The 144,179-nt window shown below is 44.0% G+C and overlaps 3 protein-coding genes across 3 annotated transcripts in view; 2 read left to right on the top strand and 1 right to left on the bottom strand.

Moving 5' to 3' along the window:
• ALS2 (alsin Rho guanine nucleotide exchange factor ALS2) overlaps window positions 1-4,652 on the top strand; it is a 195,351-nt gene extending 190,699 nt beyond the window's left edge. Inside the window, exons 31-34 of the mRNA XM_075317602.1 lie at window positions 876-937; window positions 1,026-1,175; window positions 1,276-1,372; window positions 3,301-4,652. Of these exons, the coding sequence (XP_075173717.1) occupies window positions 876-937; window positions 1,026-1,175; window positions 1,276-1,372; window positions 3,301-3,339 (348 nt within the window). The 3' untranslated portion in view covers window positions 3,340-4,652. The remainder of the gene's footprint in view (window positions 1-875; window positions 938-1,025; window positions 1,176-1,275; window positions 1,373-3,300) is intronic.
• Window positions 4,653-61,391: 56,739 nt separating this feature from the next.
• Window positions 61,392-139,153, top strand: MPP4 (MAGUK p55 scaffold protein 4). Its single transcript, XM_075318974.1, has 22 exons — window positions 61,392-61,473; window positions 64,954-65,075; window positions 72,004-72,081; window positions 74,990-75,070; window positions 75,253-75,384; window positions 89,696-89,716; window positions 92,122-92,203; window positions 92,311-92,396; window positions 95,878-95,949; window positions 97,827-98,023; window positions 98,115-98,179; window positions 98,500-98,517; window positions 102,001-102,039; window positions 104,112-104,132; window positions 104,542-104,556; window positions 107,696-107,734; window positions 110,158-110,343; window positions 110,865-110,945; window positions 132,584-132,677; window positions 135,411-135,519; window positions 137,064-137,198; window positions 138,748-139,153. Exons 1-22 carry the CDS (start codon window positions 61,392-61,394, stop codon window positions 138,931-138,933), a joined length of 1,941 nt encoding a protein of 646 aa, XP_075175089.1. The 3' UTR covers window positions 138,934-139,153.
• Window positions 139,154-143,760: 4,607 nt separating this feature from the next.
• WDR12 (WD repeat domain 12) overlaps window positions 143,761-144,179 on the bottom strand; it is a 49,905-nt gene continuing 49,486 nt past the window's right edge. The window contains exon 13 of the mRNA XM_075318973.1: window positions 143,761-144,179. This exon is cut by the window's right edge and continues 1,474 nt beyond it. The gene's annotated coding sequence lies outside the window, so the exon portion shown is untranslated.

Below are 144,179 nucleotides of genomic sequence, written 5' to 3'. Positions count from 1 at the left end.
GTCTATGGGGACCCAAACATTGTGCTGTAAAATAGTGGTAGAAAAGGCTATGGGTATTAGAGCAGGACAGTTATACTTCCAGAGTCTCCCACACGGCTGTCACACTTCCATATCCACTCATTAACTCTTACATATGCACTGCTTTCCCCGCCCACATGCCCAGGCTGAGCAGAGGAGGAAACTGCATCAGCGCGGCTCATCCTAAGCAGCCTGCTTCATGAAGCAGGCCGCTCAGGCTGAGCAGAGCAGGACACATCACGGGCTGCAGTTTGAACATGCCCCACATCATCTGACAAATTACCTCATGCCTGGAAGGAGCCCATACATTCTAGCATCTACCTTTACTTGGACCCACGCAGCTCCAGAAGTAAATGCTCAACGTGGAAGCAGCTTGCCGCCATGACACGGAGTGTGGGTGAGTATACCGCGCGCACTCTTATCCCCATATCCCTTCCACCAACATTTTAATCCCCGGATTCTGGTCCCCATAGACTTACATGGGTACTAGATTCCGTTTCGGATCCGTGTTTTGGTTTTTTTTTTAAGAAAATGAACAGGGACCTGCCAGTCACGATTTTTTGCGAGTCCGAATAGCTCTAGTAATTACACATACTGATTTTATAGATTACTATGCATTTCTCATCACTGAGTATCTTATCCTAGTGGCAGCAGCATTCACCCATAGTCTCCTGCATCCCCCAATGAAGCTATAGAGAGAGATGGATAAAAAAAAAATTTGGCTTTGGAAATTTTGCTCAATTAACTTTTTTAAGCATGTCGATGTCTATAAAAGTTTAGATATATTCGTATTCTTTGATAAAATGTGTTTTGCACAGGTATTTGATGGATCACTAAACTAGACTTTTTCTCCATAGGTTTTACCAAGCACTAAAGATTCCTGTTTTGCTTCAGCGGTGGAGAGCCTGCAGCAGATTAGGTACTGCTGTCTGTTACAGTATAATTGTCACCAACGACAGCAGATATGTTTGTTGATGTCAGTAAGATTTGTTTTCTATTGTTTGCAGCACTACTTTCACTCCAGCAGACAAACTAAAGGTCATCCAGCAAACGTTTGAGGAGATCACGCAGGAAGCACAAGAAGCGCACAAGGAGGGTTTCCTCTGGTCCATGGATGAGTTGTTCCCAGTTTTCCTTTATGTTGTGCTGAGGGCAAGGTCTGTCACATGTGAATTTTGATGCACATTAAAGCAACGTCTTGTGTAATAATTTCCAAAGCAAGAACAGTTATGAAGCTTTTCCTCCATTTCTGTACAGGATACGAAATTTGGGATCTGAAGTGCATCTCATAGAAGATCTTATGGATCCATATCTGCAACATGGGGAACAAGGAATTATGTTTACCACATTGAAGGTGACAATGCATACAAGTCTTATAGCCATTGCCCATAAGCTTAAGATTTAGAGTATGTAACACTTTTTGTGAAAGGTAATTAAGATTTGCCTTTCCTACAAGATTTAGAGCAACGGGTTTGTTCTTGGTGGACTTTTGTCCTGTGTTTCCACTTTGTTTTTCTTTTTCTTTTAAAGGGAATCTGTCAGCATTTTTTACTTATCTAAACTATTAATATGTACATACAGGTTATAGAATGCTGAAAAGTCATATCTGTCTGCCTCATGTCAGAAGCCTTGTTGTGCATAAATCCTTTATCGCTTTATGTAAACAAGCTCTTCCAGGCTATGGGATAGATGCTGCCTGGAAGATAACTCTGCCTCCAGAGATTATTTTAAATAAAAGAAGTGTTACCTGTGTGATGTGTGATGGCCACTCTCTGCTCTCGCTGCAGAGCTGTATGTGATTAAAACTGACACTTCTGCAGGTTCCTCTCAGCTTCAGCCTCCATCTCACAGGCAGACTGTGTTGCAACATTGTTGCAATGAAGCAGAGCTCGGGGAGCTGCAAAAAATGTGTTTGCAAATAGTCAAATTCAATTTCTCCTGTTCTGTGTCAGTTACTTGTCTCACAATGTGGAGTTATCTTCCCAGCAGCCTCTGCCCCATAGCCTGAAAGAGCTCATTTATCTGAAGTAATGAGAAGATGATTTATCCCCAGCAAGGCATCTGATATGAGGCACCCAGGTAGGACTTCCAGAACCTGTAGGCCTCGTAATAATAGGTTAGGTAGGTCAAGAAAGATTCCCTTTTAAAATGTCAAAGAAAAGGATTGGTACATGGATCGCACATGTCGGATATAGGGCTTTTTCAAAGTACACTCAGAGACAGAGTTGTATCATAGTATTTCTGCAAGATCCCAAATGTTGATCATGTGTCAGTATTTTATTATATAGATTCATTTCAAGCCTCATATGCATAAACAGTTGGGCGTGTGTTACCGCTCGGTCTCTCTTCACCATTTTCTGTTCAATCCCTTGTCCGTATGATGTATTACAGAGGGGTTGTCTCAGTCTATCTTCAGGAGCGCACCGCTTCCCTGCCTCATGGCTTCTCTTACCAGTATATATGCACTCCTGATTGACCGTTTACACCAGTAACATTGCTGCACAGGAGGCCCAAACTGCGCCTTTCAATATTGCAATCAGAAGCCTCTTAGTCTCTGCAGCATCTGAGGAGTGCAGTGGGCCATATCCTCCAGTATGCTGCCAGCTTGTGAATTCTATAGCAAACAACTTGTTAATAGGTACATTGCAGAGTTAGTTATTTTCCTAAGCAACTTGCAATCTTGCCAGTTTAAAAGGGTTGTCCACTACTAGGACAACTCCTTCTCATTACACATATTTCCTCCAATTTAAAATAAAAAAAGCTCACACCGCCTATGTTGTGGTATCTGTGCTCCTGTGAGTTTGTGATGTCATGTGAGCCCAATCACCTCCGGCTTTTGTCCCTATCTTTGGATAAATGAGTTAATCAGCTGCCACTCCTTTACTGTTGATTACTCGTGTCTGAAGGCGGAAAGAGAGAAGCTTTCTGAAATTTCTGATTGGGCTCGCGTGACATCACAAACTCCTGGAACGGTGCCACCAGCAGAGGTATCAGCTTTTTAAATTGGGGTAAACCTGTAAAGTGAGAAGAGGTGATTCTAGTAGTGGAAAACCCTTTTATGAAGATGAGCGAACCCCTTTTAACACATATACAGATCTCATCGGGTGTGGGTTGCTCCACTTTGGACCCTAAAGTGTGAAGCCAAACAGTTACAACTTCTTAACACAGAAGCAAAGGTTAAATCTGGACATTTAAAGTTCCTTGACAGCCTCATGTTTTCATTGATGTTCACTGAAATGTAAATGTAACCAGTTTCTTGTTTTTTTTTGTTTTTTTTTTAAGGCATGCTATTATCAAATTCAGCATGAGAAGCTGCACTAGACGATGGTAGAATCCATGAATTGGAAAACATGAATCTGCCTTAGAAATCCAAAATTGTGTGTTGCAAACTTACCAGATCCTGAATCGGAAGGAAAATTGCCAAGAAGGTTATTCCAGAGAGGCGCTGAGCTTGCTCTGGTCACTGACAAGCACCGGACAACTGCTGCAAGTTCAGAGTTAATTTTTGTAACTGAGGTGGTAAAGTTTTGTAGTCATATTTAATAATTTTAATGAGCGTATTAACATACGTGACTACAGATCTCTACAATGGTGATTACTGGTGGTGCTAAGGGAGTACGGAAAGTGGTGGAAATCTGACTGAACCCTGGATGGTATAAACTTGCTGTCGTTGCTGCTTCTTCTGAGCCAAAGGCTTATGCGGATCGTATCTTGGTGTCACAAGAATGGACTGAACAGATGTGTGTATTCCCGATGCACTCTTCAAAAGGAAAAAATACTTTATGGTATTGTACACCTTTACCCAACTGCACAATTAACTCCTCCAACATCTACAAACACATGAAATAACATCCGTATAATGGAAAGCTAGGCGAACAACCAAGGAAGTTGTACTAGCTCGCAATTTTTTAAATCTGTTTTGGTCTGTGTATTGTGGTTTACAATTCAACGCATCTTCTTTTTTGACCATATTTACCCAGTTTCAACATAAATGTGAAATTGCCAGCACCAAAGAGCCAAATGTCGTCATTTTTGGGTAGGGGCTAAACTGAAATGGAACTTTTCCAAGATTAATAAAGATGTATGGACTTGCTGGGATTGTATGTGCACTGTATGTGCATGGCCTAGGCCATATAGAGGGGAGGTTGAGTAGCTTACGGTAAGAAATATTAGGAATTGTTATGAGCTGGCCTTACACAGTCTCCCCAAATCAATGACTAATATCACGTCTCCTTCTTCCTTAATACTGAGGGCACTTACTATGGACTGCCTCCTGAGACCTCGGTAGCAGTACACATGCATTTGAATACGCTTACCATTGAGAGGGGAGCCACCAATTTTATCACCCGTAGCACACTCTTACAGTTGTCAGTGTTTATGTATCTGTGAAGATGTCAGCTTAATTCTTTCAACATTTGGGCCATCTATTTGGATCCGAGTCAAGCTATCTATGGCTAACCTTACTTTGGCAGAGCTGCAGATCTTCAGTCCATCACTGGCTCTGTTCACATGTGCGGCATGGCTTTTGTTTACAGTGCTGTTGTATGATAGCCCCAACAGCGCCAAACTGACCCCCTTTAATTTAGGCCTGTTTCACACATACGGCATATTGCCGGATCTGGCACACTTCAGTATAATGTAAATATTGTACAATGGCATCATGGCAAGCCCCAGTCACATGACAGCATGTGACCGGAGGTTGCCGCGATGCCATTGTACTGTATTACACTGTACTGGAGTGTGCCGGATCTGGCAAAATGCCGGATGTGTGAAACTGGCCTTACAATGAGGCTCTTGGGACTCTACCATTTGTTTCTTATAGCAAAAATGGCTCTATATGAAATGCTGTTCTTGCCATAACGCCTGGTTGAACAGTGGACGGAGCCGCAAACTTACATGTGTACTCTGCCTTATTGACCTATTGTATATCCAATTCTGTATAGATAATGGGTATCAGTATTGTAAAAAGAATTAACATGTTGCTTTTTGGCAGTGCAAAATCTTACGCCATGTACATATAGGAAAACCACGTACAAAATGTTCTTTGTAAATATATGCACCACACTTGATATGTCTACAGATTGACAGGTGCTTTTCTTGCCTGTGGAAAAACTTGTTTATGCACTGTTTGAGCAATTGTGTGTGTGCTGAGAAGTCTGCTAATTTCTTGAACATATAAGCACTGGATGTAAATCATGTAATTTATGTAAATTTATTAAATTCAGTTGGGCAAACTTGGATAAAAATACTTGAGGAGGAGGGTATCTAGCCCTTATGTATTTTAGTTGTACATTTTATATTGTGCATTTTTTTTCCCAAGTTCTTTTTTTTTTTTTTCCTTGTAATTTATTTAAGGTGTGGGGTTAGCTACCTAATCTGGCTGGGTACATACCAAATATTTGCATCGGGCCTGGTTGACTCGGTACAGGCCACCAGGGTCCTGCGCTATGCAATAGAAAGGCATTTTGCGTAAAGCTTACACAACATGGTATTTGTTTTTGTTTTCTTCTGACACTTGCATGCGCGCCATATTTCTTTGTATTTCCAGATTTTTGTCTGATGTAGATGTAGTGTGAATAGAGCCTTAGATTTTCATAATATTGGTAGATTGCTCTTATAGCAATGTATAGATCTTCTGTTGTAGAAATGGATCTGCACAAACTCATTGGGGCTACAGCAGTGTTACAGATGTACGAGTCAAATTTATTAAGATGTGCACTCCCCTTAGTGAATTCAACTACTCTTCCAAATGGCGTGTGCTGTGCCAGAAATGATACTCCAGTCAGAGACCAAAGTAGCACTTCTATTGTACAAAGCGTTGGCATTTTTTATTTATTTGGCAAATGTCGCACTCCCCCATCCTGACCTAGTTGCGCCCATTTCTAACTGACAAAAAACGGCAAAAGTTAAACTACTAGTTGAGCAAAATTTATACAGCCTAAAATCTTTGATAAATCTGCCCCCTTGATTTTAGATTTCTTAATCCTTCAAGTACAGGCTGGTAGATCTAGAAATCTTTCATGGATGATTTGATTGTCTTCAAATCCTCAAAAAAGACCATTTTTATTTGCATACAGGATCTTACAGATTTTTAGATTCAAATTTAAGTTTAATTTTTCCCAGTTGAACATTAATTTTGTATTTCCAATAGCTTCTTTAAAATAATATTTAAAAGGATTGTCTGGGACTTTACATTGATGGTCTGTCCCTAGGATTGGTCATCAATAGTGATGCGCAAATACTAAATATTAGAGTTATTCATACTGAACATCCAGTACTATTTCAGTATTCATCATGAATAACGAACCTAATACAAGTCAATGGGAAACCTAAGCATTTTTCTTAAAGATTTCCCAGAAAAATTCTCTGGTTCCTGATTGACTTGCATTAGGTTCGTTATTTGTGACGAATACTGGATAGGTACTGGGTATTCGGTACGAATAACTCAAATATTTAGCAATTCGCTCTTCACTAGTCATCAATGTCTGATTGGGGAAGAGGTCCCCCGCCCATCCGGTGTTCCCGGTGCTGCCACTGGCGGGAACTAAACTTTTTCAGAGCTACGCAGCATAGCGCCATTGACTAAATAGTAGCAGTGGCCGGGTACTACACCTCCATCCCATTTTGATTTGAATAGGGGGCAGATATTAAGTACCGTATTTTTCGCTTTATAAGACGCACCTGATTATAAGACGCACCCCCAAATTTGATGAAGGAATAGAGAATTTTTTAATAAATGGGGTCCGTCTTATAATGCCAGTGTCCGTCTAACAAATAATATAGGGTATATGTCCCTCATAGCCCCCTCATCCTAAAATTAGCCCCCTTAATCTGGATATGGCCACCTTATATTGAACACGTCCCCCAGTGATGCCACATTTCCCCTATGGCTGGCACACATCCACTGTGGCAGGCAGACAGGGCCACTGTGGCAGGCAGACAGGGCCACTGTGGCAGGCAGACAGGGCCACTGTGGCAGGCAGACAGGGCCACTGGGGCAGGCAGACAGGGCCACTGGGGCAGGCAGACAGGGCCACTGGGGCAGGCAGACATTACCCTCTGTTACATATCGCCCCCATGTTGCAGCTTTTAGTATAAGGCTATGTGCGCACAGTGCGTTTTTCGCGGCGTTTTTGCGTGTTTCGGGTGCGTTTTTGGCCTCAAAACTGCAGGACTTTGCTTCCCCAGCAAAGTCTGAGTTTTCATTTTTGCTGTCCGCACACATCTGTTTTTTTTACCTGCGTTTTTGAGTTAAAAAAAAAAAATGGACATGTCAGTTCTTTCCTGCGTTTTTCTGCGTTTTCCCCCCATGCAATGCATTGGAAAAACGCAGCAAAACGCAAAGATCAAAAACGCAGCAAAACGCAGCCAAAAACGCACCAAATCGCGGCAAAAACGCATGTGTTTTTTGATGCGTTTTTTTGACGCAGGTGCGTTTTTGTGCGTTTTTGGCGCACAAAAACGCACAAAAACGCAGCGTCAAAAAAACGCAGTGTGCGAACCTAGCCTAATAAACTCTACCTTCTGCAGCACAGTCCTGTCTCGTGTGTCCCTCCTCGGGGTTGAACTCCTCCTGTCTCCTGCACTTTCTACTTCCTAGTTCTAGTGGAGGTCATGTGATCGGGACAGCAGAGAGAGATATCTCTGCATGCCTAATCACAGCAGCAGGAGGGAGACGGCAGACGCTGGAGGAGGTGAGTAAAGAGTTTATTATTGGGAGGCCATATCTAACACAGGGGGAGGGGGGATCCTGTGCAATCAAAGGTAAGCACAGGCAGATAATATGCACAGCTCCCCCAGCCCATCAGCGTGATGCAGTTTCAGCACCACGCTTCTGATGGACAGCAGCTGTGCATATTCTATGAGCGGGAGCAGGAGATCAAACGCTGCCGCTCCCAGCCCCAAGCAGTCCCCAGCACTGCTCCAGAGCTGCCCGCACCTCCACTGGACTGTGTGTGTGTGTGTGTGTGTGTGTGTGTGTGTGTGTATAGATGTGTGTGTGTGTATAGATGTGTGTGTGTGTGTATAGATGTGTGTGTGTGTGTGTGTATAGATGTGTGTGTGTGTGTGTGTATAGATGTGTGTGTGTGTGTGTGTATAGATGTGTGTGTGTGTGTGTGTGTATAGATGTGTGTGTGTGTGTGTGTGTGTATAGATGTGTGTGTGTGTGTGTGTGTGTGTATAGATGTGTGTGTGTGTGTGTGTATAGATGTGTGTGTGTGTGTATAGATGTGTGTGTATAGATGTGTGTGTGTGTGTGTGTGTGTGTATAGATGTGTGTGTGTGTGTATAGATGTGTGTGTGTGTATAGATGTATACACCCCCCCCTCCCGTATATTCGGATTATAAGACGCACCCCCTACTTTCCCCTAAAATTTGGGGGAACAAAAGTGCGTCTTATAAAGCGAAAAATACGGTACCTAGCCACTGCCATTATACAGTTAACAGAGCTGTGCTATACAGTTCTGAAACAAAGTAGTTTTGGCCAGCTGGGAGTGTCGAGAGTCACACCCCCATTGATGTCCTTTCCGTAGGATAGGTCGTCAATGTTAATTCTAGACAATCCCTCATCCAAGAAAGGACCTGCCGTGGATCTAGATATTTTTATTTGATTGTATCCTCTAATTGCTGATGCTCCACGGATTCTGGAACATTCTTTTGTGCCTGTGTTCCTGCATTCTAAAGTTTATGCTCCTTTCCACTCCGGTAAAAAAATATGCAAAATCTGCCTTTAACCAACTGACCCTATATCACGGATCTTCTGGTTATAGAGGAGAAAAGGCAAACGCCCACATAAAAGTTCAATGTTGGATCAAGGAAGTGTTAGTAAAGAAGCAAACAGGTATTAACTAGTGTTGAGCGAGTAGTTGACTGTTCGTACTCTCTATGCTGTTAGTGCCCGCTACTCGTAACGAATATGCGAGTAGCGGACAATACTCGCTAAGTAGTAAGTAACTTGAAAGCCCTACTATTCACTGCTCCCACGAAAAGTATGGCTTTTGGGTTGCTCGCTACTTAGCGAGTATTTCCCATTGACTTACATTGTGCCTGCTACTGGTAACGAATATGTGAGTAGTGGACAGTACTCGCTAACAGCATAGCGAGTACGAATAGTTAACTACTCGCTCACTAGTATTAACTTTAAAATGGAGGCGTAAAGAAAAACTGTTCCAGAATTAATAAAACTGCTTCTATTGGAAGAGGTGCTCAGTTTAAATTACAATTCCGTGAAAGTATATCTTTAAAAATTTACTTTGAGGACTTATTTTTTTTTTATTTTTATGTAAAATCTGTCTTTGTATTGAAATTTATTAACACTGTCTTATCCAGTGTTCTCAGTTTGAGTGTTCCTGCGTTGAACGGTTAATGATAAGTTAATCTCATTTTGAGCAGTCATGTCCTTAAATAGGACATTGAGTACTGCTTTTCTGCTTTTTGATCTAATGCAAACACTAAACTTTCTAGTAACTCATATTTTTTTATTTTATTTGTTTGCAAATCAAGTGGCGTTGCTATTTGACAGTGACTGAATCCGTTTCTAAAGATCTTCACTATTATTTTGTGTTCATTTTTGTTTGAAAAGTAAAAAAAATAAAATGTCAAGCTTCCTCTAAGGCCTAGGCAACTTTATTGAAAATACATATAATGCTGTTGCATGAAAGCATATGTTAGGTCAACCTAACATTATCTGGCTAAGTTATACAAAGTTGATTAGGGCGTAACTATGCAATACATATGAGTTGCATCAGTGAATCTACTGTTCCTACCACCATACCTTAGGCACTGGAAGGCAATTTTCTTTAGTGCCCTTATCTGTTCTCTCTTGTCCCAGGCTCCTATGGCTGTACCTGTCACAGGTCCCTGTGCTCAACATGGGACAACAATTCCTGCATCTGCACTTAACTGTAGCACGAAAAAAAGGCCATCTATTTATTAAGTCAGGCTTTTCTCTAATACATAGAGAAGGGCCAGCTTAGCCAATGAAATTGACCATTAAATAACCAGCCCCTTCGGTCAAGTGCCAACAATCAAATTGCATGCTAGGCACTTCACACAGTCAGGGACCTTTTGTGTTGGCTGCAGACTTACAGCATGTTAACTCTTACATGAAAGTCTCTGTAGGTGATTTCACACTTCTACAGTTCCATTACGTGTTGATTGGTGGGGATTGAGATTCATGCAGGCCAACTGACGGGAGTAACAATTGCGGTTGTAGAGTGCGCGACCGGGCTGGGATGACTATGCCAGCAGATATTTCAGCTGGAGGTGCGTCTGAGGACACACATTAAGCTGAAGTGTGTAGCCGTGCACAAACACAAGGTTCCCAGCATTGGTATACTTGCCAGTGGGCTGTCAGCGTCCTAGTCACAGGCTACATATGGCAGTGATGTCACATGCTGCCCTTTGCATTCACACTGAAGTCATTTGCTGGTTTTTGAAGAGGACATTGCATGTCATGGGAGCAGAGGAAAGCAAGAAGAATTGTTTTTAAGGTTTGTTGGAGAAGAGCTGGAGAACAAGGACTCTTACTAGAAGGGACCCAGGATAGGGGACAACATACCAGGAAAAGGCCTAGGACTGAGGACATTATACATGAAAGGAGCCAAGGATGGAGGACAATAATATGCCAGCAAGGGGCTGAGGATGGGGGACATTATACCTGGAAGAGGCTCAGGTGGGTGATGTCAATACTACAAGGGTTTCAAGACGGGGACATTATTTCATAGGGGGCAATCTCATATAGCTTCTTAGGCTCTAGAACAGTGTTTCTCAACTCCAGTCCTCAAGACCCACCAACAGATCATGTTTTCCTCAATGTTAGACAGGGAATAATTCAATCACCTGTGCAACATTAAGGAAATCCTGAAAACCTGATTGAGGAAAACCTGAAAACATGATCTGTTGGTGGGTCTTGAGGACTGGAGTTGAGAAACACGGCTCTAGAACAATACAAGGGCACATATATCTAACGAATATGCAGGTGGGGGCCCAAGTCCAAATGTTGTATTTGGGCCCATGGAACTCTAGTTATGCCACTGCCCATTGACCCTCAGAATAACGAAGTATAATTGATTAGAGCTCTGCCACAACTCAGTGGGTACAATATATATACTCCGGCACACTCTGAGAAAATGCAAAAGAGAGTCCAATATGATGCTCAAAAATTATCTTTATTGTAAACGTAAGATTGTCCGACGTTTCAACCCGATTAGGGTTTTCTTCAGGGACTAATGTACAATAACAGAAAAAAGAAAAAATCACAGGTCACAATAATACACAAATGTTACCCAATCACAATATGTATTGCCCATGAAGGGGGAAACAAGGGGGGAAAAACAGGGGGGATATTCATCATGGAAACAGTCTGTTAATTATGAGCATTCCATAGAGAAAGTACATGAAAATCACCCATGGAAAAAGATACATGCAACTGAGACAATCCTCCCAGATGGAGGTCAATGCAATACGTTTATAAAAAAATCAGAGAACTGAAGGTCAAGACATACCTATGAAAGCTAGAACTAGATTTCTTAAACGAGCACCAAAAACTCGGTGGGTGGACCGACTAATGGTATCCGTAAAGGTACTATGAGGATGAAACATGAAATGTTAGTGTTACAAATGATAATGAAAAAAAAGGGAGTAATAAGAAATAATATACAAGGTTATATCTAGGGTATACCTAAATAGGACCAGTGGTAAGGTCAAGACTCCAAATCAAATGGACATTGAAGTGAAGGAAAAACCTTCACCGCTCTGGGGAATAAGATAAAGGAGACAACATATCCATTTACTATAAGTGTTTTGAGTCAAGACCAGAAAATATATAAGTTCGAAGGAAGGGCGTACCTTACAGATGTGCTAGGTGTATCAATCCCTCAGGGGTCATGAAGCAAAGTAGTTCTAGAGAGTGAATTGTGAAAAGAGTATGGGAGAGCATTTGAATATAAATGGTACAAAATATGTGAAAGCTTTCTCATAATGTATTTCTCATCGGGGGGAGTATACCTCATGGGTGAAGTCAGTGTAAAAAAAGCGAGAAGGTCCAGGACCACATCCAGATATGTCTGACTTATGTGAGTGGATGGTTAATGCTATGATCTACAAGATTTTAAAAGAAAGGGGTTAATACTGAGATATCGCAGAGATTCGGATTTAATCAAGACAAGATTCATACTACCTACTGACTAAGGAATGGGCTTCAACGTGGTTTTTCAGGAATTTGAAAAAAAACGAGGTGACACACAACCAACCTCCTATGCCAAGCAGACCCGGACAGGTTATGTTGTGTCCGTCCAAGATCCAAAGATATGTCTATGTTTAATAAACTGAAGAAAACATATATGAATATGCAAAACTGTGGTATATATTATGGTATTTTTCTTTTCCAATATGAGAGACTCCATCCTACCTTATATAGTAATGGTGCTTAAATGCAGGTAAGGCTGCCCTTGTGGTGTGGCAAGGCTGTAATCTACATATATGTCCGTTGTAGATGGGACGGAGGCTGTGATATGTAGAGAAAGAATAAAACATGTGTGGTCGTGCAAGTCATTAGACTAGGGGGCATACGAGGTGATGGACATGACATACCTGACCTAATGTCATCTGCGTATAAGGTAAAATTGGGAGCGGGCCAAAGGCTCTGTGGAGAGTAGAGGAGAGGGTTAACAGTAAACGAAAAATAGTAAAGAGCAAACGGAGGAAAGAAAAGAGGACCAAGTCAGTTAGGGTGAAATATAGAGCTCACCTAACATACCTTAATGGAGGGTGCAGATATATATCAGCCACGTGTAGGGCGCCAGACGCCATGTGTGCTGGGTGCTGGGTATTTATGCATGGCCAGGAAGACGGAGCTTCCAATGTGGGGTGGGCCATACACGTCACATGCCTCGCTGACGTGCGTCGACGCGTGGACGTCATGAACCGCGCATGCGCGGTCCGACGCCGCAGTTGCAGCGTCAGTCCCGCGCATGCGCGGGAGACAAAGCCCACACGCCAGCGTGTGAAAGAAGTGGGTGTTGGTGTGTCAAATGTCACGTGCACGCGCGGAGACATACTCTGCAGCGGCATCTCCACGCGTGCGCGGAAGACAGACACACTTAGGATAACGTAATGTCCTACGCGCGTGCGCGTAGGGTGCTGTGGCCGGAGCGCGCATATCGGGGCAAGGCGCCATGGGGGACGCCGTGCACCGAGAGCGCGCATGGGACAGGAGACCCCGCGCACGCGCAGTGAGAAGGAACCATACAAACCGAGTGTAAGTGCTGATTATATTCCCCAAGTGACGCATGTGAAGAAGGTGTATTCAGAAGTTTTGGGTGACCTAAGGAGAAAGAAAAAAGAATTAGAAAAGCAAGATATTCACCCTAATCATGCTCCTGTGAATAAGGATTAAAGGAAAATACTGCCATTCATTTTATTATGTTACATGTTATTAGGAAACACTTCTAACTGATCACATCATACTCTCGATTCAATCCATGTGGTTCTAAAGTTCTCAAAGTGTGGATCCAGTATGCCTCACGTTGTTTTAGGACCCTTATCCTATTGCCACCCCTCCTTATAGGGGGTATGTGTTCTAAAATCTGGTATTTAAGTTGTGCTATTGTGTGTTTGAATGTGACAAAATGATGTGGAATAGGCAATAGGGTCTGTTGGCAACGGATGGTGGATTTATGTTTATTAATGCGGTCTCGGACATGTTGGGTTGTCTCTCCAACATATCCGAGACCGCATGGGCACTTTATGAGATATACTACAAATGAAGAATCACATGTTAAGTAATCCCGAATGTGAAACACCTTACCGGTGTGTGGATGAGTGAATGTGTCCCCCCGGGTTAGATTATTGCATTGCAAACAATGTAAGCAGGGGAAGTTGCCAACTTTAGGAGTCCCTAAAAAAGTTTGTCGTGATGTGCTGGTAGTAGATCCTATATCAGCCCGTACTAGATTGTCTCTAAGATTTTTAGGACGCTTGTGACAGAACAACGGGAGTTGAGAGAACTCGAAAACTGCGGGATAGGCAGTTTGAAGTAATGGCCAGTGATGTGCAACAATACCTTTTGATTAATGGTGAAAAAGGATGGTATGTATTCACGCATGCTACTCGAGGCTGTTTAGACCTGGTAGTATCTAATCGCGATGTGCGGTTATTAGCTATGTGAGCGGGATAGCCTCTGGATATGAATTTTGAACCCATTTCTTGTAACCTCAATTCACGTTTTTCGGGATCTGAGACGATTCTTTCCACTCGCTTGTGTTGCGATATGGGAAGTGCTTTCTTGGTATGAGCTGGATGACAGCTAGTGAAATGCAGTAAACTATTTCGGTCCGTGGCCTTTACAAAGAGGTCCGTCTCAATGTGGCCCGCAGGAGAAAGATATATCTGAGTATCAAGGAAGCTGATGGTATGGGGATCCTGATGTATGGTGAAATTGAGACCTGGTCTATAGGTGTCAAGCTGGTGGAAGAACTCATCCAGGGTAGAGGAATCACCGTGCCAAATCATGAAAATGTCATCAATGAATCTTTTCCATATCACTGAATGTTCCTTCCATAGTGAGTTCTCATATACATAGAGGGCCTCAAAGTGTGCCATGTAAATATTAGCATACGGTGGTGCCATATTGGACCCCATCGCTGTGCCCCTGCATTGTAAATAGAATGTATCTTCAAACATGAAAAAATTGTTTCCCAATATTATATGAATGAGGTCCATACAAAAGGAGTGCTGCGCAGTGGTGAAAGTGTTTTGTGATTCAAGGAACCAGTCCACTGCCTGTATCCCATCAGCGTGTGCTATACTAGTGTACAAACTGTTGACATCTAGTGTAACCAGTAGACAATTAGATGGGATGTCTGTGAGTGAACGTAAGTGACCCAGAAAATCGGAGGTGTCTCTAAGATAGGAAGGTATGGTAGGGATCAACGGTGTTAAAATCCTATCTACGGTGATAGCCAGAGGGGACAACACCGAATCAGTGGACGCTACAATAGGGCGGCCAGGTGGTGACTGAAAATTCTTATGAATTTTGGGCAGAGTGTAAAACATTGGTATGACAGGATCTGTTTTAATGAGGAATTCAGCCAATTTATTATCTATACTCCTCTGTGATAGATGGTAATCAACTAAATCTTTGATCTTAGCTTGTATGGCTTTAGTGGGATCCATAGGGATGGGTAGATATGTATGCCTGTCTTGCAGTTGTCCTTGAATTTCCGAAATGTAATAGGTTTTGTCAAGAACCACTATCGCTCCACCCTTATCCGCTGGTTTGATGATAATATGGGTGTTGTCCCTGAGTGTACGGATGGCCCTATGCTCCTCCGGTGTGATATTTCTCCTCACTTTATAATCACCCCTCTCAATGGACTTCAGTGTCATCTCAATGTCCTTAGAGACTAGTGCAATATAGGTCTCTACAGGGTGGTAATTCTTAGGTGGATTAAACCTACTGGGATGTCTTAAATTGAGGTTGTGTAATGCAAAGATACCAGGGGTGTCGTCCGAACTGGGTATAACCGTGGAAATGTCAGGGTTAGAAAAGTGGACTTTCAGACGTAGGGTACGGTAGAAACGTCTAAGCTCCTGGTCTAATAGGAACGAGTCAAACGGAGGAGTAGGGCAAAATGTAAGGCCTTTCTGCAGCACCTGTGTTTCTGTAAAGGAAAGGTTATACGAAGAAATATTAAACACCAAATTTCTCATACCTGAGAACGTGTCTGTACTCGGTGTGGTGTGTACGCCTTTCCTCTTCCCCCGCCTGGTCGCCCTCTTACGGATTGTCTTTGTTCTAAAAAATGGGGCGGTCGGGAGAAGAAAGAATCACTGTCCGAACCTGAGGAGGCAGAATAACGTGAAGGACCGGAGGATCCCGCTGGGCGTCTCGAGAAGTTGTCAAATGACCGCCACCTATAGACTCGGTCCCTGGAATAGTCCTCCTGATCACGGACAAACTTCTGGCGCTTCCTTTCTTGTAGTGTCCTCTTAAATTCCAAAATTGTCTCTTGGGTCTTTTTATGGATTTTGTCCCATTCAGTGCTAGGCAAACAGTTAGTGAGTTGGTCCTCAATGGAGCGAATCTTTGGTCCAAGTTCCTCTATCTCCTTCTGTAGGAACTCTATGGTCAAAACAATAATGTCCATTGAACATTTATTTAATATACTCTCAAATTTAGAGCAATAGTCGGTATTTTCAGAAAAAAGGGTAGGTCGTAATGATACCCTCAGACCCCTGGGTATACGCTGTACTTTATGATACTGTGCCAATGTGGCACAATGTAATTCAAATGCAGTCCGTTTTCTAAGTTCCTTTTCGTAATCGCGGGTGCGAATCTCCTCTGTGGGTGTAGACAAAAAAGAATCTGGAATCATAACTTTCGACAGTATGTCAGTAACTTCAGTAGCTCCATAGGAAAAAGTGGAAAACGACATGAAGAAATGCTTTGAAGGCAAAGGGATGTCAAGTTAGGGTGGATGGGAGCTCAGGTCAAAAAAAGTATATATAAAGAGATTAAACCTGGCTCAACCTATCGTAATTGTGGGTGCTCTGGAGAAAAAAACAGTCCATACAATATATATACTCCGGCACACTCTGAGAAAATGCAAAAGAGAGTCCAATATGATGCTCAAAAATTATCTTTATTGTAAACGTAAGATTGTCCGACGTTTCAACCCGATTAGGGTTTTCTTCAGGGACTAATGTACAATAACAGAAAAAAGAAAAAATCACAGGTCACAATAATACACAAATGTTACCCAATCACAATATGTATTGCCCATGAAGGGGGAAACAAGGGGGGAAAAACAGGGGGGATATTCATCATGGAAACAGTCTGTTAATTATGAGCATTCCATAGAGAAAGTACATGAAAATCACCCATGGAAAAAGATACATGCAACTGAGACAATCCTCCCAGATGGAGGTCAATGCAATACGTTTATAAAAAAATCAGAGAACTGAAGGTCAAGACATACCTATGAAAGCTAGAACTAGATTTCTTAAACGAGCACCAAAAACTCGGTGGGTGGACCGACTAATGGTATCCGTAAAGGTACTATGAGGATGAAACATGAAATGTTAGTGTTACAAATGATAATGAAAAAAAGGGAGTAATAAGAAATAATATACAAGGTTATATCTAGGGTATACCTAAATAGGACCAGTGGTAAGGTCAAGACTCCAAATCAAATGGACATTGAAGTGAAGGAAAAACCTTCACCGCTCTGGGGAATAAGATAAAGGAGACAACATATCCATTTACTATAAGTGTTTTGAGTCAAGACCAGAAAATATATAAGTTCGAAGGAAGGGCGTACCTTACAGATGTGCTAGGTGTATCAATCCCTCAGGGGTCATGAAGCAAAGTAGTTCTAGAGAGTGAATTGTGAAAAGAGTATGGGAGAGCATTTGAATATAAATGGTACAAAATATGTGAAAGCTTTCTCATAATGTATTTCTCATCGGGGGGAGTATACCTCATGGGTGAAGTCAGTGTAAAAAAAGCGAGAAGGTCCAGGACCACATCCAGATATGTCTGACTTATGTGAGTGGATGGTTAATGCTATGATCTACAAGATTTTAAAAGAAAGGGGTTAATACTGAGATATCGCAGAGATTCGGATTTAATCAAGACAAGATTCATACTACCTACTGACTAAGGAATGGGCTTCAACGTGGTTTTTCAGGAATTTGAAAAAAACGAGGTGACACACAACCAACCTCCTATGCCAAGCAGACCCGGACAGGTTATGTTGTGTCCGTCCAAGATCCAAAGATATGTCTATGTTTAATAAACTGAAGAAAACATATATGAATATGCAAAACTGTGGTATATATTATGGTATTTTTCTTTTCCAATATGAGAGACTCCATCCTACCTTATATAGTAATGGTGCTTAAATGCAGGTAAGGCTGCCCTTGTGGTGTGGCAAGGCTGTAATCTACATATATGTCCGTTGTAGATGGGACGGAGGCTGTGATATGTAGAGAAAGAATAAAACATGTGTGGTCGTGCAAGTCATTAGACTAGGGGGCATACGAGGTGATGGACATGACATACCTGACCTAATGTCATCTGCGTATAAGGTAAAATTGGGAGCGGGCCAAAGGCTCTGTGGAGAGTAGAGGAGAGGGTTAACAGTAAACGAAAAATAGTAAAGAGCAAACGGAGGAAAGAAAAGAGGACCAAGTCAGTTAGGGTGAAATATAGAGCTCACCTAACATACCTTAATGGAGGGTGCAGATATATATCAGCCACGTGTAGGGCGCCAGACGCCATGTGTGCTGGGTGCTGGGTATTTATGCATGGCCAGGAAGACGGAGCTTCCAATGTGGGGTGGGCCATACACGTCACATGCCTCGCTGACGTGCGTCGACGCGTGGACGTCATGAACCGCGCATGCGCGGTCCGACGCCGCAGTTGCAGCGTCAGTCCCGCGCATGCGCGGGAGACAAAGCCCACACGCCAGCGTCGGCGTCGGACCGCGCATGCGCGGTTCATGACGTCCACGCGTCGACGCACGTCAGCGAGGCATGTGACGTGTATGGCCCACCCCACATTGGAAGCTCCGTCTTCCTGGCCATGCATAAATACCCAGCACCCAGCACACATGGCGTCTGGCGCCCTACACGTGGCTGATATATATCTGCACCCTCCATTAAGGTATGTTAGGTGAGCTCTATATTTCACCCTAACTGACTTGGTCCTCTTTTCTTTCCTCCGTTTGCTCTTTACTATTTTTCGTTTACTGTTAACCCTCTCCTCTACTCTCCACAGAGCCTTTGGCCCGCTCCCAATTTTACCTTATACGCAGATGACATTAGGTCAGGTATGTCATGTCCATCACCTCGTATGCCCCCTAGTCTAATGACTTGCACGACCACACATGTTTTATTCTTTCTCTACATATCACAGCCTCCGTCCCATCTACAACGGACATATATGTAGATTACAGCCTTGCCACACCACAAGGGCAGCCTTACCTGCATTTAAGCACCATTACTATATAAGGTAGGATGGAGTCTCTCATATTGGAAAAGAAAAATACCATAATATATACCACAGTTTTGCATATTCATATATGTTTTCTTCAGTTTATTAAACATAGACATATCTTTGGATCTTGGACGGACACAACATAACCTGTCCGGGTCTGCTTGGCATAGGAGGTTGGTTGTGTGTCACCTCGTTTTTTTCAAATTCCTGAAAAACCACGTTGAAGCCCATTCCTTAGTCAGTAGGTAGTATGAATCTTGTCTTGATTAAATCCGAATCTCTGCGATATCTCAGTATTAACCCCTTTCTTTTAAAATCTTGTAGATCATAGCATTAACCATCCACTCACATAAGTCAGACATATCTGGATGTGGTCCTGGACCTTCTCGCTTTTTTTACACTGACTTCACCCATGAGGTATACTCCCCCCGATGAGAAATACATTATGAGAAAGCTTTCACATATTTTGTACCATTTATATTCAAATGCTCTCCCATACTCTTTTCACAATTCACTCTCTAGAACTACTTTGCTTCATGACCCCTGAGGGATTGATACACCTAGCACATCTGTAAGGTACGCCCTTCCTTCGAACTTATATATTTTCTGGTCTTGACTCAAAACACTTATAGTAAATGGATATGTTGTCTCCTTTATCTTATTCCCCAGAGCGGTGAAGGTTTTTCCTTCACTTCAATGTCCATTTGATTTGGAGTCTTGACCTTACCACTGGTCCTATTTAGGTATACCCTAGATATAACCTTGTATATTATTTCTTATTACTCCCTTTTTTTTCATTATCATTTGTAACACTAACATTTCATGTTTCATCCTCATAGTACCTTTACGGATACCATTAGTCGGTCCACCCACCGAGTGTTTGGTGCTCGTTTAAGAAATCTAGTTCTAGCTTTCATAGGTATGTCTTGACCTTCAGTTCTCTGATTTTTTTATAAACGTATTGCATTGACCTCCATCTGGGAGGATTGTCTCAGTTGCATGTATCTTTTTCCATGGGTGATTTTCATGTACTTTCTCTATGGAATGCTCATAATTAACAGACTGTTTCCATGATGAATATCCCCCCTGTTTTTCCCCCCTTGTTTCCCCCTTCATGGGCAATACATATTGTGATTGGGTAACATTTGTGTATTATTGTGACCTGTGATTTTTTCTTTTTTCTGTTATTGTACATTAGTCCCTGAAGAAAACCCTAATCGGGTTGAAACGTCGGACAATCTTACGTTTACAATAAAGATAATTTTTGAGCATCATATTGGACTCTCTTTTGCATTTTCTCAGAGTGTGCCAGAGTATATATATTGTATGGACTGTTTTTTTCTCCAGAGCACCCACAATTACGATAGGTTGAGCCAGGTTTAATCTCTTTATATATACTTTTTTTGACCTGAGCTCCCATCCACCCTAACTTGACATCCCTTTGCCTTCAAAGCATTTCTTCATGTCGTTTTCCACTTTTTCCTATGGAGCTACTGAAGTTACTGACATACTGTCGAAAGTTATGATTCCAGATTCTTTTTTGTCTACACCCACAGAGGAGATTCGCACCCGCGATTACGAAAAGAAACTTAGAAAACGGACTGCATTTGAATTACATTGTGCCACATTGGCACAGTATCATAAAGTACAGCGTATACCCAGGGGTCTGAGGGTATCATTACGACCTACCCTTTTTTCTGAAAATACCGACTATTGCTCTAAATTTGAGAGTATATTAAATAAATGTTCAATGGACATTATTGTTTTGACCATAGAGTTCCTACAGAAGGAGATAGAGGAACTTGGACCAAAGATTCGCTCCATTGAGGACCAACTCACTAACTGTTTGCCTAGCACTGAATGGGACAAAATCCATAAAAAGACCCAAGAGACAATTTTGGAATTTAAGAGGACACTACAAGAAAGGAAGCGCCAGAAGTTTGTCCGTGATCAGGAGGACTATTCCAGGGACCGAGTCTATAGGTGGCGGTCATTTGACAACTTCTCGAGACGCCCAGCGGGATCCTCCGGTCCTTCACGTTATTCTGCCTCCTCAGGTTCGGACAGTGATTCTTTCTTCTCCCGACCGCCCCATTTTTTAGAACAAAGACAATCCGTAAGAGGGCGACCAGGCGGGGGAAGAGGAAAGGCGTACACACCACACCGAGTACAGACACGTTCTCAGGTATGAGAAATTTGGTGTTTAATATTTCTTCGTATAACCTTTCCTTTACAGAAACACAGGTGCTGCAGAAAGGCCTTACATTTTGCCCTACTCCTCCGTTTGACTCGTTCCTATTAGACCAGGAGCTTAGACGTTTCTACCGTACCCTACGTCTGAAAGTCCACTTTTCTAACCCTGACATTTCCACGGTTATACCCAGTTCGGACGACACCCCTGGTATCTTTGCATTACACAACCTCAATTTAAGACATCGCAGTAGGTTTAATCCACCTAAGAATTACCACCCTGTAGAGACCTATATTGCACTAGTCTCTAAGGACATTGAGATGACACTGAAGTCCATTGAGAGGGGTGATTATAAAGTGAGGAGAAATATCACACCGGAGGAGCATAGGGCCATCCGTACACTCAGGGACAACACCCATATTATCATCAAACCAGCGGATAAGGGTGGAGCGATAGTGGTTCTTGACAAAACCTATTACATTTCGGAAATTCAAGGACAACTGCAAGACAGGCATACATATCTACCCATCCCTATGGATCCCACTAAAGCCATACAAGCTAAGATCAAAGATTTAGTTGATTACCATCTATCACAGAGGAGTATAGATAATAAATTGGCTGAATTCCTCATTAAAACAGATCCTGTCATACCAGTGTTTTACACTCTGCCCAAAATTCATAAGAATTTTCAGTCACCACCTGGCCGCCCTATTGTAGCGTCCACTGATTCGGTGTTGTCCCCTCTGGCTATCACCGTAGATAGGATTTTAACACCGTTGATCCCTACCATACCTTCCTATCTTAGAGACACCTCCGATTTTCTGGGTCACTTACGTTCACTCACAGACATCCCATCTAATTGTCTACTGGTTACACTAGATGTCAACAGTTTGTACACTAGTATAGCACACGCTGATGGGATACAGGCAGTGGACTGGTTCCTTGAATCACAAAACACTTTCACCACTGCGCAGCACTCCTTTTGTATGGACCTCATTCATATAATATTGGGAAACAATTTTTTCATGTTTGAAGATACATTCTATTTACAATGCAGGGGCACAGCGATGGGGTCCAATATGGCACCACCGTATGCTAATATTTACATGGCACACTTTGAGGCCCTCTATGTATATGAGAACTCACTATGGAAGGAACATTCAGTGATATGGAAAAGATTCATTGATGACATTTTCATGATTTGGCACGGTGATTCCTCTACCCTGGATGAGTTCTTCCACCAGCTTGACACCTATAGACCAGGTCTCAATTTCACCATACATCAGGATCCCCATACCATCAGCTTCCTTGATACTCAGATATATCTTTCTCCTGCGGGCCACATTGAGACGGACCTCTTTGTAAAGGCCACGGACCGAAATAGTTTACTGCATTTCACTAGCTGTCATCCAGCTCATACCAAGAAAGCACTTCCCATATCGCAACACAAGCGAGTGGAAAGAATCGTCTCAGATCCCGAAAAACGTGAATTGAGGTTACAAGAAATGGGTTCAAAATTCATATCCAGAGGCTATCCCGCTCACATAGCTAATAACCGCACATCGCGATTAGATACTACCAGGTCTAAACAGCCTCGAGTAGCATGCGTGAATACATACCATCCTTTTTCACCATTAATCAAAGGTATTGTTGCACATCACTGGCCATTACTTCAAACTGCCTATCCCGCAGTTTCCGAGTTCTCTCAACTCCCGTTGTTCTGTCACAAGCGTCCTAAAAATCTTAGAGACAATCTAGTACGGGCTGATATAGGATCTACTACCAGCACATCACGACAAACTTTTTTAGGGACTCCTAAAGTTGGCAACTTCCCCTGCTTACATTGTTTGCAATGCAATAATCTAACCCGGGGGGACACATTCACTCATCCACACACCGGTAAGGTGTTTCACATTCGGGATTACTTAACATGTGATTCTTCATTTGTAGTATATCTCATAAAGTGCCCATGCGGTCTCGGATATGTTGGAGAGACAACCCAACATGTCCGAGACCGCATTAATAAACATAAATCCACCATCCGTTGCCAACAGACCCTATTGCCTATTCCACATCATTTTGTCACATTCAAACACACAATAGCACAACTTAAATACCAGATTTTAGAACACATACCCCCTATAAGGAGGGGTGGCAATAGGATAAGGGTCCTAAAACAACGTGAGGCATACTGGATCCACACTTTGAGAACTTTAGAACCACATGGATTGAATCGAGAGTATGATGTGATCAGTTAGAAGTGTTTCCTAATAACATGTAACATAATAAAATGAATGGCAGTATTTTCCTTTAATCCTTATTCACAGGAGCATGATTAGGGTGAATATCTTGCTTTTCTAATTCTTTTTTCTTTCTCCTTAGGTCACCCAAAACTTCTGAATACACCTTCTTCACATGCGTCACTTGGGGAATATAATCAGCACTTACACTCGGTTTGTATGGTTCCTTCTCACTGCGCGTGCGCGGGGTCTCCTGTCCCATGCGCGCTCTCGGTGCACGGCGTCCCCCATGGCGCCTTGCCCCGATATGCGCGCTCCGGCCACGGCACCCTACGCGCACGCGCGTAGGACATTACGTTATCCTAAGTGTGTCTGTCTTCCGCGCACGCGTGGAGATGCCGCTGCAGAGTATGTCTCCGCGCGTGCACGTGACATTTGACACACCAACACCCACTTCTTTCACACGCTGGCGTGTGGGCTTTGTCTCCCGCGCATGCGCGGGACTGACGCTGCAACTGCGGCGTCGGACCGCGCATGCGCGGTTCATGACGTCCATGCGTCGACGCACGTCAGCGAGGCATGTGACGTGTATGGCCCACCCCACATTGGAAGCTCCGTCTTCCTGGCCATGCATAAATACCCAGCACCCAGCACACATGGCGTCTGGCGCCCTACACGTGGCTGATATATATCTGCACCCTCCATTAAGGTATGTTAGGTGAGCTCTATATTTCACCCTAACTGACTTGGTCCTCTTTTCTTTCCTCCGTTTGCTCTTTACTATTTTTCGTTTACTGTTAACCCTCTCCTCTACTCTCCACAGAGCCTTTGGCCCGCTCCCAATTTTACCTTATACGCAGATGACATTAGGTCAGGTATGTCATGTCCATCACCTCGTATGCCCCCTAGTCTAATGACTTGCACGACCACACATGTTTTATTCTTTCTCTACATATCACAGCCTCCGTCCCATCTACAACGGACATATATGTAGATTACAGCCTTGCCACACCACAAGGGCAGCCTTACCTGCATTTAAGCACCATTACTATATAAGGTAGGATGGAGTCTCTCATATTGGAAAAGAAAAATACCATAATATATACCACAGTTTTGCATATTCATATATGTTTTCTTCAGTTTATTAAACATAGACATATCTTTGGATCTTGGACGGACACAACATAACCTGTCCGGGTCTGCTTGGCATAGGAGGTTGGTTGTGTGTCACCTCGTTTTTTTCAAATTCCTGAAAAACCACGTTGAAGCCCATTCCTTAGTCAGTAGGTAGTATGAATCTTGTCTTGATTAAATCCAAATCTCTGCGATATCTCAGTATTAACCCCTTTCTTTTAAAATCTTGTAGATCATAGCATTAACCATCCACTCACATAAGTCAGACATATCTGGATGTGGTCCTGGACCTTCTCGCTTTTTTTACACTGACTTCACCCATGAGGTATACTCCCCCCGATGAGAAATACATTATGAGAAAGCTTTCACATATTTTGTACCATTTATATTCAAATGCTCTCCCATACTCTTTTCACAATTCACTCTCTAGAACTACTTTGCGTCATGACCCCTGAGGGATTGATACACCTAGCACATCTGTAAGGTACGCCCTTCCTTCGAACTTATATATTTTCTGGTCTTGACTCAAAACACTTATAGTAAATGGATATGTTGTCTCCTTTATCTTATTCCCCAGAGCGGTGAAGGTTTTTCCTTCACTTCAATGTCCATTTGATTTGGAGTCTTGACCTTACCACTGGTCCTATTTAGGTATACCCTAGATATAACCTTGTATATTATTTCTTATTACTCCCTTTTTTTTCATTATCATTTGTAACACTAACATTTCATGTTTCATCCCCATAGTACCTTTACGGATACCATTAGTCGGTCCACCCACCGAGTTTTTGGTGCTCGTTTAAGAAATCTAGTTCTAGCTTTCATAGGTATGTCTTGACCTTCAGTTCTCTGATTTTTTTATAAACGTATTGCATTGACCTCCATCTGGGAGGATTGTCTCAGTTGCATGTATCTTTTTCCATGGGTGATTTTCATGTACTTTCTCTATGGAATGCTCATAATAAACAGACTGTTTCCATGATGAATATCCCCCCTGTTTTTCCCCCCTTGTTTCCCCCTTCATGGGCAATACATATTGTGATTGGGTAACATTTGTGTATTATTGTGACCTGTGATTTTTTCTTTTTTCTGTTATTGTACATTAGTCCCTGAAGAAAACCCTAATCGGGTTGAAACGTCGGACAATCTTACGTTTACAATAAAGATAATTTTTGAGCATCATATTGGACTCTCTTTTGCATTTTCTCAGAGTGTGCCGGAGTATATATATTGTATGGACTGTTTTTTTCTCCAGAGCACCCACAATTACGATAGGTTGAGCCAGGTTTAATCTCTTTATACAACTCAGTGGGTGGCTGGCAACACGGATAGTCTAAAGGTCCAGTCACACTAAGCAACTTACCAGCGATCCCAACAACGATAGGGATCGCTGGTAAATTGCTAGGAGGTTGCTGGTGAGCTGTCACACTGCGACGCTCCAGCGATCCCACCAGCAACCTGACCTGGCAGGGATCGCTGGAGCGTGGCTACACGAGTTGCTGGTGAGCTCACCAGCAACCAGTGACCAGCCCCCAGTCTCCTAGTTACAGCACACATCAGGTTAATTAACCCGATGTGTGCTGCAGCTAAATGTGCACAGAGCAGGGAGCAGCGCACACTGAGCGCTGGCTCCTTGCTCTCCTAGTTACAGCACACATCGGGTTAATTACCTGATGTGTGCTGCAGCTACATGTGCACAGAGCAGGAGCCGGCAGCACAGGCAGTGAGAGCGGCGGAGGCTGGTATCAAAGGTAAATATCGGGTAACCAAGGACAGGGCTTCTTGGTTACCCGATGTTTACATTGGTTACCAGCCTCAGCAGAAGCTGGCTCCTGCTGCCTGCACATTTAGTTGTTGCTGTCTCGCTGTCACACACAGCGATCTGTGCTTCACAGCAGGACAGCAACAACTAAAAAATGGCCCAGGACATTCAGCAACAACCAACAACCTCACAGCAGGGGCCAGGTTGTTGCTGGATGTCACACACAGCAACATCGCTAGCAACGTCACAAAAGTTGTTCGTTACCAGCGATGTTGCTAGCGATGTTGCTTAGTGTGACGGGGCCTTTAGTATTTTTAATCAAATGTCTATTTTTTTTTTTTTTTTTGTGTACCAGTAAAGGCCCCGTCACACTGAGCAACATCGCTAGCAACATCGCTGGTAACGAACAACTTTTGTGACGTTGCTAGCGATGTTGCTGTGTGTGACATCCAGCAACAACCTGGCCCCTGCTGTGAGGTTGTTGGTTGTTGCTGAATGTCCTGGGCCATTTTTTAGTTGTTGCTGTCCTGCTGTGAAGCACAGATCGCTGTGTGTGACAGCGAGACAGCAACAACTAATGTGCAGGCAGCAGGAGCCGGCTTCTGCGGAGGCTGGTAACTAATGTAAACATCGGGTAACCAAGAAGCCCTGTCCTTGGTTACCCGATATTTACCTTTGATACCAGCCTCCTCCGCTCTCACTGCCTGTGCTGCCGGCTCCTGCTCTGTGCACATTTAGCTGCAGCACACATCAGGCAATTAACCCGATGTGTGCTGTAACTAGGAGAGCAAGGAGCCAGCGCTCAGTGTGCGCTGCTCCCTGCTCTGTGCACATTTAGCTGCAGCACACATCGGGTTAATTAACCTGATGTGTGCTGTAACTAGGAGACTGGGGGCTGGTCACTGGTTGCTGGTGAGCTCACCAGCAACTCGTGTAGCCACGCTCCAGCGATCCCTGCCAGGTCAGGTTGCTGGTGGGATCGCTGGAGCGTCGCAGTGTGACAGCTCACCAGCAACCTCCTAGCAACTTACCAGCGATCCCTATCGTTGTTGGGATCGCTGGTAAGTTGCTTAGTGTGACTGGACCTTAAGATAAGTATGCAAATTGCCTCTTCAGCGAGGGAGAGGACTTGAACTCTAGTGCCACCTATTGGAAGTAGCAATTTTAAAAATGAATATTGACCTTTTAATGATCCTAACCATATGACTTGGGATATAAGTCAAGCCAGAATTGTCACGAGTTCAAGTCCTCTTATTCTCTGTAGAGACAATTTGCATATTTAATTTCCCAGAGGAGCATGCAAGGCAAGTCTCGTCATATGTAACATGCATATCACTGTTCACAAGAAGAAACCTTACCCCTTAGATCACTGACATTGTCATTAAGTTTTAAAGAGTAACTGTCATTTTCATTTTTACATAAATCAATAGTACATGTAAAAATAACAAACTTTGTCATATAAATAATTTTTCTCTGACGCCTCATTGGAAGACACAGGACCATGGGTGTTAGTGTCCTCCTATGGATAGGCAGCATAAGTAGATGCAAAAGCATTAGCTCCTCTGCAGTATACACCCCCTGGCCGGGCCAGGCAACCTCAGTTTTAGCTTAGTGTCTGTAGGAGGCACTTGCTTTCAAGATTTATTTTTTGAGGGCGACTGTTTCCTTTTGGGACCGATCTCACACTACCATCAACGGGCGGGAACGCGGAGTGTCGCCTCCACGTACCCCTTCCTGCGACGCTGGATCCTGGGCTGGACGACGGGTTCCACAGACACCGATTTTCCAAAGCCCAGGGTAGAGGTCTATGCCCCTATAGCCCAATTCCTCAGCCCCTCTTTGCAGGCTCTGAGCTGAATATGGCACCAATTCCTCAGCCCCTCTTTGCAGGCTTTGAGTTGAATATGGCACCAGCGTGACTGGACACAGCAAGCTGAATCTGCTATTTTCACTGCCTGGAAAGCAGTGTTTAAGGTGAGATCCCCCCTGACTGGTTTCTCAGACAAAGGGAGAAAAGACGCTGCAGGAAAGGCCCCCAGGACATCTACAGTATTATGAGAAAGTCCCTTGCTGGGTGCAAGGAGGAGAGAAGGATCCTGAACACACAGGGTTAACTTTTCTCTAGCTTGCTGGCTGGAGGAGGGGGAAGTCACTCCTGTTTGCAACAAGTCCTTCACAGATAATTTCCAGGTGGCAGGGGGGAGTGCACAGAGCTCAGGGACTCACGCTGTTTATTTGCTCTGTTTTATTTGCTGTAGCAGAAAAGACGGCTGATAACCACCAGTGACAAGCTGTGTGCTGACTGGAGGCTGTGTGCTGACTGGAGGGAGAGGGAGGAAAACTATCAGAAGCTCCCTTCCCGCCGGTTTTTACTACCCACAGCAGGTGGGGCACACTGACTTCATCTTCGCGCTCTTTTAGTGCTAAGCCCCGCCCCCCCTCGGCCGCGATAAGCCCCACCCCCCTCAGGAATGCGTGCGAAGATCTCCATAGAGCTTCATCCTTCCTGAGGACAGGGCCATCGGCTGATTCTGGTGAGGTGCTTGCTTCACTTGTAGCTCTGCTGAGCATTGCTCCCCCTCCTGGCATACTCCTATTAGGAACATGCAGAATTCTAAGGGCACTAAGAGTGCTAAGGCCCACATAGTCTATTATTCAGCCTGCACTGCCTGCCACGCTGAGTTACCATGTAAACACACCTCTTCTCTCTGTGAGTCCTGTGTCCCTATAGCTCCCCAAGACCCCCCTGCCACCACCGCCGCAACCGTCAGCCCAGAGCCTAGGGCTCCCAGCCCACCGGAATGGGCACAGTTTCTGTCCCAATCCATGGAAAAACTGTCACAGAACCTGGTGCTGGCTATGCAATGTCGTCCTCCACACACTTCTGGGTCCCTGGACATAACGCAGCCTGAGGATAACCCCTATGGAGGATCCTTCTGAGGTAATCCGGGCACATGCTTCACCGGTTGCAGGGATCAGGAAAAGAGCACACGGCCGGGTGTCTCCAGCAGGCTCTCCCACACGTTCCACGGCTTCTGAAGAGATGGAGGAGAGAGAATGCTGCTTATACCAAGAGGATTCCTTGGTTTCAGCCTCCCCAGATGATCAAACTGCAATAGACTCCCTTATAGCAGCAATCAACCAAACTCTGCATGTGGAGGATCCCCCATCCACTACCACTGACCATGCGGTCTCCTTTAAGAGGGCAAGGAAACCCCAAAAGGTTTTCGCTGATCACCCAGAGTTTCAGGATATCCTCACAAAGCAAATGGAGAAGCCTGACCGGTGCTTCGGTAACCGAAAACTCATGGAGTCCCGGTACCCTTTTGCCTCACCTGCCCCTAAGGGCTGGGCCGATCCGCCCTCGGTTGACACCCCCCCCCCCCCCCCCGGTCTCCCGCCTTACCACAAAGACGCTCCTGTCTTTACCCGATGGTTCCTCCATCAAGGACCAGACAGACAGGTGGAGCACCTCGCCCGCTCTGCTTTTGAGGCTGCGGGTTCCTCCCTCTCGCCCTCCTTTGCCTCTGTGTGGGTCGCAAAGGCGATCTCGGTCTGGGCAGAATCCCTTAACACTTCGCTTGAGGAATCCCAGTTCACTCATACCTTCACAGAGATAACAGCTCAAATTGCCGCTGCGGCGGAGTACCTCTTGCAGGCCTCCATGGACGTTGCTCAAATAACATAGCCATCCGTAGAGCTCTCTGGCTCTGACAATGGCGAGCGGACTCTGCCTCCAAGAAGTCTCTCACGAGCCTTCCCTTTTTTCCAGACCGATTGTTTGGCGAACGTCTGGACAAGCTCATTTCTGATGCCACGGGAGGAAAGAGTACCTCCCTCCCCCAGCTGAAGCCCAGGACGTCCTTCACCAGACGTCCACAGTCCTCGTTCCGCTCCTTTCAGAACTCATTTGGTTGGTCGACTTCCCGTGCTGTCCCCGCCACCAGCCGCGGACTACGTAGGGACCAACCTTCTCAGCTCTCCCCCGAAACCCACTTCGTCATGGCAGCCTAGACTGAAACAGTCCAGGACTAGGTAGCCTCGGCCACGACGTTTTCCCCACTCATGACTCCTTCGGCGCCCCGGAAGACACACTCATTGTAGGAGGTCGACTGCAGCTCTTTGAACACATCTGGGCTGCCGCCTCAGACGGCAAATGGGTGCGAGACCTTGTTTCTTCCGGTTACCACATAGAATTTCGGACCCGACCCCCGAGTCGGTTCTTTCTCTCAAACCACCCAAAGTCTCGAAAACGACGCAAAGCTTTTTTCTCAGCAATCCACTCGCTCCAAACAGCAGGAGTGATAATACCTGTCCCAGACGACGAGAAGTTCAGGGGGTTTTATTCCAACCTCTTTGTGGTCCCCAAAAAGGATGGGTCCGTTCGACCCATCCTGGACCTCAAACACCTAAACAAACATGTGCACGTACGGAGATTCAGAATGGAGTCCCTAAGGTCAATTATTGCATCCATGGTCGAAGGGGAATTCCTCGCCTCCATAGACATCAAGGACGCATACCTGCACATACCCATCGCCCCAGATCACCAAAAGTTCCTCCGCTTCGCAATTCAGGACTCCCACTTTCAATTCGTAGCTCTACCCTTCGGCCTTGCTACCGCACCAAGAGTCTTCACCAAAGTCATGGCGGCCGCCATGAGCGTCCTTCACGCCAGGGGAGTAGTCGTTCTCCCTTACTTGGATGACCTCCTCATCTAGGCCCCCTCCTTTCGCGACTGCTCAACCAGCGTACAGATCACTGTGGACACCCTATCCCGCTTAGGGTGGCTAGTGAATCTGGACAAATCATCCCCGATCCCATCACGATCCATCACCTTCCTGGGCATGTCCCTGGACACCCGTCGGGGTTTGATCCTTCTCCCTCAGGACAAGGCGATCGCTCTTCAACGACCGGTACGCTGCCTTCTACGTCCTACGTCTCGCTCCATTCGATTCAGCATGAAAGTGCTCGGCAGGATGGTGGCGGCTATGGAAGCAGTACCCTTTGCTCAACTGCACCTCCGCCCACTGCAGCTAGCCCTTCTAGCGGCCTGGGACAAGAGCCCCCTCTCCCTGGACAGACATCTTCACCTGACGCCTTCAGTCAGGTACGCACTCCGCTGGTGGCTTCGGTCCTCATCCCTATCGAAGGGGAGATCTTTTCTCCCAGTGAACTGGCTGGTCCTGACCACGGACGCCAGCCTCCTAGGCTGGGGAGCAGTGTACCGGCACCACACTGCTCAAGTACGTTGGACGCCCCAGGAGTCTTTCCTACCCATAAACATCCTGGAACGCCGCGCGATCTTCCTCGCGCTCAGAGAGTTCTGCCCTCTGCTAGCGGGTCGTCAGATTCGAGTCCAATCGGACAATGCGACAGCTGTAGCCTATATCAATCTGCAGGGGGGCACCCGCAGCAAAGCGGCTTATCTCGAAGCCCACAAGATCCTCAGCTGGGCCGAATCGACGGGATCAGTGATATCAGCGGTACAAATACCGGGGGTAGAGAACTGGGCAGCAGACTTTCTAAGTCGCCAAGGCCTGGCCGCCGGAGAATGGTCTCTCCACCCAGATGTGTTTCTACACATCTGCACTCGCTGGGGCACACCAGACGTGCACCTAATGGCCTCAAGGTTGAATGCAAAGGTACCCGCGTTCATAGCCAGGTCACGCGACCCGCAGTCCATCGGCGCGGATGCTCTAGTCTGCTCCTGGCACCACTTCCGCCTGCCTTACATATTTCCACCTCTGCTGCTACCGCGGGTAATCAGGAAGATCAAGGCAGAGGGAGTCCCGGTGATACTGATAGCACCGGACTGGCCCAGACGCGCCTGGTACGCCGAATTAGTACAAATGCTCACAGACGCACCGTGGTGCCTTCCAGACATCCCAGACTTGCTGACCCAAGGGCCCATTTCCCATCAGAACTCCAGAGCCCTGAAGCTGACGGCATGGCCATTGAGACCTGGGTATTAACAAGAGCGGGATTCTCCCCCGCGGTTATTTCTACCATGATCAGCGCCCAAAAGCCTGCTTCATCCCGCATTTACCACCGTACGTGGAAAATCTTCCTCTCGTGGTGCAAGGAAACTAACGTCCAGCCTATGCCTCTGGCCATCCCATAGAATTCTCGACTTTCTACAGTCTGGCTTGCAAGCGGGGTTGGCTCTCAGTTCCCTTTAAAGGGCAGGTCTCAGCGCTCTCAATCTTCTACCAATGCCACCTGGCTCAAAAACCGCAAGTCAAGACCTTCCTCCAGGGCGTTTCCCATCTAGTTCCCCCGTACAAACGGCCGCTGGACCCATGGGACCTCAATCTTGTTTTGGACGGTCTCCAGAGGTCTCCCTTTGAGCCTCTCAAGGAATCCTCCCTTGCTCTTCTGTCCTGGAAGGTAACATTCCTGGTGGCAATTACGTCCATCAGATGGGTTTCCGAGCTTGCAGCACTCTTGCCACGAGCCTTTTCTGATCTTTCACCAGGACAAGGTGGTTCTGCGCCCCCTTCCGGATTTTCTTCCAAAGGTTCCTACCCCGTTTCATTTGAACGAGGACATTGTTCTGCCTTCCTTTTGTCCACACCCAGTTCATAGGGTGGAAAGGTCTCTGCATTCGTTAGACCTTGTCAGAGCCCTCAGATATTACATATCCAGGACAGCCCCCTTTAGGAAAACGGACTCTTTGTTCGTCATTCCTGAGGGGCCTAAGAAGGGACAGGCAGCTTCAAAGGCGACTCTGGCTCGCTGGATTCGCTCTGCGATCCAGGAAGTCTACCGCCTGCAACTCAAGCCCATTCCTAGTGGGCTGCGGGCTCATTCCACGCGAGAAGTTGGCGCTTCGTGGGCCATTCGGCATCAGGCTTCAGTGGAACAGGTGTGGAAGGCTGCGACCTGGTCTAGCCTACATACGTTTTCAAAGCATTACAGAGTCCATACCCAGGTTTCAGCTGATGCAAATCTGGGTAGGAAAATTCTGCAAACGGCAGTAGAGCACCTCTCTCAGTAGGTGCACCAGGCTGTCTGGGACTGGTTCCTAGTCCTTGGGTTGCGTTATCTTGTTTTTTACTTTTCCCACCCATGGACTGCTTTAGGACGTCCCATGGTCCTGTGTCCCCCAATGAGGCGTCAGAGAAAAACAGATTTTTGTGTACTCACCATAAAATCGTTTTCTCTTAGCCATCATTGGGGGACACAGCACCCACCCTGTTGCCCTGTTGGGCCTTGGTTCTCTCAGTACCTTATTTGGTTATGACTTTTTTTCTCATGTTCCTCTGTTGAGAAGTTTTTACTGTTTTTTTTTTCTCCTACTGCTTGTGTACTAAAACTGAGGTTGCCTGGCCCGGCCAGGGGGTGTATACTGCAGAGGAGGAGCTAATGCTTTTGCATCTACTTAGTGTCCTCCTATGGATAGGCAGCATAACACCCATGGTCCTGTGTCCCCCAATGATGGCTAAGAGAAAACGATTTTACGGTGAGTACACAAAAATCCGTTTTTTTTTCCGCTCATTCTCAAAATTCTCAATTCACCAGTACAATAATTTTCAATGAGATCCTTTGGCTGTGTTATAAGTTGTCAGGCAGGACAGAATGGTGTCTCCAAAAAATCCAAGGCATCCAATGGAACACTATGAAGATGGTAATCAAAGTTTTCATTTGGTAGAACAGTGACATTACCTAGAACTGGCTGCCCCTCAAAATTTGATGAGAAGATAAGGAGAATATTGGTTCGGAAACTGTAATGAGGCCTACAACAACCATTACAGGAGCTTCAGGAATTACTGCCAAGTACTTGTGTACTGCAGGTGACAATATTTTGTGTTCTTCAGATGTCTGGCCTTTTGTCTAGGGTGGCAAGGTGGAAGCCTTTTCTTGCAAAGAAATACATCCAAGCCCTGCTATGTTTGTCAAAACTTACATCAAGTCTGCTACAAGCATGTTGGAAAACATGTCCACATCTGATGAGACCAAGTTGGGACTTTTGAGTCGTAATTCCTAAATGAGTCTTTGATGAAAAATAACACAATACCCACCGAGAAGCATAGTGGAGGCAGTGTGATGCTTTTAGTGCTTTATTTTTAGCAGCTGGAACTGGGGCTGTAGTCAAGGTGGAAGTAATTATGAACAGTTCCATATATCAATCAATTTTGCATCAAAACCTTAGGCCTCTGAGAAATGTTACCTTTCAGCATAACACCAACCCTAAGCATACCTCCAAATTAACAAGAGATTGTCTTTGCCATAAGAAGATCATGTTTTGAATTACAAAGCTAATGCCCAATGATCCACTTGAAAATTTGAGGGATGACCTGAAGTGGGCTGTACACAGGAGATGTCCTCGCAACCGGACAGATTTAGAGCACTACTGCAAGAAGAGTGGGCAAAGATTGCCAATTCAAGATGTACCATGCTGATAGACTCCTACCCAAAAAGGCCGAATACTGTCATAAATTAAAATTGTACTTCACCAAAGTATTAGTTTTAGTGTGTGTGTGTGTGTGTGTGTGTGTGTGTGTTTGTGTGTGCATATATATATATATATATAATATATATTTTATATATATATATATAATATATATACACAGTTAGGTCCAGAAATACTTGGACAGTGACACAAGTTTTGTTATTTTAGCTGTTTACAAAAACATGTTCAGAAATACAATTATATATATAATATGGGCTGAAAGTGCACACTCCCAGCTGCAATATGAGAGTTTTCACATCCAAATCGGAGAAAGGGTTTAGGAATCATAGCTCTGTAATGCATAGCCTCCTCTTTTTCAAGGGACCAAAAGTAATTGGACAAGGGACTCTAAGGGGTGCAATTAACTCTGAAGGCGTCTCCCTCATTAACCTGTAATCAATGAAGTAGTTAAAAGGTCTGGGGTTGATTACAGGTGTGTGGTTTTGCATTTGGAAGCTGTTGCTGTGACCAGACAACATGCGGTCTAAGGAACTCTCAATTGAGGTGAAGCAGAACATCCTGAGGCTGAAAAAAAAGAAAAAATCCATCAGAGAGATAGCAGACATGCTTGGAGTAGCAAAATCAACAGTCGGGTACATTCTGAGAAAAAAGGAATTGACTGGTGAGCTTGGGAACTCAAAAAGGCCTGGGCGTCCACGGATGACAACAGTGGTGGATGATCGCCGCATACTTTCTTTGGTGAAGAAGAACCCGTTCACAACATCAACTGAAGTCCAGAACACTCTCAGTCAAGTAGGTGTATCTGTCTCTAAGTCAACAGTAAAGAGAAGACTCCATGAAAGTAAATACAAAGGGTTCACATCTAGATGCAAACCATTCATCAATTCCAAAAATAGACAGGCCAGAGTTAAATTTGCTGAAAAACACCTCATGAAGCCAGCTCAGTTCTGGAAAAGTATTCTATGGACAGATGAGACAAAGATCAACCTGTACCAGAATGATGGGAAGAAAAAAGTTTGGAGAAGAAAGGGAACGGCACATGATCCAAGGCACACCACATCCTATGTAAAACATGGTGGAGGCAACGTGATGGCATGGGCATGCATGGCTTTCAATGGTACTGGGTCACTTGTGTTTATTGATGACATAACAGCAGACAAGAGTAGCCGGATGAATTCTGAAGTGTACCGGGATATACTTTCAGCCCAGATTCAGCCAAATGCCGCAAAGTTGATCGGACGGCGCTTCAAAGTACAGATGGCCAATGACCCCAAGCATACAACCAAAGCTACCCAGGAGTTCATGAGTGCAAAAAAGTGGAACATTCTGCAATGGCCAAGTCAATCACCAGATCTTAACCCAATTGAGCATGCATTTCACTTGCTCAAATCCAGACTTAAGACGGAAAGACCCACAAACAAGCAAGACCTGAAGGCTGCGGCTGTAAAGGCCTGGCAAAGCATTAAGAAGGAGGAAACCCAGCGTTTGGTGATGTCCATGGGTTCCAGACTTAAGGCAGTGATTGCCTCCAAAGGATTCGCAACAAAATATTGAAAATAAAAATATTTTGTTTGGGTTTGGTTTATTTGTCCAATTACTTTTGACCTCCAAAAATGTGGAGTGTTTGTAAAGAAATGTGTACACTTCCGGTTCCGGTCCTGGCCGCGGTGGAGGCATAAAGGAGAAGCTCCTGCCCCCCCCCGAGAAAAGCAGTCAGACAGCAGCCCCCCCGCATCGGAGTCCGGGACGGGAGGGACCCAGCCTGAAAGCGGAGATCTGCAGCTATGGACAGATACCTGCTGAGGAGCGCCAGCGGCGGTGAAGGGCCCGGGAGGGGCGGCGATGCTGTGGACATGAGGGGAATGGAGGAAAGGAACATGGCGCCGATGAGTGGGCCGGGGGCGGAGCCAGAGGTGCGGGGAAGAGACGCGATGGAGCCGGGTCGGAGCGAGGGATTAGCAGAGGACACGGCTGCAGAGGCAGAGGACTGTGGAGCTGGAGACAGGTGGCTGCAGGGGTCGGAGGAGGGCAGCTCACAGTGGGAGGATGAGGGGGAGGTGGGGGGAGAGACTGGAGAGGAGGACGCTGGCGTTATGGAGGGGAGCTATGGAGGAGTAGGAGGGCTGGAGGAAAATGAAACCCAGCGAAGTAGAGGGCCCAGAGGGAGACAGCCGCAATACAGGAGGAGATCAACCTCAGGCACCCCCTGTAAAGGAGGAAAAAAAAAACAACAGCAGGATCCAATGACATCTCAATTTTACAAGACATCTGAGGGAGGCAGAGATTCAATGCAAATAAGCAGATCTAAGAAAGCAGCTCCACCTGCTGACCAAAACAAGCAAGTGCAAGAGTTTCATATGGATTATAAAAAACTGGCAGTAGAAGTAGCATCTCACTTGTCCAAAGACATAAAAATAGCCATTGAAGTAGCCGTACAAACTTCACTAGCCGCCATGCAGAAGCAATTGGCTGATCATTCAAAGAGACTCACAGAAGCAGAGCAAAGAATCTCTAACTCTGAGGAGACAATCTTGACCATGCAAGCACAGATAGCAACTCTTGTAAAATCTAATGATTACCTGAGAGACAAGGCAGAGGACCTAGAAAACAGATCGAGACGAAACAATCTTCGCATTGTGGGGCTGCCAGAATCGGTAACACCGGGACAGCTGGACAATATTTGTGAGGCGGAACTACCACAGGCGCTGGGCATAAAGGCGAAAATTAGAATGGAGAGAGCCCACAGAGTGGGACCATTGAGGCAGCAAGAGGCGAAGGAGGGAGAAGGGCAAAATTCAAGCAATAAACCGCCCTCAAGAGCCAGACAGGTGATAGTCAAATACCTTGACTACAAGCACAAAGAGGAAATTCTGAAAGCCTTTAGAGAACGAAAGCGACCTTTACAATACCAAGGAAATAGACTGCTGATCTTTGGGGATTATTCCGTTGATGTGTCCAAACGGAGGAAGGACTTCAGTAAACTGTGCACATTTCTGTACAATAAAAGAATAAAATGCCAACTACTCTACCCGGCAATATTAAAGGTCAGGAACTCCAATGGTTCGTTCTCATACTATAAAGACCACAAGGAGGCGGAAAATATTCTCATGTCAGAACATAAAGGGAACCGGACGGAGGGGCAGGAGAGGAGATCCAGTGGAGGAGAAAACTTCAGAAAAGGTTCCCCAACGGGTTCGAGAGGAGAAGGTGGACAACGCGGAAGGCAAACACAACCCGAGGCCAGTGGAGAGGGGAGACGCAGTCCAGCCCAGCAGTTTAGCCCAGGGATGGGACCCAGGGAGCAGCGTTCTTGAAAGACACCAAGACACAAGATGACTCTTGAACTGATCTCTACTGGCCCTTATCGATCTACCCCCCTGAGTGAGGAAGGTGGCCGAGCCGAGGGGGACGAGCCAGCGTGAAGGGGACGGAGGGGAGACTGAACAAGTCACCTACTCTCCCTCCCCTCCTCCCCCTTTTTTTTTTTTTTTTTTTCTCTCCTTTTTCTCCTCTCCCCCTCTCTTCTTCCTCTCCCTCTCTCTTTTCTTCCCTACCTCCTCCCTTCTCTCCCCTAATTTGTCTCTGGTGTGTTCTCCCTTCTTTTCTCTTTCTCCCTTCCCCTCTTTTCCCCCCTCTCTCTCTCTATGCCCTCCCCGGTTCTACCTCTCTTGCCTTTTTTCCAATACTACTCCTCGCTTCTTTCTTCTCTTCTCCTCTGCGCTGTTTCTTCCCCTCTCGTGCTTCTTGGCTATGATATCCTTTATCTATTTCTATGCTGGGCTCTTTTATCTCTTTGTCTCTGCTCCGTTGTTCTTCTCTCTTTGTGGATTGCTTTGCAGGTCCAAATACAGTGGGCACGAATGGGTCGGCAGGAAGGTCCCACGAAACTAGGACTAACCCAGTAGATGAACTCTCTTTAAGGTCCTACCACTTATAACATAATGTTTTAATCTATGTATATTACTTCAGATCGTTATGTTTTACGCGGGGGATAGAGCTCTGAATCTGTCTTTTGGGGGGGGACTAGGGAGACTCATATTTTGGCCAGGAAAAAGGGAAGCCACTAGCATGGCAAAAAGTGCCGAAAGTCCCACCAAAGGGACAACTTGTTATACTGTTGTAGGATTTATACTTTGCATATGTTGTTTAAGAGTTTACACACAAGTTGGGGAAAAGAAATGCCATTCTGGGGAAACCACGTGTGAAGGATATAATGATAGTCGTGTCTCTCCTACAGCTGGGGACCTGGGGGGTGGTATTGATAAGAGCAAATTACCCAGACAAACATGGTGCAACTAACGACATGGAATGTTAAGGGCCTAAGATCACCTAACAAACGAGCAATGGTACTAAGACTCTTGAAAAGATTAAAAACAGACATTGCTCTATTACAAGAAACTCACTTGGGGAGGGAAGATTTCTTTCGCATGAAAAAGTACTGGGTGGGCTCAGTATATGGGGCAGCGGCGCAAGGAAGGAAGGCGGGCACAATGATTTTGATAAACAAGCAACTTAGACATGAAATAGTGGCTCAGGAAGAGGATGACCAGGGAAGATGGCAGCACATAATAATTAATAGCCCAGCGGGGACACTCAGCATATATAATATTTATGGCCCAAACTCGAAGCAGAATCAGTTTCACGACACCATAAAAGCCATAATTCTCTTGGACAAGGAGCCTAACATCATAGTGGCGGGGGACTTCAATGCAGTGCCAGACTCGGTGGAGGATAGAAGCAAGGGAGAGGGGGAGCCAGGATCCGGGGATAAGGGAACAAATCACAGAGATGTATCACTGGAGGATGTAGGCCTAAAAGACATCTGGAGACTAACTCACCCGCACGATAGAGAATATACGCACTTCTCTCACCCACACAACAGTTGGTCTCGCATAGACCAGATCTGGTTATCTATGGAACTTGCGAATGGTGTGCAAAACTGTATGATTGAGAATATGGTAATCTCAGACCACAGCCCGGTGAGAGTGGACCTTAGAGAAAAATTCAAAAGGGGATCAGATATTATTTGGAGATTCCCGACGTTTCTCCTTAGACAGGACAATTTTCGCAGGATAATAAAAGAATGGTGGGAGGAGTTCTCAGAGGATAACAAGGATCACAGGGTGACCCCGATTTTGTTCTGGGAAACTGCAAAGGCGGTCTTGAGAGGACGCTTGATGGGGTATGCTGCCATGGTCAAACGGAAGACGAATGCGAATTACAACTTGCACAGTGAGGCAGTACGTCTAGCGTATACTAATTATCTGTCAGACAGGTCTAGCAGGGCAAGGGAGAGGTGGCTGGCAACCAAGAGAGATTTTGACGAGTGGGCAAAAAAAAAGGAGCAATTATTTTGGTCACATAAAGAGGCAGATCTTCATAGTTTTGGTAACAAGGCGGGGAGGATGTTGGCAAATCTAGCAAGAGGCAACAGAAAAATGACAGTAATCTCTTCATTGAAAACGAAGGATGGGGGGATGACTTCGGATCCTAAAGAAATTAACAAGGTGCTGGGAGAATATTATAGAAAGTTGTACGGGCCAGGACAGAATGACATGACTGACGAATCGGAGTGGCTACGACAAGCCCAACTACCTAGCTTAACGGAGGAGGAAAGGGAGGCCCTAAATACAAACATCACGGAGGAGGAGGTCTCAAGAACAATTGGGGAACTTAGCACCAACAAGGCGCCAGGGCCCGATGGTTTTAATAGTGAATTTTATAAAGCCCTCAAGGACCAGATTTTGCCGGATTTAACCTCAGTCTTTAATGCGATACTGGGAGGAGCAGAAATCCCTAAAAATGCAAATATAGCGTACATTAAATTAATTCCTAAGGGAGCCAAGGACCTGGACGACCCCTCGAGTTATAGACCCATTTCGCTCATCAACCAGGACTTAAAAAATAATGTCTAAAATCATGGCTGACAGATTGGCAGCAGTCTTACCTAGATTAATTTCAGAACACCAGGTAGGGTTTATAAAAGGAAGAAATGCAGTGACCAATATTAGAAAGACGATTTTAGTGGTTGATGCGGTTAGACTGGGGCGTACAGAGGGAAAGGCAAGCCCTGCTTTAGTCACGCTTGATGCTGAGAAAGCGTTCGACAATGTTAACTGGAACTGGTTGGACAAGGTGATGGAGGCCGCAGGGATAGTGGGTAGGATGAGACTTTACATTAACAATTTGTATGCCAACTCGGGAGCAAGGATCCACACACCGGGATTTTTGTCTGACGTGTTCCCCCTGATGAAAGGGACGAGACAGGGATGCCCGCTATCCCCCCTACTTTTTAACCTTGCAATAGAACCCCTATCAAGAGTGCTGCAGGGTCACAATAGTTTTAAAGGGATCAAAATAAGGGGAAAAGAGATGAAGTTAGCGCTGTTCGCCGATGACGTGATTTTGTATATGGGGGACCCTGTTGCGGACCTACCCTGGACACTTGATATGATTGGAAAATTTGGTGCCTTTTCAGGCTTTAAGTTAAACAAAAAAAAATGCGAGCTCTTATTCCTGAGCGGAGGCAAAGGACCAACTGTGGGAAACCCAAGTGAGGGTCATGTGAATGGGATCCCTATAGCGCACTCATCAGTAAAGTACCTGGGAGTACATATAGGGAGGACGACGGAATTAATTTATAAATTGAATTATGGTCCATTGATTAGAAAAATCATTAACCAGTTGAGGGGCTGGAAGGGGCTGCCCCTGCCACTATTGGCACGATGTCACCTCATAAAAATGATGAGCTTCCCTAGGCTGCTGTACCCCTTTCAGACGATCCCGCTATTGATAACACTGAAAGACGTCAACAGACTTAATTCAGCGTATGCAGACTTTGTTTGGAGGGGAAGGAAACCCAGAATAAAGCTGCGCACGCTGATGAAGTCAGTGGAGGAGGGTGGGATAAATTTTCCGGATGTCAGAGGGTATAACATTGTATGCATTATGAGACATGTGATTGACTGGCTGAGAGGAACGAGCAGGCACTCAGATTATGGAACGGAACTCAAGTATGCAGAACCATGGGACCTGACGTCCATTTTACACTCCCCAATGTCTAAGGTTGAAGGTCATATAAGAAACTCGGTTATATTTCGAGACACCATGTTGGCCTGGAGATTGGTTAGACGGAAATTGGGACTCTCCTGGAAGGTATCAAAATACCTAAATCCTTGGGCGTCACCAAACTTTCCCCAGGGGAGAGAGAATAAATTATTCCTCAAATGGAAAGAGAGAGGCATTAGGAGTCTGATAGATGTCATGAATGTGGAAGAGAGAAGATGGATGACAGGTCGGGAGGTGCTTGATAAGTACAATCTCAACGGCCCCCACATTATGCAGTACGAACAATTGAAACATGGAGTACTGAAAGAGCTTGGTGAGATTGGAAGGGAATTGAACAAGAGCATGATTGATGAGCTCATGGGATGTAGCGTAACAAATGTAAATGTTTCCCGAATATACCAAACATTTAGAGGTGTGCTAATATCCAGGGAAGATAGTCGAACACTTCTAGCATGGGAAAAACAACTGAAAGGACAGGAAGTAGTGGAGGTCATACTGAAAGGATGGGTTCAGATGAGGAAACAAGTCACTAACGAGAGCTGGAGGGACACCCAATTTAGGATATTACACAGGGCTGTTTTGGGCTTCAACATCCCGGGCAGGGAGGCACGGTGTCCTAAGTGCCACAAAGAAAAAACAGACATGCTGCACGGTTTGTGGGAATGCAGTCCAATAAAGAGGTTTTGGAACCAAGTCAGAGCGTTAGTTCAAACAACATGGAAAATTTCCTGCAAACTAGAACTAATGGTATGGATCTTCCACTTTTTGGAGGGTGGAGTTAGAGGGGGATTGAACGCTCAGGACAAAAAAACATTTGTAATCATACATGACATAGCCATGATAGCTAAAAGATGCATCCTAAGGCACTGGATACAGGAGGAGGCCCCAGCCATAGGGGAAGTCATCAGTGAACTGCACAACCTTTTGAGGCTGGAGAAATTAGAAGCAGAAAGGGACAAGGATAATTTGACAACCAAGTTTTTTAGGAGGTGGAAAACTTTTATAGAAGTTCATTACAAACAGGAGGACATAAGCCATTTAGTGACACCCTTCAGACATACGGAGTGGTACCTCATAAATGAAATCCAGGATAGTCTGGGAAAGCTGAGGACTAATTAGCAGGGACCCAGGTGAGGGACAAAGGCGAGACAACATGACGTCATCAAGACATGACATTGGCACTAGAACTATTAGAGAATGGCACAGGGGTTCAGGGGTTTGTTTCATTTATGTTATGTTTGGATTTTTTAACTCTGATTCATTATCTGTCAATGCAATCTGAAGCGGGATTGGAGATAGAGAGGGGATTCTACCCCTTCCAATGATACTTATCGACAGCTGCAATCTTGTCTTTTGTAAATCATACTACTTTTGATACGATATTGAAATAAGTTTGTAAAATCAATAAAAATTGTTTTGAAAAAAAAAAAAAAGAAATGTGTACAATTCCTACAATGTCTATCAGATATTATTGTTCAAACCTTCAAATTAAACGTTACAATCTGCACTTGAATTCTGTTGTAGAGGTTTCATTTCAAATCCAATGTGGTGGCATGCAGAGCCCAACTCGCGAAAATTGTGTCACTGTCCAAATATTTCTGGACCTAACTGTGTGTGTATATATATATATATATATATATATATATATATATGTATAAGTGTGTGTGTGTGTGTGTGTGTGTATGTATGTATGTGTATATATACGTATGTATATAATAAAATAAGCACTGTATATTGTCTTTAGAACGTCTGCTTACCTATGATTCTTTCTATAGTTACACGTTGATGTTTGCTGTGGGCCTATTTTCGGTATCTGCTCTCCAGCTATATTCATCATGTAAGCTGGACTATGATTTAAAAAAAAAAAATAGCAGTGGGGCTTTAAACAAAGCTGATTAAGTCTTCCCTGCGTAGTTCTTGGTTGAGGAGGATGTGATGGGATTAGCCAGGTTGTAGCTGATGACACTTTTCCGACAGGTCTGTATGAAGCTGGAGTGAAATGTTGTCGTCTCATCTTGCTGTTTATCCAGGTAAGATTTTAAATCCAAACATATAATTACAGCTTAGGACGTGATGGGAAGTGTACAGGCCCCATAGTAGTACACATGCTGTGCTGGGAAGATCGGAATTTCATATTTATATCAATTTAATTAATTATGGAAAAGATCCATTCCCTACTAGGAGCTGAACCTGTATTTGTCAAATAAATGATTACAATAAGAGTGGGGGAATAATTACAGAAAAGTGGCCATAAATCACACCAAAACCACCTGAACAGCTAAGCTAATTAATACATTTTACCCGAAAGAAAATACTTTGTCAGACCAAGTCAAATAGAAACTACTGTATGAGGTTTTGTCAAGGGTTTTTTTTCTTTATAGCAAAAAAAAAAAAATTAGTTTGTACATCTATCATCCCATTTCTGCTAGCACAAGATTAGCAAGATTAGGGAAGAGCGGGTTTAGAGTTACAAGATCAGACTATACATGGAGTTTGTTTATAGTCTGTATCCATGGAGACACATTGGTTGCATAGAAGCTGCATATGCAAAAGAGTAACTTTCTTAAAGGGAATCTGTCACCACTTTTACCTTTTAAAACTGTTCATATGGGCATACAGGTTATAGAATGCTGAAAAATGTCCTACCTGTCTGTCTCCTATCAGGATGATAGTTCCATAACAAGGCATCTATCAGCTGCCTGGAAAATTAACTCCACCTCCAGAGATTATTTTAAATAAAAGGGGCGTTAACAGTGTGAGACAAATAACTGACACAGAACAGGAGAAATTAAAGGGAACATGTCACCTGATTTGGGGTCTATAAGCTGCGGCCACCATCAGAGAGCTCTTATATACAGCATTCTAACATGCTGTATATAAGAGCTCAGGCCGCTGTGTAGAACTTAGAAAACACTTTATAATGCTCACCTAAACGTTCAGTGCGGTGGAGTTGGGTCATATGGGCGTCGCCGGCGCCTTCTCTTTCGACCATCTTTGTCGTCCTTCTTCTGAAGCCTGTGTGCATGATGCGTCCTACATCATCCACACTCTCCTGCATTGAGGTCCTGCGCAGGCGCACTTTAATCTCCCCTGAGCAGAACAGATCAAAGTATTGTAGTGCTCCTGCGCAGGAACGGCGAGTATGACGTAGGGGGCGTCATGCACACAGGCTTCAGAAGGAGGACGAAGGTGACCGAAAGAGGAGGCACCGACACCGGAGAACAGAGACGCCCATATGACCCAGCTCCACCGCAGCGACCATTTAGGTGAGTATTATAAAGTGGTTTTATGTTCTACACAGCGGCCTGGGCTCTTATATACAGCATTCTAACATGCTGTATATAAGAGCCCACTGGTGGTGGCCACAGCTTATAGGCCCCAAATCTGCTGACAGGTTCCCTTTTAAATGTCTTGTTTCAAACACATTTTTTGCAGCTCCCTGAGCAATGTTGCAACACTGTCTGCCTGCAAGCTGGAGGCTGAAGCTGAGAGGAGCCTGCAGAAGTGTCAGGGCTCTTTTCCACTAGCTTACTGCTTCCAATGCGAGAGCATCCGAAGCGATATGCTAATGACCCTCTACTGCGCTGTCAGCCGAGGGTCATGCAACAGCGATCTTGCGATCGCATCACAGGAGCGGAGAAGAGGGAGCTTTTTCTCACATCTCCTCCATTGTGTCTCTGTGTGCACTGCACTGCGGTCGCATAACGTAACTGCAGAGCGATTTTACACACACGTGAGCCGAGACTCAGTGCAAAACGCAGCATGCTGCAATTGCACAGAGAGTCCGATTCCTGTGGAGAAAAAAAAAGGAAAGCGGAAACTGCCTCATTAACACTCTTGCCATTTGAATCTGATTTTTTTTTTTTTTTTATCGGATCGCACTCGCACCAGGAAATTGCGAGTGGAAAAGAACCTTTATAATCACACCTCTGCAGAGACCGGTGGCCATCACACTGGTAACGACCCTTTTATTTAAAATACTCTCTGGAGGTGGAGTTGTCTTTCAGGCAGCATCCGCCCCATAGCCTGAAAGAGCTTATTTACATAAAGTGATAAAAGATGATATTTCCACAACTAGGCATCTCATATGAGGCAGACAGGTATGGCTTTAGGAAAAATAGAATAATTTCAGCAGTGCTCCTAGCCTTGATATTCCTTACTAATTTAAACTTTGAACAGAGGATGACTTTTTAGGAAAAACAATGCTCATTAGTTTAGCTGGAAGGATTATTTAGCTCCAGCAGTAACGTATAGATGGCAGAGTTGGGATAAAATTTGACTAGATATTTTTCTTGTATACCTTCTACTAGTACACTCTCTGCCACCGCTGTTACAGCACGTCCTGGACATTTAAAGCAGGCGTCTTCTCCTCCACACCTTTGCCTTTTCTCATCCCACCACCATCACCTTGACACTGTATACTGCAAAATGTGATGCCCTCAATCTAATTTTCATTGACGGTTGTGCCAGTTGACCCGTACGACATAGCATTTCTCTATTAAGCAACTACCTTGATAAAGGTGTCATAACTGACACGTTGATTGTTGCTATTTGTCAGGGTTCACACTTTTGCAGTTTGTCGGTTGTTAATAAAAACACATCAAAAATAATTCTCTTCTTTCTGAGTGCTTGGGTTTTGCTATTTATGATGTAAAATTGACTCAACAAACAACAAAATGCACCACAGCTTACTGTTTAGCTATAGACCTAGCCCAATCTCGATGTTGACCCTTATCCACTGCCAAAACTGCCTTCATTATATACATGAGCATCTGAGCTAGAGCAGCGAGCAATGGAAGACTCACATCTGTCTTTTACATTATGTGGACAGTGGCTATGTGCAACTTACCATTGGAAGAGCTGGTGCCAGGATGCACTATGATAAGATGGTGGAGGCAATGTCATGCACTAGGAAATGTTCTCCTGGGAAAACTAGGGTCCAGATATTTATGCTGTTACTTTTCCAATTTTGGATATGTTTTGGTATATGTCAGCCATTAATGGACATGTGAACAGAGCCTTAGTAAACTAACTAAACTGACCGACTGATAGAGCCCTAACTACCATTACTATGAAAGGGTGAACCTGGTCTACTATAATATGTGTCCTAATTTAATTTGGGACTAATGGGGGCGTGTCCTGGCTATGAAGGAGTGAGGACGTGACTTGTCTTAGCTCCTGCCACTGGACTTTATAACTGATGATCCACGCAACTGAGGACTCTGCAACACAGGCTATGCAGCGGAGGAGACGAGGGAGATCCCAGGGGTGCAGCAGCAGAGCTTCACAATCGGAGGAGAGAGGGATCAAACACTTTTTATCCAGGCCGGGGCAGAGAGAAGCTTCACAGGTGGCACCCAAGATGGCTGCTAAGGCTACACACGAGGTGAGCTCAGCGTGCAGCAGTGAGATGGCAGCTATGGAGATGCAGGGAAAGGCTCAGCAGCTGACGCGACTGAGAGGAGAGACCACCCGGAGTGAAGAGGAGATACAGAAGATAAGGCCAGACAGCCCAAGATTGCAGGTACAGGGGAAACCCGGAGTGAGAAGCACGGGGGAAGTGCCTGCTGATACAAACAGTAGCCCTGAAGCCTGGAGGTCTCTGGAGGGGGAAGTAACGTCCTCTCATATAACACACATGCAGGAGTGTGAGGAATTTCAGGAGGGGGGACATTGCACTGCAAATGAGTTACAGGTCCCTGACAGAAGTGAGACCATACCCAGGGAGAAGCACAACATAAATCTAAAGTTACCAGATGCAGACAAGCATGCAGGGTCAGGGCCAGCCATAACAACAACACAAGAGTCAGGAGTTCTGACAGAGCTTAATGAGATGCGGGCACGTTTCTCAGCTATACCCACCAGGGAAGATATGGAGGCATATATAACCAGGCTGGAGCAGGCGTACCGCACAGAGCTGTCAGCCCTGAAGGGGGAGGTGGAGAGAGTGGACACCCAGAGTCAAGTGCAGGCAGCTAAAATTCAGAATATGGAGGACACTTCACAGGCCCACGGGGCACTATTAGAACAACACTCCCGCCAAATACAATACGTGGTTGAAGCAATGGATGATGCTGAAAATAGGGGCCGAAGAAACAATCTCAGAGTGCGCGGCCTGCCTGAGTCTGTCGAGTCCAAGGACTTACATGGCACCCTTCAAGTGATCTTCAATAATATTCTGGGTGAACCATCAAGCCAACCCCTGGAATTGGATAGAGCGCATAGAGCGTTGGGCCCCAAACCAGCCCAGAACGACCGACCTCGGGATGTGATCTGTAGGGTCCACCGCTATGTTATTAAGGAGGCCATTCTGTTTAAGCTCCGCAGTGGAGTATCACCATCGTATGAGGGGAGCCAAATCCAGATTCTACAAGATCTATCCCGTTTTACCTTACAAAGGAGAAGAGCTCTTAAACCTCTGCTGGACATTCTCCGCTCATACAAGTTTCCATATAGCTGGGGGTTCCCCTTCCGCCTGCAGGTTCGGCACGCAGGACGAATGCATGTTCTTCGGTCTCCGGCGGATTTACCCTCGTTCACCGCGGCCTTGGACATTCCATTAGTGCCTATAGAGGACTGGCCGGACTTTCCAATGGGGGGGGGAGTCACCGTCCCAGCCGGTGATCGGATGCGTGGCTCTCGTAGAGAAAGAGGAGGGAGGCCGGTCTGATGTATAAGAGAATGGTGGATTAAATTGTTCTAGTATGTTTTTGGTTATAGGATCACAGTACGATGCAGTCTATCCCCTGGTCCTGATGGGAATTTCGCGTTGTGGGGTTATTGTATCGCCCTGGACAGGGGGGTGGGGGGTTCCCTCCTTCCATCCTGGGTGTAATGGGGGGCGCCCCTCAACATTATAAGGTACAATACCCTCTCAAAGCCCCTTCTCCCTTCTTTATACAGAGCTTTAGTTGCAAATCAAAATATATATAGTTAAAAGTTGTTTTTTAGTCCAGGGCAGGGGGCTCCTTTGTGGAAAGTTCCCTCCCTGATTGGGATAACACGCCACAGGGTAGTGGCGTAGGATTAACATCCCTGGTATATAGAGATTCTTATTTTTCTGCATTGACCTCTAGTCTATTTGACCAAGTATAAGGGTCACGTTACGACCCTACAGGCAAGAGGTGCTTTGACCTTTTTGCCTACGGTACTCTCTCTTTGTTTGTAGTTTCCTTCATATACTTAATCCTTCTACGCCCCCCCTCTTTTTTTTTTTTTTCTTTCTCTCCCCCTCTCCTAACCTTCTCTATTCTCTCCACCCACACCTCTCTTCCCATCCCCATCCTCTGACCCTACTTCCCGGTTCCTCACCGTTCCTCCTCCTCAGAATGACGCAGATTACCTTTGGCTCATTGAATGTGAGAGGCCTCAATGTCCCGCAAAAACGGTCTCAGGTATTCTTTGACATGCATAAGAAACGAGTCCATATATTATTGATTCAGGAAACACATTTCAAAACTGGTCACCTCCCTAACTTTAAAGACAGATATTACACCAAATGGGTCCATAGCACCAACCCAGAGTCAAAATCAAAAGGGGTGTCTATAGGCATCCATAAAGCCCTGGTGTACACGGTTCTGGACATGAGAGTGGACACTGAGGGAAGATTCATTTTTCTGAAAATTAATGTTAATTCATCTATCTTTACCATTGTCAATTGGTATTTACCAAACAGAGATCCGGCGACGTCCTGCTCCTCTCTCCTGTCATCATTGGATGAATTCGCAGAAGGGACCGTGATCGTGGGTGGCGATTTAAACTTCACTTTGGACCCTAAGGTAGATACAACTTCGGGACACAATTTTCTCTCTCTCAGAAAGCTAACAAAAGTTAAACGCTCAATACAAGAGCTTCGATTGGTAGATGTGTGGAGAACATTACACCCAGTGGAGCGTGACTACACATACTTCTCCCCGGCTCACTCCTCGTACAGCCGCATAGACCTGTTTCTTGTGAGCCAAAAGGCTCTGACTTGGCAGATACAGGCCTCTATAGGCAGTATATCCTGGTCTGACCACGCTCCTATATTCCTGAGCCTTACTATCCCAGATGGGGCAGGGAGGCAGTGGTCTTGGCGGCTGAACGATAGTCTGCTTGGGGATCAGGGGTGCATGAAGGATCTACAGAACACGATTGATGAATTTTTAGAAATACACTCAGAAGACCCCACAGCCCTTCCCGTGCAGTGGGAGGCACTTAAATGTGTGTTGAGAGGGGTTTTGATCAAACATGGGGCTAGGCTTAAGAGAAAGAGAGCCCAAACCATTTTGTCCCTACTTCAGAATATTTCAGATCTGGAAAGGGCCCATAAGACATTATCACCTTTGACACTGGCGGAGCTAGTCAAAAATAGAGAGGAGCTTAAATCGATTCTCGACCGACAGTATGAGCGACATAGGACTAGAATAAAAAGATTCCTCTATGAGTATGCAGATAAATGTGGTAGACCACTAGCTAGGATTCTACACCCTAGGGGAGACCCCAGCCACATTCCCATGATTAAACAAGCAGACGGCTCTTCGACTCAGAACCCAACTCTCATCGCGGAACAGTTCCAAAAGTATTATAGAGACCTATATAACATAAAGGGCAAATTTGGAGACATGCCACATGACGCATTAGAAAATAAAATAAACGACTACGTATCCAGAACGGCCCTACCGGTTATACCCAGCGCTGAGGTTGAAAATTTAGAGACGGACTTTACAGAAGCAGAAGTGGCATCTATCATTAAAGAATCTCCCTCAGGCAAAAGTCCGGGTCCAGATGGGTTCACCCCTAAATGTTATAAAATATTCCAAACTCAGCTATCCCCGTTCTTGACTAAAGTATTTAATTCCATCTCAGAAAATTCCCAATGGGTGGCGCAATCTCTCGAAGCCCATATATGTGTTATCCCCAAACCGGGGAAGGATCACATGTTAGTTACAAATTACAGACCCATTTCACTGATCAATCTAGACCTAAAACTTTTTTCCAAAGCCTTAGCCAACAGACTTGCTCCTTCCTTGCCCGGGATAATACACACAGATCAAGTGGGGTTCGTACAAGGTCGGGAGGCGCGTGACAATACCAACAAACTGTTCCTCCTGATGACCCGGTCGAGGGCTCATTCTCTTCCCATGTGTTTACTCTCAGTGGATGCGGAGAAGGCCTTTGACCGGGTCAGTTGGAATTTCATGATGGCCGCTCTAAAGCAGGTGGGTTTGGGCAAAAATTTTTTAGATAGGATTGCGTCCCTTTATTCGAGACCCTCAGCAAAAGTTAGGACGGATGGGTTTCTGTCGTCATCGTTTCAGGTCCACAATGGAACAAGGCAAGGATGTCCATTGTCACCTCTGCTCTACGTCATTGTCATGGAGCATCTCGCGGTCGCCATAAGAAATAATGCTAGTATCCATGGGATAGAGGCCGGGGGAGGGAATCGCAAGTTAGCTTTATTTGCTGACGACCTTCTCATGTTTATTTCCCAGCCACACATATCCTTCCCGTCTTTGCTCAAAGAGTTCGAGGAGTTTGGTAACTTAAGTAATTTTAAAGTGAACTTCTCTAAATCAGAGGCTATGAATGTGACCCTGTCGGCGGAAGATCTAGCCCGTACAACCCAAAATTTTCCCTTTAAGTGGCAACCGTCAGCTATAAAATATCTGGGGGTAGTTGTACCTCGGGATCCAACAAAAATTATGCATCATAATTTTCTACCCCTGTTAGAGAGGACAATTAGGGATTTAAAGAAGTACGACAAAAAAAGACTATCGTGGTTTGGGCGTATCAACGCTATTAAAATGGATGTTCTTCCTAGGTTTCTTTTCTTGTTCCAAACGGTACCTATTCAGCTGCCGGGGAGTTACTTTTCCAAAATTCGGACGGCTTTGTCAAGGTTCGTTTGGGGGAATAGGAGACCTCGGACAAGCATAAAAACTCTTACCAGACATAAAAATAATGGAGGGGCAGGGCTCCCAAATTTCCAGTTATACTACAGGGCAACTATTCTAACGAGGATAATGGATTGGCACTTCCATAGGAACTCGAAACAATGGGTCGCGATCGAACAGGACGGATTGGGAGTCCCTTTGCACTTCCTCTCATGGATGGGAAAGGAGAGTAGGTCACAGATAGAGAAGGGAATGGAGTTTATTTGGACAGTGATGGGGACGTGGGACGGTGAGGTTAAGAGGGGTTCTCTCTCACAGGGGAGGGGTCCACTTACCCCCCTCTTTGGCAACCAGGAGTTCCCTCCGGGGCTTCATTCCAATAAATTTCTGGGATATGCTCGGGTGGAGGAAACTCGTTTTTTTCATGTGCTCCAGGGAAATACCCTGCCCCCTTATGCATCTCTACGGGCCACAGGGAGAGAGGTTTCCTGGATAGAATATATGCAGCTGAAATCGTTTCTATCCAACCAGGACAGGGAGAGGAAGTTGAGGACCCCCCCTACTCCATTTGAGAAATTGTTCTTGCAGGGTTCGTCACCTGGGCATGTAATCTCTCTTATTTATAAAATGCTGAACCAGAGAGACATGTCGGACAAACCCAAATTTGTCTATAGATGGGGAGAGGAACTGGGAGAGGACATTTCGGAGGACAGATGGAGCAGGGCGTTTCTGTGGACCCACAAACTTTCTCTGGCTTGTGCCGCCCAAGAGAAAAACTATAAAATTCTCACAAGGTGGTACCAATACCCGACCAAATTGCATGCTATCTTTCCCTCAGTGTCCGACATGTGCTGGAGATGTGGTACAGAAAAAGGGTCTATGTTACATATATGGTGGAGCTGTGCTAAATTGCAACCATTCTGGGACTCAGTGTTTTCTCTGTATAAAAAGATGAGTGGGGGTGAGGTGGAGAGATCTCCCCAGGTGGCCCTCCTCTCTATCCTCCCAGGTTCATTCAAGTCACAAAAGAGGGACCTGCTGCGATTTTGTTTAGCGGCAGCCCGTATAATTATTCCCAGATACTGGAAACAGACTAGATGCCCCACGTTAGCTGACTGGGTAGAGGAGATGGCAAACCTCCAGAGAATGGAGGAACTCACAGCTGAACTTAATGGGCTCACGGAAAAATTTATCACAGTGTGGGGACCGTGGATTACGTTCATGGAGTCTCCTGAGTTCACGGTGAGTCTGGCAGGTTATTTGGGATGAGAAATGGTGACATACCTTGTCTTCCCCTCTCCCCACACACTTTTTTCCCCCACCCCCTCTTTACCCTACTTTCTTCACTATTTGATTCCTTCTTTTCTAAGCTTATATCTGTTCTTTTTTTTTTTCTAGTTTTCTACTTTTTCTTAAATGTTTATTCAATAACTTAAAAGGGGATTGTTTTATGCTGAGAGTGGTCTTGTCAATTATCAGGAAGACATGTTTAGCTGGAACTCTGATTTCTAGTGTATGGTTTGTCATGGAGTGTTAGCATAAGGATAGCTTATAGAGTTCCAATGAAATCTACAATGTGATGTTATTTTTGTCATTCCGAAACTGAGAGATCACTGTTTATGTTTTATAATCTTTATAAATGTTCAAGATGTATGCTTGATTTATAAACTTAATAATAAAACAGATTTGAAATAATTTGGGACTAATTCAGTTATTTATTATTTTTAATACTAAAAGCATTAATGTAGAATGCAGCATTGTACAATGCAATGAGTGTATCTACAGGAAATATAATACGTTTTTGAGTATGGGAGATTGTATATACAAATACAGGAAGAACATCACTTACTAAATGGAGATTATATTCAATAGTCTAGCTCTGCTATTAACCTGTGAAGACATTTAGAAAGCAAAAAATAATGAGGGATTTGATCTACAGTATGTTCTATATATAGTTGGATATTTAGGCATAAAAAAAATATATATCCATCCGGTTTTGGCCATGTCTCCATCATTCCTTCATTTTTGTATAAAAATTAAATACTACTACTTATAAGTAAAAACTTTGAAGACATACATACAGTGGCTCGAAAAAGTATTCCTACCCTGTGACCTTTCAAATGTTTTCACGTTACACTTACAAACGTAAATGTATTGTTTGGATTTTATGTGAATTACCAAATCTTAATAGCAAGTGTTGAAGTGGAGTGTAAAAGAAATGATACATGGTTTTCTAAATACTTAAAAAAATACAAATCTTAAAATTGTGATGTGCATTTGTATTCAGCCCCCTTCTAGTCTGATATTCCTAAATAAAATTCAAAGTGACCAATTGCCACCAGAAGTCACATAATTAGTAAACGGAGTCCACCTGTGTGTAATTTATTTTCAGTATAACTATAGCTGTTCTGTGAAGGCCTCAGTGGTTTGTTTGAGAACATTAGGTATCAAACAGCATCATCAAAACCAAGGAACATACCAGACAGGTCAGGAATAAAGTTGTGTCGAAGAGTAAAACAGGGTTAGGTTATATAAAACAACAAACAAACCTCCAACCTCTGAACATATCATAGAGAACTGTTCAATCCCTCATCCAAAAATGGAAGGTGTCTGGCACATCTACAAATTTACCAAGACCTGGCCGTTCCACATCAACTGACATCCCAAGCAAGGAGAGCACTAACTAACTAACTAGAGAAGCAGCCAAGAGGGTCATGGTCACTCTGGAGGAACTGCAGAGATTCACTGCTCAGGAGGGAGAATATGGCAACAGGAAAATTAGTAGGTCCTGCATATGCCACGTCGTATGTCATGGTTTCTCGCCTACAATCCGTATGATGTGTTTGTCATCCAAATGCAATGTATTTTTAACATACATCTTTTACATACTTTAATAACTTGATGTAATTTTAAGTTGGTTGTCATACTTAAAGCAGTTTTATATGAAGAGATGGATAGAGAGATGATAGAACTATATTAGATATTTCATAGATATTCTATAGATATACACTGATGAGCAAAAGGGTGACAATTAGTGATGAGCGAGCAGGCTCGCCACTGGTCATTATTGAATTGAGCCTCGGGTCTCTTGATCGCAAATAGAGTACCAAGTATAATGGAAGTCAATTGGAAACTCAATCATTTTTAAACTCCAATGCTTGATCGAGTAACAAGACGTGGTGAGCACGCTCGCTCGCTCATCACTAGTAATAATGTTTTGAACTTTTGACTTTCTGGCTCCATATCTCACCATCCACTACAACTTTCAATGTGAGATTTTCATCATTTTATAAACAATCATCTTGGATATCTCATATATAAATTTGATTTGCAGCTATGTAGCATATGATTAGTTATGCAGATTCTTGTCATGTCACTGCATTTTCTTCCTGTATACTATAAAACTACAACCTCACATTTCCTAATAGCTCGGTGTGTTATTAGGTTGATTCCCATTCAAACAGTCACTGGTTTGAATCGAGATACAGCCATGAAGATTTCTCAATAAAAGAGAAACCGCATCATCCAGCTCGTCGATAGCTGTATCTTCTACAAAAAAATTGCCAAATTGCATAATATGAGTGCCATGACTGCCGCAAGAATATGAAATTGAGTCTATCCATCCATTTTAAAAGGTTGACATCCAAGCAAAATATTGGAGTCAACAAGCCGGCTCATCACAAGGTTCTGCAGCGACAAACACGGCAGTGGAGGTGGCTCGTATGCTTTGTAATTGTGAGATCATAGATATCCATGCAAGTGTGACGCCCTGGCCTATCAGGTTGTCACAGGGTATTGTGCAATCTGCCCTTCTGTGCAATATCCACCTCCTCCTTGATTACGGGTCCCTCACCTTTTGGTTTTGCCAAGAACAAGCTAATCAAAATCCTAGGAACACTCTGCACCACACCCACCAGACACACCAGTGGACGGCCTGAGTGGAACAGGGTCGCCCACTTGGGGTGTTGTTAAGGGGGGGGGGGTCAGGAGTGTTAGGAGACTGGTCAGTTAAGCAGTGGCTCTCAAGAGGAGAGGTCAGGAGCTGGGCCCCTTGGAACTACTAGGTGGCAGACGTTAGTCTGGGCCTGGTAGGAGCTGGACCCCGGTCGTAGGGGATCGTGACAAGGGGCACGGACTGTCGAGGAGGACAGCCGGCAGCCTTGTGCCATCACTGGGCAGTGACAAGGGCACGACTGGGTACGTGGACCCTAGGTCAGGGAGTAGCTTCAAGCGTCCTGACAATTTACCCGACGAGGACGGAGCCTTCAAGATCCGTTCTCTACCCGCTCCAAAATCGGGGTTCTAGCACAATGAGGGGGATAGGACTTTCCACTACAGAAAATCCCAAGCGTGAACCTTGAGAGCAAGCTCACCCAGTTAGCCACACTGGGGAGTGGGACCCGATTTAGTTTCAGACTAAAGGGACCAACTAGAAGACAAGGTGCCACGGGAAAAGGTCACAGGCCAAAAGGTAACCCCAACGGGCACAGGACCCAGGTGTGCTCCCTCTCAGCGGCAGCAGTGTCCAGAACTTTGGTTTACTACAGTTGTCGGTGTCAGCGTTATTGGACTGAGTGAGTACGCAAGTGACCCTTACCGTCCCAACGGCACATCCCCGTCACCTTCACAGAGTCCCCGGGGCATTCTCCCCTACCCGTGGAGGGGTTAAACACCTAGCTGCCCACACCATCGTCACCAGGTACTCCCAATCGCAGCGATGGTACTCCATCTTACCATGCACCACAGGTGGCATCATGAACTTTCCACACCATCCCCTGTACATAATCCTCCTTGGTCTGAGGAGCCGTACGACCCCCGGGGCCGGAGCCCTATCGAGCCACCGCGGATCCGAATCCGAGCAGCCCAGCTGCTGACGCGGGGGCGACACACAAGCATGTTACACAAGTCTGGAATGGTGGCCCTAAAAAAAGGCGAAGAAGCCTCGACTTCAATAACATCATAAGAATCATCGGATTGAGTTTGCCAAAAAGTGGACAGTAGAATATTGGAAACTGGTGATTTAGAGCGATGAGACAAAAGGCAATAGAGTAGGCTCTGATGGGTACAAATGGGTTTGGAAGAAACAAGGGAAAAGGGGGCTAATTGATCACAAAATTGAAGTAACTGATGATATGGGTTTGATTCACTGCCAAAAGCGTTGGATACTTGACCAGGATAGATGGTGGTCTCAATGCTGAGCTAAATGTGAATATCCTACAAGACGAGTTACTCGTTCACTCAAGTACTATGGGTATGAAAACAATGACCGTGTTTCAGCAGGACAACGACCCAAAGCATAAAACTAGATTGGCAAAGAAATGGATCAATGATAATGAAGTAGAGACACTAGATTGGCCCCCACAGTCCCCAGATCTCAACCAATCAAACACTTGTTGGTAGAGTTGAAGAAAAAGCTATATACATACCAAAGTGAGTCGACCAGTATGCACCAACATTAGGAACGTGTAGAAGAGACTTGTACTCTGACTTCGGTTGAGACATGCTTCAATCTGATCGAGAGCATGCCCAGAAGGATTCAGGCAATGTTAAAAGACCAAAGCTGGATTTACAAAATAATTAAAACTTAGATTTTTAGGAAAAAACAGTAACCATCCTGTGACAAGAATCTGCATAACTAATCATATGCTAAATAGTAGCAGGTCAAATTTATATATGAGATGGCCAAAATATTTGTCTATAAAATAATGGTAGTCTCACATTCGAAGCTGTAGTGGATGGTGAGATATGGAGTCTGAAAGTCAAATGGTAAAAACATTGTTACTGGTTTCCTCATCAGTATATAGCAATATAGATAGAATGGATAGATATGCTGCAGATGTATAATTTCACAACCCTTCCCCCCTACATATTCCATATACACCTCTCCATTACTAACACAAGGGCTTGATGTCAGCTGTGTTTTGGGACAATTCACAACTTGCATCAGCCCTCAAGTACCATTACCCAATTCCCAACACACCAGGCAATCAGGAAGAGACGAGGCGAAGCGGCAGAATTGGCACATCGCATGTGATGCGCCACTTCTGGGTTGGCTGCAGGCTGGTATTTTTAAGCTGGAATGCGCACAATAACCATGGACCTTTCCAGCCTGATATCAGCCCCCAGCTGTCTGATTTACCTTTGCTGGTTATCAAAAATAAGGGAGGCCCAAGTCTGTTTTGGGTTTTTTTTCTCATTAATAGGTTAAAGAAGCCTAAACATCCTTTAGTGCCAACTGAAACTCACGAAAAAGTGCAAGTTTATAATATGTAAGAGGGTTGTGCAATTATATATCTGTATTATATCTACCTAATATCTTTCTATTATCTATCTATCTATCTATCTATCTATCTATATCTTTATATTTTTTTCCTTCGAGATATGTGCATAAAAACCAGATAATGCATGGTTGGTTCATGTGCCATCCGATTATTTTTTTTTCTTGCATCCACTGACTTGCATTCGCTTTTTTTTTTGTATCACATTGTGCTTGCCATATTTAAACAGCATATTCCACAAATCTGGCCTTTATAGAAGAGTGGTGAGTGGAAAGCCATTTTTGAAAGCAAGCAATAAGAAGTCCCATTTGCAGTTTGCAATAAGGTTTTCAAAAAGCCATGGTGGGGACACAGCATTTGGAAGAAGGTGCTCTGGTCAGATGGGACCAAAGTTAAACATTTTGAGCTAAATGGAAAATGCTTTGTGTGGCGTAAAACTGCACACCTCCCTGAAAACACCATCCCCACTGCCAAACATGGTGGGGGCAGCATCATACTGTGGGGAGGCTTTTCTTCAAAAGGGAACTGGAAGCTGGTCAGAGTTGATGGGAAGATGGATGGAGCTAAATACAGGGCAATCCTAGAGGAAAACCTGTTAGAGACTGGGGCCTAGGTTCACCTTCCAGCAGGACAACAACACTAAATACAGCCAGAACTAAAAATGGAATGGTTTAGATCAAAGCACAGTCATGTGTGTGAATGGCCCAGTCACAGTCCAGACCTAAATCCCTTTGAGAATCTTTGGTAAGACTCAAAAATTGCTGTTCACACACACACCTCCATCCAATCTCCCTAAGCTATAGATATGTTGCAAGGAAGAATGAGCAAAAATGTTAGACAATAGATGTGCAGAGCCGATAGAAACCAAAAAGACCTGCGGCAGTAATTATAGTGAATGCTGGTCCTACAAAGTATTGACTCAGGGGGGCTTAATACAAATACATGTCACAATTGTCAGATTTATATTTTAAAAATATTTAGAAATCCATGTATAATTTCCTTTTATGGCTTACAAATTTTTGCTACTTAGTGTTGGTATAGCACATAAAATACCAACAAAATACATTTGTTTGTAGGTGTAATGTGAAAAAATGTGGAAAAGTTCACCAAGTATGAATACTTTTTCAAGGCACTGTACAAAGATACATCTACATACTGTATTTGGGAAAGATTGCGGGATGACACAAAACAGTTGAGCCCATTTACATATGACGCAAGCAGAGGATTTTTCACCTTCATGCCCGGGGTTAAGAGGTCGCATGTGTTCTACTGTAACTATTGTGGACAACATTAAATGTTAAGGAGATTACCTCTTCTTAGAAAAGCGCAGCAGCGCTTATTAAGATTCCTTCACCAAAGTCATCAGAGCAGTAAGTGCTCAGAACGTCAGGTTTATTTCTTCCTTTTTCACTGTAGTAATCTTGAAATAGTGAACAATGAGGTCATGCAGATTATCTGTTGTAATTATACATAACGTAGGTATCATTTATTTTATAAGCGTGGGAAAATTCAATAAACTCCTAGATAAAGTGCTAACATGTTATTCAATACAGCATCACCAGTGGTGACGCGCGTACCTGTGTCTACTATTACTGCTGATCCGTAGCCCCGACACTTCCGATCATGCGCACTAGACCTCTCTTAAGCCGGGACGCACACACCTGACTTTATACTAGGCATGACCGGAAGTGTCGGGCATTCAGATCATCGGTCACATCGGACACAAGTAGGCGCATCACCGCTGGTGATGCTGCATTGAATAGCATGTTAGCACACCCCTGTGGGCGTGGTGCCATGCTAACAGGACGGACTGAGAGCAGGAACTAACTCCCTTGTGACTAGTCCCTGCCTTCATTAGTATATGATAAAGTATCTTTAGAAATACTATTTCTAAAGATCTCTTTATCTATGCTAGTGTATACAGGGACAATTAGGCAGGCATTATCAATATGCACCCAGAACTGCTTATGGTTTTAGGTGCATATTGCACCTGACAGGTTCCCTTTAAGACATTATAGGGTGCACACTGTGTGAATTAAATGAAAGAATAAATTAAAAAAAAATAAAATAAAACAAAACTAAACTAAGAACTAAAAACATACAGAGCCAGTGTGAACCAATTTTTGGCCAGCCTCTATTGGAAAAAAATAGGTCCAATATATATAATTTTTTTTATGAATATGGGAATGCTATTTAAAATGGTTCTTTTTAGTGGTCCTTTGTGGTTGTAATGAAAGAGAATTTTTCTTTAAATTTTCTCCCAATACCAGCAAATTCACTTGAATATCTGAACGAGAAAAACGTTTAGAGCCAGTAAAAGAGCACATGTACGAAAATGTTTCTGGTCAGGAAGGGGAGGGAATGTCCGGTCCTGATCGGGTTTATATTCATAAATTACATTGAATTATGATAAATCAGTAATTTAAATGTGAGGTTATCTGCATTGATGATGCGTTCCCTTTATACTCTAGTCCATTATTTTGTAAGGATTTCTCCGAAGTCATGACAAAAGTAAAAATGAAGCTTTTGGGCCATTACTCGGTTTCAAAACTACAGCGCCTGGAATTCATAATTTTACTTTCTAATGTAATGCATTTGTTAGATCTAGAATGCGGTGGAAGAGGAATAGGGAAAGATGAGTATCTCAGACTACCGAAACTGCTCAATAATGCAATTTTTTTTAACATAGTGCAAAAAAACCATTATCATATTCTAAAAGTAGAAAAATAAGGAGGGTGATAAGATTTAGGGCTCATACAGACTTTCCAATCACAGCCGAATGAGTGCTTTGCCTTTTTTGAGCGATTGCTGCCTTCTACACAGTCAAAAAATTCGGAAATGAGCGTTCCTAGAAAGGCTTTTTCCTAATTATCGGCCTGTCTAAATGGTTAAGATAGTTCAGATTTTAGAAGTCTTCTGCCTGCAGGATCATACAGATTCTGATTCTGAGGATCCTTACTGAGCCCAGCTTCTGACACAATGATATGCTTCAAAGGTCTAACAGAAAATAAATCAATTTGGCACAAGTCATTTGCCCGTTGGCTTTATTTCTAAAGGGTAATTTCACCAATTACTAATTTTTCCTTATAGCTTCACTTACTTTTTATACACTGTGTGCGCAGTGTAACAGTGCATTTTATAATAAGGGCATTCACATTCTTAATGCATCTTCCTTGTTGGTCCCAAACAACCCCAGACTGACACTAACTAGTGGTCTTCATCAGCCCTATCTGTCAGTGAATACTTTTGGATTATGATCTTCTAATAAAGATACCGAATTTGCTGTCCATATTATAAAGCCTTCAGACAATTATTGCTTAGCTGAGGTATTTTAATACCTTTAGAAAAGTCTCACAAATTTCTCTTTTATTTTACAGTTCAATCACAATCGGTTTGATTGGTTTCTTTGATGGTTCATCCACAGAAGGCTGGAGAGTCTTTGAAAATGAGGGAGACCATGGAAATGAATCCTGGATGTCTTCAAGAAAATGGTAGAATGTCATCATTCTGAGCTCTCAATGACATACAGTGCCTTGAAAAATTATTCATACCCTGGGACCTTTTTTTACATTTTTTTATGTTAAACCCCCAAACGAATGTATTTTATTGAAATGTTATGTGCTATAAAAAACACAAAGTATCAAGTACTTGTGAAGTCTAAAGGAAATAATTAGTGATGGGCGAGCACTAAAATGCTCTCATGCTTGATACTCGATTCGAGATCGGCAGACATTTGGATTAGCTCCATGCGAGTAACGATCATTATGGAAAGTCAATGATCTACCTGTTTGGGTCTCCGTCCACATACAGGCAGTCATAAACAGAGCATTTCCGGCAGGAGGGAAGGCAAAGTTTTTTGGTTTTGGTCACACTGCGTCCGAGAAAGTTGTTTTCTCTCCTGGGAGAGCCATTCAGAGATTGCGTCTGGCTCTCCCTGGGGGCCTGAACACAAAATGCAGTGAAGCAATTCTGTGCGTTGTGGTCGTTGTTTCACGGACTAAATATCTGAGTACCCCCGATACCTGGCCAAGCTCCACGAGTACCCGAGCATGCTTATGTTCGATCGAATAACGAGCAGTGCCAAGCACGTTCTCCCCCATCACTAGAAATTATATGAAATGATACAATTTTTTCTAAAAATTTAAATGTGAACATTTGTTACAAGCATTTGTATTCAGCCCCCTGAGTCAATACGTTATACGACCACCTTTTGAGGCAATTACTACTTTTGGGGTATGTCTCTACCAGCTTTGCACATCTAGAGACTGAAATTATGACAACAATTTTCGAGTCTTGCCACAGAGTTTCAATGAGATTTAGGTCTGGACTGTGCCTGGGCCAGTTACACACATGAATATACTTTGATCTAAACAATTCCATTGTAGCTCTGGCAGTATGTTTAGTTTTGTACTGCTGGAATGTAAGCCTTTGACCCAGTCAAAAGTCTTTTGCAGCCTCTAATGGATTTTCCTCCAGGATTGTCCTGTATTTGGCTCCATCCATCTTCACATCAACTCTGACTGACTTCCCTGTCCCTGCTGAAGAAAAGCCTCCCCACAGCATGATGTTGCCATCATGTGTGACTGTGAGGTTGGTGTTTCAGTATGATCTGCAGTTTTAGTTTTTCCCATACATAGTGTTTTGCAATTAGCCAAAAATGTTGTACTTTGGTCTTATATGACAAGAGCAACTTCTTCCATGTGCTAGCTGTGTCCCCTGCATGGAAGAAGATGCTCTAGTCACATGAGACCAAAGTAGAACTTTTTGTTTAAATGCAAAGCTCTATATGTAGTGGAAAACTAACAGTGCACATCACCCTGAAAACACCATCCCCACAGTCAAAAATGGTGGTGGTAGCATCATGCTGTGGAGATCATTTTCTTCAGCATGGACAGGGAAGCTGGTTAGAGTTGATGGGAAGATGGATGTAGCTAATTACAGGGTTATACTGGAGGAAAACCTGTTAGAGGCTGCAAATGACTTGAGACTCGAGCATATGTAGGTTCACCTTCTGGCAGGACAACGAACCGAAACATACTGCCAGAGCTACAATGGAGTGTTTACATCAAAGCATATTCATGTGTGTGCATGGCCCAGTCACAGTCCATACATAAATCTCTATTGAAAATCTGTGGCAAGACTTTAAAATTGCTGTTCACAGACGCTCTCCATCCAGTCTCACTGAGCTAGAGCTATTGGGCAAAATTTTAGCTTCTAGATGTGGAAACCTGGCAGAGACATACCCCGAAAGACCTGCAGCAGTAATTGCATTGAAAGGTGATCCTACAAAGTATTGACTCATGGAGGCTAAATACAAATCTACCTAACAAGGTCACATAAAGTTCACATAATTATTTAAGAAAAAAATTGGAAAACCATGTATAATTTTCTTTACACATCACAAATACTTGCTACTTAGTGTTGATATATCATATAAAATCCCAGTAAAATATACTTGCATTTGTAGGTGTAGTGTAAAAAAATGTAGAAAAGTTCTCGAGATATGAATACTTTTTCAAGGCACTGTATATTATTAGTGTTATTCCCAGAATCGAAAGGTATCAACAATCCTTAGAATAGTGGACAACCTACAGGTCTTTATGGGTCCCAGCGACCTTGAATAAAGTCTCTGCAGAGCCCTTTCTTGGATGGAACGGTGGTATGCATACTCAACCTCCACTGCATTTAATGTCTCTAGGACTGCCGGATATCGCTGAGTGCTGCTTGGCTTTCTCCAGCAGTCCCATAGTCTATGAATGAAGTGAGGGTCAAGCATGTGCACCTTCACCATATTCAACATGGGGCTCTTGCCTGTATTTGGGTTCCAGAATCCCATTCTTAAGATTGCTAGAGATTCAAGAACTGGACCCCAAGCAATTGGTAAGTTATATCTTCTCCTGTGAACTAGGGGATAACTTGATTCTTGGAATAACACTTTAACATTAGGATCCAGCACATTTCTATTGGAGAATAATAGAAGTCACTGGTTAATTTCTGAGACATATAAATGTCACTCTTGGCTTCACACAGTTAATCAATGTCGCCCGACACTGTAGGGTTTCGATCAATTCATCTAATAAACAGCAGTCTATCAGTGCCTCAGTGATGTTCTCAGCGAGTAACTTTCTTGAAGTGTCATTAACCTTAAAAATAATTGTCAGGAGACAATCAAAAGATTATTTCACTTTCTCCGAGATGTTGTAGAGGGTCTTTATGACCATGAAACAACTCCCATTTTGTTTCACCACTTGTCAGCCATAAATGTCAGCCTACCGACGTCGCTGTGGACGGTGAACAACCTCCCCTGAAAGGGGGAGGTTCGTGCGGCGTCACAGCGATGTCACAGAGCAGGCTGCCAATAGAAGCAGAGGGGCGGAGAGCAGCCGCATCCCCATCACTCCCACCTCGGTGCTCGTTGAGGACACAGGTATGCTGAAGTTCGTTGCTCCCGAGGTGTCACACATATTGATGTGTGTTGCCACGGGAATGACAAACAACCTGCGTCCTCAAAAAAACAACGATTTTTTGAAAATGAAGGACGTGTCAACGATGGACGATTTGGTGAGTATTTTCCATCGTTACCGGCAGCTCGTTGGTGTCACACGCAATGACGTCACTAACGATGCCGGATGTGCGTCACGGAATCCGTGACCCCGGCGATATATTGTTATATACGTCGTTGTGTGTAACGGGGCCTTTAGTCAGGTAGACCTGGCATCCATGTCACCACACAGAGCTTCAGATTTATGAACAATCCCAGATTCATCACTGGGGATTGGAAGCCACTCTATTTAGCAGAGTCTTGGAGTGTCTACATTATAAAAATGGCTGTCTTATTGAGAAATCAATTACAAAAGTAAAAATGATCCAATAGTTTAGGGACAAACCATATATTTTTATTTTACATGTTCATCATACTGTTTGTCAAGATAATTGTGGCCTCCACTAACCATTTTCATTCATTCTTAAAGGTCTCTCTCAGATCCTCACATTAGTTCTTGAAGAACTAGGCCTTTTCTACCACCGAGATGTGAATGGAATCGGGGTACTGTACGGTTTGCTCCAGGCCCCATGGCTGCAGTCTTTACTTAAGGTATTTAAGTAATGATAATTAAATAAAGTGGTAGTCCACTACTTAGCATTAGTGGCCACATTGATGTAAAGCTCATAGTGAAGGCTTTTCTCAAATACCTTGTGTTGTAGTACATTCAGCCTCTGAGCAGGGCTGTTGTGGTCCGCTCTTCCCCATCATGTGATCACCGGGCTCCATGATGTCTGAGATCTGGTGATGTCACGTCAACTTCCAATTGACCCGACATCACCGAGGTAGGCCCCAGTCTCCATGAGTGACTCGGCTGTGGGTGGATTTTCACCATTTGTCACTGCCCAGCGTCAAAGCCCAGCATCACTCCTGCTTGTGGCGCTCTGCAGCATAGGAGAGAGCCCGCGTGATGCTGTGATGAGCAGGGAAACTCCACCCACAGGCAACTTACTCAGGGAGACTGGGGCCAGCTGCGGTGATGTCAGGTCAACTGGAAGTTGACATATCATCACCAGATCTCAGAGGTGACAAAGGTTGGGGGTCACATGATGGGGATGAGCAGACCACAATAGCACCGCTGAGATGCTGAATTTACTACACAAGGTATTTGAGAAAAATCTTCTCTATGAACTTAACATCGATGTGGCCACTAATGCTGAATAATGGACCACACCTTTTTTTTTTTTTTAAATTCTTTATTTTAAAAGCCAAACTCAAATCAGTACAGGGTATCTCACGCTCCACACCGGGCAGCAAATAATCATTATAGAAAAATTAACATTTAACAATGACATGCATAGTATCAGTCTGCTCGCAAACACAGCTCTCGACCCCGCACCTGCTCGAGTCTGACCCATTTTAAACTTTTTATAAACCAACCCAACAAAAAGAAGATAGAATACACAGCTGAAAGAAGATAGCAAAGCCAGAAAAAAGCTTAAAGCGAAGAAAGAGAAGGAAAAGGAAAAAAGAAAAGAGGGGGTGGGGTAGAAAGAGTTGCGGAGAGGGGAGGAAGGAGGAGAAAGGAGGCGGGAGGGGGGGGGTGTTTCTCCGGAGCCTCACGACTGCCACCGACCAGAGAACAGTCTAGTGTAATCCGCCGAATAGGTGAACTCCAACCAGGGAAACCAAGTCCTATGGAACTCGTCCTGACGGTCATTGATAGAGGATGTCAGGTCCTCCATATGCATGAGATCTTTCATCCTAGAGACCCACTGTGTCAGTGTTGGGGGGGGCAGTGGACTTCCAGCCAAGCGGAATGCAAGACCTGGCAGCCATGACCAGGAATCTCAGCAAGGAGCGCTTGTACTTAGGGGCCGGAAGTTCCGATAACTGTAACAGAAACAATTCCAGGCCCAATGTAACTTTCGTGTCGGTCACCAGTCCAATGACATCCCCCACCTCTGACCAGAACCGCTGTAGAGAAGGGCAGGACCAGAAAATGTGCACATAATCACCCTCTCCTGAGCCACATCTCCAACAGATGGGGTCAACTGAGGAGAACATCCTATGAAGTCTAGTCGGAACTCTGTACCATCTAGTCAGTAATTTGAAATTGGCCTCCAGTTGTCTGGAACTAATTGAAGTTTTATGCGCCAACAGTAAGATGTTATTTCTTTGCGAGTCAGCGCGATCCCTAGGTCCCGTTCCCACTGCAGTAAGTAGGCCGGGGGGGGGGGGGCAAGTTCCCGGGATCCGATAACAAGTCGTACGTCAGGGAAAGTGAGTGCCGCAGAGCCCCCTCCCCCAGACACAACTTCTTGAATTTCGTAAGAGGCCCGGCGTACCGAGTGAAGCAGGGAAGGGAACACATAAAGGGCCTTAACTGCATAGCCCTCCATCTCCCCAGCGGGTCAGAAGGCAGGAGACCACTAAGAGCTGACAGAGATGGCCAATCTCCCTCTCCCCCCCAAGTGACAGGCTCTGAATCTACCCTCCTGAACCCAGCTCCGAAACACAGGATCTGAAAGGCCAGGACGGAAATCCGGATCGGCTAGTATGGGTGACATGGGGGAAGGCACCGGCAAGAAGAGACGACGAACCTCACCTCTTGAGCAACGTTCCAAGGTAGCGCCAATAGTTGGATGAGATGTCAGAGAGGACGGGGGCAAACTCGAGAGCCAAGGAGCGGCCGGAAGAGGGATGTCCGAAAAACTCTGTTCCAGTGCGACCAACGGCTTTATCCTAGCATGGCGGCACCAATCCAGAACCCTGACCATGTGTGTAGCCCAATAATACTTTTTCATATCTGGCATCCCCAGACCACCCCTGCTCTTAGGTCTGCACAAAAGGGAACGGGAGAGTCTCGCCAACTTATTCGCCCAGATGAATCTGGTGGACCACACCTTTTAAGCTTTTCTGTAAAATTCCATTAAATCGGCAACCAAAAGTACATTTTTGATAGCACAAATTTCTGTGAAAGCTCTGCAAGTTGAACCCCATAAAAACAATTATGCAGTGTGCACAAAGTACATGGGATGCTAAACGGGTCCCTTGTCTAATACAGTATTCTGCCTATTTACCTTTATAACATTGCATGCAATGCTACACGCCACACCTCCATGTTCCAAACCCATGGAATGGTAAAATATTGGCAGTTGGGATCCTTTTAAAGCACTACTCCAGCGTTTTGTTTTGTTTTTATTGCACCTCTGAATTGGTGCTTTAACTCTAAGGCCATGTGCGCACACTGTGTTTTTACCCGCGGTTTTGCTGCAGAAATTTCTTGAGAAATGTTTGTAATCTTTCTGCAGACATTTCCCAGCAAAACCTATGGGAAAAAAAAATATCTGTGCGCACACTGCGTTTTTTTCCTCAAGAAAATTCTTTCTGCAGAATTTCTTGAGAAACTTTCTTGAGAAAATGTGTATGTCACTTCTTTTCCGCAGGTACCTGCGGTATTTCCCTCCATTCACTGTAATGTAATCGCGAAATACCGCAGGTAGCAAATGATGTGCGGTATAGCCGCGGTTTACCTGCGGAAATGTTCATCACTACCCTGCGTTTTGCAGGGAAGTGATGTCATTATGACAGGAAGAGGAAGCGGAGCAGAGTAAACACAGACGTCACACTCCCTGGACGCCGCACAGAAGCACTTCCGTGTGACCTCCATCGGGTACCCGTGCAGTCTGTGTCACGCTCCAGCCCCGCGGCTGCCTGCACTGCAGTGTCAGTGTCTGCCCGCACTGCAGTATCAGCAGCTTCTCACACTGCTGTGCGTGCAGCTGCGGGGATGCCGAGCGCTGCTGTCAGGAGGTTAGATAAGATCATTACCTGCTGTGACGATCTCCTGCTCTGACATCACCGCTGTCGCTGCCTTCTATGCCCGTCTCGTGGGAGGCTCGAGACTGTTACTAGCGGTGACATCACGGGCTCTCGCGATACTGCTGAGAACGCGGCGGGCATAGAAGTCAGTGACAGCGCTGACGTCAGGAGAGCAAGAGATGATCTCATCTAACCTCCTGATGGCAGCGCTCGTCATTCCCTGCAGTGACCTGGGCTGACCTATTGATGTTAGCTCAGGTCACTGCACTACTCTCCCAGCCAATGGGGAACATTTTGTTCTTCATTGACTGGGACAGTGACTATGGTAAGGATCGTCATGGGATCCCCTTATTGGATTACGCCAGACCTGGAATTGATTTTTCTTTTCAATAAATTGGTGAAAGAGGGAATGTTTTGGGCAGTGTTTTTTCAAATAAAACTTTTTTTGTTGTCAATTTTTTTTTTCATTACTGACTGGGTTCGTGATGTCAGGTATCTGATAGACGCGTGACATCACTAACCCCAGGGCTTGATGCCAGGTGACAATACACATCTAGCATCAACCCCATATATTACCCCGTTTACCACCGCACCAGGGCAATGGGATGAGTTGGGGCAAAGCGCCAGGATTGGCACGTCTAATGGATGTGCCACTTCTGGGGCGGCCGTGGCCTGCTATTTTTAGGCTGGGGAGTGTCCAATAACGGTGGACCTCCCTAGTCTGAGCATACCAGACCACAGCTGTCCGCTTTACCTTGGCTTGTGATCCAATTTGGGGGGGACCCCACGTTTTATGTTTTAAATTATTTATTTAATGTAAAATAACAGTGTGGGGTGCCCTCTGTTTAGGATTACCAGCCAAGGTAAAGTTGCCAGCTGTCGTCTGCTTTACCCTAGCTGGCTACAAAAGATATATGGGACCTCACGTCATTTTTTTTTTTTAAATTATTTATTTTGTTTTTTGCTAAATACAAGGTTAAGCACCCTTTAGTGCTGCATGAAAGTCACTAAAGGGTGCCAGCTTAGACTATGCAGGGAGGTGGGACATTATATAGGTCTTTCTCATCTATTATCTATCTATCTATCTATCTATCTATTCATCTATCCATCTTTCCCTCTATCCATTATCTGTCTGTCTATCTATCTATCGATTATTTATGTATTATCTATATTATTTATTGCAGTTACAGCATAAAAAACCGCAGGGACCAACCTGCGGCAAAAACGCATGCGTTTTTTTACCGCAGGTGCAGTAATCTTCAACTCCCAGGAGTTTCTCAAGAAATTTTCTTGAGAAAAATCTATTTTCTAGTGCGCACATAGCCTAAGTCCCCTGAATCCTGTCAAATACTCACCTTTCGGTGGCTTAACCTTCTAATACCGCCGCTTCGGTCACTGTTGGCAATTTGTAACCTGCTGAAAGCTCCGGAAGTCAAACTGCAATGCATCTCTATGAAAGGCTCGTTCTGGCTGTAATAGAGATGCATTGGATGCTTAAGGCTGCTTTCACACCTCCGGTTTCTGCAATGCGGCACAATCCGGCACTTTGCAGGAAAATCGCAACCGTTTTTTTTTTTGCTGCCGGTTGCGTTTTTCCTGCATAGACTTTAATTAGTGCTGCATTGTGCCGCATGGCCTTGCGTTCCATCCGGTTTTTGCCGCATGCGGCAGATTTAGCCGATGCGGCGGCCGGATGGAATGTTGCCTGGCACGTTTTTTCGTGCGGCAAAAAAAACCGCATTGCGCCGCATCCGGCCGATGTGGCGCATTTTTCAATGCATACCTATGGCGGCCGGATGCGGCGCGATGCGTCAAAAACCGCATCCGGCCGCCGCATGCGTTTTTTGCCACTGCGCATGCTCAGTAGCATGCCGCAAGCGGCAAAAACCGGACGGGCCACATGGGAAAAACTTATGCAAAGGATGTGGTGTTTTCACCACATCCGTTGCATAGCTTGCACAGCCGGATGTGTGAAAGCAGCCTAAGACGTAACTTCTGACTTCCGACCAGTTAGAAGTTACTGTCAAAGGATGGTTCTATGGGACCATAGCAGCATCGGTAAAAGATTAAGATGCCAAAAGGTGAATATATATGACAAGATGCAGGGGGCTTACGTTCAGGTTAAGGACACACAGCGAGTAAAATGGTGCAAGTGGAATACAATAAAAAAAATCCCATTCCACTCGGACTAATATTATGCTATGGAATCGCTCCCATGAGTGATTTTCCATCAGCAAAAAAAAAATAGGCATGTGAACAGTCCCATAGAATATATACTTATTATAGTCTAGCCATGAAAACCCACATAGAGAACACATATGTGAAATTCGGGCGTCTGAACGAAGCCTTGTGTAGCATGGCGCCAGGCAGGTAGTTGAGTGTGAGGTACTGTTCTCTCACACCCCAGGACACTTCATGAAAGACACTGCCCTGGCTGGGAGTGCGGACTTGTGTAGTGAGGGTGGTTTGCCCATACAGGCCACATGATGCCGATGGCGTTAACTGCTGCTGATCCTACTGTCAATATACGGTAACACATAAAATACTTCTACACCTTATACATTGCATCACAATTCACATGACACATTACTTCCACAATGACTCAAGAAGTCATAATTCACACTATATTGCATGCAACTGCTGTCTCGGGGAAGGGGGGGTAGGACGTGACAACAAGTCCACCTCCTTTGTTTGCTGCGTCTTTGAGGTCACAAGGATGCACCTACATGCACGTATTTCCTTCCCCCAGCAAAGTCTATGAGATTTCTATTTTGCTGTCCACACTGGGCATCTTTTTATGGCTGCATCTTGGCTGCGTTTTTGAAGATGCAGTAGGTCAATTCTTTTTGCATTTTTCCATCGTTTTTTGAGCCCTTCCAGTCAATAGATTTGACTTAAAAAAAAACGCATTGGGCAAAATGCGGTAAAAAGGCAGCAAAAATGCGTGCTGCTTTTGATGTGTTTTAGCCGCATGTGCATTTTTTGTGCATTTTTTGGGGCCAAAAACATGCATCTTTATGATAGCAAAGATGCACTGTGTGAACATACCCTTAGGGTATGTGCGCACGTTGCTTTTTACCTGCTTTTTACCTGCTTTTTTGCTGCTTTTTCTTCTGCGCTGTTTAATGCCAAAATGGATGTGTTCTTCTATTCAAGCAAAGTCTATGGGAATTTGGGTTTCTTGTTCACACTATTGTTGTTCAAAATGCTGCCTTTTTGTGGCAGAACTTTGGTCAAAAACTCAGCTTTGCAGTGCAAAACCCAAATGGCAAAAACAATTGACATGTTGCTTCTTTGAAAAGCTGAGTTTTTGACCAAAGTTCGGCCTCAAAAAGGCAGCATTTTGAACAACATAGTGTGAACAAGAAACCCAAATTCCCATAGACTTTGCTTGAATAGAAGAACACATCCATTTTGGCATTAAACAGCGCAGAAGAAAAAGCAGCAAAAAAGCAGGTAAAAAGCAGGTAAAAAGCAACGTGCGCACATACCCTGATGCTTATAAGTTTGAGTTCCAGTTTTTCTTTATGTGTACGGAGGTATATAATCACATCTAGGCGTTTTTTTGCTGTCATTTTTGACTAACCCCACTCAGACACCTGTTAGCGGCCTCCTGTTTTATTCTCATCCATCTTATATAAATAATAAAGACATATCGTATCAATTTCTGTGTATTAAATTGCAAACAGATATTTTCAGTCATCTTTTCTAACAGGTTCATGATTGTCTTCATGAATATATAAGGAAGAGGCCTGTGCCTGTTGTACCCAAGGCTCGAGCTTTGTGCAGTGAGGTTAGTGTCTTCCATATTGTCTTCTATTGTAACCAAGAGTAGTTTGATTTTGCAACAATGTAACTTAAGCGTCCCATACACTTTATTCAGCTGTTGGCTAAATTATGGTTCTGCCAATGGTTCAGCCAGCAGCTATCTATCCCAACGCTCCCATACATACTAGCACTTGCTCTGCAGAGCACTCCTGTGTTCTCTATGAGAAAGCTGCTGCCAGACATCTCTGAGAGAAGCTCATCACTTAAAAGGAACCTGTCACCAGATTTGGGGCCTATAAACTATGGCCACCACCAGTGGGCTCTTATATATAGCATTGTAACATGCTGTGTATAAGAGCCCAGACCACTATGTAGAACGTAAAAATCACTTTATAATACTCGCCTAAGGGGCGGTGATGTGCAGACTGCTCGGATGGGTTTCTACGGTACCGGCGCCTCCTCTTTCTTTTTTGTCCTCCTTCTTCTGAAGCCTGGGTGCATGAAGCGTCCTATGTCATCCACGCTAGCCAGCATTAAGGTCCTGCGCAGGCGCACTACAATACTTTGATCTGCCCTGCTCAGGACTCCAGGAACAGGTTCCCTTTAAGGATCAAAAGTAACGGTAGTCTGAAACCTTCTTTGACATCAACTGTCAGGGGCCCCCATACACGTTAGACTGTTGGGTGAAGTCATTGATATTGGCGGGTTCAGCTGACGGTGTAATGAGTATGGGGCCTTTACTCCACTTCCATTGCCGCATTATTTGGCCATCATACAGACAGCAGACGTGGGGACAGATAGGGTGAAGTGACACAGAACTGCAGGATCAGACTATACACAGGGTTTTGGGAGACTTCAAAATGTAATCCAGCGCGTGTGAGTCAAATTTCATATTTATTGATTAAAATAGAACAAAAAACAAACCCGGACTTGACCAGTATAGTTCTAAATAATGGCAGGATATTCCTTATAACAATGTTGTATACTTTAGTTTTACGGTTGCAATGACCATTATTCAAAGCTAAATTTTCTGCAGTTTTGCAATAAACAAAATAAAAGAAAAATAATTTAAATAAGTCAACACAACTAATATAGCAACTGGTTTCTCCAAGTTCAACACAAATTACCACTTTTACTTATTAAAGCAGTCTCAGAATTAATCAACACCTGACACAATTAATCAAGGGCTTTGAAGGTTGACTCGTGTACTTAAGATAAAACACTTCAAATACTTGGACTGTCTAGGAGTTTGTTGAGTGTGACATTTTTGCATATTAGAAATATGGCTAAGACAAGAGAATTGTCAAAAAAAAAAGTTAGAAGAGATCATTGTCCTGCATAAACAAGGAATAGGATAGAATAAGATACAAAGCCATTCCTTGCTTCAAGAGATACAGTTGGAAGTGCAGTTCAAATTTAAAGGAACACTGGCTACAATACCTGGACATGGCACATAGAGGAAGCTATCACCGTCTACCATCAGATTGTTGAGGAAACAGGTGGTCAAAAAACCTGAAGTGACTGCAAAAGATTTGGTAGCAGCACACACTGAGGTTTCAGAGGTGAACTGAACTATGAAGGTCTTAATTCCTAAACTCCAAGATGTGCTCCTCTACTAACCCAAATAACCCAAGTGTGCAAGGAAAGTTGGCTCCAATATACTTGAATCATTTAATTAAGACACAAAGGTTGTGGTATTCTGTACTGTACAGTGATGAAACAAATCTAGAACTTTTCAGGCCTGTAGTAGAATTAATGATATGCTGAAAACAACTCCATGACTACAGTGAAGCTTAGTAGTGACCCAGTGATTCCTGCAATGAAGCATGGCAGTGGTCCAATGATGCATGCAAGGAAGAATGCTGGTGACCTGATGATGCCTACAGTTGACCATAGTGATGCCTACAGTGAAGCATGGTGGTCACCAAATCATGCCTTCAGTGGAGCATGGCGGTGGCCAGGTGATGCCTACAGTGAAGCATGGCTATGGTCCAGTAATGCCTACAGTGGAGCATCGTGGTGGCTGGGTGATGCCTACAGTGGAGCACAATGATGACCTGGTGATGCCTACATTGAGGCATAGTGTTGACCCAGTGATGCCTACAGTGAAGCATGGCTGTGGTCCAGTGATGCCTATAGTGAAGCTTGGCTGTGGTCCGGTGATGCCTACAGTGAAGCTTGGCTGTGGTCCAGTGATGCCTACAGTGGGGCATCGTGATGGCTGTGTGATGCCTACAGTGAAGCATAGTGATGACCCAGTGATGCCTACAGTGGAGCATGGTGGTGGCCAGGTGATGCCTACTGCAATGCCTGGATGTGGTCCAGTGATGCCTACTGTGGAGCATCGCGGTGGCTGGGTGATGCCTTCAGTAGAGCATAGTGATGACCCGGTGATGCCTACAGTGAAGCATAGTGGTGACCTGGTGATGCCTACAGTGAAGTATGGCAGTGGCTCGGTGATACTCACAATGAAGAATGATGGGGGTAAAGTGATGTTCTGCAGCTGCTTTCCTTCTGGCACTGGAAACATGCAGTGTGTGAAATAGAAGATAGGTTCAATCAAGTATCAGGAAATTCTGGCTATGCATTATGTTTGCAGCAGGATATAACCTCCAAAGAGGGTTCTGCTAAGTGCTGAAGACTCATGTGATGAAGAAGTGAATAATTCTCAGACTGCAGTAATCATTATCAGCGGCATATTTTGTTGATTTTGTAGTTGTGTTGAAATATTTATATTGCTCTTGTTTGGTTTATTATAAACAGCAGAACTTTACATTTTGCTAATAAATCTAATTTACAATGGAGGTTGTATAATTTTGGTTGCAGCTGTAGATCAACCTGTTTTTTTTTTTACTAATGTACATCATAGGCTGCAGGTGAGAGATTTTGTGAAGATGGAACTATCAGTTTAAATCACAAATGTCATTTATCAGGTTGCAGATGTGCTGCGCGAGTCTCCATCTTCATCTGATTCACGCGAATTAAGACGTCTTCTGCGAGGCCCACACTTTAAGGTAAGGCGTTTTTAGGTTTGCTTTATTGCTTTATTAGTACAAGCACACACTTTGTACATTTCAATATTTTGAAAAATACTGTATTTATATGCACAAGAAGCAGGAAAGCGTCATTCTATTTCAACAAAGTTTCTGGCACGGGATTCTATCCCTTATGTTAATACCTTTGTCCATCTTCTCAGGCGCTGCTGTCTGCCCATGATACAGTGGCACAGAAAGATTTTGAACCTGTTCTTCCTCCACTACCGGAAAACATACCAGAGAATGAGGAAGCCATGAGAATTGTGTGCCTGGTGAAGAACAAGCAGCCTCTGGTAGGAGAAAGGTTTCGAAACTTCTTATGTATTTTATTTACAAATAGAATATATGGATTTTGTTTCTTTATTGCTGATATGGCACTTTAATTAAACATACCTACACACATTTCAGAGGTTTTTTTATATTGTTGCAGCTTTATGTAAAATGTAAATGTAATATTCATTTTTGCCACTAGGTGGCATGAAATAAAAAAATACACTTGTATCTAATAAAGGACTGTCTTGCTTTGCTGCTGCTGTAAAGTGATCTTGTCAATAGCTTATTATTATCTCTAGATGATGTGACACTGACATTAGCATGACCGAATAGAACATTATCATATTTTTTTCTATAACGTATGCTCTAGTACGTTTTACATTTTTTTGTTATTATGCTGTACCTCCTGTAGAAGGTAATTAATTCTACAAATTAAAAAAGATGTAAGTGAAAACATCTATCTCTGATTATCTTATAGTACAACAATAAGAGGCGCACAAACTGACTTTGTATCTGAAGTTTTCTTTGGCTAGTGCTGTGACTTCAATATTTGATTTCACTGTAGGGTTGGTCTTCCAGGCATTCAGCTGTTCACAGGATTCACAGCATAAAAATATAGTTGCAAGAAAATATAGAGGTCTAGATCTGCTATCTGTTGCTCAAAGGGTGTAATGATTATCTTGTATTGGATGGTTTTATAGACTTTGCAGTGTAGGTAAAAAGTCTATACACCCCTGCTATAATGCCAGGTTTTTGTCATATAAAAGAAACATACCAAGAGGAATCATCTCAAAGGTTTTTCCAGTTATAATATCACCCATAATCTGTACATTTCAATTGAAAAATAAACAAACATTTTCAGGTGGAAAAATAAAAATAAACAAATAATGTGGTTGCATTATATATATATATATATATATATATATATATATATATATAATATATATATATATATATATACAAAATGTGTGTATGTATGTGTATGTATATATATATATATATATATATATATATGTAGATATAGGTATAGATATATATATGTGTGTATATATATATATATATATATATATATATAGATAGATAGATAGATAGAGATATATCTATATATATAATTGCCTTATTCTGTCTGTCTGTCTGTCTGTCTGTCTGTCTGTCATGCTTCAAAATTGTGTCCTTCCGGTGACATTGTGTCCTTACGGTGACACAAAGCTGATTGGCCGCTGGGCTCGCCATGGCCCCGCCCCCCCACACGGATTGGCCTCTCGCCCCGGCTCTCTGCAGGCCCCGCCCCCCTCACGCAATGCACGCTCGCTCTGGCCCAACTGACACGGAGCTCCGATTCTCAGGTGAGTACACACACACATCACACTCACTCTCACACACACCTCACACACACCTCACACATCACAACATCCTGGGATATCGCTTGCTTCTACACCGGCTCCGTCAGGAGCCCAGCAGCGCCAGACATAACCTTGCGATGCTGGGATCTTGACGGAGGCCGTGAAAGCTGGTAACCATTATACACATCGGGTAACTAAGGTCCCTTAGTTACCCGATGTGTATCATAGTTACCAGTGTACACCGGCTCCCACTCACTCTCACACACACCTCACACACACATCACATCGCATCCACACATCAAGGTCCTGCAGCGGAGGAAAATACAGACACATAACAGCACACACACACACATACACACATCAGATCACACTCACCCTCACACACACCTCACACACACCTCACACACACATCACATCGCATCCACATACTCACAACATCCTGGGATATCGCTTGCTTCTCGGCGGCGATACTGTGCTGTGAGCTTCCAGGACCTGACGGAGGATCACATGGCCAGAAGCATGTGATATCTCCGGATGTTGTGAGTATCAGCGCGTATGTGCGATTTCGTCAGTGTCTGTGTGTGTGAGTGTATGCGATCGGGTGTGTGTGAGTGTATGCGATCGGGTGTGTGTGAGTGTATGCGATCGGGTGTGTGTGAGTGTATGCGATCGGGTGTGTGTGAGTGTATGCGATCGGGTGTCTGTGAGTGTATGCGATCGGTTGTGTGTGTGAGTGTATGCGATCGGGTGTCTGTGAGTGTATGCGATCGGTTGTGTGTGTGAGTGTATGCGATCGGGTGTGTGTGAGTGTATGCGATCGGGTGTGTGTGAGTGTATGCGATCGGGTGTGTGTGAGTGTATGCGATCGGGTGTGGGTGAGTGTATGCGATCGGTTGTGTGTGTGAGTGTATGCGATCGGGTGTGGGTGAGTGTCGGCAGAGGAGCATGGCGTGCTGGAGGAGGCTGGGAGCAGAGAGGCTGATCTTGGGGAAGGCTGGGAGGGGGAGGCTGATGCTGGGGGAGACTGGGAGGGGAAGGCTAATGCTGAAGGAGGCTGGGAGGAGAGAGGCTGAACCTGGGGAAGGCTGGGAAGGGGAGGCTGATGCTGAGGGAGGCTGGAAGGAGAGAGGCTGAGGCTGGGAGGAGAGAGGCTGATGCTGGGGAAGGCTGGAAGGAGAGAGGCTGAGGCTGGGAGGAGAGAGGCTGATGCTGGGGAAGGCTGATGCTGAGGGAGGCTGGGAGGGGAAAGCTGATGCTGGGGAAGGCTGGGAGGACGGAGGCTGGGAGGAGAGAGGCTGATCCTGGGGAAGGCTGGGAGAGGGAGGCTGATGCTGAGGGAGGCTGGAAGGAGAGAGGGTGATGCTGGGAGAGGCTGGAAGGAGAGAGGCTGATGCTGGGGAAGGCTGGGAGGACGGAGGCTGGGAGGAGAGAGGCTGATCCTGGGGAAGGCTGGGAGAGGGAGGCTGATGCTGGAGGAGGCTGGAAGGAGAGAGGCTGATGCTGGGGGAGGCTAGAAGGAGAGAGGCTGATGCTGGGGGAGGCTGGAAGGAGAGAGGCTGATGCTGCGGGCAGAGAGGCTGATGCTGCGGGCAGAGAGGCTGATGCTGGTGCAGCATGGGAAATGGAGCACGATGGGGGGTGCGCAGCATGGGGGATGGAGCACGATGGGGAGTGCGCAGCATGGGGGATGGAGCACGTTTGGGAGTGCGCAGCATGGCGGATGGACCACGTTTGGGAGTGCGCAGCATGGAGGATGGAGCACGTTTGGCAGTGCGCAGCATGGCGGATGGACCACGTTTGGGAGTAAGCAGCATGGCGGATGGAGCACGTTTGGGAGTGCGCAGCATGGCGGATGGAGCACGTTTGGGAGTGCGCAGCATGGCGGATGGAGCACGTTTGGGAGTGCGCAGCATGGCGGATGGACCACGTTTGGGAGTGCGCAGCATAGCGGATGGACCACGTTTGGGAGTGCGCAGCATGGCGGATGGACCACGTTTGGGAGTGCGCAGCATGGCGGATGGACCACGTTTGGGAGTGCGCAGCATGACGGATGGAGCACGTTTGGGAGTGCGCAGCATGGCGGATGGAGCACGTTTGGGAATGCGCAGCATGCCGGATGGTGCACGATGGGGAGTGCGCAGTATGGCGGATGGAGCACGTTTAGGAGTGCGCAGTATGGCGGATGGAGCACGTTTGGGAGTGCGCAGCATGGCGGATGGAGCACGTTTGGGAGTGTGCAGCTTAACGGATGGACCACGTTTGGGAGTGCGCAGCATGGCGGATGGAGCACATTTGGGAGTGCGCAGCATGGCGGAAGGAGCACGTTTGGGAGTGCGCAGCATGGCGGGTGGAGCACGTTTGGGAGTGCGCAGCATGGCGGATGGAGCATGATGGGGGTGCGCAGCATGGCGGATGGAGCACGTTTGGGAGTGCGCAGCATGGCGGATGGAGCACGTTTGGGAGTGTGCAGCATGGCGGATAGAGCACGATGGGGAGTGCGCAGCATGGCGGATGGAGCACGTTTGGGAGTGCGCAGCATGGCGGATGGACCACGTTTGGGAGTGCGCAGCATGGCGGATGCAGCACGTTTGGGAATGCGCAGCATGGGGGATGCAGCACGATGGGGAGTGCGCTGCATGGGGGATGGAGCACGATGGGGGGTGCGCAGCATGGGGGATGGAGCACGTTTGGGAGTGCGCAGCATGGCGGATAGAGCACGATGGGGAGTGCGCAGCATGGCGGATGGAGCACGTTTGGGAGTGCGCAGCATGGGGGATGCAGCACGATGGGGAGTGCGCAGTATGGCGGATGGAGCACGTTTGGGAGTGCGCAGCATGGCGGATGGACCACGTTTGGGAGTGCGCAGCATGGCGGATGGAGCACGTTTGGGAGTGCGCAGCATGGGGGATGCAGCACGATGGGGAGTGCGCTGCATGGAGCATGGAGCACGATGGGGGGTGCGCAGCATGGGGGATGGAGCACGATGGAAGGTGCACACCTCCCCCCAACACACACACACACACGCGCACTGCACAACACACACACACTGGGAACCACAAACAACGCCCTACACAGACACCCACACACACAGACAACGCTGCACACACACAACACCCAACACACAAACACCGCAGCACACACAAATATACGCACATACCGCACAACACACACATTGCTCAAAACATACCTCCCCCCAAAACACCACACACACACACACACGCAACGCTACAGACACACAGCGCTCCACAAACAACGCAACACACATACAACACCGCTCTCACCCCCCGCCACACCCAGAACATGTACAGCGCCCTACACAAACACTTGGTAACTACACACAACAACATCTATATATATATATAACAAAAATCATACATGAACTACACAATACGTAAATTCTAGAATACCCGATGCGTAGAATCGGGCCACCTTCTAGTCTATATCTATCTATCTATCTATCTATCTATATATATATATATATATATATATATATATGTGGTTTCATTGCATAGCGCATGGCTACTTTACTATACCTAGGCACCACTTCTATGCCTATAGCTGCTGCTGTTCTCAAGTTAATGGCGGTGGACACACCGTATACACACACACACACACACACACACACACACACACACGTACACATACACATACACATATACACACACACACGCACACACCCACCTTTAAACTAATACTTTGTCAATGTACCCTTCGAATATATGACAGCATTTAGTCTTTTTGGGTAGGAGTCTATCAGCATGACACATCTAAACTTACAAATCTTTGCCCACTCTACTTGGAGTACCACTCGAAGTAAGTCAGATTGTGAGGTCATCTCCTGTGTACAGCGCGCTCTACTGGTCGATGCATAGCTTTTCAACTGGATATTAGTCTGAGCTGTGGTGGGGCCATTCCAAAACATTTGATTTTCTTTTGCTACATACACTGGTGATCAAAATTAGAGAACAATGTATGATCACTTGCTTTTTTTCAGAAATAATGTAATCTACATTGATGAACATTTGAAGGTTTTTTGTAAGGGGTGCACCATGCCACTAGAACAGTGTTTTACAAAACATCCAAACTTTATCAACATAAAACCTTTATTTTGCCCAAAACGTTATAATCATAATTAGAGAACAGCAATGACTGTAGCACAGAGAAAGATTATAGGTAAATGTTCTGCAGGTAACAACAGTCACCAATCAGTAGGACGTGTACAGGCCTTTGCTTTGAATGACTTCCGCACATCTGCGGCCACAGGACGTCACTAGTCTCTCACACTGCTCTGGTGGGATTTTGGTCCACTCTTCTTCCAGTCCCTTCCACAGTTCTTTGACTGTTGGGGTCTTCTTTGCCATAACTTTGTCACCAAGGATTTTGCAGAGGTTTTCTGTTGAGTTTAGATCAGGACTCTGGGCTGGACATTTCATTGTTTCAATGTTTTCTGTTTCAAGGCACTGCATTACCCGTTTTGCTGTGTGGAAGGGGGCATTGTCCTGCATGAAAATTGCTGGCTGATTGAGTCATGAATGTAAGTAAGGAACCACATGTTGTTGAAGAGCATTCTCATACACACTTGCATTCACTCTGCCATGTAGCTGTATGAGAGGTTCAACTCCTGCTGCAGAAAACATTCCCCAAACCATGACACTTCCTCCACCACCTCTCACTGGCCTCTTAACACACTTTGGATTCAGTCTTTTCTCAGTTTGTCGATGAACATAATGTTTTTCATCAGACCCAAACAAATTAAACTTTCTTTCATCACTAAAATGAACTGTGGACCATTTCTCCTCTGTCCACAGAACATGCTCCTCACCAAAGGTGAGCGGTTTGTTTAATGCAGAGTGTGCTTCCAGTCCAAATGTTCTCAAACATCGTGGCACTGTATGACGAGACAAATCCTTACCCTATTCAGTGCTAAACTGCTGAGCATGTCCAGCTGCAGTGTTGAAACGATTCCTCATGGAGAGTCTCTACATTATCTTCTCCTCTCTTGCATTTGTCTTTCAAGGACGACTAGCCTTCTTGGGGGACTTGAAAGAGTTTGTGATGTTGTAAAGATGCAATATTCTCAAAATCACAGACTTGGAATGACCAATTTCTTTTGCTATGGCTGATAGGGTCACCCCTTTGACCTTCATCTGGAAAACCTGCTACCGGAGGGTTTCAGTCACTTTGGAATGGCACATGATTTTTGCACAGTCAGTGCAAACTGGAAAGTTAGGATGTCAGGTGCCAGATTAACACAAATAACTTGAAGGTATCTGAAAGTGTTCTCTAATTTTGACCAGTGTTCTCTTTCATTTATCTCATTTACATTTTTATGTGTAAATTTTATGAAATAAGGTTAAAATACTGCTAGTTTACTCATGTTAGGATATAATAACATAGCACTACACAATGTCCTCAACATTTAGGAAATTGTGTGTTGTACTCTAATTTTGATCTCCAGTGTATATTCTTTTGTTGATTTGGAGATATGCTTAGAGTCGTTGTCATGTTGAAAAATGAAATTCCTCTTTATCTTTACTTTTTTATCAGAGGCCTGAAGATTTTATTACAAACTTGATTGATATTTGAAACTGTTAATAATTTCCTCCACCTTGACTAGAACCCCAGTTCCAGCTGCCAAAAAATGACCCCAAAGCATAATGCTGCCTCCACCATGCTTCACTTTGGGTATGGTGCTTTTTTTGCTGATATGCTGGGTTGGCTTTGCACCAAACATACCTTTTTGGAATTTTTACTAAAAAGTTCAACCTCTGTCTCATCACACCAAAATACATTTTTCCACATTTTTTTAACAGATTGGATGAAGGTTTTGGTGAAACATAGCCGCTTTTGGATGTTTTTGTTTTTTTAAAAAAGTTTTCTGTCTTGCCACCATACCCCACAGTCCACATATTTGAAGAATATGGGAGATTGTCGTTATGTGTAGTACACACCACTTTCCAGAAATTCCTGTAGCTTCTTGAATGTTGCTTTAGGCTTCTTGGCAGCTTCCCAGACCAATTTTCTTCATGTCTTTTCATCAACTTTTAAGTGTCATCCAGTTCTATGTAATATCACTGTTGTCAATTTGAATCAATTTCTTGATGACCACCTTCACAGCGTTCCTTAAAGGGGTTATCCGGCTTATTTTGACTTTTTTTCATTATTACCCTATTGGGCTACATTGGGGCAGGTAAGTAGATAGTGACCACTTACCTGCCCTGCTGTCAGCCCCTCTCTCCCGGCTCAGAGCGGTCATGTGACCGCTTCTGCTGCGATTTTGCTGCTTTCGGTCATTTCATGTCAACATGGGCAGGACCATGTTGACATGCAAATCTGGAACAGCATGTTGCCGCCCTGCTGGGCGGCTACAGTGCGTGAGTCCCCGCCCCCTTCCCTGCACACTCCCACACATTCCCCCGCACCCCGTACTCTCCCCGCCCACGGTGTCACCGCCAGCACCAGGCCCCTTGTTCAGGATAGCAGGAGTGCTCGTGCAGTCTGTGTCCCGCTCCAGGCCCACGGCTGCCTTCATTGCAGGCTCAGCAGCTTCTCACCCTGTAGCGCAGGCAGCCACGGGGATGCCGAGCACTGCTGCCAGGAGGTTAGATGAGATCATTACCTGCGGTGACTATCTTCACTTCACTTCACTCCTGTCAGCGCTGTCACTGCCTTTTATGCCCGCCGCGTTCTCACGTCACTAGCATCACTAGCACTGCTGAGAATGCGGCGAGCATAAAAGTCAGTGACAGCGCTGACAGGAGTGAAGCGAAGATCGTCACCACAGGTAATGATTTCATCTAACATCCTGATGGCAGCGCTCGGCATCCCCTGCAATGACCTGGGCTATTGATGTTAGCTCAGGTCACTGCATTACTCTCCCAGCCAATGGGGAACATTCTGTTCTTCATTGACTGGGACATTGACTATGGTATGGATTGTCATGGGACCCCCTTATTTGATTACGCCGGACCTGGATTTGTTTTTCTTTTCAATAAATTGGTGAAAGAGGGAATGTTCTCGGGAGTGGTTTTTCAAATAAAACTTTTTTTTTGTTGCCTACATTTTTTTTTTACTAACTGGGATTGTGATATCGGGTATCTGATAGACGCGTGACATCACTAACCCCATGGCTTGATGCCAGGTGACATTACACATCTGGCATCAACCCCATATATTACCCCGTTTGCCACCACACCAGGGCACGGGATGAGTTGGGGCGAAGCACCAGGATTGGCACATCAAATGGATGCGCCACTTCTGGGGCAGCTGTGGCCTGCTATTTTTAGGCTGGGGAGTGTCCAATAACAGTGGACCTCCCTAGTCTGAGAATACCAGACCACAGCTGTCCTCTTTACCTTGGCTGGTGATCCAATTTGGGGGGGACCCCATGTTTTTTGTTTTAAACTATTAATTTAATTTAAAATAACAGCGTGGGGTGCCCTCTGTTTTGGATTACCAGCAAGGTGAAGCTGCCAGCTGTGGTTTGCAGGCTGCAAAAGTATGGGGGACCCCACGTCGTTTTTTTTTTTTTTAATTATTTATTTATTTTTTGGATAAATACAAGGCTAAGCACCCTTTAGTGCCACATGAAAGTCACTAAAGGGTGCCAGCTTAAAATATGAAGGGGGGTAGGACATTATATGTCTTTCTCATCTATATCTATCTATCTATCTACCTACCTACCTATCTATGATTCTATCTATCTTATCTATCTATTTATCTATCTATCTATCCCTCTATTCATTCATTCATCCCTCTATCTCTCTGTCTCTATATCTATCTATTCTTCTCTATATCTACCCATCTATTTATCTTTCTTGCTGCTTCCGTTTTTTGCGGTCCGCAAAAAAAAACGGAAGGCACACGGATGACACACGGATGTATCCGTGAAAAAATGGACCGTTTTTTTTGCGGACCCCAAAAACGGAACGGTCATGTGAATGTAGCCTACATGTGTTCCCTATGGGGGTAGGGGTCGGTACAGAACGATGGTGAGGGGGGGTCGGTACAGAGCGCCGTGTGTGTTTGTGTGTGTGTGTTTGTGTGTGTGTGTGTGTGTGTGTGTGTGTGTGTGTGTGTGTGTAGGGTTGCAGAGTCTGATGTGGTGTGGGGTGCAGAGCCCGATGTGTGTGTGTGGCGCAGAGCCTGATGTGTGCGTGCGTGTGTTGTGTGTGTGTGTGCGCGCGTGTGTGTGTGTGTGTGGCGCAGAGCCCGATGTGGGGCTGTTATTTCCATTGCTAGAGTGATAACAGGCCGGATGCTGGTGCAGAATACTGACAAGGAGTGTGTGTGCAGGGGACGGGCAGGGGGCGAGGCTGGACACTGGGGTGGGGCTGGACACTGAGGCCGGGCGGTGCCAGCTGTGACTGAGGTTTTGCACAGGAAGTGGTCAATTTGCTGGAGCAAAATGTAAACAAAGAACTGCAGAGAATAAAGGGATAATTCAAGAGGAACAAAAGTTCGAAAACAAAAAATAACCATGTAGGGGTGTTTTATATGACAATACAGCACAGATAAACTCAACATTTTTTGGTAAGCTAATGTCGGACAACTCCTTTAATATATCTAATACCTTAGAGATTTTTGTACTCTTCTCTCGACTGATAGCTTTCAATAATGAGATCCCTTTGCTGTGGTGTAAGCTGTTTACAGACCATGTCTTTTTGCTGTAAAATGCAACAAAGAAAATCTTAGTAGAACAGCTAATTAAAATCACTGTAAAGGACGGCAGGTGTGTACTGACTAATATTTACCATGAGTGTAAATGTGATTGAATAATTCTGAACACATATCCCCAATTAGAAGAGGTTGTTCACACCTATGCAACTACATCATTTTAGTTTTGTTTTTATTTTAACCCTCAAAATGATTTCAGTTTGTTTCTCAATTGAATTGTACAGATTGAGTGACACTAAAGGTAGAAAAAGTTCTGTAATATATTCTGCTTGATATAATTTTTTTACATGACAAAAACTCAGCATTTTAATAGGTGTGTGCTTTTTATATAGACTTTATATTACTTGTAGATAATGAATTTTAAAAAAATCTAAAAAAAAAATTCATATGTATCCAGTGAACATATCAGATCATTGTACCACCCTAGTGCTAGTGTGCTGTAGTAAATGACTTGGGAATCTTTCCAAACATAGCCCTTTCTGGTTTTCCAAATGGAGTAAAAAAATAAAATGTATTTTTGATAAAGGTGGGTCCTGACACCTTGATAATAGATACTATCTCTGTATAACAACATATTTGTAGCAACTGGATGGTGACTACAATGGCAGAGGAGATGTCATTAAAGGCAGGGGGTGTGAGGTGGACATCTGACACAATGACTCAGGAAGCGTGAATGTCCAATTGATTCTTCAGAAGTGATTTTAAAAATATTTTGCTGTATAAGGCAAAAAAAAATAAAAATAAATGGGCATGTTTGGAAGTATTGTCAGTTCATCTATTAATGCATGAAGACAAGAAAGCTGATAAAATGACCTGATTGGTTACATTTAGATGTTTTAACAAAATTCATGTTGATATCCAGAAAAACATGAGATACAGTAGGGAAAATAAGTATTTGATACACCGCTGATTTTGCAAGCTTTCCCACCTACAAAGAATGGAGAGGTCTGTAATTTTTAATGTAGGTACACTTAAGTTGGAACAGCCCAAATCTCCCCCAAAATCCAGAAAATTACATTATATGATTTTTAAATAATGAATTTGCATTTTATTGCATGAAATAAGTATTTGATCACCTACCAACCAGCAAGAATTCTGGCTCTCACAGACCTGTTATTTTTTCTTTAAGGACCTCCTACTCTGAACTCATTACCTGTATTAATTGCACCTGTTTAAACTTGATACCTTTTGTAAAAGACACCTGTCCACACACTCAATCAGTCACAATCCAACTTCTCTACCATGGCCATGACCAAAGAACTATCGAAGGACACCAGGGACAAAATTGTAGATCTGCATAAAGCTGATATGGGCTACAGGAAAATAGGCAAGCAGCTTGGTGAGAAGGCAACAACTGTTGGAGCAAGTATTAGAAAATGGAAGAAACACAAGATGACTGTCAATCTTACTCTGTCTGTGGCTCTATGCACGATCTCGCCTTGTGAGGTAAGGATGATTCTGAGAACTGCCCGGGATGACCTGGTCAATTACCTGAAGAGAACTGGGACGACAGTCTCAAAGATTACTGTTAGCAACACACTGCACTGTTATGGATTAAAATCCTGTAGGGCATAAAAGGTCCCGCTGCTCACGCCAGCACATGTCCAGGGCCATTTGAGGTTCGCCAATGACCATCTGGATGATCCAGAAAAAGTATGGAAGTCAGATGAGACCAAAATAGAACTTTTTGGTATCATCTCCACTCGCAGTGTTTGGAGGAAGAAGGATAAGTACAACCCCAAGAACACTGTCTCAACTGTGCATACTTTGGGGGTTGTTTTCTGCAAAGGGGAGAGGACCACTGCATCATATTGAAGGGAGGATGGATAGGTTAATGTATCATGAGATTTTGGCCAACAACCTCCTTCCTTCAGTAAGAGCATTGAAGATGGGTCAGGGCTGGGTCTTCCAGCATGACAATGACCTACAACACACAGCCAGGGAAACCAAGTAGTGGTTCCATAAGAAGCTTTTCGAGGTCCTGAAATGGCCTAGCCAGTCTCCAGACCTGATCACAATAGAAAATCTCAGGAGGGAGGTGAAACTGAATGTTGGCCAGTGCCAGCCCTGAAACCTGAAAAAGATCTAGAGAAGATCTGTATGGAAGAGTGGCCCAAAATCCTTGCTGCAGTGTGTGCAAACTTGCTCAAGAACTACAGTAAAAATATTGAACCACCCTATGTTTTGATGTTACAAGGTTAATTTAGGGTTTTTGTTGCACAATTTGAAAAACTCAAATATAGATAATGTTGTGACAGAAAAATGTCAAAAAGGATGAGAATTGTTAAATGTCTGAGTATGCTTTTATTTCTGTAATTACTTGTTGACAACTCCATCCAAGAGAAAGAAGGAACCACCAGCACTATTCAGCGAGCTTATCGCTCAATCCACTTAATCCAGGTTTATGATCGCATTATATGGCAGTAAATCCATAGTCTTGGCCATGGTGCTCTGTCCAATAGACAACAATCCACACAGTCCATGAAATAGAGACGGAAGGCACTCACCAAATATGCTCAGTAAAAAAAGTTGTTTATTCGACCATCAGGTCAGGGGGAATGGCATGAGGGAGGTAGGAACACACAATCCGTCGGACGACGGCCGTTTCGCGTCTTTACAATCGACGCTTCTACGAGTCCTTTTACTGAGCATATGTGGTGAGTGCCTTCCGTCTCTATTTCATGGACCTTGTTGACAACTCATCAAATAAAATTTGTTTTACAAAATAAAAAAAAACACTACAGGAAATGTCTGACCTCTGTAATTGGAAACAAAGGTTTCTGTACCAAATATTAAGTTCTGTTTTTCTATTGTATCAAGTACTTCATTTTATTAATGCAAAGGAATTTTTTTAAAATCATAGAATGTAATTTTCTGCATTTTTTTTTTTATTCTGTCTGTCACAGTTGAAGTTACCTACGATAAAAATTAGAGACCTCTCCATTCTTTGTAGGTGGGAAAAGTTGCAAAATCTGCAATGTATCAAATACTTACGGTATTTTCCCAACTGTATAATTCATTGAAATTCATCTAATGATGACTCTTAATATTGTGAAAATATACTAGCTATACAGTAACCTGTGCATGTTCGCAGCTATTTTTTTTATTGCTTCCACAGATCTGAAGTAAAAAATAAACAACGTTGCAAATTGCCTACATTTTGTCTACAGCTCCTATGCAGATCTAACCTACTAACTTTAGATTAGTGAGTAGTGGATAGATAAGATGGTAAAGCTGCAGTCGCACTAACTTATGTTCACACACAGCGTTTTTTTATGCAAATAAGAAGTTGCATTACACAGTACTACCGGTAGTAAAAAAAACATGAGATTTCAGAAATATCATACACACACTTGTTTTGTTGTTTGCTTTTTATTTATTTGTTTTAAAATCTTCAGCATGTCAATTGTTACAGCCTTTTTGCAGCATTTTTTTCACCACTTAAAAGCAATGAGAACGTTAAAAAATTATATAAAAAAACAGGAAACAGGTTTTCGCAGCCTTTTTGATGAATAAAACTAATGTTATTAAACATGTACTGCAGACAAATCAACCATGTACTCCACCCCACACCAAATAATACAGCTAAAAAATGCCGCAAAAAAAGAAGCAAGTCCCGCTTTTTGAATGCAACGTTTATCCTGCCAAGAGATCACGTTCTGGCTGCAGAAAAAAAACACTACAAAAACACTGCATGTGAACATAGCCTTAGACCTCACAGAGTTTGGTTCGGGGCCATAAATCTACCAAGGAGCTGAAGACCTAGTATGAGAGAATATTTTTTTTTTTTGCAAAGTTTTTATATGCACTGGAAGTAATTGTTGCAGTGTTGTACATTTACAACAAGAGAATTGATACCTAGTTTGTGCAGTTTATAGAAACCATGAACGGATCCTAAAAAATTCAAACAGTCATGATTTTGCTCATATTAAAACTTTCCTGTAGCTTTGAGTATGGGGTAAAGTGGATCTGTTGCCATATTTGATAATACAAACTGCATATTTCATCAAATAGATTTCTTAGATGTATGTGATGAGACTGGAGTACTTGCTTTGTAAATCATAAACTTTAAATTGGATTATATGGTCAGTCTGACTTGAATATTCTACATCATAAGTACAAGAGTCTCATCAGGTCCAATACATCTATTTAGTGATGTGTGTAATCTGGCGAGAGATCCACTTCAAAATGATCCCACACGGCTGTAACCTATCGTTTTGGTAATAGCTAAAGAGAACTGAAATAAAGTTGCAACAGGAGAGTGAACATCAGAACGTTGGTGTAATTTATCTTATGTTTCTTTCTGTAATAGGAAACCATGGGAAACCACATGGTATAGTTGTATGGCATTATAGTTTCATGTACCTCAATCCTTTACAAGCTATGCAATGGGTAGCTGCACCATCTATAGTTGCTTGAAAGTAGTTGTAAAGGGGAACAGCCCTAAATTTCCTTTACTTTTAGTTTTATATATTTCCTTCATTGTGTTAGTGTATAATCTGTTTAAAGACTTGACAGTCCAACCTTCTCATTCGTAGCAAAGAGGTGGCTAGACCCACTCTGAGGACAAATCTGCTCTGGCACATTACGGCTAGAAGGCGGCGACTAGCACCATTCATAGTAGGATAAAATACATAGGGTTATCTGACTTATATTGCTTCAGGTATGAAGTGGATATGGGTCAGGGAAGAATATTGGGGCTTCCCACATTGTCATCACTGTCCTCATTGGGGCTCACAATCTAAATTCCCTATTAGTATGTCTTTGGACTGTGTGAGGAAACCCACACAAACATGAGGAGAACATATAAACACCATGAAGATGTTGTCTTTGGCAGGATTGAACCTCAAAGTAACAGTTCACTGACTGAGCTACCATACATTCTCACTGAGTCGGCTTAAAACACAGACCGGGCCTGTATGTTGGTTTTTGGAAACTCTCTCACGTTTCTCAGGTCTCCCGATGTGGGCCACCGTCTCTCCGTGCTGTCTCAGACCATGGTAGGCTGACAATCGATGCCTCAACGTAATTACAGGCTGAGTTCTTTCCAGAGCTTGTCCTCACCAACCACAACTCCTTTCACAGTCTTGGGTCGCTTTATATAATATCATTTGGTCAGGGCTTTTCTTCAAATGACTACTGTATCTTCGAGGTATTTAATAGGGAGGTGTCCGCAGCCACCTATTATTTCAGAGCCACCATTATTCTACAGATCTATCTTCATCCTGCCAGGCTCAATCCGGCAACAAGCCTGAGCAGGTCTCTCAACCTCTTCTTGCTTTAACCACCTGACTACTACACCCTTTGGCTGGATACATTGCACCCTTAAATTAGAGGGGTTGTCTGACAGGAAGTCATTTATTTATTTTTTTTAGTCTTGGATTATTTAAAAATAATAAGACAAAGCATACTCACACCTCTGTGGATCCAGCACTGGAGTCTTCCTCAACTGGGAGTCCATCAAGTCTGGTAACTAGAAAGGCATGTCATTGTAGAAACTTTGAATGTAGTGCTGCTGAGATTTCTGAACAGGGCAGACCCCACCATTAGAGCCAGCAGTGACCTCCAGAACAGCCTGTACTGGATCCTCAGGGACGCTGGAAGGTGAGGTATACCTCCATTTATTATATTCGATCAATCGAAGGCAAAAAAAAAGCACATCTATTTTCCTGACAGACAACCCCTTTAACTAGTCCTATCAGCAGCAGCATGCCCTTGAGATGCAGCAGAATGAGCATTTATATCCTGGATTCACCTTGGGACAGCATATCCAAGATTGCATACTCGCAACACACAGAATAACAACTCACACTAACGTATAGTGTCGGATGCGATATGCTAATGACACTCTGCGGCGAGCGTGAGCCGAGTGTCACCTGCCCTGCGACGAGCGTGAGCCGAGTGTCACCTGCCCTGCGACGAGCGTGAGCCGAGTGTCACCTGCCCTGCGACGAGCGTGAGCCGAGTGTCACCTGCCCTGCGACGAGCGTGAGCCGAGTGTCACCTGCCCTGCGGCGAGCGTGAGCCGAGTATCACCTGCCCTGCGGCGAGCGTGAGCCGAGTGTCACCTGCCCTGCGGCGAGCGTGAGCCGAGTGTCACCTGCCCTGCGGCGAGCGTGAGCCGAGTGTCACCTGCCCTGCGGCGAGCGTGAGCCGAGTATCACCTGCCCTGCGGTGAGCGTGAGCCGAGTGTCACCTGCCCTGCGGCGAGCGTGAGCCGAGTGTCACCTGCCCTGCGGTGAGCGTGAGCCGAGTGTCACCTGCCCTGCGACAAGCGTGAGCAGAGTTTGATCTCTTCTGTCCCCGTAATGGCATTCAGAAAAAATGAAGTCTGAATGGCAGAATGAGCTTCACCTAAAATATCATAAAGCTGGTCCGGTATAACCACCGTCAGACATTAATGACTCCGGACGGACAGTTACTGCCCTGGATCAACTCAACCATGTAGATCAGTAATATGACTTCTGTAAGTGGTTGTGGCGATGATTTTTGGCCACCAATCTTACACGTCTATTGTTGATTCCAAAACAAATACTAGTTGTGATTGGTCCTTTCTATAGGTGTATTAATGTCAATTCACCTACTACTTATGGTTAGTGCCCATAAAATGCCTCATGTAATATTTAGTGGTAAACTCCTTTAGTTCATTGTTTTTTCATATGCAAAGTCATATACATAGACTAGCCTTACTCATAAATGTCTCATCAGTGACCCTTACATTATATTATTTCTTCCAAGGGAGCTACAATTAAACGTCATGAAATCACTGGTGACATCATAGTTGCCAGAGTTATCCATGGTGGCCTTGCAGATAGAAGTGGTAAGATGCACATCCGTTATTATGTACATAACTGGAATAAAAAGTGTGTATTGTGAAGTATATATTATACATTGTATCATTGAACTCGTTCCTGGCTTCCATCACAGGTCTGCTGTATGCTGGCGATAAACTGGTAGAAGTAAACGGGGTTCCTGTGGACGGGTTGGAACCCGAACAAGTTATTCAGATTCTGGTATATACATTATATCCTAGAAAATCGCATAGATTTCACATTTCTAATAATTTAAGTGAAACGTCTTCTAGGGTGATCTACCTAAGCTATATAATAAAAGCACTATACAACACCAGTGAAAGGGGAGCCAGCACGATCTGATAGTGGCATGCATCATATAAAAAGTGCAAATTCACAGATTTATTCCAACTATACTATAACACAAAATGAGATTTTTAGCAAATAATTGATCAATTCTTTGAGCCATCCCTGCCAGTTCACCGCAAATCTCAATAGGGGGGTCCTACTCTATATTATGTATTTCATGTGCCATCTGGCCACCTAGATAAATAAATTAAAAGCAGAACCATATTGCAGCACACATACCTGTAACCTATATATACACTCTGTGCAGAATTAGTAGGCAAATGAGTATTTTGATCACATGATACTTTTTATACATGTTGTCCTACTTCAAGCTGTATAGGCTTGAGAACCAACTACCAATTAAGTAAATCAGGTGATGTGCATCTCTGTAATGAGGAGGGGTGTGCTTAATTATTAGGCAACTTCCTTTCCTTTGGCAAAATGGGTCAGAAGAGAAAATTGACGGGCTCTGAAAAGTCCAAAATTGTGAGATGTCTTGCAGAGGGATGCAGCAGTCTTGAAATTGCCAAACGTTTGAAGCATGATCACCGAACAATCAAGCGTTTCATGTCAAATAGGCAACAGGGTCGCAAGAAGCGTGTTGAGGAAAAAAAGGTGCAAACTAACTGCCCATGTATTGAGGAAAATCAAGCGTGAAGCTGCCAAGATACCATTTGCCATCAGTTTAGCCATATTTCAGAGGTGCAACGTTACTGGAGTATGAAAAAGCACAAGGTGTGCCATACTCAGGGACATGGCCAAGGTAAGGAAGGGTGAAAAACAACCACCTTTGAACAAGAAACATAAGATAAAACGTAAAGACTGGGCCAAGAAATATCTTAAGACTGATTCTTCAAAGGTTTTATGGACTGATGAAATGAGTGACTCTTGATGGGCCAGATGGATGGGCCAGAGGCTGGATCAGTAAAGGGCAGAGAGCTCCACTCCGACTCAGACGCCAGCAAGGTGGAGGTGGGGTACTGGTATGGGCTGGTATCATCAAAGATGAACTTGTGGGACCTTTTTAGGGTTGGGGATGGAGTGAAGCTCAACTCCCAGACCTACTGCCAGTTTCTGGAAGACAACTTCTTCAAGCAGTGGTACAGGAAGAAGTCGGTATGGTTCAAGAAAAACATGATTTTCATGCAGGACAATGCTCCATCACATGCATCCAACTACTCCACAGCGTGGCTGGCCAGTAAAGGTCTAAAAGATGAAAAAATAATGACATGGCCCCCTTGTTCACCTGATTTGAACCCCATAGAGAACCTGTGGTCCCTCATAAAATGTAAGATCTACAGGGAGGGAAAACAGTACACCTCTCGGAACAGTGTCTGAGAGGCTGTGGTGGCTGCTGCATGCATTGTTGATCGTAAACCGATCAAGCGACTGACAGAATCTATGGATGGTAGGCTGTTGAGTGTCACCATAAAAGAAAGGGGGCTATATTGGTCCCTAATTTTTTGGGTTTTGTTTTTGCATGTCAGAAATGTTTATTTCTAAATTTTGTGAAGTTATATTGCTTTACCTGGTGAAAATAAACAAGTGAGATGGGAATATATTTGGTTTTTATTAAGTTGCCTAATAATTCTGCACAGTAATATTACCTGCACAAACAGATATCCTCCTAAAATAGTCAAATCTAAAAAAACCCACTCCACCTTCCAAAAATATTAAGCTTTGATATTTATGAGTCTTTTGGGTTGATTGAGAACATAGTTGTTGATCAATAATAAAAAAAATCCTCTAAAATACAACTTGCCTAATAATTATGCACACGGTGTAACTGCTTCCATGTCGCAAAAAAAGGCAGCTATGGATAAAAGGCAGCCCAGGTCCCAGCGTGCGCAGCAAACGCCACACACACCAGGACTACATCAGAACTGACCTTCACAGTGCCAGACCAGCAACCATAAATAAAGGCGGATCAGACCCAAGTATGGTGCTTAATTAGCAATGCCTGTGGAAAGGGTGAGGCAACTGAATGTAAACAGCCAATAACAGGAGGAATATCAAACCAAAGTCAGGCATGCATGGGATGGTGGAGGTCAGCCACCAGACCAATGTAGCATAACTACAACCAAACAGAGAAAGGGGAGCCAGCACGATCTGAGAGTGACATGCCTCATATAAAAGTGCAAATTCAAGGATTTATTCCAACTGTTCTATAATACAAAATGAGATTTTTAGCAAATAATTGATCAATTCTTTGAGCCACCCCTGCCACTTCACAGCAAATCTCAATAGGGGGGTCCTACTCTATATTATGTATTTACACTGTTACAGTGGTGTGCAAAAATTTGGGCAACATTTCTGTTATTGTGAACAGTTAAGCAAGTTAAAGATGAAATGATCTCAAAAAGGCAGGAAGTTAAAGATGACACATTTTCTTTGTATTTTACACAAGAAAAAAAAATGTAATCTTTTACTTTTTAAATTAACAAAAAAATACAAATGTTTGGGCACCCTGCATGGTTAGTACCTATTAGCACCCCCTTTGGCAAGTATCACAGCTTGTAAACTCTTTTTGTAGCAGCCAAGAGTCTTTCAATTCTTGTTTGAGAGATTAATAATAATAATAATAATAATTTTATTCATTTATATAGCGCTATTAATTCCACAGCGCTTTACATACATCAGGAACACTGTCCCCATTGGGGCTCACAATCTAGAGTCCCTATCTGTATGTCTTTGGAGTGTGAGAGGAAACCGGAGTACCCAGAGGAAACCCATGCAAACACAGGGAGAACATACAAACTCCTTGCAGATAGTGACCTTGGTGGGATTTGAACCCTGGACCCCAGCGCTGCAAGACTGCAGTGCTAACCACTGAGCCACCGTGCCGCCCCTGATTTTCATCCATTCTTTCTTGTAAAAGTCTTCCAGGTCTGTGAGATTCCTGGCTCGTCTTGCATGCACTGTTCTATTGAGGTCTAGCCACAGAATTTCAATTATGTTGTGACTGTGAGGACCATTGTAAAACCTTCAGCTTGCACCTTTTGAGGTCATATATTGTGGATCTTGGTGTGTGTTTAGGATCATTATCCATTTGTAGAAGACATCTGTATTAGGAGTTTGACTAAACAGACATCCAGAACTATACACATGACTAGAACCAAGGATTTACATAGAAGGGGGAGTAAAGACTTAACAAGTTTTTTTTTTGCTTTCATACTTCGATGTGTGGCATTCTGGGAAGTTTTAGTTTTGAAAAATAACCTAACCGTGTCCCTTTAATATACCAAACTGTTTTTTCTATTTCCCTTTCAAAACTATTTCTCCCTCTGTCACTCTTCTCACTCTAATTATTTCCTCTCTCTATTTCTTTCCTCCTTTATATTCTTTAACTCTGCAGGTTCATTCTGAAGGAACAATCGTCTTTAAACTCATACCCATAGGTGATCGCACTGTAAGCAGTCAAACTATGGTAAGAAGGATCCTTAATTTCAGTTCCTTTGTTTGCACATTAAGATATTATAGGCGCTGATGAGCGGTTCAACTCCACCCATAGCCCAGTCACTCAGGGAGACTGGGTCCCACCTTGGTGATGTTGGGTCACCTTCCAATTCCAGAAGTTGACGTGACATCACCAGACATTAGAGGTCACTGCAGTTCGGTGTCACGTAATGGAGATGAGCACCACTCACAGACAGAATGGACAACATTTAGAAAAAGCCTTCTGTCACAGCTTTAGCTATGTGGTTACTATGTTTTGTAGTGTACCACCACTTTAACCCTTACCGCCGAAGCCTGTTTTCACCTTACTGACAAGACTAAATTTTAGAATTCTGACCAGTGTTACTTTATGCAGTAATAACTCCTGAACATTTCAACGGATCCCAGTGATTCTGAGATTGTTTTTTCATGATCCATTGTACATCATGTTAGTGGTAAATTTGGGTTGAAGTTTTTTTACATTTATTTGTGAAAATATCAAAATTTTCACAAAAATGTGGCAATTTTTAAACTTTTAACTTTTATCCTCTTAAACCAAAGAGTTATGTTGTACAAAATCATTAATAAATAACATTTCCCACATGTCTACTTTATATCAGCACCATTTTTGCAAGATAATCCTTCCAACTTCCTAATAAAAAAAAGTTATTACGGTAGTTTATCAGCAATTTCACATTTTTCCAACAACATTTACAAAATCAATTTTTGTAGGGACCACATCACATGTGAAGTGACTTTGAGAGGCCTAAATAACAGAAAATATCCCAAAGTGACAGCATTTTAAACACTGCACCCTTAAGTGCCTAAAACCACATTCAAGAAGTTTATTAACTCTTTAGGTGCTTCACAGGATTGAAAGCAATGTGGAAGGAAAAAAATAAACTTTTACTTTTTCCCACAAAAATATTGTTTTAGCCTTAAATTTTGCATTTTTATAAGGGTAACAAGAGAAAATGGACCATACAATTTGTTGTGCAATTTCTCCTGAATATGCTGATATCCCATTATGTGGTTTAAAACTATTGTTTGGGCGCATGGCAGGGCTTGGAAGGGAAGGAGCGCCATTCAATTTTTGGACTGTAAAATTGGCTGAAATAGATAGTGGATGCATGTCACATTTGCCGAGCCCCTGATTTGCCTAAACAGTGGAAACCTACCACAAGTGACCCCATTTTGAAAACTACACCCCTCAAGGAATAATTTTAGAGGTGTGGTGAGCCCCTTGAACCCACAGGAGCGTCACAGAATGTTTTTATTGTTGAGCCATGGAAATGAAAAAATACATTTTTCCCACAAACATTTAGATTTTGCCTCAAATGTTTAATTTTCATAAAGGTAAGAGGAGAAAATGGACTATACAATTTCTTCTGCTATATCTCCTGCTTACACCAACACTGTATGTGATGGAAAACTACTTTTTCGGCACACGACAGGGTTCAAAAGAGAAGGAGCGCTATTTGAATTTTGGTGCTCCATTTTGGCTGGAATAGATTGTGGACACCATATCACATGTGCTGAGCCTCTGACATGCCAAAACAGCAGAAACCCCTGACTAGTGACTCCATTTTGGAAGCTACACCTCTTGAGGAATTAATCTAGCTGCTTTGGGCACACACATATAACTGAAAGATTCTGGGAGGAAATAAGTTTATTTTCTCCCTGCAGCTGCACTTTTAGTAACACGTTCCTTTTAAGCAAATACTGCTTCCTCCACAGACATTTATTACTATTTCCTGCTCCATATTATGGCTCTGGATGCCAATAGATGTGATGGGGTTGTGTATAATACCCATTTGAAAGCACATGCTCATATTTATTTTCCTCTTACTTTTCTTCTATCTGAATAAGCTGTTTGTCAGAGCAATGGCAGATTACTGGCCTCAGCAGGATGCAGCCATACCCTGCGCAGATGCTGGACTGCCTTTTAAAAGAGGAGAAATCTTGCAAATTGTTGACCAGAGCGACTCTATGTGGTGGCAAGCACGGAAAGCATCAGACCTCAGCAGATGTGCCGGCCTCATCCCATCCAACCACTTGCTCAAGAGGTAGAGATCTAGTCATACTGTCCACAGTTCCTTCCAGATGTTGCTTTCTGTAAATAAAAAATTGTCAACTTGATTCTCTATATGTATTCAGGAAACAACGTGAATTTTGGTGGTCCCAGCCATTCATGTCTCATACTTGCCTTAAAGCCTCCCAGTGTGAGTATCTGCCAATGCATTATACTGACAATATCTGCCAGCCTCTTTTTTTCTAATTATTATTCTACATTTTATATTTTTTATTTATATTCTTTGTTTGTTTAAACCATTCCAATATTTTCAGCCTAGACTTAAAGGGGTTGTTCCCTTTCAATTAATTTTCTACTGTAGCTGCAGTTTATAATGAAACAAAGCTGGGGCTGATTTGAGCTTTGCTATGAAGCCCTATGATTTCTGAGCACATCCCTGGATAATATAAAGTAATTCATGTTTTAAATCAAGTGTTACTTTGTTTTCTAATTGTACTTTCATATGGACAGTGAGCACAATTGGAGAAGGTAAGTAAATCTGTCATCAATATTAAAAGGTTATTCCCAGAATTTCATTATTTTTCACAAAGCACAGTACACTCATACTTCTTGTTAATATATAAATTTAGCTCAACATAAAGTTTCTTACTTGCACCTTTATGTCTTTCTTTCATCATTATCTGCTGTTTGGTACATCCAGTTTTATATATGGAAAGTCCTATTCTTATCTGTTAAAACTACATTTCCCAATAGCACTTCTTTCTCCTCAGTGCTGCAGGCACCCTACCTCCCTTGTGCTCCTGATAAACTTCTTCTTTTGGAGTTATCATGAAGCCAAGTGTAAAATTCACCTTATGTATCTATGCTCAATATTCTCCTCTATAGTGACCTGCCTGACTGATTTCATCTTCTGTCATCTACCTCAGTATAGTTGCAGTGTGGTTTTTCATCATTGCTAGCTGTTTCTAGTAGAGCTCATCTCTCCTGCACTTCTCCACAACAGTAGTGCAGAGATATGATTGTTGCCTGTTGCTGACAGATCAGTTATGTGAAACTGCAAATGCTGCTCTGATGATGTGATATGGCAGAAGATAATGCGCTGTCATATGCATCAATAGAGTGGCATTTGCAGTATAATGTCACTTTTCTCTCCGCAGCAGGCCACTAACACAGCTAAACTCATCTCCATCCCTGTACGTAGAGCTTCACCATGCAGCATATCTCTCCTTTTCAGGCCATCTATATAGATTCCCATCCTACAATATATCACTTCTCTCAGCTACCTGTAATATCCTATCCTGCAGTATATTTCTCCATTCAGCCCCTCTATACATTGCTGTATCCTGCAGTATCTATATCTCCTTTCTGTCTCTTATATATAGCCTATCCTGCAGTATATCTCTCCTCTCAGTTCCCAGTATACTTATCCTTCAACAAATCTCTCCTCTCACCCAACTGTATACAGGTCTATCCTGCAATATATATAAATTTCTGAATGCTTTATATGTGTGTGTATATATATATATATATATATATATATATATATATATATATATATATAGCACATTCTACAGTATATCTCTCCTTTCTGTCCTCTCTACATAACTCTCCATTATGCAGTATATCTCTCCTCTCAGCCTATGTTCACACTCCATCTGTAGTATATCTGTCTTTTCTGCTAATGTATATACAATCCTATCCTGCACTATATTTCCTTTCTGCCCCTACTATGTACAGCTCCTTTTTTCATTATAGATCTTTTTTCTGTTCCCTTTCTATATAGCCCATCCTGCAGTATACCTCTCTTTTCTGTTCCTTTTGTATACAGCCCCATCTGCCTGTATATCTTTTTTTTCTTTCTGTGTTCCTCTGTATATAGCCTATACTGCAGTATATCTCCTCTTTCTGTCTCTTGTAAATACAGCCCATATCCTGCAGCAGTACATAACTCCTCTTGGTTACTAACACACACATTGCTGCTTCATGGTATGAGTTCTGTACAGAAATGTTTGAGGCTCTGCCCCTTTGAATTACATCATCCCTCACAGTAAAAGCTGCATTCTAAAAATGTCCCAGAGCAGGATGCCAGCTGAGAAAAAAAAAATTGTACTGTACATGATTAACCATGATCTGAAATTACTATAGGATGGTTTCAATGGTAACTACAGGATAAATAGAGCCTGGAAGTTCATGTTTAGGGTCACATTTTTAATTTGTGCCAATCTATTACATTTTTAAAATATGTGTAAATTATTGTAGGACATAATTGTGATTTTGGGAATAACCCTTTAAGCTTCTTTTATCAAGACATACGGTATGTATGTATACATTCAGTGCAGACTAAAAGTTTGGACACACCTTCTCATTCAAGAGTTTTCTTTATTTTCATGACTCTGAAAATTGTAGATTCACATTGAAGGCATCAAAAACTATGAATGGAACATGTGGAATGAAATACTTAACAAAAAAGTGTGAAACAACTGAAAATATGTCTTATATTCTAGGTTCTTCAAAGTAGCCATCTTTTGCTTTGATTACTGCTTTGCACATTCTTGGCATTCTCTTGATGAGCTTCAAGAGGTAGTCACCGGAAATGGTCTTCCAACAGTCTTGAAGGAGTTCCCAGAGATGCTTAACACTTGTTGGCCCTTTTGCCTTCACTCTCGATTGGGTTCAAGTCTGGTGACTGTGGAGGCCAGGTCATCTGGCGTAGTACCCCATCACTCTCCTCCTTAGTCAAATAGCCCTTACACAGCCTGGATGTGTGTTTGCGGTCATTGTCCTGTTGAAAAATAAATGATGGTCCAACTAAACGCAAACTGGATGGAATAGCATGCCGCTGCAAGATTCTGTGGTAACCATGCTGGTTCAGTATGCCTTCAATTGTGAATAAATCCCCAACAGTGTCACCACAAAAGCACCCCCACCCCCACACCATCACATCTCCTCCTCCATGCTTCACGGTGGGTACCAGGCATGTAGAGTCCATCCGTACACCTTTTCTGCGTCGCACAAAGACACGTGGGTTGGATCCAAAGATCTCAAATTTGCACTCATCAGATCAAAGCACAGATTTCCACTGGTCTAATGTCCATTCCTTGTGTTTTATAGCCCAAACAAGTCTCTTCTGCTTGTTGCCTGTCCTTAGCAGTGGTTTCCTAGCAGCTATTTTACCATTAATGCCTGCTGCACAAAGTCTCCTCTTAACAGTTGTTTTAGAGATGTGTCTGCTGCTAGAACTCTGTGTGGCATTGACCTGGTCTCTAATCTGAGCTCCTGTTAACCTGCGATTTCTGAGGCTGGTGACTCAGATAAACGTATCCTCCGCAGCAGAGGTGACTCTTGGTCTTCCTTTCCTGGGGTGGTCCTCATGTGAGCCAGTTTCTTTGTAGCGTTTGATGGTTTTTGCCACTGCACTTGGGGACTGACTGACCTTCATTTCTTAAAGTAATAATGGCCACTCTGTTTTCTTTACTTAGCTGCTTTTTTTTTCTGCCATAATACAAATTCTAACAGTCTATTCAGTAGGACTATCAGCTGTGTATCCACCAGACTTCTGCACAACACAACTGATGGTCCCAACCCCATTTATAAGGCAAGAAATCCCACTTATTAAACCTGACAGGGCACACCTGTGAAATGAAAACCATTTTCGGTGACTACCTCTTGAAGCTCATCAAGAGAATGCCAAGAGTGTGCAAAGCAGTAATCAAAGCAAAAGTGGCTACTTTGAAGAACCTAGAATATAAGACATATTTTCAGTTGTTTCACACTTATTTGTTAAGTATTTCATTCCACATGTGTTAATTCATAGTTTTGATGCCTTCAATGTGAATCTACAATTTTCAGAGTCATGAAAATAAAGAAAAGTCTTTGAATGAGAAGGTGTGTCCAAAACATTTGGTCTGTACTATATATATATATATATATATATATATATATATATATAATATTATAGATGATTTAGCAAATTAAGAAAAATTACATTGATGACTCTGTCGTCTTTTATAGAGGAAGATATGAGAATTGATGAGAAATTTGTAGAAGCAGGTAAGAATTTACCATCTGTCTGTATTTAAAAATAATTTGTGTTGAAAACATATGGGGTCTTGCAGATAGTCTATGGCAAACGGGAAATTGATTGAATGAAAATTAAAGACCATTATTACGTAAAGAAATGGAAATTAGCTGAAATTCTGAGTAATCCAAATGTAAGAAGAGTAACCTCTTAAAATGTAGACTGAACAAAATACAAAAGACTTGGTTAGAAAGAGTAGGGTAAAATGGAGCATGAAGGTGATTAATGTTATCCAGGAACATAGATAACATATAGAAAATAATAAATAATTTGAAAATATCACAATTTTATTTTTACATTATACAACATTAGAATAAGTATAACTGGAAAAAGGGAATGCAAGATTTCCTAGGAGTACAGACAAAATGGTAGACATTGGTTATATGTTCTGGTTGTGCTGCAGATTAGAGCAGTACAGTCGTCCCTCGATATATCACGGTTCACTTATTGCGGTTTCACTGTATCGCGGGTTTGCTTTATAGCACACACCCCAAATTTAGAAAAGAAAAAAAAGAGGTCAATTTTATAATCTGGTGATTTCTTACTAGGGGAGTTGGGGGCAACAGCGGTGGTGAAATGGGGTCACAGGAGGCAGCGGTGGTGGCAGAGGGACAGTAGTTGAGCAGGGCGATGCTGTGGGTGGTGCAGCAGGTGTGCCGGATGCTCGCTGCATGCGCTGTGAGATAGGAACATACAGAAACTGTCAGCAGTGCAGGCTTCAAAGAAATGGCACCCATAGTCGACGTGTGTACGGTTTGAGCTATCAGCTCAATGACGAGCCAAGATTTAATCTGTGCCACCTCCGGGTGTCATTTTCCTTAAGTTCGCTCCTGGGAAATCAATGGGCTAGAGGTGGCACGTGCGCAGATGAGATCTTGAGCCGAGACTTCAATCTGTGCACGTGCCAACTCCGGGCGCCATTATTTGAAGCCTGCACTGCTAACATTTTCAGGATGGCCCCTGCCTCACCCACCTCAGCGAGCACAACCCAACATCAGCATTGCCCCTGCCTCCTGTGACCATTCTACATTTGGCTTAAAAGACGCACCCCTCATTTTCCAACCACATTTTTGGGAGGAAAAGTGCATCTTATAATTCAAAAAATATCGTAAATAATACATTGGGATGATCGAATACCTCAAATATTCGGCTTCGCGAATATTTTCCAAATAGGTTTGTTGCGATTTGACTATTCGTGAATATTCGATGTGCAATGTAAGTCTGTGGGAAACCCAATAACAACTATTCGGGCTTCCCATAGTCTTACATTGTGCATTGAATATTCGAATAGCGGCAACCTATTTGGAAAATATTTGTGAAATCGAATATTTGAGGTATTCGATCATCCCATAAAGTAAATATAACTCTGCTACTTTGCAGATTTTCACCTATCACGGGGGTCTCTTGAATGTAACTCCCAATAAGGGGTAAGGGATCACTGTATTACCATTTACTTGTTTCATGTACATTATATCTGAGATTAGTATAATGAAGACAGCAGGGAAGACAATTATGGATGAGAGTACTGAACTAATGGGGGGGCTAGAAGAATACTGCTATTAGTAAGCTTTTCTTCCTGACCCAACATAAATTAATAATTGAGCGATTACTTACATGGTTAAATATGAAAAGTGAATATAGTTGTAAGGGACAACAATCTGCAAGTTATGGATGGAAAATAATTGGATTACATGATGGATGATTTTCATAATCAGACTTTTAGAAACTGATAAACAAGGTTTTCAGAATGTGCAAATTGGCTAAATTGCTTGGTTTTACAGGCACTTTGCAATTGTAACCATTTAAGAACCAGAGAGCACCACGTTAAGCGTTTTAAAAAAAAGTTCTGGAAGACATATTAAACATTTTTCAAGCTTTCAATTTAAAATTTCTCTTCCCTTGCAAATGTGTTTTAATATAGGTTTCCATGACTATGGTTTAATAATCCATAATCTATAATGTCTTATTGCTAACAAATTTAAATAATTTTACTGCAATAGACATTATAAATAATTATCTACTCCTTTTTTTTTTCCTGTTACAGATGAGGAAACATTTGAATCGGGTAAATAGAGATTTGAGGTTATGTAGTGCTAGAAATCAGTCATTGCTGTGCTTGTAACATGTAATAAGTCTTGCATTCAATGGAATAAAAGATTTTATTATACATTTTAGAACATTAGTCACATGTTTATATTTAATATACTAAATACTGGCTTTAAAATATTAATATATCTTAGAACTATTTTATAACAAAGTGATAAAGCATAAAAATGTTCATGTGAGTGTTTATTCCCATCTGGTTAGCCTTCTCTGCTGGCATCGTCCCAGCATTATGCCGTCCTGTGTATACCCACCCTCTGATCTGCTGCCCACAGAACCAAGCCAGCTGCTGTGCACATTATAGCCTTTATAAATGCAGCGTTAATAATGAATAATCATGTTACATTCTCTTTGGCCTTTAATCTTACCAGAGGAACTGAAAGGAGGTAAAGTGATATCATTATATTTAATGATTATTTTTTAATTAATAGTCGATATGTTACCAGTGTAGTAATGTGGCCAAATTTTCACCTGTAGTAATGTGGCCATATTGTCCTCTGTAGTAATGTGGCCATATTGCCCTCTGTACTATTGTGGCCATATTGTCCCCTGTAGTAATGTGGCCATATTGTCCTCTGTAGTAATGTGGCCATATTGCCCCCTGTACTATTGTGGCCATATTGTCCCCTGTAGTAATGTGGCCATATTGCCCCCTGTACTATTGTGGCCATATTGTCCCCTGTAGTAATGTGGCCATATTGTCCCCTGTAGTAATGTGGCCATATTGTCCTCTGTAGTAATGTGGCCATATTGCCCCCTGTACTATTGTGGCCATATTGTCCCCTGTAGTAATGTGGCCATATTGCCCCCTGTACTATTGTGGCCATATTGTCCCCTGTACTATTGTGGCCATATTGTCCCCTGTAGTAATGTGGCCATATTGCCCCCTGTACTATTGTGGCCATATTGTTCCCTGTACTATTGTGGCCATATTGTCCCCTGTAGTAATGTGGCCATATTGCCCCCTGTACTATTGTGGCCATATTGTCCCCTGTAGTAATGTGGCCATATTGCCCCCTGTACTATTGTGGCCATATTGTCCCCTGTAGTAATGTGGCCAAATTCTCACCTGTAGTAATGTGGCCATATTGTCCCCAGTAGTAATTTGGCCATATTGTCCCCAGTAGTAATGTGACCATATTGTCTCCTGTGGTAATGTGCCCATACATGTGCTCTGTAGTATGTGCCCCATCCTTGTGCCTCATTCTGTAGTAATGTGCCCCATAGTTATGTACCCATCCTTTAGTAATGTCCTTATTCCAATCACTTTCTTGTCCCCTATTATGCCGTTGTTCACATACACACACACGCACAAAAATATTCTCACCTGTCCTCCGTTCCTGCAGTGCCCTTTTACCTACTTGCAGAACACTGGCACAGACTTCTCGATGATCGCAGGCGGTACAAGCCGCCGCTGCCGTAGGTGCTTTACTACAGTTGAATGCTTTGTGGCATTTACTGTAGTAAAGCAATGATGGCAGCAGCTGTCCTGCGCAGTATGTACTGGCCACGATCACCGAGGGGTCTGTCTGCAAGAAGCAGGTAAGAGGGCAAATCAGGAACAGAGGACAAAGCAGGAATGGAGAACAGGTGAAAATATTTTTTTGGGGAGAATCTCTTTTGAGAGCCAAGGGGGCGTTTTCAACATAAAAAAATGAACTGAACAACTTGGTTTATACTCGAGTATAATATGGTATGTCGAAGATCTGCCATTTGTGTCATCCAAAGAAACAGAAGTGTTCCTTCCCCATTACTGAGCTATTGGACCTGTCTATATGCTTTGCCTCTAATATGCAAATATCCTCTTCAAAGGCAAAGAGGTTAAGTACACTAATGCCACCAATTAGATATACCAATACTAAAAGTCAATAGTGACCCTCTAACAAGCCTTACCACATGACTTCCAAACAAGACACTCCATTTGCAGACAGTGTTTGGGTATGTTTGTCCCTTATCAGTTAAAAGCAGGAGATCTTATTTGGCTGGGTGAGAGGCCTTTACATATTAAAAACAAAAGGAATAATCACTTATGATTAAGGATTCTCTTGTTTGTAATATGCAAAGTCCGAAACGCGTCGTTTCAATGCCCATTTTCTGTATGTCATGGATTCTTATCCCTACTATTTTTTTTAAACATGTTGAATTAAAGATTTTTTTATTTTACTAATTGGATATTGGTGCTGGGCCCATTTTTCTCCTTCTGCTGTGTTTATACACAGCAGCCAATTTGAGAATAGAGTTGCAGTGTGATGTACTGTATGTGGCAATAATAGAACAGCTACCATAGTCACCGAAGAGGTCCGTTTCAGGTTTTCATATCACCTTTGACTACCATACACGGCCACTGTTCAGTTTTAGGCCACTTGCACACGTTGAAAATTCGGTGACTTTTTATTACCTCCATATTCGTAAGCCAAAAAAAAGAGTGGAAAAGTCAGATGAAAAGTATAATAGAAACATGAGCACCACTTATGCATATTTTACCCATTCCTGGTTTTGGCTTACAAATGCTGAGGGAAAGAAATCCCCAAATACTCAAGGTGTGCACATGGACTTAGTGGAGCAAATGCAAGACGTGTCCCCAAAGCTTGATGTACCTTAATTATTATTATTATTATTATTATTATTTATTTATAGAGCACCATTGATTCCATGGTGCTGTACATGAGAAGGGGGTTACATATACAGAACACATATACAAGTTACAATGGACACACTAGTACAGAGGGAAGAGGGCCCTGCCCTTGCGGGCTTACATTTTAAAGGATTTGGGGGAGGAGACAGTAGGTGGGGTGGGGGGGGGGGTCGGGCGGCAGCTCTGCACGGTGGTCGGGCGGCAGCTCCGCACGGTGGTCCGGCGGCAGCTCCGCACGGTGGTGAAGCAGTGATGTCATTGAAGGTTATAGGCATTTCTGAACAGATGAGTCTTTAGGTTCCGTTTGAAGTTTGCAAGTGTAGTAGATAGTCTGACGTGTTGAGGCTGCGAGTTCCAGAAGACTGGGGATGTTCGGGAGAAGTCTTGGAGGCGGTTGCATGAGGAGCCATTCCAATAATAAGGCCATTCCAATGAAGATCCCAGATGTCTTCTACTAATCCTAATAAGGTGGTGAAAGATACCTTATATCACACTGTGACATTATGAATCTGATACGGGTAATGAGCCTACTTGAAGAAAGGCTACTCCAAGGCACAGCTGATCATATACATTAACTAATTTCATCTGGAGTATGGTCACTTGGCGAAAAAGTTATTCCGTTTACAAAAAACAAGAATTTTTAGATTTTCGTATTCGTTTTTCATTTACTAGTTTACTTTTTGTATTTATTTTTCAGTCGTTTTGTGTTGTCTACTCTGAACTTTGATGATCCCAATTATGAACCGTAGACCTAAACATTCAATGCACACACAAAGTTTTCCAATAATGTCTTACACAATGGAGAACTTTGATATAACGGTAAAGAATGACAGGGTTTTATAATAACATCCTCTCTCACCCCTTCCTGTTTTTATATGCATGTTAAGAAGAGGAAGAATATGGAAGTGATGGACAGGCATATGTTATTGGTAAGTCTGAGGTTTGTTATTATAGCAAAGGAATGCAGATTGACTATTATACACATGGATCCACGGGAATCCCACATCCTAAATAAATATGAAGACTTTAATGAAAAAAGATTGGAAAAATAAATATTGTACACATGTAGGTCTTTAATAAAAACATTGAGATTACATAAAATAATTCCTGTGTGAGTAGATGGGGTTATTGCCAATTACTTAAAAAAAATGCACACATCACAGTATCCTTATATACAGTAGCGTATCTGTAGGATTTATTAGCACACTTATAGGATATCAGAAAATGACCACATTTTTTGTGTTTAAATATATTTTTTCACAATTTTGGACAATGTATTTATTTTGTATCACGATCTTTGTTATTAAAAAAAAATAAAAATATGGCAATCTTACAATTCTCACACCGGCCACTGGGGCTTTTTGAGACTAAACTTCCTGTCCTTCTTGTATGTCAGTCTATTGTTGCTAATCTACATGTGGATATCCTAAAACAACAGGAATTATGAGTTTATAAGAAAGCTCCAGAGGCCAGTGAGAAAAATGCAGTATTTCTCATTTATATTTTTAATAAAAAAAATGTGATATATAAAAAAAACATTTCCAATTATTTTTCCAAGATTACATTTAACACAAAAAAATGTATTCAACCAATAGGTGATTTTCTGATGGCATATTTCTGTAAAAGGAAACCTTTCACCAAATTTTTCATTTTGAACTGTACACATAATAGTTCATTTTTTTTTTTTTTCATTTTTTTTTCTTCATTTTGCCTATCCATTAGTCATTGTTCCACCAGGAGTTAGGGAATCCCCGGCAAGCGCCGTAATGAACAGGGTACACCGGAAATATAATACAACTGTGGGGCCTGTTGCTAGGGAGAGGAGAGTAGGGTCACCTCCTGCACTCACCTGAGGCTGATCCTTGTACTTCTTAATGTCCCTATACAAGTTCTTCCTGTCGCTGATCATGTGCCCAGGCCCTTCCTTGCCCTGGCTAGTGAGAAGGCCAGTGAGAGCACTACTCTCATCAATACAATAATACAACACAGGGGAGGAAGACAGACAGGGGGAAATAGACACAAAAAGGAAAACACTCAAATTAACTCCAATGCAGCTAACACCACAGCTGCAATTGTCATGAAACTTTAGCTTCTTCCAGAGATTGGCTCCTTCCAAAGTGGTCATCATAATAATGAGATTCTATAACCAGCATCAGATGTTAAGAGACGAGACTATTTATAGCAAAGGTCACAAACAACTGCACCTGAGATTCAGGCTCCAAAGGATAGCCAGACAGGAAAGAGTCCTTAATCCTTACAGAACTAAAAGAAAACAAATACGGCACTGTGATCTTCTGGTTCCATACTTGCCAGAGGTCTCCCAAGAGTGGGACACTCCCATGATACCATTGCTGAGATAGTATCATTAAAAATATTTAACACCCAATGAGATCTTTTTTTGTTAAGTTCAAGGGGGTGTTATCAGACAGTTATCACTGGGGGCATCTGCTTCTTCTCACTGTATGATGCTGATCAATCATAAGCAGGCAGCAACACAGAAGAAGAATGCATGCAGCTCCGATCTCCTGGTATAAATATGTGCATGATTATACAGTGCTGGGAAATTACAGTGCACATAACTCAGACCTTTCAGATTAGGTCCCTATGGAGGGAGACAAAGCTGACAGCGTTATGCATAGAGGAGAGCTGATAGAAGAGATTACAATATGACACCACTAAATTCAGCTGTGCTGCCCCTGCCCCTACAGGAGTCTTACATGAAATGTGTCAGTCAGCTGTGCTCTAATTTCACAGCACTTTCTATCCTGCAGGAGCTTTGACTAGTAGATCAGGGCTGTATCAATAGATCTCACACACTGAGAAACCTAGTCTAGTGGGGGCGTGTTCTTCTTTCTCCAGTGTGTTCCTGCCTGCTTATGATTGGGCAACTCATACAGGGAGAAGTACATGTTTGAATTGAAACATATCTGATAACACCAACTTGTACTTAACAAAAGTTAACTCTAAAGGTGCCAAATACTTTGTTTTATTTCACTCTGCAACCACTATTACTTTGTGTGTCTAGTTCAACATGAAACATTTTTTGAAAGGTTCTCCCTACTTTGCTACTGTAGTTAGTTTTGTTTAATATAGCACAATGAATTTATATTGTGCTCTTTAATCGACACCTGACCTGAGAGCAGAATGATTTTTAATTTTATTGGATTACTATGAAATATAAATTATATGGTAAGTTTATTCAAGGAGTCATCAGGTTGATTCTGGAGTAGGAGGACTCTCTGTGTGACTTCTATATGCGCTAACAGTGTATATATATATATATATATATATATATATATATATATATATATATAAAATAATCTTTAACTGGTGTTGGGGTATTCATATTTTTCGGTCCTCTCCACAGCTGGATTTCGGAGAAGCATGCGCCTTTGCCGCAGAAAGTCCCACAGCATCCAATTTTCCTGTTATTCTAGATGTCCAAGTAGCTGCTACCACACTTTAGCTGCCCCTTATGAAGAGGTTGTAAGATATCAGAGAAGACCTTCTGATCGTCATAGACTTATTGTTCTTATGGGTTAGTCCATCTATTTCAGAGACTACAGAACTGAATATGTGTGAGTGTGTATATACGTCATGCGCCACTGCTACTAGCTAGACCTTAGGTCTGCTTCTGTCTCTGGCTGAGCCCTACCTGACATTCTGACAGGAAACTGTCCTCTGTCGCTGCACTTAAGCTCCTCCCACTATTGGCTAGTCCCAAACATTAACTCTCTCTTGCCCTGTTGTCTGGCATAACATGTTTAACATCAATAATATCACATATCACAATTCAATCTTGCACATTATCAACACTAAAGAGCATGAGATAATATACATTACACTTTACATTATACAGCAACACTGATGTCTTCGAGGGAGATTGGGAGCAGTATATCCATCTCCTTACATATGTATATATGTGTATATATTGGTATATTTAAATGAGTGTGATACATTCTCTGCATATTCCCATTTTTGTGGTTGCAGAATAGATGTGGAGTAGCAGAATATTATTTTTTATGGTTTCACTGTTATAACCTGTTTTCTTTTTCACAGGACCATCAGGAGTTGGTGTTAATGAACTGAGAAAACAACTTATTAAGCTAAATCCCAAGATATTTTACAGCCCAGTGCCACGTAAGTGCTAATATTTTTAATTCAGAAAATATATATCAGGACACTGGAAATATTAATGAACTGAAATGACACCATGGAGTGCAGGAAAATGGCTGTGGAGGCTGCGCATGCGCAGATAGAGATCTTAGGTCTCTGAGATCTCAATCTGCGCCTGCACCGCCTCTGCAGCCATTTTCCTGAAGTCCATCATGTTGAAGGCAGCGCACGGACAGATTAAGATTTCGGCTCTGAGATCTATGGCACCCGTCTCCGAAGCCATTTGCCGGGAGATCCATGGCGCCCGCCTTCACAGTTGTCTGCCAGGGGATCCATGGTGGCCGCCTGCACAGCCATTTGCCGGGAGATCCATGGTGCCTCCTTGTGCCACCGTGACACCCAAGCTACGGGCCCACAGCAATGACAGCTTCGCTCTACTGCTGCCGCCGCTGCAGGAAGTTGGCAGCAGCGGCGGCACCAGACTCCTGTGACTCCACTCCACCGCTGCAGCGCTCTCCACAATTTTGGGGGAAAAAGTGCGTCTTGTAAAGCAAAAAATACGGTACGTGTCCATTGTATAAATATTCATTCAGACAGTTATATTAATAATGCTCGTCACAGCTCCTTGCTGTCAAGAAATTTATTATATTGTATTACATATATATATATATATATATATATATATATATACTAGAAGGTGGCCCGATTCTACGCATCGGGTATTCTAGAATTTATGTATTGTGTAGTTAATGTATGATTTTTGTTATATATATATATATATACATATATATATATATATATATATATATATATATATATATATAGATGTTGTTGTGTGTAGTTACCAAGTGTTTGTGTAGGGCGCTGTACATGTTCTGGGTGTTGTCTGGGTGTGGCGGGGGGTGAGAGCGGTGTTGTTTGTGTGTTGCGTTGTGTGTTGCGTTGTTTGTGGAGCGCTGTGTGTGTGTTGCGTTGTGTGTGTGTGTGTTGCGCGGTTTGTGTGGGTGTGGAGTGCGTGTGGGAGGTAAGTTTTGTGCAATGTGTGTGTTGTGCGGTATGTGCGTATATTTGTGTGTGTCGCGTTGTTTGTGTGTTGGGTGTTGTGTGTGTGCGGCGTTGTCTGTGTGTGTGTGTGGGCAGGGCCATATTTGCCACTAGGCACCCGTGCCTGGGGCGGCACGTTGCGGGGGCGGCACTTTCTGACAGCAAAAAAAAAAAAATTAAAATATATATATATTTTTTTTATTTTTTTTATTTTTTTTTAACATCCCCGCCCCCCCCCCCCCCCCACTCCCTCCGTTACACTCCCTCCATTACACTCCGCTGTGTTCTGGGGTGGGGGGTGAGAGGGAGGAGAGGCGCACTTCTGTCTATTTAAATACACGGATGGGCGCCAGGCATAGTGAGCTGATTAACCCCGGAAGTTCCAGTGCCTGCACTTCCGGGGTCAGAGGCGCGCGGGCGCGCCAATCAGCTCACTGCCCCGTGCTGCAGCGTCCAATGCTGCAGACGACACACGCCGCGGAGGAGGACGCGACTGAAGCTGAAGCCAGCCAGAAGAGGATAATCACCGGAGCAGTGCAGCGGGCACCGGAGCAGGTATGCGCTAGAGCATGGGTCCCCAATTCCAGTCCTCAAGGGCCGCCAACAGTGCATGTTTTCAGGATTTCCTTAGTATTGCACATGTGATAATTTAATCACCTGCACAGTTGATGATTCCAACACCCATGCAATGCGAAGGAACTCCTGAAAACATGCACTGTTGGCGGCCCTCGAGGACTGGAGTTGGGGAACCCTGCGCTAGAGCCTAGAATGTATGGGCACCTTACAGGTTAGTTGATGATCGTTGCGATGCCTCTTTTTGTCCACTATAATCATGCAAGGGGAGGCTGGGGGGAGAGAGGCTGGGAAAAGAGAGAGGCTGGGGGGAGGCTGGGAAGAGAGAGAGGCTGGGGGGAGGCTGGGAAGAGAGAGAGGCTGGGGGGAGGCTGGGAAGAGAGAGAGGCTGGGGGGAGGCTGGGAAGAGAGAGAGGCTGGGGGGAGGCTGGGAAGAGAGAGAGGCTGGGGGGAGGCTGGGAAGAGAGAGAGGCTGGGGCTGGGGGGAGGCTGGGAAGAGAGAGAGGCTGAGGCTGGGAAGAGAGAGAGAGGCTGAGGCTGGGAAGAGAGAGAGGCTGAGGCTGGGAAGAGAGAGAGGCTGAGGCTTGGAAGAGAGAGAGACCGAGGCTGGGAAGAGAGAGAGGCCGAGGCTGGGGGGAGAGGCTGGGAAGAGAGAGAGGCTGAGGCTGGGGGGAGGCTGGGAAGAGAGAGAGGCTGAGGCTGGGGGGGAGGCTGGGAAGAGAGAGAGGCTGAGGCTGGGGGGGAGGCTGGGAAGAGAGAGAGGCTGAGGCTGGGGGGAGGCTGGGAAAAGAGAGGCTGAGGCTGGGGGGAGGCTGGGAAGAGAGAGAAGCTGAGGCTGGGGGGAGGCTGGGAAGAGAGAGAGGCTGAGACTGGGGGGGAGGCTGGGAAGAGAGAGAGGCTGAGGCTGGGGTGAGGCTGGGAAGAGAGAGAGGCTGAGGCTGGGGGGGAGGCTGGGAAGAGAGAGAGGCTGAGGCTGGGGGGGAGGCTGGGAAGAGAGAGAGGCTGAGGCTGGGGGGGAGGCTGGGAAGAGAGAGAGGCTGAGGCTGGGGGGGAGGCTGGGAAGAGAGAGAGGCTGAGGCTGGGGGGGAGGCTGGGAAAAGAGAGAGGCTGAGGCTGGGGGGGAGGCTGGGAAGAGAGAGGCTGAGGCTGGGGGGGAGGCTGGGAAGAGAGAGGCTGAGGCTGGGGGGGAGGCTGGGAAGAGAGAGGCTGAGGCTGGGGGAGGCTCATGCTGGGAGGAGAGGCTGATGCTGGGAGGAGAGAGGCTGGTGCTGGGGGAGGCTGGGGTCAGAGAGGCTGATGCTGGGGTCAGAGAGGCTGATGCTGGGGGGAGAGAAGCTGATGCTGGGGGAGGCTGGGGGAGAGAGAGGCTGATGCTGGGGGAGAGAGAGGCTGAGACTGGGGGAGAGAGAGGCTTATGCTGGGGGAGGCTGGGGGAGAGAGAGGCTGAGGCTGGGGGAGGCTGGGGGAGAGAGAGGCTGATGCTGCTGGAGGCGGGGGGAGAGAGGCTGCTGCTGGGGGAATGGGAGAGAGGGGCCAATGCTAGAGACAGAGGACAAGGGTTGAGGGATAGTGTAATGACAAAATCGATGGGGGGGAGTGTAAGGACTCAGAATAAGAGGGGGGCAGCATTGGGAGCTCATTATGGAGAAGGGGCAGCATGTGTGGGATCAGTATGGAGTGGAGCAATGTAGGGGAGTCAATATCAAGAGTGGGGTAGTGTGTGTGTGTGTGTGTGTGTGTGTGTGTGTGTGTGTATGTGTGTGGGGGGGGGGGGTCTCAGCATAAGCGCTAGTGTGGTGGTCTTAGTTTGATGAGTGGGGCAGCATGGAGGTGTCATTATGGAAAAGAGTAAGGCAGCATTAGGAGCTCATGGAGAGGGGCAACATGCATGGGACACAGTGAGGAGGGGGCAGTATGTATGGGACACTGTGAGGAGGGGGCAGCATGCATGGGACATTGTGAGGAGGGGGCAGCATGCATGGGACATTGTGAGGAGGGGGCAGCATGCATGGGACATTGTGAGGAGGGGGCAGCATGCATGGGACATTGTGAGGAGGGAGCAGCATGCATGGGACATTGTGAGGAGGGAGCAGCATGCATGGGACATTATGAGGAGAGAGCAGCATGCATGGAACACTGTGAGGAGGGGGCAGTATGCATGGGACACTGTGAGGAGGGGGCAGCATGCATGGGACATTGTGAGGAGGGGGCAGCATGCATGGGACATTGTGAGGAGGGGGCAGCATGATGTGAGGACAGTGTACAGATCATATTTCATAATTGAGGAAGGTGTGGTGGGTATAATTTATAAGGGAGGGCAGTGTGTAGTTTATTAGGGGCACTGTGACAGTCACAGTATATAAGTGGGGACGGTGTGGTGGGAATATTTTATACTCATGCTATGTTTTGATGTGCCTGTGGTGATCCCCATTGGGGGGGTTAGTGCCCTTCATTTCTCATTGATACTTTTTCAAGTGTTTTACAGAGTAGATCTGCCTTAAACAGATGTCGTGTGCGAAAACTCAGTTTTACGTTGTCACTAAGGGGCGCGACCACTTAAAGTGCCTAGGGCAGCATGAAGGCAAAATACAGCCCTGTGTGTGGGTGTCTGTGTAGGGCGGTGTTTGTGGTTCCCAGTGTGTGTGTGGTGTGTTGTGCAGTGCGTGTGTGGCGGTGTGTGTGTGTGTTTTGGGGGGAGGTGTGCACCCCCCATCGTGCTCCATCCCCCATGCTGCGCACCCCCCATCGTGCTCCATCCCCCATGCTGCGCACCCATCGTGCTCCATCTCCCATGCTGCGCACCCCCCATCGTGCTCCTTCCCCCATGCTGCGCACCCCCCATCGTACTCCATCCCCCATGCTGCGCACTCCCCATTGTGCTCCATCCCCCATGCTGCACACTCCCCATTGTGCTCCATCCCCCATGCTGCGCACTCCCCATCGTGCTCCATCCCCCATGCTGTGCATTCCCCATCGTGCTCCATCCCCCATGCTGCACACTCCCAAACGTGCTCCATCTCCCATGCTGCGCACTCCCCATCATGCTCCATCCCCCATGCTGCGCACTCCCAAATGTGCTCCATCCCCCATGCTGCGCACTCCCCATCGTGCTCCATCCCCCATGCTGCGCACCCCCCATCGTGCTCCATCCCCCATGCTGCGCACCCCCCATCGTGCTCCATCCCCCATGCTGCGCACCCCCCATCGTGCTCCATCCCCCATGCTGCGCACTCCCCATCGTGGTCCATCCCCCATGCTGCGCACTCCCCATCGTGCTCCATCCCCCATGCTGCGCACTCCCCATCGTGCTCCATCCCCCATGCTGCGCACTCCCCATTGTGCTCCATCCCCCATGCTGCGCACTCCCCATCGTTCTCCATCCCCCATGCTGTGCACCCCCCATTGTGCTCCACAGTCACACATCAGACAGTATACACGCACACATCTGATCGCATACACTCACACCCCACTTCTGCCTGTGCCCTCCGGTGGGCGGTCCCAGCAGCTGTGCTGCGCGCAGTGCTCTTCTGCCTTCTGCCGACACGCACACACCCGATCGCATACACGCACACACCCGATCGCATACACGCACACACCCGATCGCATACACGCACACACACATTGATGATATTGCACATACGAGCTCACACTCACAACATCCGGAGATACCACATGCTTCTGGCCATGTGATCCTCCGGCAGGTCCTGGAAGGTCACTGCACGCACAGTATCGCCGCAGAGAAGTGTGTGTGTGTGTGTGTGTGTGTGTGTGTCCGTTCTTATGTGTGTGCGTGTATGTGTGTTCCGCAGCTGCAGGACCTTGATGCGCTCACCTGGGAGCCGGTGTACGCTGGTAACCATGCTACACAAGATTACTCGATGTGTACCATGGTTACCAGCGTACCCCGCCCCCCGCTCGCACGGGAGCCCACCCTAGCGTACGCCGGCAACCCCAGCAATGCGAGGGTATGTGTCGGCTGGGTTGGCGGCGTACGCTGATGTGGGCTCTCGGGGGTACAGCACTCTCCTGGGAGTCGGGGCTCCGTGTCGGTTCGGGGAATGCGTGCGGGGGGCGGGGCGTGGCCGAGTTGCCAATGCGTGCAGGGGGCCGGGGTAAGAGGCCAATTTGTGTGGGGGGCGGAGCCTGGGCAAGCGGCCAATCCGTGTGGGGGCGGAGCCAAGGCGAGCGGCCAATCCGTGCGGGGTGCGGAGCCGAGGCGAGCGGCCAATGAGACGCTTGTCGCGGTAAGGACAGAATTTTGGAGCAAGACAGACAGACAGACAGACAGAATAAGGCAATTATATATATAGATATATACAGTACAGACCAAGAGTTTGGACACACATTCTCATTCAAAGAGTTTTCTTTATTTTCGTGACTCTGAAAATTGTAGATTCACATTGAAGGCATCAAAACTATGAATTAAAACATGTGGAATGAAATACTTAACAAAAAAGTGTGAAACAACTGAAAATATGTCTTATATTCTAGTTCTTCAAAGTAGCCACCTTTTGCTTTGATTACTGCTTTGCACACTCTTGGCATTCTCTTGATGAGCTTCAAGAGGCTGCGTCTGCTGCTCTTCACCTCCCCAGCGTGCCTGTCTGCATCCTCTGGGTGGCAGGAGAGGAGTCTGTGAGAAGGTGATAGTACGAGGCTCACCTCCTGGTATATTCATGGTGTTATAGGAAATAAGGGGGCACCTTTCCCCTATTGGGATCACTACCAGCAACAATAGACCATATCAAAAAAGAATTGCTGTATATAGGGATCAACCAATAAGATTTTGTTCAGATCATCAAAAATATATTTTATTGGCACAAATTTTATACATATAAAAATATCCACACAGAACAGTGAAAAATAACAAATAAAAACATCTAAAAACAGTCAACGAACACCCCAATACATAGTTCCATGTTAGGAACCCAGCACCAAGATCCTGAATGAAACTCCACTAGATGTACTTTCTGGATTATTCTGGATAGTCGGTGACTACCTGGTTTAATTATTGAATTGGGTATATTGATTTCCTCATTATAAGGTTATCTTCATCCCCTTCTTTTGCTAATATTTTGTACTTATTATATTGTATTTATTGATGGTGGTGCCAGATGGGGTACGATTCTCTAGAGTACTATATGGCATAGGGTTTGCAGTGAAAATTTGCACACAGGTCCTGCATTTATGCCTGTGAATATTATTGATTTGTATGTCTAGTGGAGTTTCATTCAGGACAGGGCCGGCGCCAGCACCCGGCAAACCCGGTCAAATGCCGGGGCCCTGAGCTGCCGGGGGAGCACACTCGCGGTGGCAGGAGTGGCGCACCGCTACTCAGGGGGGCCCGGTGGCCGTGCTGTCACCGCCCCCCGCCGAGGATCGCGCTTTCAATTGCATCGGTATCGCAGGTGCCAATACAATTGTGAGCAATGATGAGAGAGTGAGCGGCGCGCTCTCTCTCTTATCATTCTCCCCGCTGTGACTGTCGGCGTTCTGACAGCTCTGTAGAGGACCGCGGTGACGTCATCACTGCGCGCCTGCTGAGAGGTCAGAGCGAGCAACAGCAATGGACGACGCGCCGAGGAGACCGGATCAGCAGGGGAACGAGGAGAAGTGAGCCGCCCCTCTACTGACACGGGGCTCCCCTGACTCACAGGCCGGCCACTACACAGCGGCACTACACATAGGGGCCCGGCAGCCGCTCTGCAGAGTCGGCTGCCGGGCCCCTATGTGTAGTGCCGCTGTGTAGTGGCCGACAATGCGACCGTCAGGGGGCCGGCCTGTGAGTCAGGGGAGCCCAGTGTCAGTAGAGAGGCCCCTGACCTGGAGAGGCCCACCAGCCGTTTCTGACCTGCAGCAGAGCAGGAGTGCTCCTGACCTGCACAGAAGACAGAATAAGCCATCATGCAGGACCTGCAATGATGTCACGCCCATGTGACTGTGTGGGAGGAGACACAGGATGCCGGCAGAAAGCAAGAGATACTGAATCCTGATGGAGATTTGGACACATGATGACTGGTAATAAGAAAAGAGGTGACATGAGGGGAAAGGGGGCTACAGGGTGAGTGGCATATGAGGCTGCAGACTGTGACAGAAGAATGTGAAGGGGTGCAGAGTGTTTGAGAGGGGTAAGTTGGGGTACAGGCAGGGTGAGATATGTGGGCAGGGTGTGTGAGATATGGGGGTGTAGTGTGTGTGATCTGGGGGGTGCAGGTTGTGTGAGATGTGGGGGTGTAGTGTGTGTGATCTGGGGGGTGCAGGTTGTGTGAGATGTGGGGGTGTAGTGTGTATGATATGGGGGTGCAGGCTGTATGGGGAGCAGGGTGTGTGAGATATGGGGGTGTAGTGTGTGTGATCTGGGGGGTGCAGGCTGTATGGGGAGCAGGGTGTGTGAGATATGGGGGTGTAGTGTGTGATATGGGGGTGCAGGCTGTATGGGGAGCAGGGTGTGTGACATATGGGGGTGTAGTATGTGTGATATGGGGGTGCAGGCTGTATGGGGAGCAGGGTGTGTGACATATGGGGGTGTAGTGTGTGTGATATGGGGGTGCAGGCTGTATGGGGAGCAGGGTGTGTGAGATATGGGGGTGTAGTGTGTGTGATCTGGGGGGTGCAGGCTGTATGGGGAGCAGGGTGTGTGACATATGGGGGTGTAGTGTGTGTGATATGGGGGTGCAGGCTGTATGGGGAGCAGGGTGTGTGACATATGGGGGTGTAGTGTGTGTGATATGGGGGTGCAGGCTGTATGGGGAGCAGGGTGTGTGACTTATGGGGGCAGGGGAGTAACTACCGCGGTCGCAGGAGTCGGAAGGAGAAGAGAGGTACTTGTTTTTTTATTTTGCTGGCTGCATGACACATGGAGGCCTGGGGGTGCTGGCTGCATGATACATGGAGGTCTATGGGACTACATAATAAACATGAAGGACACCTTATACATGGACTAGGGGTGCATTATACATGGAGGAGTATGGGGCTGCATAATACAAAATGAATGACACCTTATACATGAAATATAGGGGTGCATTATACATGGAGGAGTATGGGGCTGCATAATACAATATGATGATTTATGGCGCTACATTATAATACATATAGGACTATGGGGGCTACATTATAATATATGGAGGAAAATGGAGGCTACCTTATACATGGACTATGGGTGTGCGTTATAAAACATTGAGGACTATGTGGTGCAGTATAATATATGGAGAACTATGGGGTGAATTATAATACATGGAGAACTTTGGGGAAATGCATTGTAATACATGGAGAACTATGGGGGTGCATTCTAATATATCAAGGGTTATGTGGGACCCTTTATACTACATGGAAGGCTATGTGGGGGCCATTATAGTATTTGGAGATCTATATACAAGGGGGGACAAAGATACAAGTATGGGATGGAAATGTTTTGTCCTGAGGGAAAAAGGCTCTTTCCCTCAGCACTCAGCTTTCCCATGCTCTGCTGTACATCTCTCAGCACCCAGCTTTCCCATGCTCTGATATGGGAAAGCTGGGTGCTGAGGGAAAGATGTATAGCAGAGCATGGGGAAGCTGGGTGCTGAGGACAAGATGGATATCAGAACATGGGAAAGCAGGGTACTGATAGAGGGATTTCAGATCATGGGAAACCTGGGTGCTGAGGCTAAGAGCCAAGTGTCAGCGTCATTATCCTGTACCCCAAGTGTCAGTGTCATTATTCCGTACCCTAAGTGTCGGTGTACGTGGAGGGGGACCCCGGTCCAAATTTTGCACCAGGGCCCATCAAACTCTAGTTACGCCACTGAGTATTAATCACTGTATTCTACATGAGGGTGCCTACTGCTATCTGGCTCTGAACTGTGCTGTATACAGGCTGTGCTATGTTATATAGCACAGCCTGCATATAGCACAGTGCAGAGCCAGATAGCAATAGGCACCCTCATGTAGCATACAGCTTGTATATAGCCTATATACAAGCTGTATGCTACATGAGGGTGCCTATTGCTATCTGGCTCTGCACTGTGCTATATACAGGCTGTGCTATATACAAGCTGTATGCTACATGAGGGTGCCTAATGCTTTCTGGCTCTGCACTGTGCTGTCTGGGTCTGCACTGTACTATATAGGTTTGTGTACTACATGAGGATACCTAATGCTATCTGGCTCTGCACTGTGCTATATAGGTGCTGTGTACTATATGAGGGTGCCTAATGCTATCTGGCTCTGCACTGTGGTATATAGGGGCTGTATACTACATGAGGGTGCCTAATGCTATCTGACTCTGCAATGTACTATATAGGGGCTCTGCACTACATGAGGGTGCTTAATGCTATCTGGCTTTGCACTGTGGTATATAGGGGCTATATACTACATGAGGGTGCCTAATGCTATATGTGTCTGCATTGTGCTATATGTGGGCTATATACAACATGGGGGCTGCTTAATGTTATATGGGGGCTGCATAGTGCATATGGGGGCTACATAATACTATATGGAGGACAATGGGGGCTTCATAACACAATATGGGGGCTGCAAACTACTATACCCCCAGAGTTGTATGTCCCCTCCACCCAGGTGCTGTATACCCCCTCAGAGCTGTATGTTCCCTCCACCCAGGTGCTGTATACCCCCTCAGAGCTGTATGTTCCCTCCACCCAGGTGCTGTATACCCCCTCAGAGCTGTATGTCCCCCCCCACCCCAGAGCTGTATACCCCCAGAGCTGCATGTCACCCCCCACCTCACAGTTGTTTGTCCCCCCCACCTCAGTCACTGCCCTCCTCTAGAGCTGTATGCCCCCCATTGCTGTATACCCCTTTCCTCAGTAATATATATTCCCCCAGTAATGTGTTTGTCCCCAGCCTCTCTTGTGATGTATATACAGCAGTGTTAGTGTGCTCTATGTGCGGCCATGTCTGTTAGACAAGCCGGGAGGTGAATGAGGCTGTTGCCGGCTTCCCAATATTAGAAATATATATACAGGATAAATATATAAAAATAATGTGTGTGTGCATGTATGATGTGTATCTATGTATGTCAGTGTATATGACTGTGTCTAGATTTATGTCTATTTATGTGTTTTTGTGAATTTCTCTTTAAATATGTATGTGTACGTGTGCCTGTATGTGTATGTATCTGTGCATGTCTATGTGTGGATGGGGCCCACTGAGACTCTTTCGCCCAGGGCCCACAAAAACCTGGAGCCGGCCCTGATTCAGGATCATGGTGCTGGGTTCCTAACATGGAACTATGTATTGGGGTGTTCGTTGACTGTTTTTAGATATTTTTATTTGTTATTTTTCACTGTTCTGTGTGGATATTTTTGTATGTATAAAACTTGTGCCAATAAAATATATATTTTTGATGATCTGAACAAAATCTTATCAGTATATTCATGGTGTCTGCAGTTGCTCCATCTGAGGCACAGTCTAATTTCAGATTATGTGGCCAGTAGTAGTCATGAAAAATTATTTGTAGAGTAAAGCCTAAGACACACGGCAGAAAAATCGGAGCGAGTGGGATGTGATAAAACATCGCATTCCACTCGGACCAATATTAGCCTATGTGCCAGCACCCATGAGCAATTATTTACTCAGCCTTAATCGGACTGAGAAAATAGTCGCAGCATGCTGCGAGTGTAATGCGATCCTTGTTTTTCTCACACCCACTCAAGTCTATGGGGCGAGAGAAAAATCGCACTGCACTCGCAGTACACCGGTGTTTGCGAGTGCAGGTCGAGAATGGCAATAGCCGGCAACGGAGGAGAGAGGGAGATAAATCCCTCCCTCCCCTCCGCAGCACTGGCCCGCCCCTCTTCAGAGCCGGCCCGCACCCCGCAGCTTTGGTCCGATCACATGATCGGACCTCAGTCGCAGTGACACTCGCATGACACTTGGCTACCGCTGTGCTGCCAGCGTGAGCCGAGTGTCATGCAAGGATCGCAGTAGTTCCCCGTGTGGCCCCAGCCTAAGACAATGAGAGGATTTAGCTGATATTCCAGACTTGGAGTAGAACCTGGGAGAATTTGAAGGAGGCTGGTGAGGCTGGGTCGGCATTCGTGGACAGAGCACAACAGTCTTAAATAAATTGGGGGATGTGGGTGGGAAAGAAGAAAAAGAAAAGGGTATTCATTAAATTATATTATTATTTGTGTTATATTTCATTTTTCATTTAATTTACTAAAAAAAAATAATTTTTTGTTCCTGTTGCATGGGGTTTAACTGGGTATTTTCTTTTGGGGGAGGTTTGATATTATGATATTTATTCATTGACTTCGATGTTGGTAGTTTTCATATATTTTTTTGAAAATTAATGTTCTTAAAAAAAATAGATTGCAAGACTTATGATTTTTCTAATATGGATGGGGGAAATGAGAGAAAAAAATAAAAATACAAATAGGCCTCATTCAGATGAATGTCCGCACCATGTTCAATTTTGATCTAACTTACCAATGCAAGTCTATGGGACCATGAAAAAAATCGGACAACTCTTGGATGACAATCCTATTATATCTTAGTGCTGTCCGTTTTTTACAGTCCGGTAGTAGAAGCTAGAAAATACTCCATAATTTATTTTTTTTTCCACAAAAAAAAAAAACTGATGAAACTCTGATGGTAAAAGCTGGCACACTGACCAAACATTGGCTTCTAGATGCAGGTGCAGCTGACAGATCTTTCTTTCCAAAGGCGCATCACGAAGAAGTTTGAATCTTTTTCCTGAAGCGGCTCTGCCAGTGATTTTCCAGTCACAATCAATGTTCCCTACTGAGTGCTGTGGTACATACAACTCTAGATTACATCCTAATGCTAGCCAGTGCCAGCGTCAGGATGTTGTTTGTGGGTAGAAATAACATGCTCTGTGCTCCCATACTACTCTTAAAATTAAGGCAGCAGTCGAAGTTTCTCCTATATGACATCTACAGCAGTCTTAAGGCCGCTTTACACGCTATGACATCGCTAAAGCGATGTCGTTGGGGTCACGGAATTTGTGACGCACATCCGGCCGCGTTAGCGATGTCGTTGCGTGTGACACCTATTAGTGATTTTGAATCGTCGCAAAAACGCGCAAAATCGCTAATCGGTGACATGCCCCCCTATTCCCAATTATCGTTGCTGCTGCAGGTACGATGTTGTTCGTCGTTCCTGCGTCAGCACACATCGCTATGTGTGACACCGCAGAAACGAGGAACCTCACCTTACCTGCGGCCGCCGACAATGAGGAAGGAAGGAGGTGGGCGGGATGTTACGTCCCGCTCATCTCTGCCCCTCCGCTTTTATTGGCCGGCCGCTTAGTGACGTCGTGGGGACGCCGAACGCACCTCCCCCTTGAGGGAAGGATTTTTCGGCAGTCACAGCAACGTCGCTAAACAGGTATGTGCGTGTGACGCTGCCGTGGCGATAATGTTCGCTATGGCAGCGATCACCACATATCGTTACAACGACGGGGGCGGGTGCTATCGCACGCGACATCGCTAGCAATTGCTAGCAATGTCGCAGCATGTAAAGCGGCCTTTAGTATGTGGTATGTGGTGTATATACAGCAGTCTCAGAGTATCCTATGTGATGAATACAGTGGTATCAGTTTATTCTATGTGATGTGTAGACAGCAAATTGTGTCTCCTATGTGATGTATACAATAGTCTCATTGTTCCCGATGCAGTGTATACAACAAATTTGGTGTATTTATGTTATTTATATATAGCAGTCTGTCTCCTATGTGATGTATACAGCAGCCTTAGTGTATCCTATTTAATGTATACAGAAGTCAAAATGTCTCCTATGTGATGTATATACAGAAATATTAGTGTATCCTCTGTGATGTATATGTAGCTGTTGGAGTCTTCTAGGTGTTGTATACTTCAGACCTCTCACTGCTTAAGGTATAAAAATGTTGCATGAGCAATGATGAATTTCCCACTTTGAGGAGACATCCAGTATAATATACAGTTAGGTCCAGAAATATTAGTTGTTTACAAAAACATGTTCAGAAATACAATTATATATACAAAAAAGGGCTGAAAGTGCACACTCCCAGCTGCAATATGAGAGTTTTCACATCCAAATCGGAGAAAGGGTTTAGGAATCATAGCTCTGTAATGCATAGCCTCCTCTTTTTCAAGGGACCAAAAGTAATTGGACAAGGGACTCTAAGGGCTGCAATTAACTCTGAAGGCGTCTCCCTCGTTAACCTATAATCAATGAAGTAGTTAAAAGGTCTGGGGTTAATTACAGGTGTGTGGTTTTGCATTTGGAAGTTGTTGCTGTGACCAGACAACATGCGGTCTAAGGAACTCTCAATTGAGGTGAAGCAGAACATCCTGAGGCTGAAAAAAAAGAAAAAATCCATCAGAGAGATAGCAGACATGCTTGGAGTAGCAAAATCAACAGTCGGGTACATTCTGAGAAAAAAGGAATTGACTGGTGAGCTTGGGAACTCAAAAAGGCCTGGGCGTCCACGGATAACAACAGTGGTGGATGATCGCCGCATACTTTCTTTGGTGAAGAAGAACCCTTTCACAACTTCAACTGAAGTCCAGAACACTCTCAGTGAAGTAGGTGTATCTGTCTCTAAGTCAACAGTAAAGAGAAGACTCCATGAAAGTAAATACAAAGGGTTCACATCTAGATGCAAACCATTCATCAATTCCAAAAATAGACAGGCCAGAGTTAAATTTGCTGAAAAACACCTCATGAAGCCAGCTCAGTTCTGGAAAAGTATTCTATGGACAGATGAGACAAAGATCAACCTGTACCAGAATGATGGGAAGAAAAAAGTTTGGAGAAGAAAGGGAACGGCACATGATCCAAGGCACACCACATCCTCTGTAAAACATGGTGGAGGCAACGTGATGGCATGGGCATGCATGGCTTTCAATGGCACTGGGTCACTTGTGTTTATTGATGACATAACAGCAGACAAGAGTAGCCGGATGAATTCTGAAGTGTACCGGGATATACTTTCAGCCCAGATTCAGCCAAATGCCGCAAAGTTGATCGGACGGCACTTCATAGTACAGATGGACAATGACCCCAAGCATACAGCCAAAGCTACCCAGGAGTTCATGAGTGCAAAAAAGTGGAACATTCTGCAATGGCCAAGTCAATCACCAGATCTTAACCCAATTGAGCATGCATTTCACTTGCTCAAATCCAGACTTAAGACGGAAAGACCCACAAGCAAGCAAGACCTGAAGGCTGCGGCTGTAAAGGCCTGGCAAAGCATTAAGAAGGAGGAAACCCAGCGTTTGGTGATGTCCATGGGTTCCAGACTTAAGGCAGTGATTGCCTCCAAAGGATTCGCAACAAAATATTGAAAATAAAAATATTTTGTTTGGGTTTGGTTTATTTGTCCAATTACTTTTGTCCTCCTAAAATGTGGAGTGTTTGTAAAGAAATGTGTACAATTCCTACAATTTCTATCAGATATTTTTGTTCAAACCTTCAAATTAAACGTTACAATCTGCACTTGAATTCTGTTGTAGAGGTTTCATTTCAAATCCAATGTGGTGGCATGCAGAGCCCAACTCGCGAAAATTGTGTCACTGTCCAAATATTTCTGGACCTAACTGTACATCTGTGTTCAGAACACCATACTTCTGCAAGCAGATCTTTTCAATTTTTACCATTTCAAAGAGTTGACTGCACTCCAGATTGATACAAACCTAGCAAAGTAGTTGTGAGAAGCAACATAATCCATACCATGTAACATCACACATCTTACCAAAGAGAAGCAGCACCAGCCATCACATTAGGGCTGAGTTGGATAAATGCTTGACCAAATACAGCAGGATCATTTTAAAGTTCAAAATTTTGAACGGCCCATGAATTTTAGTATAAATATCCAAATGGCCGTTGGCAAAAAAAAGTTTTCCCATCCCTAATTTATTCTAACGAGATGTCATCGATATCAAAGTCACAGAAAACACTTTTTATAGTAAATATGATGGAAACAAGGAAGAGTGCCATTTATTTCTGGAGATAAATCATAAAAAATGTTGCATAGATACAGACAAGTTGCAAAGACTTAAGGGTGCTTTACATGTTGCGACATCGCTAACGATATATCGTTGGGGTCACGGTGTTTGTGACGCACATCCGGCATCATTAGCGACATCACGGCGTGTGACAGCTAGGAGCGATGATCAACGATCGCAAAAACGGCAAAAATCGTTGATCGTTGACACGTCGCTCCAAATTATAATGGTGTTGGTGTTTCATTCCGCCGGTTGTTCGTCGTTCCTGCGGCACCACACATCGCTGTGTGTGACGCCGCAGGAACAAGAACATCATCCTACCTGCGTCCATCGGAAAGAAGGAAGGAAGGAGGTGGGCGGCATGTTCCGGCCGCTCATCTCCTCCCCTCCTCTTCTATTGGGCGGCCCTTTTGTGACGCCGCTGTGATGTCTCTTTGATGCCAAATGCACCTCCCACTTGAAGGAGGGATTTTTTGGCAGCAACAGCGACGTCGCTGAACAGGTATGTGCGTGTGACGCTGCCGTAGCGATATTGTTCGCTACGGCAGCGATCACCACATTTCTCACAAACAACGGGGGCGGGTGCTATCGCTATGTGTGACACCACAGAAACGAGGAACCTCACCTTACTTGCGGCCGCCGGCAATGAGGAAGGAAGGAGGTGGGTGGGATGTTACGTCCTGCTCATCTCCGCCCCTCCGCTTTTATTGGCCGGCCGCTTAGTGATGTCGCGGGGACGCCGAACGCACCTCCCCCTTGAGGGCTCATGTTAGAATATAATCACATAGGAGTACACAATAAGCTTAACATTTAGGAAATTGTGTGTTGTTCTCTAATTTTGATCTCTAGTGTATACATAGCTCTACACTATATAGAATAATGTATTGTATGAAGCCATGCACTGGCGGACATATAGCCGATAACCGCGGTTGTTTGAAAGAGCCTATGGGTCATCAAACATCACTGCTATGCACCGAGCACTGACAACAGCATGCAGCGGCACAGCGGTAAGTAGTGAAGGCCATTAAACGTTACTGCTGTGCACCGCACACTGATGGTAGTTCCAGGCACATAGCTGTGACATTTAATGGCCACCGGTCTATCAACGGTCACACATGTTTGCGAGCGGCCTCTGATAGGACGGCGGCCAATTAAACGTCACTGTTATGTGCCTGGTATTGCTATCAGCATGCGGTGCATAGCAGTGATGTTTAACGGCCATCACTGCTTACTGCTGTGCCGCGAAGGCTGTAGTGACTCAGCGTGAGACTGCAGAGACAAGCAGTACACACTGAGGGACAGTGTGAGAGAGAGAACATTGTGGGGTGGATGGCCCACATGGAAAATGGGGGGCACAGTATTAAGAAGTGAAAGAACAGTATAAAGAAGGGGGGCACATTATGGATAAGTGAGACCATAGGAGGCTGTATGAATAACAGAGAGCATAGGGGGATCAGTATAGATAAGTGAGAGCATAGGGGGAACAGTATAGATAAGTGAGAGCATAGGGGGATCAGTATAGATAAGTGGAAGCATAGGGGGATCAGTATAGATAAGTGGAAGCATAGGGGGATCAGTATAGATAAGTGGAAGCATAGGGGGATCAGTATAGATAAGTGGGAGCATAAAGGGGGCAGTATGGAAAAGTGCGAGCATAGGGGGATTGTAAGGAGACGTTGGAGCATAGGGGGCATAGTATAGAGAAGTAGGGGAAATATATGTTGAGGTGGTAGCATAGAGGGGCAGTATGGAGAGGTAGATCTGTTTTCTAGTAACAACCTTACCATTGTTAGGGTATGTTTTCCACAGCAAACAGTTGACATGCTGCGGTCTGGAAAGCCACACTACAGATCCGTGTTTGCTGTGGAAAAAACAAGAACAATGGGCACAGGATTTCTAGAAATCCCGTCTACTGTGCTTGTACTGAAAACACGCTACATCCAAAACACTACAAACACTGATTGTGGGCACGCACCTTTAAAGAAAGCTCCCATTACATTTTGTATTCACTGAATACATTGTATACACTGAATACATTCACTGAATTCGTTGTATTCACCTCCGATGACATTTGTATCACTGCATGTGATGTAGCGTGATAATATACTCACCTATAGCTACTCTCTCTGGTGTCCAGCAACAGCCTCCTCTTCTCAGTGATGCCGCTGCGCTACAGACTCTCTGGGACACGCTGCTCTGCATGTCTCAGAGGTGACATTTTGCCTTGGGGAGGAGGAGGGGGGGGGGCCCATACACAATTCTTGCACAGGGGCCCTTTGCTCTCAGTGTCTGCCCCTGAAGCCATGTATACAGTATATAGAGTGGGAGCAGAGTGTGTGTATATGTAATACACACACATTTTGCAATTTCTCCTAGCTACCAATTTCATAAATCAAAGACTTGAATTATAGAAACATCAATTTTATTGGTTTATCAAACACAATTTAAAAACACCGTATATATGCAAATGCACCAGAATAGTTGAAGGTATATTACCCTGATGATTCCCATTAGTGCTCCTCGACGCGTTTCTCCCCTTCCATAGCCGGGGTTCTTCAGGAGGCCTTACATTCAATGGTTAATCCAATATGTTATCAGATACAGTTAGGTCCAGAAATATTTGGACAGTGACACAATTTTCGCGAGTTGGGCTCTGCATGCCACCACATTGGATTTGAAATGAAACCTCTACAACAGAATTCAAGTGCAGATTGTAACGTTTAATTTGAAGGTTTGAATAAAAATATCTGATAGAAATTGTAGTAATTGTACACATTTCTTTACAAACACTCCACATTTTAGGAGGTCAAAAGTAATTGGACAAATAAACCAAACCCAAACAAAATATTTTTATTTTCAATATTTTGTTGCGAATCCTTTGGAGGCAATCACTGCCTTAAGTCTGGAACCCATGGACATCACCAAACGCTGGGTTTCCTCCTTCTTAATGCTTTGCCAGGCCTTTACAGCCGCAGCCTTCAGGTCTTGCTTGTTTGTGGGTCTTTCCGTCTTAAGTCTGGATTTGAGCAAGTGAAATGCATGCTCAATTGGGTTAAGATCTGGTGATTGACTTGGCCATTGCAGAATGTTCCACTTTTTTGCACTCATGAACTCCTGGGTAGCTTTGGCTGTATGCTTGGGGTCATTGTCCATCTGTACTATGAAGCGCCGTCCGATCAACTTTGCGGCATTTGGCTGAATCTGGGCTGAAAGTATATCCCGGTACATTTCAGAATTCATCCGGCTACTCTTGTCTGCTGTTATGTCATCAATAAACACAAGTGACCCAGTGCCATTGAAAGCCATGCATGCCCATGCCATCACGTTGCCTCCACCATGTTTTACAGAGGATGTGGTGTGCCTTGGATCATGTGCCGTTCCCTTTCTTCTCCAAACTTTTTTCTTCCCATCATTCTGGTACAGGTTGATCTTTGTCTCATCTGTCCATAGAATACTTTTCCAGAACTGAGCTGGCTTCATGAGGTGTTTTTCAGCAAATTTAACTCTGGCCTGTCTATTTTTGGAATTGATGAATGGTTTGCATCTAGATGTGAACCCTTTGTATTTACTTTCATGGAGTCTTCTCTTTACTGTTGACTTAGAGACAGATACACCTACTTCACTGAGAGTGTTCTGGACTTCAGTTGATGTTGTGAATGGGTTCTTCTTCACCAAAGAAAGTATGCGGCGATCATCCACCACTGTTGTCATCCGTGGACGCCCAGGCCTTTTTGAGTTCCCAAGCTCACCAGTCAATTCCTTTTTTCTTAGAATGTACCCGACTGTAGATTTTGCTACTCCAAGCATGTCTGCTATCTCTCTGATGGATTTTTTCTTTTTTTTCAGCCTCAGGATGTTCTGCTTCACCTCAATTGAGAGTTCCTTAGACCGCATGTTGTCTGGTCACAGCAACAACTTCCAAATGCAAAACCACACACCTGTAATCAACCCCAGACCTTTTAACTACTTCATTGATTACAGGTTAACGAGGGAGACGCCTTCAGAGTTAATTGCAGCCCTTAGAGTCCATTGTCCAATTACTTTTGGTCCCTTGAAAAAGAGGAGGCTATGCATTACAGAGCTATGATTCCTAAACCCTTTCTCCGATTTGGATGTGAAAACTCTCATATTGCAGCTGGGAGTGTGCACTTTCAGCCCATATTATATATATAATTGTATTTCTGAACATGTTTTTGTAAACAGCTAAAATAACAAAACTAAACCAGAACAAAAGGCGTCTCCCTCATTAACCTGTAATCAATGAAGTAGTTAAAAGGTCTGGGGTTGATTACAGGTGTGTGGTTTTGCATTTGGAAGCTGTTGCTGTGACCAGACAACATGCGGTCAAAGGAACTCTCAATTGAGGTGAAGCAGAACATCCTGAGGCTGAAAAAAAAGAAAAAAATCTATCAGAGAGATAGCAGACATGCTTGGAGTAGCAAAATCAACAGTGGGGTACATTCTGAGAAAAAAGGAATTGACTGGTGAGCTTGGGAACTCAAAAAGGCCTGGGCGTCCACGGATGACAACAGTGGTGGATGATCGCCGCATACTTTCTTTGGTGAAGAAGAACCCTTTCACAACATCAACTGAAGTCCACAACACTCTCAGTGAAGTAGGTGTATCTGTCTCTAAGTCAACAGTAAAGAGAAGACTCCATGAAAGTAAATACAAAGGGTTCACATCTAGATGCAAACCATTCATCAATTCCAAAAATAGACAGGCCAGAGTTAAATTTGCTGAAAAACACCTCATGAAGCCAGCTCAGTTCTGGAAAAGTATTCTATGGACAGATGAGACAAAGATCAACCTGTACCAGAATGATGGGAAGAAAAAAGTTTGGAGAAGAAAGGGAACGGCACATGATCCAAGGCACACCACATCCTCTGTAAAACATGGTGGAGGCAACGTGATGGCATGAGCATGCATGGCTTTCAATGGCACTGGGTCACTTGTGTTTTTTGATGACATAACAGCAGACAAGAGTAGCCGGATGAATTCTGAAGTGTACCGGGATATACTTTCAGCCCAGATTCAGCCAAATGCCGCAAAGTTGATCGGACGGCGCTTCATAGTACAGATGGACAATGACCCCAAGCATACAGCCAAAGCTACCCAGGAGTTCATGAGTGCAAAAAAGTGGAACATTCTGCAATGGCCAAGTCAATCACCAGATCTTAACCCAATTGAGCATGCATTTCACTTGCTCAAATCCAGACTTAAGACGGAAAGACCCACAAACAAGCAAGACCTGAAGGCTGCGGCTGTAAAGGCCTGGCAAAGCATTAAGAAGGAGGAAACCCAGCGTTTGGTGATGTCCATGGGTTCCAGACTTAAGGCAGTGATTGCCTCCAAAGGATTCGCAACAAAATATTGAAAATAAAAATATTTTGTTTGGGTTTGGTTTATTTGTCCAATTACTTTTGACCTCCTAAAATGTGGAGTGTTTGTAAAGAAATGTGTACAATTCCTACAATTTCTATCAGATATTTTTGTTCAAACCTTCAAATTAAACGTTACAATCTGCACTTGAATTCTGTTGTAGAGGTTTCATTTCAAATCCAATGTGGTGGCATGCAGAGCCCAACTCGCGAAAATTGTGTCACTGTCCAAATATTTCTGGACCTAACTGTATATAGAGGCATTTTTACCTGAGGATTTTCTGTGTGTAAGGAAATCCTTTTGGAAAGTGTGGAGTCTAAAGTCGTTCCTCACTATACACTGAGCGGTGACTAAAACCACGCTGACCGTATCTCGATGACTGAAAGCTTGAGGCAGCCTGGAGGAATAAAGTTCATTGCCTCCTGGCAGCGGGGCTCTAAGAGCAGCGGCCTCATGGCATCATAATGCTATTAGCCTGCAGATTAACCACAAATCTGCAGGTTAAGTCTTTTATTTTTTTTACATGACAGGTTCCCTTTAAATGAGGTGCAAAGAAGAATTAGGTGGAATGAAGAACCGTAAAAAACTAGACAATAAAGCATAATGAAAAATAACTTGGGCCTATCATGTCCATTTTACTTTACTAAAAGTTTCTTTGTCAATCATATTACACAAGACAAATATTAACAAAAAGGATTTATGTTCCAACAGACACCTCTCGCCACAAGAAGAGCTACGAAGAGAATGGGCGGGAATATTTCTTTGTATCTAAAGAGACATTTGAAAGCATGATATACAGCCACAGGTATGTCAACTCCCAGGACGCAAAAAAGGTGCCATACTTGCCAATAGCTGGTCACAACACTAATACACTACAGCATGCAGCAGCCCCATAATAAAAGTCGTAGGCAGCAGCATTGCAAAATATTGATGTACAACCAATCACATACCTACCAATGATGGGAGGAATTTTAGCTCTTTAAAGGGAATCTGTCAGCAGGTTTTTGCTATGTAAGCTGAAGACAGCATGCTGCAAAGGTTAACACAGAGAATTCAGGGATGCCTGTCTTGTCATAGTCCGATCTGTTTATATTCTATGTTTGTTTAAGCAGCAGGACCCTTATCATTTCTTGGACTACAAAATCCTGCTTACGGCAGTCTGGCATGGCCCTTCATCTGATTGGCACCTCACTGTCAATGCTCAATCTCTATAGAGATTTTGGTGTGGGCAGGGACAGCTTTCTGGACTCTGATACATGACTAATGCTAAAAACTCTGATTGTGTCAGAATGGCTGCACCCAGTAATCTAACTGATACATCGTTGGATTCAGGATCTCTTTGCTACATCATGCTGCTCTCGGATGAAGTAGCAAAAACCTGCTGACAGATTCCCTTTAACACTATAGATGTACCAGGCCTGTATTAGGTGTCACACAAATAGATGTAGTTTGCCATGCCGGCTGATTATGCCCATATTATTAGATCAGGCAGGCTCCCCAGTACTATATAGGTGTACCCCACAGGATCACCTCCAGCATTACAGCACCTCTCTGCATCCTGAAAACATGACAAGATACAGCCAGTATTACTTCATTTTTGGCCAAAATACGCACACATCCTCCATCAAGGACTTCATTGTCTTGAGACCCTACACTGAAATTTAAAGCAGTTAAAAGAATGTAAAATCTCCCAATAGAGTTAAAGTAAATCCATAATCAACCTTCCATGTTGATAAATTCATAGTTTGTATATTAGCAATTGTGAAAGATAAAAATAATTTTATTAAATTGCCATAGTTCAGAATTAAAGATAATGTCCACTTATAGACACCATTTTATAGTTTATACAAAGATATACCATAATACATTTATTGAGATGACGTAAACTTCATCTACCCGAAGTTACAACCAGTATAATAGTCCTGCTGGCGGCCATTGGAAACAGTCAGAAAAGCTATGTGGGATCATCTACATCTTACTGTTTTGGACAGCTGACATTAGTGTGTCTGGTGATGATGACACTTTCCAAAATGTATCTCACCTAAGCACATTCAAAACAGGAGACTTCAGTCTAAAACGCGCAGTAATATTTCTCCTGAACACATTATGCAAATAAGAAAAAAATATGTAAAAATTCCAAGTGGAAGGAAATGGTGGAAAAACGTAACTCTATTTTTTTGGGGTTTTGTTTTTACGGTGTTCATTTTGCTATAACCGTGGTAATAGGATTATTTATGTCAGAATGGTACAAAGTAATTTATATATAGATTTCCTTTATGCAGTGTAATGTTACAAATAAACTGTAAGGTTGACAATCCACTGGTTACTAAAGTGCACGAAGACCTCCCTGTCTACAGAGCTTCTTCCAGGTATCACACTAGTCATTGTGGTAGACTGGGGCGTATCTACTATAATAGGTGCAGGGGTTGCAATCGCACACGGGCCCTGGAGCCCCCATATGAATAGATCATTACTATTAGACCTGTAATAATTGGGGGCCCTGTTGGCTTCATGTGTCTGAAGTTCACAGTCCATGTATGGACCACTAGTTAAAGGGAATCAGTCACCAGGTTTTTGCCACCTAATCTAAGAGCTGCATAACATAGGGGCAAAGATCCTGAAGCCAGCGATGTGTCACTTACTAGGCTGCTTGCTGTACTATTGATAAAATCATTGTTGGAAAACTAGAGACAGGCAAGCACCACGTGAATATAGAGCAAGAGGCCTGTGTACTGGCGGACACAGATGGAAAAGGGCCCCTTTGCAAGAACAATATATGGGCTTTTTGTAGTACCAAAAGCTCAGCAAAATGTACATTTTCACCTGCTTTGGAGGTAGCAATGGGCCTCCCAACCTCTTGGGCCCCTGTGGAGCCACACAGGCTGCACCAATGATATGTCTGCCCCTGGGCCTATGCCATATCCCCTGAGCAAGCATGAGTAAAAGAAAGATAAGGGGTTTACAAAAGGCATCAAGGGGCCAGCATAATAAAGTATAAGCTGCTAAAATCATTGTTTATCACTAGAGGAGTAGTAAACCTGCTGCCATGTCCTCCATATTCATAAACTCTATATAACCCCACCCCCACTACTGATTCGCAGCTTGCTGTCCATACAGAAAGCTGCCAAACAGTGGTGTGGGTGTGGTTACACACAGCTCCGCATTCAGAGAACTGTTTCATCTGCAGCAGATAAAACAAGGATTTTATCAAAAGTGCAGTAAGTGATAAATCACTAGAATCAGGGTCTCTGCCCCTATATTATCTTGCTCACAGATCTTGACAGATTCCCTTTCTCAGACTAACTGCAAGTTTCTGGACTTGAGCTGAACTCATCAGATTTGGCTATGCAGCTGTTGGTTTGGGTCAGGAGACCGGCGTCCGTATATAGGCTGTGAAAAGCACACAAAAAACTAGCTTATTCTAGCATTTATTTCCATGCATTGCCTTCAGCCCCACATACACCCTGTAGGTCTCAGTATACTGAATAGCTGACTGGTATTTAGGTTCACTTATTTTATTTTCAATATTTTTTATCAGTTTCCTGGAGTATGGAGAATACAAAGGACACATGTATGGTACCAGCGTGGACACCGTGAAAGAAGTACTGGATGCTGGAAAAATCTGCGTCATTGACTTGGAGCCACTGGTTAGTCTACTACATATGGGTGTCCGCCTGCAGAAAGCGTATAGCGTATACGCCTGAAAACGGTGCAAGACAGCGCACACGATGACTCCATCTGCTCCATTATAATCAGTGGCCCTGTCAGCGCATGCGTCCAAAACACGTTTTGGAGGGGGGGGGGGCAGACGGAGGCCCCGATGGGACCACTGAACGTGGGTAATATATATATATATAGTCAGCATGGTTATGGTGATACGAAACTTAAATATGTATAGCATATTAAAAAGAAGCCGCCATTTTCTGAAACTTGTGCTTTTTTTTTTCTGTCTATAGACCTGTGTATTTGTTTTCTTTTTGAGCTGAGGTTTTTATTTTACACCATTTGGGAGTACATACAATTTTATAATTGCGCTTTTTTTTTTGCATATTTCGGGGGCGACCAAAAGACAACTATCTATTTTCGGCATTTAACATGCAGTCTAAAAGTGTAAATAATTTTATATTTTGATTGATTTGAGTTCTACAGACAAATGATACCAAATATGTTTATTTTTAAACATATATATATATATATATATATATATATGTATATATATATATATATATATATATATACATATATATATACATATATATATATATATATATATATGTGGATAAAATAGGTTATGTTTTGTTTTTTTACTATTATTTTTCTGACTTTCCTATTTGGTTCCCCCTAGGACGTGAAGCTGTGATCATTGGTATTAGCACACCGCTTATTGGGGGCTTTACAGCTCCTTATACATTGAGGTTGAAGGTTAACAGAATGTTATAATTTTGATCAAATACTGCACAGAGAGTAGGGAGCAGTTCAGGTCCGCATTGGGAACACTTTTACTATGTTAGGTCCCAATAATACACATTATTTATGGGCATAGTAGTCAATATTTCAAGAAAAACTGTTGAAGTTGTTAAACAGAATCTGTCAATAAGATCACCCCCCCCAAAAAAAAACACCCCAAAAAAATAGAAACAAAACACATAACCAAGCTAGCAAGCAGGTATTAGAAGGTATAAAGGATTAGAAGGATTTACATTTTAATCTATTGCTGTAATCCTGAAATTTATTTGCCTTTTTGTTCATATGCATATAAGGCATTAAGTGCTCTGGGTGTGGACAGAGCACTTCCTGAGCCTCTGCCTCCCATGGTTATTTCCCTACACAGCACCACCTCCTTAGCTTGATTGATAGCTCGCTGTCTGTGTGATCAGCAGGGAAGGAAATCAGACAGTGACCTGTCAATCAAGCTAGAGAAGCCTGTGTCGGGAGGGGAAACAAGGTCAGGAGGCGGAGTCTTCTGAAGTGCTCCGTCACGCCAAGAGCACTTAACATCTCATTTGCATAGATATAAAAACACTAATTACTCTGGAATGCAGTAATAGAGGATACAAACGTTTAGATGGATTTACATTTCAAAGACCTACATATTTGCTTGGCGTTGGTGGGTTGATCTTACTGACAGATTCCCTTTAAAAAAAAGCTTTGGTACATATTCCCATTCTCATTCCATTCTGTCTTGTTACAGGGCATTACAGGGACTCGGACGCATGAACTTAAACCTTATGTAATATTTATAAAGCCAGCGAGCCGAAGCTCCATGAGGCAGACAAGAAGAAATGCCAGCATCCTCACTGACTACTATGTGAACCTGAAGTATAAGGTACTGTTTATTTTTTTTGTATATGTTATTGCCATTAATAGTGGTATAGGTCTTGTAAGTCCCAATAGACGCGACCACATATGCGCCTACATTATCAAAACTTAGACAAGACAGTAGCGGAGGACGTTCTACTTGTGACACTATTGATGACGTTGCTGCCAGGCTTATTATTGAGGGTATGATAATAATCGGTATATCTTAATTCCACTACCTTTCATTAAAAGGTGTTTATATATTTAGCTCATGTTTCGGGTGCATCATAAGACAAGTAGTGTGCACCACTTGCGGGTTCTATGCTTTAAAGCCTGCTCCCGCTGCTCTGAAGCTGCAGTGCCGCTACACTACTCCAATACTTCAGAAGCAAAGAACAGCACTGGGTAGTATATAGTTTTGACCATCGGGCAATCATGCTGTGGATCCGAACTATCAATCCTCAGAGCAGACCGCCCCTCCAGAAACCAAGAAGCCAGGAGCTAAAGGAATAGTGCGCTCCTGAAGACAGAGTAGCTGAGTTATCAAGTAGGTTTTCACCACAATTCTGGGGTACAACAGCTTGACATGTTGCACAAATTTTGTAACTTATGGCATCTTCACCCCAGTCCCAGCCAGCGCCAACCTTTTGAAAAGTGGTCAGACCTCAGGTATGATGGGTGTAGCCTAGGGTGCCACATTCATTACTTACATGACAAGTACAACGATTAACAGCAAGCAAGCCGATTTCAAAAATGCAATAATACTTTATTAATAAATAAAAATATTAATAAACACATAAAACCCGGATGGTATTGATATGGGGGAGCCAGCACTCACAAAACATATTTCACAATCTATCATAGTATTCAATTAGTTACATCCAGTTTATTATTAATAATAATAATAATAAAAACGATAAGTAAACTATACATGGCAGAGGAAAACATTGCCTGTTATAAAGTTGCATGTAACAAAAATAAATTATCCATATGTATTGAAGGTAGAACAAAAAATAATAATAAATAATCATACAAAGAGCAACCAATATTACCAACAGGCAGCTGATCTAATGCCAGGAGTGGTGCAGCGACCTCTCACACTGACGCGCGTTTCGCAACAGGCGTGCTTTGTCCAGGAGTCAATTACAGGTGTTAATTACATGACAAGTACGCTAACCACTGTCTAATGCACAATTTTTTCAGTTTGTACGAGTTGAAACATACTTCAAATTCATTAAATAAGTGCACCCCTCCTAATTGATTTGGTGTATCCTACTCCAGAGCTTTCTTCATTAAAGGGATTGTCCCACAAACAAAATTAATTTTACTCAATAGATCTCAGAATAATAATTTCCACAACTAGATGCATTTAAAATACTGTTCCTGTGCTGAGATAATCTTATATATGTGTCCTTGCTGTGTACTGTGTAATGGCCGTGTCTGACTGTACAGAATGTGAAAAGTGATGCGTGACTGACTGCAAGACATAGAGAATCCAAACTGATCTTTTATAGAAATTCTATTTATATTGTGCACTGTATACAATGGCCATTTTGCTGTTTTTGCTAAATCTGCAGGAGGAAGACTTTCAGGAGATAGAAGAAGCTGCCAAGAAGATGGAGGAACAGTTTAGCCAGTTTTTTGACCAAGTGTTGGTGAATGATGATCTGCAGTCGGCCAGTGTCCAGCTCCTGTCTATTGTTCGCCGTGCTCAAGATGAGCCACAATGGATTCCTGCATCTTGGATCTGCTCAGATTCATAATTATATAAAAACTATTAATTACTAAGGACTAAAAAAATATAATATATATTTGCTGTTCAGTGTGTTCTAAGAGATAATGTGAGATCCATTTGATAACAGTAAGGCCGCTTTCACAGTGTGTTCTGATCTCCATTCAGAGGTCCCATCGGGGATTCCGTCTGAACCCCCCCTCCCTCGCAAAACGGGTTTTGGACATGTGCGCCAACGGGGGGCCACTGACTATTGGGGCAGACAGTCACTGTGCGCCATTTTTGGGTGCATACGCTTACTTGGTTTTTCTAAAGCGGCTTCACCTATTGAAACCTTGGCAGATCTGAAATCTTTAAGATGTCGTGTGCACATAGTCTAGGTAACTTCATGTAGCACGGTTTCGCTCGCTGTCTTATGTGCAATGTATGAATTGTCTGTTCTAATAATTTTCTTTGCAATGTCGTGTTTTTAGTAGATTGTTAATTAAGAGAATTGTAGCTGCTGAATCTTCTATATACCAAACCGCCCTCACATTGCAGTCACCCCCCCCCCCACTCAGTATTAAAACACTTTACCTCAGGCCTTATTCAGATATCTGTTTTTCATATACATGTTCTACCCCTGTTCACAGACAGAACACATATGCATTATAGTCTGTGAGGTTCTTCAGGTTTATTTGCAGTATTGGGGGGGGGAAGAATCAGGGAGATATCAAATAGCTGATATTGATCTACAACATGGATCACGATCATTCACACAAGTCTACAGATCTGTGAAAATCACTAAAACACATGGCTGTATCAGTCGACAATCTGTCTGTGGTCAGTTTTTAATATTCCACTGAGTAGCAGCAGCTGTACAATATTTTTTTTTTTTTTGCATGCAAGGGACTGCTGATTAATCTTTGACTTTTCCCAGAAAGAAACGAGATAGGGTGATGAAACTTTACATTTATTACACATACTCCCACTTCTTACATCGGTATTCCAAGTTCTGTAAGCCTACCAAAAGGATTTCGGTTGTACCTCAAACCAGGCATCCGTAGCAGCCATGGCATCAGAAATGGTGTGAAATTTGGTACCCTTGAGGTGTCTCTTCATGTTGGGAAACAGATGATAGTCGGAGGGAGCTAGATCTGGTGAATAAGGTGGGTGGTCAACCAGCTGCAAACCTAGCTCTGCCAGTTTTGCAGTGGTCGCTTGTGCAGTATGAGTGGAGGCACTGTCTTTTGGCCTTCAGAGCTGCCTTCAATTGGTCTAAAAGTTCAATGTAATACCTTGTATTGATGGTGGAACCCTTTTGAAGGTAGTCCAGTAGCAGCCTGCCCTCCTTATCCCAGAAGACAGACGCCATCACCTTAGTGGCTGATTTTTGCACCCTGAACCTCTTGACGAGGAGAACCACTGTGCCTCCACTCTTTTGACTGCTCCTTGTATTCAGGGTCATACAAATAAATCCAGGTCTCATCCATAGTGACCAGTCGATCCAGGAAGTTCTTATCAGTCCGGAAACGCTGACAAATGGACCGGGAAGTTTTCACTCGCATGCTTCTCTGATCTGTTGTCAAACATTTGGGGACCCACTTTGCAGATAGCCTCCTCATGTCCAAATGTTCATGGATAATGACACAAACATGTTCATGGGAAATCCCCATGATGTCTGCTATTGCTTTAGCTCAAAATTCATCGATTCTCCAGTATGAGGATCTGCACAGCATAGACGATCTCGGAACAATAACCACTCTCAGTCATCCAGGACGTTCCTCATCATTGGTGCTGATGTGGCCCGATTTAAATTTGGCAACCCAGTTCTTAACTGTGGAATATGAAGGGCATTGATCCCCTAATGTCTGTGACATATCACCAAGATTATCCTTTGCGGAGTTTCCTTGCAGAAACAAGAATTCTATCACTCCTCTGCTCTCAGTTGCTGTGAAGATCGCATTAGACGGTGCCATTTTGTTTTCCCACATGCGTAGAACACTTGCCATAAGCAACAAACAAAATTTGGAACACATATATTAGACACATAATGCTTTCATGTAATGTAACATTCGTTACCATAGAAACCAAAAAAGATCACAAAGCCAAAGACTTATCGCAGCTCCTCATATAAGAAAAATTCACATATTGACCAAAGGCTTATAAAAATCGGTCTGTTATTTTAACTTGGATCTGAATGAGACTAAAGGTACTGTCACACATAACGAGATCGCTAGCGAGATCGCAGCTGAGTCACCGTTTTGGTGACGCAGTGGCGATCCCGTTAGCGATCTCGTTATGTGTGACACTTACCAGCGATCAGGCCCCTGCTGTGAGATCTCTAGTCGTTGCTGAATGGTCCGGGTCATTTTCTTCAAAGGCGATGTCCTGCTGGGCAGGACACATAGCTGTGTTTGACGCTGTGTGACAGGGTCACAGTGACTGCTGAGATCGTTATACAGGTCGCAACTGCGACTTGTATTGTTCCTGCATCGCTGGTAAGATCTGACTGTGTGACATCTCACCTGCGACCTCCCAGCGACTTACCTGCGATCCCTATCAGGTCGCATCGTTTTCGGGATCGCTGGTAAGTCGTTGTGTGTGACTGGGCCTTAATTGGCTCATCATCAGATTCTTAATGATCTGTATACTACAACTGTTTTTTTTGTTTGTTTGTTTTTTTGTATGCAACAAAAGAAAGTAAACCCTGGAAAAGTTGGTTGCAGTAATCCAATGTTTCTGTTCCATTTCATGTAAAGTGCATTCTCATCTTCAGAATGTATAACTTGCCTGACAGGGGCAAATCTTCCCTCCAGGACCCTCACCTATTAGGTTGCTGCTATCACACAGGACCCCCTACCTTTTTGAAAACAGTAGAAAGGGGGCCATGCATGTATGTGTTCCTCTCTGCTGAAGCCTAAGGGCCCAAGATCAGCACTCGCTGCGTTCTGGACGCAGCGGGTCCTGACCTGCGTGGCTGCGCGCCTCCTCCGCAGAACACAGTTCCTTGTACCAACGATCAGGGTTCAGTGCGCTGCGGTCTCCTGCTTGTGTTCTCCTTACGGAGAACACATGTGATTCCGCAGCAAACTATTGACATACGGTCTGGAAAGCTGCACCACAGGTCAGTGTTTTCTGCAGAAAAACCAAGCACAGTGGGAACGGGATTTCTAGAAATCCCATCCACTATGCTTGTACTGTACAACACTCAGTTTTGGACGCAGCTGAAGCATGCTACGTCCAAAACGCAGATCGTGGGCACGCACCTTTTAGGCTGAATTTTGAGATCTGTAAAACACAGTGCAAATATGGACAGTGACGTCCTGAAGGGGCACAGAACTACTGACCCAATCTCAGCCTAAGGGCTTATTCAGATAAGCTTAAGAAACAATCAGTCCATGGAAAAACAGACAGCATGTGGATGGCATTTGAGTGCTATCCAATTATTTTCTTATGGACTCAAAGTGTTAAATTGCTGCTTTTGATCACACTTGGATCAAAACTGGACAGGTGTCAGTGATTTTGCATGAACCAGTATGGGGGTGGGGGGTGGAATACCTGGATTTGTGAAAACCACAGATAGAGACAAGCAGCAAGTCAGGACATCTCAGTCTGTACGCTAAAGGCCCTGTCACACACACAGATAAATCTGCGGCAGATCTGTGGTTGCAGTGAAATTGTGGCAATCAGTGCCAGGTTTGTAGCTGTGTACAAATGGAACAATATGTCCATGATTTCACTGCAACCACAGATCTGCCAAAGATTTATCTCTGTGTGTGACGTGGCCTTTACTCTATGTGCCCACGGGGAAAGTGTCTTGTGGCTATATCCACAGGAGCTCCCAGAAAACTGCAGCACAACTTTGTCTGTTTCCATGCTGCGGTTTTATTGCGGAATGTCCTGCGGATATGCTGTGGGCATTCTGCATTGAGGATACAGTACCATGGCTTGGGCACTACATCCTCAATGCAGAACAAGTGCTGAGTGATCGGGTGTTCATACTTACCTCCATCGCGCAGCACTTCACTTTCTGGCTGTGTCTGTCTGCACTTTGCAGGAGAAGGTGGGCGAGCCTGAACTAGCTCCGGCTGTCACATGACCGGAGCTTGTGCAGGCCCCACCCACCTCCTGCTGCCCGCTCCTGGCTCCACCGTGCTCCTCTGCACCGGAGGAAGTGACTCCGGTGTCTTCTATCAAGGCAGGGAGGTATAGGGTCGTGTGGAAAAATCCGCAGGTATAATTGACATGCTGCAGATTTTTCCGCAGGGAAATCCGCATTATTGCTGCTGCGGAAAAAAACGCAGCATGGCCACAGCACTGCCCAAATGCCATACAAATGGCTGGGGACTCTCTGTACTGCGGATTTTTGAAAAATCTGCGGAATTTCTTCGAAGAAATCGTGGCAAATTCTGCAAATTTTCCGCAGCGTGGGCAAAGTCTAAGGCCTAGATATAGATAGAGATAATGGGGAGAATGGCGGCACAATATGAACATGGGTCTCGCTAACATCATTCTCTGACTTGTTCACTGTTGCACAATATCTGCACTTGTATCTAAAGGATTTCTAACAGTTTTCCATGGAACGTCTGCTTTGTTGCTAAACATTTCTATCAACCTTTTATACAGCTGCTTTTCTAGATGTGATATTTTTTTTGCAGCTAAAAAAATGCAAGCAAACAAAAAAAAAAAATCATGAAAACACGATGCTGAATTGTAGGGTGTACTGCAGACGGCTGTGGTCAGACGGCCGAGACACGTTCGAATGTCAAGAACCGAAGGAACCCGGCTATTGAGCAGCCCACAAATGCAATCACTTTCCGCTAGTGTTAACGTCAGGGGTGGCTCATAAAGGAGGGAGAAATCAAATAGGAAAGACTACTTTTTTTGTTTTTTATTCGAAACCTTGTTTTGGCAATATGTACAGACAATACAATGGATCTATAATATGTTATATACTCATTCCTCATACGAAGTGTATCTGCTGCAAATAATGTTGATTCCAAGACCTGGGCTTTAGGGTCTGACTTACTGTAAAATGTGGTATATGGAGAAACATTGTGCTTACTTCTGCACTGTTATCAGTGTAGCAGATATTGGCGGTAATCGCTGTACCATCACACCAATAGCTTTGTCTTGTTGGAATTTATAAAATGTCAATATGAAAAGAACACTTTGCTTTGACCGAATGATAAATAAAATTGCTTCATTACATTACAGTGTTGTGATACCCAGAGGAAATCGAGGATACTGACAAGGTCATAACATTTATACTTTAATTATTGTAGGAAATGCTGT

The sequence above is a fragment of the Anomaloglossus baeobatrachus genome, chromosome 7, assembly GCF_048569485.1.
Source record: "Anomaloglossus baeobatrachus isolate aAnoBae1 chromosome 7, aAnoBae1.hap1, whole genome shotgun sequence".
Taxonomy (NCBI): domain Eukaryota; kingdom Metazoa; phylum Chordata; class Amphibia; order Anura; family Aromobatidae; genus Anomaloglossus; species Anomaloglossus baeobatrachus.
Note: the sequence above shows the minus strand (reverse complement) of the source record. Positions and strands in the feature narration are given on the sequence as shown.

Coding starts and splice junctions, on each gene's coding strand:
- MPP4 (XM_075318974.1), top strand. CDS start 61,392: ATGGTTCATCCACAGAAGGCTGGAGAGTCTTTGAAAATGAGGGAGACC. Junction 135,520..137,063: donor TCATTGACTTGGAGCCACTG/GTTAGTCTACTA, acceptor GTCTTGTTACAG/GGCATTACAGGGACTCGGAC. Junction 137,199..138,747: donor ATGTGAACCTGAAGTATAAG/GTACTGTTTATT, acceptor CTAAATCTGCAG/GAGGAAGACTTTCAGGAGAT.